The 144179-nt window shown below is 37.6% G+C and overlaps 1 protein-coding gene across 1 annotated transcript; it reads left to right on the top strand.

Annotated features, from left to right (window-relative positions):
• The first annotated feature begins 52364 nt into the window (after positions 1 to 52364).
• Positions 52365 to 101600, top strand: LOC149807373 (uncharacterized). Its single transcript, XM_089937752.1, has 14 exons — positions 52365 to 52694; positions 82039 to 82177; positions 88777 to 88853; positions 92727 to 92807; positions 94299 to 94478; positions 94817 to 94923; positions 95703 to 95811; positions 96215 to 96485; positions 96877 to 96941; positions 97402 to 97467; positions 97706 to 97861; positions 98313 to 98410; positions 99214 to 99325; positions 99819 to 101600. The coding sequence occupies exons 1-14, from the start codon at positions 52634 to 52636 to the stop codon at positions 99995 to 99997; spliced, it is 1701 nt and encodes a 566-aa protein (XP_089793878.1). The 5' UTR covers positions 52365 to 52633; the 3' UTR covers positions 99998 to 101600.
• The last annotated feature ends 42579 nt before the right edge of the window (positions 101601 to 144179 follow it).

Genomic DNA, 144179 nt, shown 5'->3' on the forward strand with positions numbered 1-144179 from the left:
GGTCGATGTAGAATCTTTTATAAGTTTTAAAAGATTATACAAGTAACACTTTGTTTGGCGCTAAATAGCCTAAGAGTGCTGATGCGCCGTTAAAGAAAAACAATCAATCAATCAATCAATCAATTACATTTCCAAATAAGGCGTCAATGTCCTTATATGGCACACAAACAAACGAGGCTGAGAACGGAAGTAATCATTATTTAAAATAATATGGCGGACGATCTAAACGAAAATATCGGCTAAAAAAGGTAAACGTGATTTTACAAGTATTTCTACAATGATTTTCGATACTTCCGGTATTAAATAAGAGGACTACTCAATTTATTGGATTATATGCAAGGAATATGTTTAAAGTGTTATTATTAGGCTAAAAGAGCGCCGGGTGTGAATCACACCCGGCTCCCTCCATTAACACATATCTGCTCATGTTAGTACCCTGTCCACAAGGTACGAGTAAGGGTACTAATATTAGTACTATATAAAAGCCATGTTATTTTTAATATATATATATATATATATATATATATATATATATATATATATATATATATATATATATATATATATATATATATATATATATATATATATATATATATATATATATATATATATATATATAAAACTGACAAAATAAAATATAAATATATAGTACCTGTTGTCAAAACTTGCTTCAAATATTCATGTTACAAAATGGAAATTATACACTTTAACAGGGATAGACTGATTATAGAAACTATGGACCATTATGTAAAAGAAGATTGCGATATATGTAATACTACACAAAGGTGATGATATATGTACTTTGGGGAGATCGCAAAACATGAAAATTGCAAATCATAAAGAATTACTAACTGTACACGACCTCTCTTAATTTTTTTGCCTTTCCCACGGAATAATGCTCGAGACTAATATGAACTTCTTCCAAGCACCAGGCAAGTAGATTCTGAAATTCCTAATAATACGAGTGTTTATTATATTCTGCATCAAATTGATGACTTGTGCTAGTAACTGATGACGAGATTTACAACTACAACAATTGTACGAGATAGGTGATGGGAACAGCATAAAATAAAATTCATTTATTTTTTATTTCTACTTTTTGAACATCTGATATTATCAATATTCAATTGTTTACATGTAATATATTGCATTGAAACAGTTTCAGATCACATATCGTAACAAGTTCATGATTTCTCCTCCAAGAAGATCAAACTAATAGGACCAAAGCAACACTGTTGTGTCCATATTAGATATCAGATCAGCACCATATTTGTTTAGAACAGACTAGACATCATACGTTTTTCCGTGGAGACCCGATGGCTATATAACTTTCTATTTTGGGGTAGAAAAACGATTTTCAATATGCCTACCATGGTGGCCATACTTAACATCAGATCGGCACCATTTTAATTTAGGACCAAGACATTACAAGAAGTCTGTTGGTGAGAACCTCATATTGGTGAGACTATCCACTCAGACGTAGCGAGAACAATATTGTCAAGATGGATGCTGTGTTGGCCATGTTGAATGTTTAAGTGGCATCATTTTATTTTAGAATCAATTAGACTACGTGTGGTAAACTTTCATGGCAATCCTCAAGGTCGAGCCATACCAGCAAACAATGCTTCTTTACAATGTGTTATCTTCACATTTTTGTATGATAAATCCAATGAGCATAGTTCGCTTAAAGTGATCGCGCATGTGAATATCTGAACAATTTCATTGAATTTTATTGTAAAATACCACCGCAGAAACAAAGCATTACCTGAGAAGAATATGATAAAAGCTAGGGATTCCCCTCCTCATTGTTCTAAATTATGCACCAATCATTTTTAGACTAAGGATGGGAGAGGAGTTCTGTACAGTTGTAAATTTCCATTCACTTTCTCAGCTCTCCTTGATTAAAGACATACTCTATTTCAGTTTGAAATACATTTTTAGACCAGTGGTAGCAGGGGAACCCCATAAACGTCAGGTTCCTTTTCACTGTTCTCAAAAGATCCATTGTTACAGCGGTATTTTGCAATAAAAGCAAAACTGGTGGTTGTTTGTCCTTATACGTAATATACAGGTGGTACAATGCAAGGATTTTTTCTCTCAATACAAATGTGGGAAGTAGCCAAGACTCTAGATACCGCTGACATAAAAACGCAACTTTAAAAACATGTAACATTGCTTGTGATGTATATTTAATTTGTATTTGTTGGCCTTTATGATTATTTGTTACGTATCTCTAAATTGTGATATTGACCTTGGTCAGTAATTGAGTTTAATACCTACCTGACAAAACTCTTATTTTTGTGTAAACAATATAATACATAACTAATATTTATCTATGATTTTAGATTATATATTAAGATCAATATTACTTGAGAGAAACGTTTACTTGAGTTTGAATTTAGGACACTGGTGTTCCTCTTGGGAATTCCAAGTGTACTTGCTGCATTACATGTTCTTAACTGAAGTTTTAGTAAGAGACCTAACCTTGTTTAAAACTTAAAATATTCTCAAAACAACCTTCATCCTTGTTCTGTTAATAATTTTTTTTTACAGTGGGAGAAGTAACAGAACTCCTTTATTGCATATCTTAATATCAGTTTTTGATGACTCAATTTAAGTTGAATTTCAGGTAATATTTCAGAGGATTCATTTCTTTAAATTATTCACTGGAATTTCAAGGTACTCATTCTTACTTCTTAGACTAAATCACTATTTTGGAAATGTACTGAATTGATTTAAGACGTTTTCGATTATATCACCCCGATGCATGAAGACTGTTGGCACATTAGCACATTCAAGGCTATTGACATATCAAGTTCAATATTGGAAATTGTGTGCATCATTACTGGAATTCATTTGAAGAAGAGAAAGACAACTGCAATTTCAGAAAGAGGAAAGAGAGAGAGAGAGAGATAAAGAAGATATGCAGATGGAGTGTGTGTGTGTGTGTGCGATTTGGATATTTATCATAGCTTTAACAATTTTTCAGTCATATCACTTACAATGTCTGCAGCGTGGCAGTATAACGTGATGTCTAGCACAGGTGTATCATGCTGCTGTCCTACCAAGACACATTATCCTAACACCAGATAACAAGTGCCAACATTAAACTCTTAATGCTCGGCACCTAGCGCGGAAGCTGTACCATTTTTATGTCTTTGGTATGACTCGGCCAGGGTTCGAACCTGCAACCTTCCCCATTCAGGACTGATGATCTAGCCACTAGGCCAACGGAGTGGTCTAAATGTAAATGGAAATAAAAAAGAGATGAAAATACAGAGAGAAAAGGAAAAAGGGGAAATGCAATTTAGATTAAAAAATTAGAACTGAAAAGTGAAAAGCGACCTTCCCTTTACATGCACGCTTGTGTTTTGATTCTATCATAAATACTAGGTTAGTATCAATTGTTAGAGAAGAGGAAGTAGATCAATATGGCCAAGAGAGCATTGAAATATATTTGTACAAAGTGTACTTATTGGCAAAGCTAATAAAATCTACACTTCATTGTCATTGCCACAAAGTATTAATTATGATGTGGTTAAGGAATGTATCTTGAGGGGTGATTAGTTGGTACCTGACATATATCAACACAGGTTAAGAATTTCAAAATGGAAACTGGATAGACCTATATTGCAACAAGAAAGTGCATGCTATTTCTGATTGCTAAATATTAAAAAAGCAGCATAATAAAAACAGACTTTCCAAAGGCTCCTATTTTAAGAGGCCGTGGTCACAGTCATGTACTGAAAGCAATAAATTTGTTGAATCAAACAAATCAGTCTGATTTTATTAATGAGAATTATAAGCCATTTATGTTGAAAGGTTCTATATCACCTGTGGGCAATTCTACCAAACCTGTCCCGATTAAAACATTAAGGGACACAGGAGCTTCTCAGAGTTTTTTTTATTATCAGGTACATTGTCTGTATATGAGAAAAAATCTGGTCAGAGTGTTTTTATTTAGGATGTAAAGTCAGGCTTTGATTTTCCTCTCCAGTGTAGTGAACTCATGACCATTGGATTACGAAACACAGTGATCCACCTACTGAATTAGTAAAGTTCTCATCAAAGTCTTTAGAAACGTGGGTACTTTAGATAGCTTGCCAGCAGCTTCTCGTGGGTCGATGGTTCTTCCTAAGGTTTTCCAGGTAACTTCCTCCACCAGTTATATTGGACACCATGTATACCTTATCTTGTGCTGAAAAATGGCATTGAATCCTTAAAAAACAACATTTTTATGTATGTCGGTACTATGATTTTAAAACTGATGATAAAAGCAATTTTACTTTAAAAGTCAATTTCCAACAATCCTTTAAAAGAATCTTGATATTTAACTCAATCTGACCTATATACTTTAGTTTCTTTGAAGATAATCATGATAATTATAAAAATGATAATACATTGAAATCAAAATCTTCTCCTGCAACTTGTCTTTTGTCTATGATTATCTGCACTTCTCGAGGAATGAGTTATGATCGCCCCATATTTTTAATTTAAGAACGGGTCACAAGCTAAATCTGACAGGCTATATTTTTACTAACAAGTAAGCAATTTTATCATAATACCATCATGATTTCCCCCACATTTTATTATTTTTGCTTTGGAGACAGAATCTCTCCCCAATCAAAATTATAATAAATAAAAGAAAACTTTTAGGAATGTTAAAATAAATTTTTTGTTTCATTTTTCTGGCAAATTTGAGTTTTTTATGTACTACTGTTGTTACTTTAAAACAATGTTTTCTACTGGAGAATATATTACAACATTGGCACGGGGAGTAGTAGACTTGTGTGAAGGTGAGAAGTTTGACAAATCTTAACTCTGGTAGTTTGGGAGCCATATATTTATGGATGACGTTACCAAGGTTTGTAGGTGGGAACATATATTTATGGTCAAATATCACCTAGCTCTGTGTATGGATAATATGTGTATATGTTTATGGCACAGGATAGTGACGTCTTCTGATGTCCAATGTAGGCCAACTATTAATCATGTGCTAATAATAGCAAGGAGATAGCACATGTAATAGTCCATTATTATGTATCACTGTAGCAGAACATCAACGAAACAAATATTACAACAAATTTACTTATTTGCCTAAGAAAGCTGTTGTCAACACTGTACTTTGATGTAAGCAATGGCAATGCTGCTTACTACTGTATATTTTATGGGATAGTCCTAAGTCGAATAAAGTTCGATAGGGCTTTATGAGGAAGTGTAGAAGAATAAACAGCAATATGCAGAGTTTTCCAAATCTGAGAATTAATTTTCTGCAGGAATATACTTGTTGATGTGAAAGTGCTCTTACATATCACATGCTGACATGGCCATCCCATTCAATAACAACAGCAAGTTCCACTAAATCGAGCTTAAACTATAGTCTAAATATACTTCCCCATTTGTTTGTAACCCCCTCCAATTTAAAAAGCAAAAGGCACAAATGAGATCAGAGATGCTGAGAACTTAATCAGTTCATTTGTTGATTTATAATTTCAAACCTGATTATGCCAAGGGTGGCCCTAACACAGTTATCTTCTGAGCATTTCACTTCAAACGAAGTTTTCAGTTTAAAAAGACGACTATGCTTGTCAGTCATTTCTGGCTTCTGGACAAGTCCATTTTCAGTGAAGTGGTATATGCAGGACTACACATGTATGTACATAGAAGGAAAATGCTATGTTGTATGTTTCCGATATTTACAATGTCAAATCAAGCACACACAAAAAAGACGAATACAAATTTGAGTGGAAAGAGATATAAAACTAAACTCTCAATATTATGGCAGTTACCGAATAGGATGAACTACATCACTATGCTGTCTGAGGAATGCAATATGCTGTCTTGATAGTATGGAAAGACCGTTAAGCTTGAAGGGTGCGGAGGATGCTAGTGTTATAGCCAATCGGGTCACAGTCAGGTTAGAAATTCAATGAATGAAATTACTAAGTTCTGTGCACTTTTTATCACATTAAAGAGTCGCTATTGTCGGGTTACAAACAATCGGGGAGCTCTATCTATCTATAAATTTGCTGACACAGTCTCACTTGGGCTTGGTTATTAAGCAACGGATGGTGTGTGGTCAAAGATAAAGTAAAGACGGAAGTGATAAGACAGTCAGAAGAGTAACGATAGGAAGGGCAGAAAAAAGTAAAAGAGTGTCAGTCCTTAATATTCAGACCAATTCGGCTACAAAAGCAGCGATGAGATAAGGACCTCCAACCGGCATAGTTCTGAGAATCACTAGGCCTTACTTGTAGCTGACTAGTTCATTAGAACGTGATTGTGGAACACTCCTGCTTGTGAGATACCAAGTCAGGATTCAGACTATAGTAACCACATTTGTTTATCAACGAGTCAGTCATGTACAGAGCCTTATTTTCTGTTCGGGGATATATTGTTACATCAAGGGTGAGAACTGTACTAGCTTGATAGGGACCAACCATTCACTTTCCAAAGGTATCAGGTACTGATACAGGGGTATTCCATTTTCCTTTCCTTGCCTATCTGACTTTTTTTAATATTTCTTTTCTTTTTCGTTTTATTTTAATAAAAGAACAAGAAAAAGCATAATATTCTTCTTGTACTATAAGGCCATATTCTCTCTCGACAATCAAGCTGAAAAGGAAATGGAGAGAGAGAGAAAGAGAACCGGTTCTTCGTTTACCAAATCTGATGACATCAATGTGAACTGTTTTGACATGGGAATATAATAATCAAGACCTTAGTTATTATTTAGTACATGTATTATATAGTATATGTATATAGTACATGTATGACAGGTCAATTTTAAGCAACGGTACGAGCCCCTGTGGGTGGAACCGGATACAAGCAAGTTGTCACTGATGATACCTAATGAAACAACGAACAGCATTTTTTGGACGAATATAATAAACAATTTTGTAAAGAATGTATTTGTTTCTTACCAGTTTGATCCAGTACGTCTTGCCATCTTCCACAAGTTAGGTGCATTAAGTCTCGAAGCAGTAAAATCCATGTACGCACCAAATCACGCGCCACAAATACCTCACTATATCAGTCGCACCGGGCTTAAAATAAAGCACTTTCTGCTGGCATAACCAGTTTACCATTTTAGAAAATGATTTCTTTTTAAAAATCAATAATTAATACTATCAATTATTTTATGAGTCGTATTAATAGGTATACGAAATTTACAGTGACACTGCACAGTAGCGATGTTCTCATTGGATGACAAACAATCAAAAGTCACGCGCCTTCTGATTGGCTAAGCGTTTGCACACCAGTCTACAGCACAAGGAGGGTCGCAAATTGTGTGTACAATACACACTGAGTGTAAGTGTCTGTCAGACATTACCGACTTTGTGAGGACTTTCACAATAACGCGTAATGCATATCTTATGATCATTCTCAACCGTTTGCCGACGAAACATTTCGAGGACTGGTGTGTAAGTCCTCACAATGTAGTCCAGTCCTCAAGATGTTATTGTGCATTCATACTCAGGTCCTCGCAAGTATACCAAAACACCACACACACACACACACACACACACACACACACACACACACAGACACACACACACTGGGGTATTGTCACCATCTGTATAATTGGGATTAGTAGTGATAAGGGGCCCTTGAGACCCAAACAATAATTTATCGTTAAGGCTGCATTGGTACATTGTTAGAAGTGGCTGACCTCAAATGGGGCAACATTGGTACATTCTTAGAAGTTGCTGACCTCAGCAATATGTGTCCAGTCGGGGATGTACCACCATATTATTCCATCAACCCGTTGTGTGAATTCAATGTCCTACGCTTACCCTCCGAGAACGATGTGAGCAGTGACCAATATCACACACTATATCATGAAAACGCCGTGTGTAGTGACTAGAACCAAGTCATACAATACTCTACATCTCACAATACAATACCAAAATGACGTGTGTAGTTATCTGCTGCCATAGTAGAGGTGTCTATATTTGTATCATAGCATTCACGTAACAATAATGAAAACGTGTATGCCATGTCGGATGCAACTGTTCCCTGTGTTTCACTCGAATCTTGTCCAACACTCTATAAATGCATTCACGCAGTTCCATTGATAGTTTATAGGAGCGCTCTTCTAAACTGGCCATTGACAACGTCTTGGCAATAGAGTATATTCGTGTGTCGACACAAAATGTCTCTTTCCGATTGTTGTGCAGCCTTGTTCAATCAGTCTCTTGATGGCATTCACGTGGTTATTCATTTAATAGAGTATTGGATCCAACTGTTCTTTGCGTTGCCCTTAAATCATTCTCTGTAAATTCGTTCTAGCAGCTCCAAAGGTAAACTACGAAATTTCACCACTTCTAACTGATTCTGCATGAGGATTATATTTTGGACCGACCAAAGAAGGTAGATGGAGCACGAATAAAATCTAGCATGTTAAAGGTATCTTTATATTCTGGAACACTGTACTTTTTTTTCCTTCTCCCAAGTAAGCAAATTGTACCCTGGCTAAAGATTTTGGACTGGGACCTTCCTGATATTTTGGCTAGTTAACTTTGAACGTTTGAAATCGACGTTCAAAATTACAATAGGCAGGCAAGGAAACTCGAAGCGTGTATTCAGCTTTGATTTGTGAATCCCAAATGAGCTAGTGGTATTTATCGTGGTTCATTAGTGCATGGATGACATACATAGATGAACACACAAACATCTTCGCTTTTCAGATTATAGCGGCAAGTCTCGTGCTGCATCATTTGTGTAGAAGTGTACATCATCAAAATGGTCGTAAGCAAAACATTGCTCTCGAATTGATTGAACTTGTTGTCAGCTATGGGCCATCCCACAGTTGCTAATTCCAATTCATCATTCCTGATCAAAATCTTCGGTCAAGATGATCTTTCTATTTTTTATACTGAAGCTCATTGTGCCCGAAAGTACCGTATTTATAATGTCAGCAGTGGACAAAGCAAAGAAAGGTAGTGACACTCATACCAGATTGGAAACACTGTTTATGATTTCTTCATATGAGTGGGTGTTGGTCACTCTACACTATTCACTGGTTAGCAAGTGTAAGCGTTAGTCAGTGGAAACGGTGAGAAATCTCTAATTGGAATACCTGTTTTTACAGTTTGTAAGACAATAAATATTTATTAAAATTCCTAATGCAATTTTACCAATTTGAGAGTTATATTTATATTTTTTTTTAAATTTATATTAACGTTTCCAGAGACAATGTAGTGTCTGTTACAATTGTGGTATTTTAGTCCTACTTTTAATCTGTCAGCTATTTTCTTTCTTTTTTTCTTTTTCTTTGGGATATTGTTCAGTCTCCGCTAAAAGGTATGTGACAGTTTCAGAACTGAAGTACTACTCTTACACCAGGCCAATTTCCTTGTACATTTTCTGGATTTTTTTCAGTAACGGCTAAAGTTAGCAACAACTGTGGAATTTTTATACCACGTTATTCGCTGCTTTTTTGTGTTATGATCATTTTAACCCCATTGATTAAAACTATGTTTAATATCAGTAGAATATACATGTATGTAAATTTACTGATAACTCCTACATGATCGGATGTATAGGTAACGCTTTATACAGAAATCTCGGATATATGCATATAGCCATGCACACGGCATGTTGTTGGTATATAGTGTAATGTTGGGTTTTTTTCATGGCTCGGTTATGATCATTATACACAGCTTGTTGACCTTATAGTGTTAGGTAATAGTCACTATACACATTTTATTGGATTGTACTGAAGTCTTATTCACTATATACAGTGTGTCGATGGTATAATTTGATTGAGGGATAGTAGATGACTGCGTAATCTTAGGTTTTGGTCACTACATATATTTTATTGCATAATAAGCGTATGGTATTAGTCACCACGTAGGTGATATTGGATGGTAAAGGTAGAGTACTGGTTGATATGTGTCGGGTGTTTTATAGAATATCACCTGGGTATCGTTCGCTGCACACGACGTATTTGTAATAGGATGAATCTGGTTTGAGATTGGATTTAGCGAATACACTGAAAGAAAGTTCTTGACTGAGTTATTTATTTAAATGTTAACTGAATGATAAACTAATCTGACACCATACTCGTGCACATAAGGCCGAATAGCAGACTAATTTGCATCTAGTTAAATAACTGATAAAAAGAAATGATATCGTTCCGAAATGAAGCTTATCAGAACTTGTAACTTCAACGAGTAATCAAGCAAGAATCAATGTATTTAACTTATAAAAAAAATATGACTGAAAATATATATCACCATGGCTGATCAATGTATATAATTTATACACAAATATGATTTTATACGCAAAGGTGAACAATTTATAGAATTTGCTAAACATTATACATAAGATATGTTTTATCCACAAGTACGATGATTTTCACGATAAGTGAAATCAATAATTCAGTATCATTATATAATGATACTGAATTATTGATTTCATTTAAACAGAGATATTCAATAATATTGATTCAAAAATGGAAATTACATAATTCGTGGCGCCCAGTTGACGAATACGATGTATTTGCGGTTTTACATCTCTCGTCGAATGGTCAACGTTCCCCTCCACCACACACACAACCCCGTCTGCCTAAGAATCCCTCGAGAGCCTCCTTACTCCTAAAGAACCGTTAGTCCTAAGCTTTCGTTTGCAATGCCGCCCAACGAGACAAACTCATTTCCGTCAGAAACAGCTAAACATACAATGACTGAAACGTGTAGTACGTGAGACACGGTTGAGTCTCAATGCAGTACAATACATTACACAAGAGCGCATTTGAATTGTTTTGTTACACATTAAATTATTTCAGTTGAACTACTGTACGAGACCTTTTTATAATAACCACGTTCGATGTGTCCTACAAGAATAGTTTCACTGACTTATAATATTTCTAACATTACCCATTCTTTAATGCATATAGCATATAATTCAATTCAATTTGTCTGTTCATTTAAAATAATAACTAATTTGAAACAGAGAATAGATAATATGACAGCATGACGTTATAATACATATGTATTACTCGCTGAAAAATTTAGAATAAATTAGGACACATCCAATATATAAAACAATTATATTACATTAAAAGGATAGCGAAACGGGATGCAATTTTATATTACAGCTGAATATTGCTCTCGTAAAGTAGACATCTTCCTGACAAAACTCTTTGTTTTGACCTATGACAGCGAGATATTACTCTATCAGTATCTTGGCTGTTTTAAAACTCCACAGGTAGAGTACTTGAGTTTCTCGTTGCAGGCACTTTGCGCGTGCCGCAATGGGTAAACCGAACTCCGTAAGTTGAAATAACCACGGCTAAATTAAGATACCCTCGGGCAACTTTGTACGCGGCAAGGAAACCGAGTATATTTTCGTTGGTGTTGACGGCATACTGCGGGTGTTGGATAATAGATGACTATTTTTGGTCACTACACACGGCATGTTGAATTTGTAAATGTTGGGTATTCGTCACTACAAAAGGCCTGTTGATGGTATAATGTAGGGTGCTGGAGAGTAGATGACTAATTATTGGTCACTACATACACCGTGTTAACCGCTCCGGTGGATAAGTAGTTAGAGCATTCTCCTAGGATGCAGGAGGTCGCGGATTCGAACCCCGGCCGAGTCAAACCAAAGACTTAAAAAATTGATACTAGCAGCTGCTTCGCTTGGCGCCCAGCATTAAGATGTTAGTGTTCTGACTCGTCGGCCTGGTGTCAGGATAATGTAAATGAGTGGGGCATGATGCTATACGTCTGCGGCATGATGCCCCAGTGCTAGACATCACTAGCGATATGACTGAAAAATGGTAAAAGCTACGTTGAAAATCTAAATCACACACACTCACACACACACACACACACACACACATACACACACACACACACGGCGTGCTGGATAGTATATATGGGGTATATGATGGAATAATGTGCAGTATTGGACAGTAGGTAACTAAGTAATTGTGTATTGGACAGTAGGTGACTAAGTAATGGTTACTTCACAGGGTGTGTTGGATTTCATCAAAACTGGATAGTAATGAAATAGTGGGTGTTTAATAGTTACTAAAAAGACCCACAATATAAACCTACTGCGAAAATTTAATAGAGTTCCCAAGTGACCCCTATTATTACTGCTATCAACCTCAAAAAATGCAGCAAAAGTAGTTAAGTGGGATACTATAGGGACAATGGGACTTAGCATTAAAAAGACCCCTGGGACTTACTTTCAGAAGAGGTACACTGGGATTTTGTGGATTTTCTTACCTCGCAAGAATTTGTTCCAGAACCTGTGTTACCTTCTTCATTACCGCAAGTGGAGAATTTTAGACAGAGACAGAAAGAAGAATTGGAGAAATTTATGCAACGACAAAAGGAAGCGGAACAAGCTTTTCTCCTACAGCAACAGCAAGAGCAACAAGAAGAGGTAAGAAAAAAACAACAGCAACAACAGCAAGAAGAAGTAGCAGCAAAGAAACAAGAGGGTGAAAATCAAACGGCTACGGTACTGTTGGACATTTTAGCGGAGTTAAGAAGTCTGAAACAAATGTATCAGACTTCTTTATCACGACCAAAGAGAATACGACCTTCCCGAGCTAAACACGCCAACCCTGTGACTAAGCCTGTCGTACCACCCTTAGTGATTTCAACCCAATCATCAGAAGTAGGCCTTGGCCGTGGCAAAGGCTTAAGGCAGTTAAAGGTGATTGGTTAAACTCACTCCTACACCAAAATAAAAAGGCCCTTTTCGGGGCCACCCTCTAAACCAAGTTCACCACCCTTAGTCAACCCTGAAAAGTACTATTCCATTCGAGAGACGGAAAAGCGCTCCTCTAGAAAATTTAGAACCACGGCTTACACCTACACGGTGAAGTTTAAAGATTTCAAGGCTGACGTACCCTTGGAGAAAGCAGAAGGGTTTATCACCGAGATGTGGGATTCTTTGCTCACCTCACTCAAGCGACAATGTCAACCCAAAGAAGACGATCGCTTGACACTATCCATAGATCACGACGGTTTGAAATCCCCTGTTTGGATCGAGTTTAGCAGACCTGCAGAACTAAACCCTTCCAAAGTCATGGACAAGATTCAACACGTACAACAATCTAATGACCAGTTTGACATCACCGATGGTAAAGCCACACTGAAAATGGCTCACGTCTCTCTTCCTCAAGGGACAGGACGCAAAAAGATGTTATTGGTGGACGACCTTCGCAACATTAAGCGTAGTCTTGTCCGAATTAACAACACTCAAGACCAGATGTGCTTAGCCCGTGCCATCGTGGTGGGACGAACCTATGCCAACAAGAACGACACGGTAGAATGGAAAAGAACCTGGGAGAACATTCGAAAATCGAACCGAACCAAACAACGAAACGAAGCAGAACTCCTGTTGCAACAAGCTGGCCTGTCCAAAGACACACCCTGTGGCATTCCTGAGATGCAAAAATTGCAAGATGCCCTAGCTCCACGCTACACCTTGAAAGTGCACCCTCAAGAAATGCGCGGGTCTCTGTTGTTTCGAGGCCAAGACTTTAAGGACGGAAAATACATTCATGTCTATCATCACGATGACCATTTCGATACCATTACCAGTATCACTGGATTCCTGGGATACGGTTATTATTGTGAGAAATGTGATTATGGTTATAACAATCGAGAGCAACACAAGCATTGTGGATTGAAATGCCCAGGATGTTTGGCCTCTCCACCCTGTCTGAGCGAAGAACCAGTGCCTTGTTCAACTTGTCTGCGTACGTTTGTCAGCCCTGCCTGTTACCAGCAACATCTGAAGACGCAAGGTTCACAGCAGAAATGTGCTTGTCAGCTCTTGAGATTGTGCCCTACCTGTGGACAAGGCATACTTACCAACAATGCCAAGGCACACGTATGTCGAGGAAAGAAAAAATGTCACATTTGTCACCACATCGTGGACTTGGAACACGAATGCTACGTGCAAAAATACCAACCCCCACCAGAGAAAGAGGACGGTCACAAGAAGAAAGGCAATTTCATCTTTTTCGATTTCGAATGCATGCAAGAGACTGGCATTCACATCCCTAATTTCTGCGTGGCTCATCGAGCGTGCGAGAAGTGCATTCAAGAACCTATCTTCAGTCATTGCCCTCACTGCAGCAAGATTCCTGGAGGGCGTGAAAAAATCTTTCGGGGACCAAACACGTTAGCCGATTTTGCCCAATGGGTCTTAGACCCCATCGACAAGACGTGGAGCCAAGAGGACATCGAACGTTACGGAGATTGTCATCGTCATGCCACGGTGATGGCTCACAATTTCTCCGGATACGATGGACAGTTTCTTTTGAGGTACTATACGGAACATGGCACCGAACGTCCTAAAGTGATTTTGAACGGAGCCAAAATCATTTTCATGCAAGTGGGACAAGTACAGTTTAAAGATTCGATGAATTACTTGGCCATGCCTTTGAGCCGAATGCCTAAAACGTTTGGAATGACATAAATGGCTAAAGGGTACTTTCCACACTTTTTCAATACGGAAGCCAATCAACATGCTGTTCTACCCCATTTGCCTGAGGCTCACTATTACGACCCCGACAACATGCGTACCGAACAACGAGAAGCTTTCTACGCTTGGTACCAGGCTCACGCCTCGGACCCTTTCGACTTTCAGGAAGAAATGTTAAAGTATTGTCGTTCCGACGTGGACATTTTACGGCGTTGCTATGGAAAATTTCGAGAACTGTTCATGGAACACGGAGGGGTCGATCCTTTGAAAGAAGCTTGCACCATTGCCAAAGCGTGTTCCTTAGTGTACCGCCAACGATTCATGCCTGAAAACACCGTGGCTGTCATCAGTCCTCAAACGACCCACTATGTCAAGCGTCAATACTCGGTCAAAGCCCTACGTTGGTTACATTACTTGTGCGACAAGGAAGACAAATGGATTCAGCATGCTCGCAACGGAGGAGGCGAAAAGACCATCGGAACGTATTCGGTAGATGGCTGGGACTTAGAAAACCCCAAGATCGTGTACGAGTTTAACGGTTGCTTATTTCACGGATGTCCCGTCTGTTACCCTGACCGTGGCACTAAAAATCAGTTTTTGCAACGAACCATGGAAGACTTGTACCAGGACACTTGTCAGCGACGCCTAAAGTTAGAACAGCAAGGATACCAAGTGGTGGAAATGTGGGAACACGAGTACGATCACCGTTTGAAAACCGATCCCGAGTTTAAACGCCTCGTGGAAAGTTACCAGTTCATGGACCCGCTGAACCCGAGGTATAGTTTGTACGGAGGAAGGACCAATGCCACCTGTTTGCTGTACCAAGCCGACGAAGAGAAAGGAGAAGAAATCAAATACTTGGACGTGTGTTCGCTGTATCCCTACGTGTGCAAATATTGTCGCTTTCCTGTAGGGCACCCGCAATTGTTCACGGAACACATCGACCTGAAAAACATTCGACAATACGAAGGCTTGATCAAGTGTAAAGTTTTGCCTCCCACGAACCTATACCGTCCCGTCTTACCTCACCATTGCCAAGGCAAACTGATGTTTCCCTTGTGCCGTACTTGTGCCGAAACGTGCAACCAGGACCAACCTTGCCATCACAGCCAGGAAGAACGTGCCTTGACGGGAACCTGGGTCAGCGTGGAATTGTTCAAAGCTCTGGATATGGGATACCAACTGTTAGAAGTGTACGAAATTTGCCACTTTCCCAAGACACAACAGTACCACAAGGGTGACCCTACTCAGAAAGGCATTTTCGCTGACTACGTGGATGCCTTTTTGAAACTGAAACAAGAAGCCAGCGGCTATCCTTCCTGGTGTCACACTCCCGAAGACCAAATACAATTCAAAGAGAAATACTACGCACAAGGAGGCATCTCCTTAGACCACATCGAAAAAAACGAAGGTAGGCGATCGTTTGCCAAAGTGATGTTAAATTGCTTGTGGGGTAAAATGGCACAACGACCGTGTTTACCCAAGACGGAATATTTGACAGAACCTTCCCGCTACTTCCAGATGATTCACGACAAAACCAAATACATGAAACACGTGGACGTCGTTCGAGAGGATTTGATCTTGGTCAATTACGAAGAAGATCTGGACTTTGTACAAGACGACCCTTTTGGAAACGTCATCATTGCGGCTTACGTGACAGCTCATGCTCGCTTAAAATTGTACGAAGCTTTAGAACTGTTAGAAGAACGCGTCCTGTACTTTGACACGGACAGTTGCATTTACATCCATCACCCGATTCAACAGCACCCTGACATCGAAGGAGACCGTTTAGGAGCCTGGACAGACGAGCATCCCGACGACAAGATTCTAAGTTTCGTCAGTGGTGGTCCCAAAAATTACGGCTACGAATACCGGGACAAACAAGGAGAAGTGCACACGACGTGCAAAGTGAAAGGACTGACTCTGAATCATCGTACCAGTCGAGTGGTCAACTTTGGGGTATTGAAAGAAGCCTTGCAATCGGGAGAGGATGGAAACTTTAAAGTGACCACCTATCAACCGAACAAGATTGTACGTTTACCCACTCACCACATCGTCAGTCGACCCTTGGAAAAAGTCTATCAAATTGTATACCAGAAGCGAGTGCGACTTCCCAATCACTTCACCTTACCGTACGGTCACGTTGGTATTGGTCTGTATATGAAAAGGAACCCTAGGCAAGATCGATAGTTCATTGTTCATTGAAGTAACTTACCATGTCGTTGACGAAGAAGAAACCAGATTGGTTAGGAGTCAAATGTTGGACATCACCGAGACCAGGGTTTTGAGGCTTGGACACAAGAGTTGGCCCAGTATGCACGAGAGTTATTCAAGGAAAAAAGTTACTTTTCAACCTGTGTTAGTGACGGTGCCAGAAGAACCCGTCACCCAGGACAGGACTGTCGTGGACAGACCTGAAAGACCCTTTCGGGAGGACACTTGTGTGACCTTACCCCTACTATAGAACTGGTTAGAACTTTACCCAAAACATGTTGTACAGACACTTGTGTTTATTCCACGTTCATGGTTATCATGTGCCTTTTATTCTTGTACTTAAGCCTTTGGCTTTTATGCATTTTTGTCTTTCGTATTCATGTTTGAAACATTCAATAAACGTGTTCTGAAAAAGTATATAAACTCTTGTCTTGTTTGTTTTTCGTGTCACAAGTGACATTTCTCACACCATGGCTACCTCTGCTGTCTCTGCTCCCTCTTCCTCTACTGTCAAAGTCATCGACGAACACTTAGATCGTGCCAGTTGGGAGGCTTTGTATCTTCGCCATCCCTTTAACATGCTCATTGCTGGACCTAGCGGTTCAGGCAAAACCGAATTCGTCAAACGTTTGATCGAACATAAACATCATTTGATCGATCGACCCCCTCAACGAATCGTGTGGTGTTACAAAGAGTGGCAATCGGCGTACAGCCTCTTGCGAGAAAGTCAAGGGGATTCCATCGTGTTTGTGGAAGGCATTCCTAAAGAAGACGATGGCATCGTCTCTGACTCCCGTCAAACCCATCTGGTCATTTTCGACGACATGTTAGGAGAAGACGAAGAAGAAATTAAACTGTGGTTCACGCGCAAAGGGCATCACCGTAATGCCAGTGTCGTTTACATCACCCAAAATTTGTTTCAACAAAGTAAAGCCCATCGCACCATCAGTCTCAATGCGCATTACGTGGTCTTGTTTAAAAGCCCTCGAGATAAATCGCAAGTGCAAGTCTTAGCCAAACAGTTAGGAACGCCTTGGCTGGCTCAGGCGTACGACGATGCCACTCAAACGCCACACGCCTATTTACTCGTCGATTTGAAACCTACGACTCCCGAGGATTTGCGATTTCGTACCCACTTGTTTCACCACTGGTGCCAAGACGGAGGGCCTGTCCTGTACACGTCTCCGTCCTCGACTTCATTTCACTCCCCATAAAAAAATCTATAAAAACCTCAGACCCTTTTCGTCTGTCTCACTCTCAGTGCGAACATGACGTCCCTTCAGTCGCATCTTCCCATCAAATTGATTCGTGCCTTGTATGGCATCAGTCGAGAAAAAGATCCACAAACACGAGCTCGTGTCTTAGAAGCTAGTCTCAAAGAAGTCTTACGATGGTTCACGGTGACGGCACGTCAATTACTCCAAGGAATCATTCAGATTCCTCATCAAACCAAACGCTTTTTCGATCGAAACAAAGTCGCTTTGGTCCAACTGGACGATCCCCGCATCGACACTCAAACCAAAAAACAAATCATTTTGAAACCTGGAGGGAGCGGTACTCTAGGAGGGGTCATCATTCGCTCACTCTTAAGATGGGATCCTAATGCCCCCAAAGTTATCCCCAAGACAAAAGTCCAACGAAGCCCCAAGAAGAAAAAGACCAGGTCCCCAAGGAGAACTTCTCCAGTGGCAGGGCCCTCCTCTGACCAGACACCACCACCACCCCGGAAAAAGAAAAGAAGCCCCCAGAAAAAGAAAAGTCCACAGAAAACTAGTCGCAAGAGAGGCACTTCGGCCAGGACGCAACCTTACACTCGCAAACCACGACCTGCCACGGCGGTGACTGCGTCTCCGGCAGCTTCACGTTTGTCAACTTCTCCGTTAATGACACCCAGAACTGAAGAGTACTTGGAGACGTTGATCACACCAAGAACTTCTCCGTTGATGACCCCCAAAAGAACTTCCCCAGTGGCAGGACCTTCCAATTTAGTGGCAGTGGCTGCTGCTCACAAAGTACCTTCTCCCAAAATCAAAGTTCAAGAAAGATCGGGCATGTTACAAAGTTTACTGGATTTGTCCAAGCAAGAACTGGCTCGATTTAGTCCGTTACGTACCCCTGCACGACGTGTCATGCCTGTCCTCAAACTGATACGACGTAAAGACAATCAGTGGCGACGCGTTCCAGTATAAAAAAGGCCTGTGACCAAGTCGGGTATCAGTGTTTTTTTTGGTGCTCCTGAAGACTCAAAGATGTCACCCTCCAGAAAACCCCAAGGAAAGAAAAGGAAAGGACTGCCACCACGTTTAGCCAAACATGGGGACATATCTGTCCTGTCCAAAGCTTCTCCACCCCTACGAAAAAAATTCATTCAAACAGCCTCCAAAGAGGTCATCGATACCGTGTGCGAATATTGTTTGAACGTTTTGAAAGACACGATCCCTTTGTCCAAACACCAGAAACAATGCTTAGGCAAACATCGTCACGTTCTTCGCCAAATGGTTCAAAAGAAAATTCCCATTCGTCAAAAAAAGAAGATGTTAGTGCAACGTGGAGGTATTTTACCTCTCTTGTTAGGCCCCATACTGAAAGGAGTCTTGGGAACCATGTTGGGAGGACTGGTGGGAGCAAGATATAAAGGCCTCGGAAGTTCCAAGATCTCAGAATCGACCCCTGACAACCCCATGGAAGGACGAAAACTAGCTTTAGTGCCTTACCAACGATGGATGGAATACCATCGGTGGCAAGAACAACACACCCCGCATTTACCTCCCAATCCCCATTTGAGCGAGATGTCCCAGTTACAACACGAATTGCAGTCCTTAATGGATCGCCAAGATTTGTCCGAAACAGAAAAATCGCAAAAGTACGGTCAACTCTTGCAACGACTGCAACTCTTTCACCAGAAAGCTTTAGACGAAACAGCTCTACCCACTCTGAAAGATTTTAAGACCTTGATGAAAAGTCCAGCACCATCACCAGTACCAGTACCAGTACCAGTACCACCAGTACCCGTGACCAAGACAGAAAAAGGAGAAGAAGAGGAAGGGTTTCAAACTCCACCAGAAAAAGTACGCAAGTTAACAACACCACCTACCTCCAGAATTGGATGGATTAAAAAGATGATGGTCACCCCTTCTTCATCACAAGAGAAAAAGAAAGTGAAGACAGAAGTGAAGACAGAAGTGAAACAAGAACCGATATCCCCCGCTCAGACATCCTTCTCCTCTTCGACACCTATTGCTGGCCGCACACGCAAAGCATTGCAATCCAAGAAAATACCCCAAGAGAAAAAGAGTAGCATCCTCCAAGAGTGGGTGTCTTATTAACACACTAACCAACACAAAAAATGGAAAAAGTCTTAGCCAGCATTTACTACGATCCCTCCCATCCTGCAGGTTACGCAGGAGTTCAAAAATTGTATCGTGCTGCCAAAACGCGACTGAAAAGTCTCCGTTTACCTCAAGTGCAACGATGGTTACAAGAACAAGCTACCTACACTTTACACAAACCCATTCGACGCAAGTTTGCCAGAAGTCGCACCCGAGTGGAAGGCATCGATCATCAATGGCAAGCCGATTTAGGCGATGTCTCTCATTTGGTCAGCTACAATCGTGGCTACAAATATTTGTTTTGTGTCATCGACGTCTTTTCCAAATTTGCCTGGGTCGTACCCTTGACTTCCAAATCGAGCAGCGAGTTAGTGCAAGCCGTGCAACGGGTGTTGAAACAAAGCGGTCGTCACCCTCTTCGATGGCAAACGGACAAAGGTACCGAATTTCTGATCCAAGCTTTCCTAAAATAATTAAAGAAACGTGACATTCATTTTTTTACCAACGAGAATCCCGAAACCAAAGCCAGCATCGTGGAACGTTTTCAACGCACTTTGAAAGAACGCATGTGGAAATATTTTACGCATCACCACACTCTGAAGTACATCGACATCTTACCACACCTGGTGCAAGCGTACAACCAATCTTACCATCGAAGCATCGGATGTGCTCCGCAAGACGTGACTCCCGAGAACGAAGTGTTGGTGTTTGAGCGCCTGTTTGGTACGTCCCCGAAGAGGGCTGTCCCCGAGAAAAGTGGAATGTTGGCAGTAGGAGATTGGGTGCGCATTGGCAAAACCAAACGCACTTTCGACAAAGGTTACTTACCTAACTGGACGACCGAATTGTTTCGCGTCACTGGACGAGTGCATGGCCGTCATCCTGCCGTCTATAAATTGGAAGACATGAACGGAGAAGTGCTCAAAGGAACGTTTTATTTGCCCGAGTTACAACGTGTCACCAAAAAAGAAGACGACGTGTACGACATCGAAAGCATTCTCGAACGCAGAACCCGTAAAGTGGGCAAACGACGTGTCAAAGAAGTCAAAGTACGTTGGAAAGGATATCCCCCCAGTTTCGATTCTTGGATCGACGCTTCGCAAGTCATCGACTATAAAAAGAAGTGACCATCATGCCCTTTCACACAGCAGACGCAGCTACGTCGACCACTCCTCCTTCACCTAGTTCTTCTGTGCAAGATTTACAAAAACAACCCTTGTGGGTGTGGTGTGGAGAACGTGTGCCTAAAACGCAAATCGTCTTTTTCTGCCAAATCTTCGTGGTGTATTGTGTCATCGGGGCAGCCATCGCCAATTTGAGTTTGGAACAAGGAGACAAACAATTGTGGACCATTTTATTGAGCAGTTGCATCGGTTACCTGCTTCCTAATCCCTCCCTGAAATTCACCTCGAACGGGAACCCCGGGAACCTTGTGTCCAGTGCCAGTGCCAGTCACCACTTCAATCACAACCAGAACCCCATTTTAGAAGGAGACACGCCTCTGACGTCCACTAACCCCTCGGACAGCCACAGAACTCTGGAATTATGAGTCACCAAAACCAATTTTACTTAACCTTCCCAGTGACAGTTCCATGGAGGTGTTTCCCAAGAACACGTTGTGCTGTTACACGGCCAAATTACCTCAAGCCATCCCCTTAGATCACGAAGCCCATTGGGAAGTGGCTTTAGTAGAAATGATTCACCCGACCCAAGTCCTCAATGTCCTTCCCAATCAAAATTTTTTTGATGTGGAAGTTCATGACGAACAATTGCAACAGTGGATGGATAGCAATGTCAAATATGACAAGAAAACCCGTACACAAAAGTACACCACCTATCACTTGTTCATTTCCCCAGGCTATTATTTTAGTGGTCAACATTTGGTCAGCACCATAGCCTCCAGGTTTAATGCCGTGTTTCTGAAAGTTTTGGAGCATGTTAACAAAAGTGTCACCATGGAGTACCACAAAACAGCTCGTCGCTTCTTGATGAAATTTGAACGGAGTAAAATCCTGTCCATTTTATTTTGTCCTGAATTGTATGACATGTTGGGCGGAGACATGAACCTGAGAATGAGCATGATGAAGAAAAGCGAATTACCCATCGTTTACGACAACGAGTCTTTTAGCAAGTTATTTCGTGCCCCGGTAGAACTGAACCAAGGACTGAATTTGATGTTTGTGTACTCCGATGTGGTGGAGTATAACGTGGTGGGACACACCTCCGTACCGTTACTGCGTGTCATTCCTTTCAAAGTGGATTCTGCCACGAACACTGACGAGGAAGGTGGAAACACTTACCACGTCCACCGCGAATTTGTACATCCTCACTATTTGCCTGTCAGTAAGTCGTATTTGGACACGGTCAACATTACTATAAAAGGAGATTTGGGACAAAATATTCCATTCACCAAAGGAAAAGTCACGGTGAAACTCCATTTTCGAAAACGGTTTTCTCACGATTTGTAAGTCATGTATCCAGTGTACCGAGGCGTTGCTCGACAGCGAGGACACGGTTTAGGAGATATGTTAAAATCGGCCTTTCGTTCGGTGGCCCCGGTGTTGAAACCGATGGTGACACGCGGATTGCACGCCTTGAAAGATGCGGCACTGACGCAAGGCAAAGAATTTCTCCAAAATGTCATCATCGACAAACAAAACCCTAAAGAAGCCTTCATGAGGGCAGGCAAAAATGTCTTGCTGCAAACGGGCAAAGACATTTTAGGCCAACTAGAAACACCTATAAATGCCCTGCACGCTACCGAGTCAGGCATTCAGCAAGGACAAGGCAGAAAGAGACGACGAAGAAAACACCCTTTCACCAGACTTCAAGCGAGAAAGGCCAAGAAAAGAAGAACCGTTCGAGACTTAGACGTTTTCGATTATTGAGAAAAGAGACCCAAAAAAAATGATGCACCGAGAATCTTGCGCTTGTTCCAAGACGGAACTGGATCTGTTTGCCATGCCCCCCACGATGATGACGATGCAAGAATCCCAGTGGGTGGAATTTCACCCCGTCTCCTCACTGACCGATTCCGCTCCCATCGAGTTTGAAATCAAAGGACAGCCCGAAGATTACATCGATCTGAATAGCAGTTACTTGTACCTGAATGTCAAAATTCTAGATAAGACTGGAGGTGCTATAGACGATGAAGCAGTAGCTCCCGTCAACAATTTCATGCATTCCTTGTTCAGTGGAGTGGACTTGTACTTGAATAACAAACTGGTCAGTAGCAGCATGGATACTTACCCTTATCGTGCCTACCTGGAAAATCTCTTGACGTACGGAATAGATGCCAAGAACACTCATCTCAATGCCTGTGTGGTATGGGAAGCTGACGAACCTACCAAGTTTGAAATATTGGAAACTGATGAAAAGAAAGACAACAATGATGGATTTGTAGAACGAAGAAAGAGAATCACCGGAGCCGACACAAGTTTAGAACTGATGGATCGTTTGCATTTGGACATGTGGTTGCAAGAAAAGTATTTGCTGAACGGGGTGGATGTCCGTCTGAGACTGAATCGTAGTAGTGCCGCTTTCCATTTGATGGCTGATAGTGACGGTTACAAAACCAAAATCCTAGAAGCCAGACTCTACGTACGCCGTGTGGAAGTGTTACCTAAAGTGGGAAACGACATCAGTCAGACGTTGAGCAGAACGACCGCCAAGTATCCCATACGACGCGTGGAAGTGAAAACCTTCACCATTCCCAAGGGACAGCGATCCATGATCGAAGATCATCTGTTCCAAGGACAGTTACCCAAACGTTTGATCGTTGGTATCGTCGAGAATACAGCCTTCAACGGAGCTGCCGAAAAAAATCCTTTCTACTTTCAACACTTTGGCGTGTCCAAAATCGAAGTCAGTCGCGATGGCAAGACCTTGTGTACCCGACCTTTCGAACCTGACTTTACCAAGAAGAATTACTTGAGATCGTACTTGTCCCTGTACGAAGCCACCGGACAGTTAGGAACCAATACCAGTCACGGTATTACGTACGAGGATTATGCAGGAGGCTACGCTTTGTGGGCTTTCGATTTCACTCCGGACCAAGGCAGCGACGAGGGACATTTCCACCCTATAAAATCCGGCCAGATTCGTGTGGAAATTCAGTTTAAAGACCGAGACCCTGATGAAACGGTGAACGTCATCCTGTATGCAGAATTCGATAATACCATAGAAATCAACAGTTTGAGAGAAGTCATCCTAGATTACTAGAAACCATGGAAGACTGTTATCCCTCTTTACCTAGTGGAGAAACTTTTAGTGTTGCATTGTTGTTAAAAAATGTTAGAGTTGTTGTTTAGTGTTAAGTGATTTTTGAATAAAAAATGTTGTGTTTTGAAAAAAATGCCTTTGTCTTTTGTTTAGCTATAAGAATGTTGGATTGATGCTCTTTCATTTCTTACTATCCCTCTCATGACACTCACTAAACGTTGCGACTCAAAAACCGTGTGGGGGATGTTTTCCTTCACGTCCGCGCTTTGACTTTAAGAACCGGGTTGTTTCCAGTCTAACCATCCATTGTCGACTCATCCTCCTACGAAGATGTGCTCCAAACTATCTAAGCTAAACGAAGAATACGTGAATTTGCATAGGGTCAGACACAGTCTGATACCGAAGCCAGAAGAGATAGAGAATGTGAGAATGCTAAAAATCACTGAAGACCTGATAGAAGAGCTCTTCAGAGAAGAAATGAACAGGGAGAAAGAAGAATGGACAGAGAAGTACAGACTTCAGAGACAGCAGCAACAGCAGCAACAACAGCAGCAGCAGCAGCAGCAACCTGAACCTGACAGAGGCTTTGTCTATTGCCGTATCGACACCAAAGAGTTCTTCTTTTCTTTCCGAAGAAGCAGACCTATCGCCAGAAAGTCTATCCTCAGAGGACATCGCATTCTTAGAAACTAAAAAAAGAATGCCATAGCAAACAAAAAAAAACAGACCTTTTCAGGGCTACCCCAATACTCTAGAAGAGAAATAACGATCGATTTGCCAATGTGTGTAGGTAGAGTAGTGTGAAAATAAACACTAACTCTTTTTTAAAAAATGTGAGGGTATGTGTTTGTGTGTTAGTAAGTGCTTAAGTAAGTTGGTATGAATAGTAGATTAAAATCATGTTTTTTTGGTGTTTGAGGTGTATATTTGGAGTTAGATTGGATTGCTTTGCGTATGTGGATAGTCTATTGAAGTGATTTATAAAAAAAATTTAAAATAGTGATGGGTAGCATAAAAAAGTGAGTGAGTGTTTCTTTTAGGTCCGCGCGTTGTTGTTTTTGGTCATGATGTAGGTAACATCAATTTTATGTTTTTTTAGGGGGATGTTTTCCTTCACGTCCGCGCTTTCACTATAAATTGAAACTCGCTGGGCAGTCTAGCTACCCTTGTTGATTGATCAACACCAAAAATGAACACGAGACTGTCTAAACTGTTGGAACTTCATGTGCATCTGGAATATGCCAGGCGCCTGTTGAATGAACTGGCCGCGGAAGCCATTGTGGAGGAGGGAAGGATAAGAGAGGAGGAGGAAAGAAGAAAAAAAGAAGAGGAGGAGAGAAGATATAAAGAAGAAGAAGAGGAAAGAAGATACAAAGAGGAGGAGAGAAGAAACAAAGAAGAGGAGGAGGAGAAGGAAAAGAAGAGAAGAAGAATAAATTTCAGAATCCCAGAGAGCGAAAATTGGGATTCTGAAGCGACATATCCTGCCTCTGCTCTCTCCCCCAAAAAAGTAAAAAGTAACTGGGGGATAAGATGTGTATGTGGCGCCAGGCCTGGAAGGTGCCACCATTAACCAGGTGTCCATGAAGTTCCAAAAACAACAGCCCTTTTCAGGGCTACCCAATACTCTAGAAAAGAAATAACCATCAATTTGCCAATGTGTAGGTAGAGTAGTGTGAATATAAACACTAACTCTTTTTTAAGATAGTGTGAGGGTATGTGTTTGTGTGTTTGTGTTTGTACCCGCTCACGTACGATTGTGTGGATAGTAGATTATGGATTTGTTTATCGTTTCTTAGCGTATGTGTTTGTGTGTTTGTGTTTGTGTGTTTGTGTTTGTACCCGCTCACGTAAGATTGTGTGGATAGTAGATTATGGATTTGTTTATTGTTTCTTAGCGTATGTGTTTGTGTATTTGTGTTTGTGTGTTTGTGTTTGTGTGTTTGTGTTTGTACCCACTCACGTACAATTGTGTGGATAGTAGATTATGGATTTGTTTATTGTTTCTTAGCGTATGTGTTTGTGTATTTGTGTTTGTGTGTTTGTGTTTGTGTGTTTGTGTTTGTACCCGCTCATTGAGTCATCCACCCTTGTGTCTTCCATGATGTTTAGGACGGACATGCTCATGTATGTCAGGTCCAAGTGGACTGTTGTTGATAGGACAGATACTAGTCAATGGATGAGGAGAGTTTACATAGAAAGACAAGGATGTCTCAAGAGGGTACTTGTGTAGGGACCGGTAGTTAGAAGGAGTTTAAGAAGAAGAAGAAGAAGAAGATGTGACAGATGCCATCTATGTTAATATTAATATTAACATAAACCCAAAGGCCCTTTTCAGGGCCAGCCATATTTCTCGAAAAGAGATAGCCTTTCCATTGCTTACCCCTTTTCTAAATTTAAATTTAAATTTAAATTTAAAAAAAACTTTTAAAAAAAAAAAAAAAAATCCCATATTCAATTCCCCTTGTCCCTAGACAAACCCAAACTCTATTCCCATGTTAATTTCCCTTGTCCCTAGACAGACCCAAACTCTATGTTAAATTCCCATTGTCCCTAAAGTGACCCACGATTTTTCTCCATGTTAAATTTCCATTGTCCCTAAAGTGTCCCAGGGGTCTTTTTAATGCTAAGTCCCATTGTCCCTATAGTATCCCACTTAACTACTAGCAAAGTAGCCTCAACGGTAAATTACCCAGAGGGTCTCATGTGCCTTACAGTACTACTGTCATCGGCTATCCAAAAAGCTTGTCTCATGATCTTGACAGTATGAAATAACCACTGTTACTTCACACTGTCCTTTTCAAACTGCACAAGCCTGTCATTGCAATTGCCTAAAAACATAATGTATAGTATATAATGTCATTTTATAAACAAATTACCCACATGTCAAATTTGTCAAATTCAACAAATAATTTATTTCCCTAGAATACAAAGTGAAAATGTAAAACGAACTTATGGTATTGCGATTTATATCCCTAACAATCATAGAATTACTAACACAAGTCCTAATGAATAAAGTTCTGAAGAAAACCTTTGTTTATATTCCAAATAATTTCCAACACTGAATGTGTTGATGTGCCTGTAGGGGCCGGTTGTCTCTAATGTACTAATGTACTAATAACCTGAATTGGAATGATGTACCGACAGTCTAATTTTAATCATAGTAATATAATCCAAGGTATTCTTGTTTGAATTTATTATTATTTCCATGCAATGTCTGTGTCCAAGAATATTATTAAACACTTTGTATTTCCAGTGAATAAATAACTGGAATAAGTGAATTCCAGCCCAAATCAAATAATGAAGTAAAAACACAATTCTGCTTCAAGATATTACAGCACGAATGAATAAAGATTAACAAGATAGTTTATACAACTGAGACACAAAAAAAGAACCAGTATGTGTGACAAAAGTTCATTTCCATAACAACCCAGTTATAATTAGACAAGGTATTTTACTAAATTTATAATAAAGAACATGGTAAACATAATGTCGTTGACTCAGACCAAGATAATAATCCTAACATTTAATGTATTAGTTGTTTATAGAATTAAAACAAATTAATGAAACTAGTCAGGTAGACTGTGGACATTTTTTGGGGGACAAGATCAGCTATAAAATAAAGTTTCATAACCCTTAGCATCGAATTAATAAAATATCTATCAAAAATACGAATTAAATATAGGTAATAATGTAAATGCCTTCTTAGATATTTATGTTCAAACTACTACATTGTTGTCTGTATTATTTGTCTTCGCTGAGATTACTTTTCAATTACAGGCAACTTCAAATCACACAATTGTCTCGATGTATTTCACGTTAGCTGTTTGCATTATGCTATACATATTCAGCCAACATTGTCAATCAAAGAAATAATGTAAGCAGTATCATCTGTTCATCAGTTTCAAAAATTATATCATTAAACTGCAATCCCTAACTAACTTAACCTCTATTATAGTAATAAACTGCAATCCCTAACTTAACCTCTATTATAGTAATAAACTGCAATCCCTAACTTAACCTCTATTTTAGTAATAAACTGCAATTCCTAACTAAAATTAACCTCTATTATAGCATCAAACTGCAATTCCTAACTAAAAGTAACCTCTATTGTAGTATCAAACTGCAATTACTAACTAAAATTAACCTCTGTTATAGTAATAAACTGAAAGCCTAACTAAATTTAACCTCTATTGTAGTATCAAACTTCAATCCCTTACTAAAATTAACCTCTATTATAGTAATAAACTGAAATCCCTAACTAAAATTAAACTTTGTTATTGTATACATTCCTTTATTAAAAGTAACCTCTATTATAGTATCAAACTGCAATCCCTAACTACAATTAACCTCTGTTATAGTATTAAACTGCAATCTCTAACTAAATTCAACTCTGTTATAGTATTAAACTACAATCACTAACTAAAATTAACCTCTATTATTGCACACAAAAGAAAATGACCCGTTTCAGCATTTATATTGTTGATTTATGAATTTTAATTTGTACATAGAGTCGCAGGTATGAACTCTTTGTGTATTGATTGTCATACATAATCAATGCTTTAAGTATCTTTTCTCCTCATTACGTATGGTAATCGGGGATCAGTTGTGAGTTGCTGAGCTTGGTGTAAATTATGTAAGAATGGAATGTTATATTACAAGATACTCGATACCGTATGCATTGTATTTTGTTGATAGGATGTGGAAGATGTGGTTTATTTCCTATTTCAAGGATCGTTTTCAACCTTCACAATCATGATGGGAGACTGGAAGATATTCGAAAGTTATAATTCTAAAATAGCAGCTGCAGCAACAACCGTAAAAAGCACATTACTTTCAATATAGTGACGTTTTACTCTGTATTATAGTATTTTCACACTATCCCGTTTGTTTGAATCCCCCACTCACTGATTTTTAAAAAAAAAACAAAAACAGAAGGTCTCAAGGATACAAAAAATATGCACAAACTTTAGTCATTTCTTTCATTGATTTATCAATTCTAACCTGATTGTTGTCAGGTGGTCCCAAACATTGTCAGCTTGTTTTCCTTTCGAATCAAATGAGAGTTTCTTTAGCATCACGGTCGCCATATTTTCTTAGGCCAGTCTATGTTTTCAAGTAACAGATGTGATGTAGCTCACCGTCTCTGAAAATCTCAATAATTCCTTAAATCATAGAGTTTCATCTTTTTGAACACATGCATACAATAGTTCCTCCTATTATTTGTTGAATTTGTTTTAGAAATATTAAAACTAAATATTGCAAATATTAGACGCAGACGACACAGTTTCACTGAAATAGACTATTCTAGAAACCAGAAATGAACAGCAAACTTCCTGTCTGCTCGTTTACATCGGGAGCTTCCTTTTGCGTTCAAACGCCAATAATTCGAAAGTGTTAGGGACCCCTTGGCGTTATTAATGTTAGAAATTATAAATCAGTGAATTGAATGACTAAGTTTTGTGCATTTTTTAAAAATCCTCGATGATTTTCATTTTTAAAATTTGTCGGAGAGGGGGATACAAACAACGGGAGGGCATGCTAATACTATAGAAGACGGTGGCCTTCGATTTCATTTTAAAAAAACCTTTTGGCTGTATAAGAGTGACTTTCCATTATGCTGTGAGGTAATTTCGCCTTGAGAAAAATCATATTTAATTAACTCTGCATATCGAAACTTTGGTGCCATGTTATGAAGTTTATCGGTACAGTCTAAAACAATGTCCACGAGGGCTAATTTTAGGTATGAAGTCATTACGCATTGTATCACGTTCTTCTAATTCGTAATTTGCCCTATTGATGGACATATGAATGTGACGTAACAAACGGGAGCCCCGAATGGCAGAGTTGTATGTTATTTATAAGGACCTTATCTTCCGTCTGTTTTATAATGTAGCTAGCCTAAATCCGTAACATTGTATCAACGCGGAACAGCTGGGTTTTTTTGCAGTCCACGAAACATGTTTTAGTTCATTCGGAAACAAATTTAAACAACCACAACGTAAAGAGCATCTTACGTGAGTTTATATGATATGTGTACAAATGAAAAGTGCTGGCGTCTGCGTCCATTGTTTGTTTACAATAGAAAGTAGTTCCTTTATGCACGTGAATGCTATACGTGTATTGTCGCGCGAGTTCAGTATCGGGTAATATTGAACGATTCTGACAATGTAAAGTTAACGGGGAAAAAAATGAGCATATAATAATAAATATTGATGAACCTATTCACATCTCCTCATTTGTATCGATAACGCATGGAGAAAGTTCTAAACGTGTATATGGTACACTAAAACCGAAACGATGCTTTCAGTCAAAAGGATCCGAAACTCAAAACCTTTGCACGATCTTCACATGAAAACCTTTGACAATGCGTATACAGTATCAAGCGCAACTTGTGATTGTTTCCGTTGCTTATATGTCTGTTTTACCTTTAAGTATGAACGATTTAAGTTTTTAACACAGGTCTTTGCTGAATATTTCTGAAAATTTAGATAAAGTATTCTTAGGATAGCCGTGATATACATGTGTATATAATAATTTAACATATAAATGTCGAGAATGCGACCGGATACAATGCATGGACATGGAGAATAAATGCTTTTATAGGATGTATATTGACCAAGAAACTGTACAACGGTTCATTGAAAATTTAATGTTACTCATTAAAGATTTTATTAAGGAACACGTCTTTCAAAGCTAGTAGTTTAAGAAATATACAGTGAGCAGTGTGAATTAGTCTATTTGAAGTGTAATATTGTGTAACGAGCGGTACAACCAATTCTCGTTAACTTCAACTTTTCCTAGTGATCCACCATTCGCTGTGACAATTATCTATATTTTAGGAACATAATTAACGAATAAAGTCTTATTGAACAGAGACGCGGAAATATCTAACTTAATTTGAAATAGTAGTTACTGCGTCACTGACATCTATTGTGAATAAAATGATAATCTACTACAACGGTTATTGTAATAAGATCTCGAGTTAAACGTTTACAGGCAGCAAATGAAAACAGGTCGTTTACACTAGTAAACGTTGCAGCGTTAGTGCTAGGTGTGATTCTTTGAACACCGATAGCTATCAGGCTCGGAGCAATGATTGCAATAACGAAAACCAATTGGCTAAGAATTTCATGGGCACTTTCTGCAACTGACGACATAAAACCGGTTTTCATGTAAGGATATGCATTGTTTATTGATTTGATTCGAAAAATAAAATGCTGCACTTCGTCCTGACATGCGATCATAAAAATGCAATCTTCAGATCTTGCAATTAAGTGCGTATGTGTGATTTGGATTTTTAACGTAGCTTTAACAATTATTCAGTCATATCGCTACGATGTCTAAGTGTGGCAGTTTATAGTGATGTCTAACACTAGGGCATCATGCCGCAGACACGTAGCATGATGTCCCACCCAGCTACATTATCCTGACACCGGGCCGACCAGTCCTAACACTAACCTCTTAATGCTGAGCGCCAAGCGAGGCAGCCTTAAATACCATTTTTGTAAGTCTTTGGTATGACTCGGGATCTTGCAATTAAGCACGTGATGTGACTATTGGCGCTGCAACTCAGGCTGTTTTACACTGCTTCTTCACGAAAGTGCCTATATCGACCATATTCGTAATCTAGCCAGAAATGAAAATTAAATTGGCTGAAGTTCCCGTTTGTCTTCTCTCTTAGTTTTCAAATAAGACTGAAACCGTTGTTTGAAGAGTCTCTCTAGAAGGATGTGTTTAAAGGAACTATATTGTTCGACTATATACTAACTTCATAAAGATATATTTAAGTTACTGAAGATTTTATTGTGTCTGTCATTAAACACTGTTAAGTTGCTGACGTTTTATTTTTAATTCGTCCCCCTGCGGGTCCGGGGTTGTAGAATTGGCCCGACGTGCCTCGCTACGTGTCGTAAAAGGCGACTAAGTAGAGGCAACCTGTTTGCCGTGGGTTGCGTCCCGTGTCGGGGGAGGAAAGGATCCTGGTAGTTGAGCAGTGGCTTTCCCTGCAATACACTACTTTGGCCTCTACTTCTCTTAGACGGGTGGTTGGGATGGGCCCGGTTCCGACAAATCGGCTGGTCACGCCGAGCCCTAGGAGGTCTTTGTTAACTTTCTCACCTTCTTTCTCTCTCTCCTTGTATCTCTCTTGATACCACCGTTGCCCCTATATTCTTTTCCTTTATATTTCCCTTTTCCAAGTCTTAGAAGGCTTACTAGAAGGCGGTGGCTTAACGGGTCGATCGGGGGGTAATTTTACCGACCTTAGAAATTGGCGACTTCAGGGTCATTCAAAGGTAATTTTATCAACTGAGTATGGCATCTGTGTATCCCTGACACTTGAAAAGTGTCCCCTTGTTGGGCTCCTTGGTGGGTGGGGAGCACGGGTGCTGAATTTTTAATCTAGCCATCATGGATAATTCCAAAAAAAATCAAAATAAAAGATCGAAACCCTTATCAGAGTCTGACGATGAACCATTTACTGTGGAGTCATTTCCACGCTTCATGGTCATACAGTCAAAAGATGCCACGAAACCGCTTGCCGCACTATCTCCATTTGTCATCGAAAAGACTATCACAGGATCGATTGGCACACCTAAAAGTGTTAAAAAGTTGAAATCGGGTTGTCTTCTTATTGAGTGTGAGCGACGAGGTCAATCAGACAATATCAGGAAAATGAAAACGTTCTTTGATATCCCAGTAACCTCATTCGCTCACACCACACTGAATACGTCCAAAGGCGTGATTCGCTGCCGTGACTTGGCTGGAGTCACCGACGCTGACATCATCGAAGGAATGAAAGATGAAGGTGTCACTGCAGTCCGACGAATACGTATTAAACGTAATAACAATCTGCAGGACACCAACACCATTGTACTCACCTTCAACAGGCCAACTGTACCCAAAGTGGTGAAAGTTGGCTTTTTGCAAGTAAAGGTAGAGATTTACATTCCCAACCCCCTTCGGTGTTATAAGTGTCAAAAATACGGCCATCACGAAGACCGCTGCTCCAAGAGCCAAATATGTGGCCGATGCGGAGACAATGCTCATCAGGAATCTGATTGTAGAGCAACTCCGCATTGTGTCAACTGCGGAAAAGAGCACCACGCAAATTCCAAGGATTGCGATACCTGGAAACAGGAGAAGGAAATTCAGAGGGTAAAATACACAAATAATATTCCCTATCCAGAAGCCAGAAAAATTGTACAGGCAAAAACAGCCCATCCTGGCCCATCCTTCTCCACTGTAGTGAAGAGCAATCCTAAAACAACGAAGGACGCTCAAACACAAACAGAAGCACCCGATTCAACACCAAATTCAAACACCCCCCATTACCAAGCACAGAAAAACACGGCATCTACTCAGACTACATTTAATAATACCCAACAAACTAAATCACCAAAGAATAAAAAATCTCACGGAAACAGGCAACAAAAGGGGTCAGATGACCCCATCAAACTTTATAACAGGTTTGGAGACATCGAGAGCATGGATGCAGAAGAATCTGCTCCATGCGCTCAAGGGAACTCCAGACCTACAAACAAAAAATTCACCCCCGTACTTCCTCCAGAGAAATAACAAAACAAATTCCGTCTGCGAAAGGTCTAACCTAGCTCCACAATCTTTAATTTAAATTTATAATGAAAAACACTATCATACAATGGAATTGTCGAGGACTTAAAGCAAATTACAATGATATTCTCCTGCTTTTAAACGAACATGATCCTGCGGTACTATGCCTTCAAGAAACATTCTTGAAAGATACAGACAATATCACATTTAAAAACTACTCCCTGTTTAACACCTGCTCTCCAAATGTTGATAGGGCATCAGGAGGAGTTTCTGTTATTGTAAACAACAGAGCTCCTCATAGCTTCATTCATTTAAACACCAATTTACAAGCCATTGCTGTAAGCGTCACTCTACATCGAGTGATTACATTTTGCTCTATTTATTTACCACCAAACACTAACCTAGTACCAAACGAACTCGACAATCTTGTTCAACAGCTTCCCGCACCCTTTGTTTTACTCGGGGATTTTAATGCCCATAACATTTTATGGGGATCAAATCATATAAGTGACAGAGGTCACAAAGTTGAAGACTTTATTTCTAGACACGATCTGTGTCTATATAATACCAAAACACCTACATATTTACACCCAGGCACGGGTACATACACAAGCATCGATTTGACAATTTGTTCTCCTTCTCTGCTTTTGGACTATGAATGGAAGGTCGCTGATGACCTTCACAGCAGCGATCACTTCCCAATCTTTCTTGTAAATCTTAACTCTACAGGCGATGAAGTAATTCCACATTGGAATTTAAAGAAGGCCGACTGGGCCAAGTTTGAAACACTCTGTAAAACTAGGCTGAATGAGGATACAGTTTTCAATGTTGACGACACCATTCAGCATTTTACATCTATTTTAATAGAGATTGCAGAAGAATCCGTTCCCAAGTCCTCGCCATATTGTAAAAGAACCCAAAAACCTTGGGTCACTAAGGAATGTAAGGAAGCCATTAAACTACGCCGAGAAGCATTAAGGAAATTTAATAATCAACCGACGCCCGAAAACTTAAATATATATCGCATTACCCGGGCCAAAGCTCGCCGCATAATCAAAGAAAGTAAAAGAGCATCATGGAAGAAGTATGTTTCTTCTTTAAACTCTCGTTCCTCTGTTAAAAAAATTTGGGACACTATACGCAAAATAAACGGAAAGAGAAAGCAAAACCCTCTCCGACATCTGACACTGAACAATAAGAACTTTAGTTCGAAACGTGACATTGCAAATATTCTTGCTGACAGTTTCTCGAAAAATTCCTCATCATCTAATTATTCAGAAGCCTTCCAAAAACTTAAAACTCAAAAAGAAAAGTCACGTTTAAAATTCACATCCAACAACTCGGAAAGTTATAATCAATTGTTCTCACTATCGGAGCTTAGGGAGGCTTTAGATAAGGCCCATGATACATCCGCTGGGCCTGACGAGATACATTACCAGTTTCTGAAACACCTTCCAGAATCATCATTAACATCTCTTTTGAAACTCTTCAATGATTTATGGATTACTGGTAATGTACCAAAAATCTGGAAAGAAGCAACTGTAATACCAGTCCCCAAACCCGGTAAAGATAGCCAAGACCCCAACAGCTATCGACCAATTGCACTCACAAGCTGTGTGTGCAAAACAATGGAACGAATGATCAATTCTCGGCTTGTCTGGTATTTGGAAACTAACAATTTAATATCTCCTTTCCAAAGTGGCTTTCGATATGGCCGGAGCACCAATGATCATCTGGTTAGACTAGAAACATTCATTCGCGATGCATTTATTAAGAAAGAACATTTAGTAGCGGTTTTCTTTGATTTAGAAAAGGCCTATGACACGACATGGAAGTACGGGATACTAAATGACCTGAACGATCTAGGTCTAAAAGGCCGTCTGCCCTCTTTCATATCCAACTTTCTCTCCGACAGAGAATTCAAAGTACGAGTGGGCTCTACCCTCTCAGATTTGCATGAGCAAGAGATGGGTGTGCCCCAGGGCAGTATTTTATCTGTGACGCTCTTTAACATCAAAATTAATAGCATCACCAAGTGTTTGACTCCTGGTGTGGATTGTTCGTTATACGTTGATGATTTTCTAATATGTTATCGGTCAAAGCACATGCATACAATTGAAAGACAACTGCAGCAAAATATAAACAAAATTCAAAATTGGGCCAGTGCAAACGGTTTCAAATTCTCGAAATCAAAAACGGTATGCATGCATTTCTGTCAGTTACGAAAACATCACGATGAACCGAACCTCACACTGGATGGAACACCTATTCCAGTTGTTGAGGAAACCAAATTTTTAGGTATAATCTTTGACAGAAAACTGACCTTTATTCCACACCTAAAGAACTTAAAAGCTAAATGCTTAAAAGCACTTAACCTACTTAAAGTAGTAGCGCACACTGACTGGGGTGCTGATAGAAAAGTCATCCTAAATTTATACAGAACGTTTATTCGCTCCAAACTAGACTATGGTTGCGTTGTGTATGGTTCTGCCAGAAAATCGTATCTTAAAATGCTTGATCCAATTCATCATCAGGGAATAAGACTGGCTCTGGGAGCATTTAAAACATCTCCCTGTGAAAGCCTTCTAACTGAGGCGAATGAACCACCGTTATCGCATCGTAGAGAAATGCTTTCCGCACAGTATGCTCTCAAATTAAAATCAAACCCTCTGAATCCTGCTTTTTCGGCTGTTTTTCAACCCAAATACAAAACTTTATACGAAAATAAACCAAACGCCATACCTTCCTTTGGCATTAGAATATCATCCAGCCTTGACACTGCAAATATAGATCTTTCAAAAATTCAGAAAACATCCATCTCCGAAACACCACCCTGGCTAATTAAACAACCAAAAGTACGTTTTACGCTACACGATGGGAAAAAGTCCGAAACAAACCCTTCTATCTTCCACAACTCTTACCATGAACTCCTCACCGAATTTAAAAACTATACCAGAATTTACACTGATGGATCAAAGGATGAGGAAAAGGCTGCTGCAGCCTTTGTTTGTGGAAATCACACAACGCAAGTTCGCTTACCAAATGGAGCATCAATTTTTACAGCCGAAATCAGAGCAATAGACCTTGCTCTGCAACATATAGAAAAGAACTGTATTTTAAACAGTATTATCTTCTCCGACTCGCTATCAGTACTCCAGTCACTACACAATAGAAAACTGGAGAACCCATTATTGAAAAGCATACTCGTAAAAAATACGGAGCTGAGTGTCTCCCACAATATAATATACTGTTGGTTACCTAGCCACATTGGTATTAAAGGTAACGAAAAAGCAGATCGCGCTGCTAAAATGGCCCTTTCTCAACAACCATCTGATTTTAAAATACCATATACTGATTTTAAACCTTGTATCAGAAAGTTCTTACGTCAGAAGTGGCAGGCATCATGGAATGATGCTGTAAATAACAAACTTCATGCAATCAAACCAACTCTAGGAGAATGGACTCCTTCCTACAGAACCATTCGTAGGGAGGAGGTAGTCATTGCAAGAATCCGAATTGGTCATACTTATATCACCCACACCCACATACTAAAAGGTGAAGACCCACCAGAGTGCGTTTCTTGCAATGAACCATTCACTGTCAAGCACTTTATGATAGAGTGCTTTGACCTACAACCTACGCGCGATCGTTATTACGTTGTGCATGATATGAAAGAACTTTTTGATAATATAAACATCACTCGTATTATCGAGTTCTTGAAAGCCGTAAATATTTACTCTAAACTCTGACTTTTATGCTATCACCTTGTGCAGTTTTATGCAATATATATACCGTCCCATTTTAATACCTATTCATCTTTTTTACATCTCCCGTTGATCGGGAAGCTTTATTTTGCACCGTTACCATCTTACCGTTTTTAATTTCAACCATTTGTTCTTTTATATCGCTGGTCGATATAGAACCTTTTATAAGTTTTAAAAGATTATACAAGTAACACTTTGTTTGGCGCTAAAAAGCCTAAAAGTGCTGATGCGCCGTTAAAAATCAATCAATCAATCAATCAATCATTTTTAATTCGTGGGTTAAAAATGCGCATGGAAAATTTACAGAATAATTGTGTCCTCTTTTAGTAGGTATCTTGGTATGTTCATTTAACGTTTGTGCGACAAAGCAATTATTTTCTTTTATTTGAGCAGGTAAAAGGGATATTTGAAAAATTACCTAATAGTATGTCGCTGTACAACAAAGTTCTTTACTAGTGATTCGAAGTAATCCCCATGCACCTCTACACATTTCTCTCAATATCTAATTATTAAATGATAATAGTTTTGGTTATGGTGTTCACAAACTGGAAATATGCGCATCTAACAGCATTGCGACCTTCAGAGAGTATGAACTGTGGAATCTTTGATAACGGGATTCAGCCAAAAATCACCTTTGGAGCTAATTCAGGGCTATTTGGAGCATGTGGCAAAGTTAGATGCAGCTCTCTCTCAGAGAGAGTATGTAGCGAGAGTATGTTCGTTGTCATTGGAGTAGATGGATACATCGCGTACCGGTGCGCGGACGGTTAGTTCGACTGTCTTCCATAAGTTTTAGAGGCATACCAATGTCCAGCGACACTAGCAGAGTCAGGTACAGTACCTGGATGTTCAGTGACACCGGCAGACTCAGGTTCAGTACCTTCATCGATAGCACACTAGCTGAGTTAGGTACAGTGCCTGGATATTCAGTGGCATTAACAGAGTCGGATGCAAGTGCCTGCATGTCCGGTGACGCTAGTAGTCAGGTATATTACATTTAAGACGTGGCCTTTTTGTGTTGAAAAATAATGTGAATAAAACTCAGTTGAGAGTTCCACGACATCAAGCGAGTTGTGGGTTTTATTCTTTTTCTTAGATGCAAACTGTATTATTTTCTCTTTAGAAAAGTCAGTCTATATTCTATAGCCCATTTCATACCGAATTTAACCGAGTTGCTCCGTAATTATCCGAATAACCTCCCGAGTTACTTTATACTCCAGCCAATCAAATGCTGTACTCACATGTACATAAAAAATGTTTAGAAATATTTCAGAAATAAAATTAATTAAATGACTGTAATTTATATGTAAATTATCCACAGACTTTCAAAAACAAATCTGATAAACTGATATGAAACGCATTTTATTATAGTGACGTTTCGGATGCACAGAAATAGTTTGAACAACTTGCTCTTTGATTGTCAGGATTAAATTTGTTTACTTCGACAGCGTTTCCTTACATACATGTACATGTCCAGATGTAAACAGCTCAAAGCTACTCTCTCGTATGGGTTTGAAATCCGCCCTGGTTTCCAGAAAATAAGAGAGGATGGCTATAATATTAAATTTCGTCAATATCTGCGGCAGCAACCCTGTTGAATATGCATTTTTCAACTAGATAAACGCTGTTGAAGTGGTTACAGAAGTTTATGTTGATGCTGAATTCCGCCATTTGTTAGGATTAAGACAGGATGGCTCCAATATTAAATTTCGTCAATATCTGCGGCAGCATCGCTGTTGAATATACATTTACACGTTACAAAATACACGTTTGAAGCATTATACTTTTATCTATATCGAACCTATAGTGTGTACTTTACCTTTGTCCGTCATTGAGGTTACAGCTTTGGCTTACCTGACTAGTATCTTGGTTTAGGATTGTGTCCACCTGATTTTTTTCATTTATTTTTATAAATGATTTTTAAAGTCTGATCTTCTTTATGACTGACTTACACGTTTCCGTATAAAATGACTCACTTCATGGGCATTATATTGTGTCATGTCAAGTTAAAGTATTATGTATTGAATGAGGTAAGCAATAATTCATTCACTTTTTACTTCAGTATGTGGAATAATTTACTGATATGTTCTTATATAATTTGAGAGGAATCGTTTATTTAAATTATTTATAGTAGCTATAAAGTACTCATTGACATTTTGGACTACAACATTACTTTGGAATTATTATAAATATATTCAAAGACATTCCGGATTATATCATTGTGATACATCAGTACGGTTGGTATATCTGTAGATTAACGACCATTGTTCATCATTATATTCAATACTTTACGAATAAGTAGAGACAAACAATTGTATTAATATTTTAATCTGTATATCGTATTATTTCAAATATAACACATTGAACTGATTAATTTTTTAATGTGTCTGTCAGCATCAAATTAGTAAACCCAATATATAAGCACATAATTATTATAAACATGAACACAAGAATACAAGAGCCCGTGGAGAAAGAAAAACAAACACGGGGATACACGAGCATAATACAAAGAACTGTGAGGCAGAAAATCTGCACACGCTTCTATAACAAACCGCGCTACTTTGCTTCAGTTTGTATTTTATTTTCATTTTTATTTTTATTTTTATTTACATTCAGAATACCACACAAAGAGAACCTAGAGAGGCGGGAAACAGGTGTGGGAAACAAGGGACCCACCTTGGTGGGATTGGGTCGCCATTTGTCACCATCAGCAGTCAGAATTCAAAATGATATGAAACAAAATTTCTCAAAATTCTTTATTATTATTTTTTTTAGAAAACACACAACAACAGACTATGGTCGGTAAACATACAGACATAAAAGTCTTCATGAACTTTCGGAACAAGGTGGTCTTCTCAGTTCTAGCCACCTTAATTACAGAAGGTGAGGGGTCCACACAAATAAATGGGAAAAAAGAACGAACGTAGATAGAAACAACAACTCAACATGTGAGCGAGATAGGACTGTCAGTTGCATACACAATCGCACAACATCAGTACAGACGAAAATACTCTTGCAAAGTCACTATAATTAAAAATAACGCAATACTAAAGCGGAAAGGGTATGGAAACCTGAACACTGAACTAATGTTCAATGGGAAGGGAGTACAGACCCAAATTCAAGCCAGCAAGGGCCAGGGCATGGAAACTAAATCAAATTGGGCACGGGTGGAGGAAGTATAAGCCTAACCCAAGCAGGCGAGGGACAAACTGCTATAATGTGACAGAACAGAGCAAAGATTAAGCATGAAAAAAATTTAATGTCTAAATTAAACCTTTATTATTCTTATATACATTTTATATTCCACAGGAGGACACAGGAATAACACTACTTAACTATTGACTTTCGAAAAAAAAAAGTTTTCACCCATGCCCAAATCAGCTTTAATAACGCAGCGGAACTATGGGGTGTCAACATAACGGAAGAAAAAAAAACTACGAAGAAAAAAAAGAAAGAAAATATACAAAAATAAATTTTTAATTTATTAATGAATGTCATGCAAAATATTTGAATTTCGACGGTGAAATCAATGTTTCCTTTAAAACACGTTCCAGCTCCTAATTAGTAGGATTAAATGAAAATCTTACGTGTTGGTGTTGTTTATTTTGTAATATTTATACATTCAATATTGGAATCGATTCGGAACATTGTAAACATTTGGACATGTGATAGAACATTTAAGATTATGTAGGATTTAATACACAGTATTGTAGATTCTTCTTCAATTTTCGTACATTTTGATTAACTTTTTGGTTTCGCTTCTTTCTGTTTCTTAGTTTTCGACCATAAGGTCATGCCAATATGAACAAGCTAAACTTATTGTACAATGACGGGAACTTTATTGTACCAATAAAGTAATGTTGCGCTGATCAATCTGGCACAAAACGGAGGAAAACAAATTCATGCTAAAGGACGAATTATGCCTTAAAATACATAATAAAGAGAAAATCTACGTTTTGTCAGTAGACATAAGTAAATACTTCACTCATAAAGTGGAGACATTATGAATAATCAATCTTTGCTTTGCCACTCGTGAAAGTACAATGTTTCCACTTCAGTCCTGTAATATTTCATTATATCTACTTCAAAAATGAAAACGTCATATGGAAATGTTTGCTTTTTATGAGCTAAAATAATGGCAAAAATGTTCCTATAGTGTATCCTCTAATACAAAGATTTCAAGTTCATTTTGATTATAAGACTTTACATTAATGCGTGTAGAGACCAATTAGGATATGTTATTGTTTCCTACCTCTTCTGCTTCCAGCATTGAAAGAGTGAACATGCAGCATACGTCGTTACTAAAGATTCCTGATCGATTGATTGCTGCATTTTTCATATACGTTTTTTTAATTATTTTCTTTTATCAGACTCATAAATTACTCGCATTTGATGAACAGTTCAGAAGAAGTGGTATTAAACGGTGTCCTTTTAAAGAATATGCTCCTAAACCCATTGCCAGATGCGAGACATAAATTAATCCTAATTACTCGCTTTAGAATATCCATTGACCATAAACGTATTCCATCGTGTTTTGAGTTTAAAGAGGGTCATAACCCGACTTTGCTCCCCACCTCCTTGACTATTATTTGGAAAGACCTGACCTAAAATATCGCTGCTCAATTACTTTTTTTGGGGAATTTCGAACTCGCGATGTTTAATATCTTTAATAGGTTTAATCAACATACTCATTATCGTTATAATCATTATCGTTAAAATCAATATCGTTATAATCATTATCGGTTCAATATTATATCTGCAAAAATGATCATTTCGCGTTTCTTTTGAATTTCACGACTATACGAGAGAATCGGTCCGATCTTTCGTGTGTTTTGTGCTTTTTCTATCTACACTTGATATTTTTGCCAAAATCGATATTTACATATCCTTTATGAAAACAGGCAATCTATTAGAAGTAATTTAGGAGAAACTGCATTAAATTATTAATTATATAGCTAACAGCTATGCATTCTATCGTTTTTGATAATGAACTGAACAGTTTAAGACTTTTGTTTCAGCAGAAGTGTAGTAATTATATGAATAGATTCGGAAACAATGATCCATTATTATACGATACATATCTGTTCTAAATTGTGTACTTTTTTAAAGAAAAAGTATTAAAGTACAGTTGAGACGTAAGAGGAGACTATTAGTCCCCATGATATTATTGAACTTTATTGTTGCTATTGAATTGTGTGCACTGTTGCAGCATCATGAATGACAATAATGGTGTATATACAATGAAATACTAGTGGAAACGCATATGTACACTAACGATTCCACTTCGCTCCAGGTACCTTAGTAAACCTTTCATAAAGTGTGTAAATATAACCTGTTTCCTCAGTAACGCACTCCAGAATTAAACACTGCAACGAAACTAAAATCTGTTAGAGGAGACTGAAAGGATGCATACATGCATGCATACATACATACATACATACACACACACACACACACACACATACATACATACATACATACATACATACATACATACATACATACATACATACATACATACATACATACATACATACATACATGCATACATACACACACACATACATACATGCATACATACATACATCCATACTGTTACGTGTTTAGGCTCGAATACACAGTAACACAAGCAAGAGTGAAAACAACAAGCTTTGAAAAATATAACAAATAATTTGTTTCCTTGGAAAAATACTGCAAAAATGGAATCAATATGAGAACTTACGGTTTCCAGAATCAAATCCAAAAATAATACAAGAATAATTCACGAATAAAATTTTTGAAGTCCTAATATTGAAATGTTCGAGTCCCGACGAAGAATCCAAGCTGGAAGGCGATGACCTATGTTGTAGTCTGTACTGTGTTGACGTCTTCAGTTCCTTGTACAAACATAGTTCTTAATCCTATGGTCTTGGAAATTCCAAATAAAATTTTCAATAAAAGTCCTTGTTCAAGAGTTCTGTATGAATACAATAATATTTCCAGAGAAACGAATTAATCTTCTAGAGTCCAAGTAATCAGCGGACGAATTAAAATGTAAGTCAAAAACTCCAAAATTTCAATATTTCAATACTAGTCACAACAGAAGAAAACAATTTGACATTAAGTGCTTAAAAGCCTGGACACTGAGATCTCTCTCTCTAAACATCACTATTAATACTAAACATTTCGAAATTTCGGATATGCCTAATTACGAAATAGAGGATCATGTGATCCTATTTACATGTGAAAGTCACATAGTTACTGTATGTCCTTGATAAGAAGCAATCATTTTACTCCTAGAAAAAAGTTGTTTACTTGACCCTCAATCAAGACCAGAAACTAAGTCAAAAATAGAAACAAGTGTTTCTATTATTAGGTATCTAAGGAAAAACTCCGGTCAAACTGAATTTTCCGGAAAATATCAAATTCCTAGTAAACAAAATTACATTACATTGACATGTAAAGAAAATAAAAAGATTCCAAAACCCACAAACAATCAAATCAAATCAAACACAAATTAAATCAAATAGAAATTAAATCAAATATATGTAACACATACATACATACGTGCATACATACATACATACATACATACATACATACATACATACATACATACATACATACATACATACATTTTGACAATCACACGTGAATGAAAGTAAAGGCTACTGATTTAATAGGACAAGATCAACAACGTGCAATAGAAATTCATATTAAGATTAAACAATCTCCTTAAATAAATCATATCTTCAAAATTCAATCCTGTATAACACGTTAACTCCCAAACGTACAGATAGTTAAACACACGAAAACAATCACCATCTAAAGTTAGGTGCCTATGAAATAACCTTGCAAGCGCCAGGAGCAATAATCTAGGTCTGGGCCTCAAAGGTACAAAAGCTTAATCAAGTTTTAACAGGGTTACCTATTCCATTGGTAATCTGTCAGACAGTAATAAGGATTGAGAGATCTTTCTTTGCGGTTTAAACGCTTACATTTAAGCTTAATTATCTAAATAAATTACTAGTACACCTATTTTTGTTACTAAAGAAGACGTAATTTCTTTTCTATTGTTCGGCAACATCATGTGGCTATTGATTTAGATAGCGCTTGAAGCTATATACCTTGATAACTTCAGGACAATTAATATCCGCACAAATGAATAGTTCGATTTTGGGAACTAAACTGGAAACAGACTTTTTATAATGTTGCCAGATACAAACAGGTGGTAGAACACTTAAGAAACGGGTACGTAAGTAGATATGTTACCTAAAGATTATGTTATATCAAAGATGTAAATTAATTTTACCATCTTTGTAGGATTGTCTTTATTTTTCACTCATCTAGGGATCGTAAATAAAATTATTTTAGCCAATGATAACCGTGCACGTTTATTCAAATATTTCGAATGTCGAAAAAAACAACAATTCTCCAATCGTTCCTGTCCTCTTGATTTCATGAGCCGACTGCTTTCTGCATGACATTAAATGCTTGAATCTGATTAGATCAAATTGGATCGAGAATATCGATACATGTTTGTGTGATTCGTTATCAGCCAACTCCCTCTCTAATACCAGTTTGTCTGCAACAAGCTTGATTTGAGTTACATAAATCTCATACTGACCATAATTAAAATCCCTCTTATGGATTTCTTCCATGCTTTGTGTTTCGATCCGGCTTTGCCTATTTCTCCTAATGGAGTGAAATTTGAAGTATATCAGTCAAAGCAAATGTCAAATGGAATAACAAAGTGACCACAAAATTGTTCTTTAGGATTATCAAGGACAAGATGGAATCTAGAGTAATTTTACTACTGTTGGCAGTGAATTACACCTTCAAAAGAATAGCAGGTAAGAGATGTGATAAACCGTGGAGGGGGTGGGATGGAGAGATGAGAGAGACTGTCACATTTACGAAAATTAGTACCATTATATTGAAACTGATACTGCCATACATTTAAGGAATGATTTGTGATATAATACAATTTGGCAAGTTTCTTAAGTTTATTAATTACTCTCTGGTGATCGGACCCATATACAGGAAGGTATTGAAAGTGTAGTCGTTTCTCAAGAACAGAAGAAGAAATAAACGTTTAGCTGGAGATAACAGCTGAGTACTACGACAGAAAATCATTGACTTCGGCCGTGGATGAATCACGGAGAAGAGCTATAGAGTTAACTGTGAGGACCCACGCTTAAAAAAAACAAAAAAAAAAATAAAACAAAGAAAAACCAAACAAACAAACAAATCAAAAAAAAAAAAAAAAAAAAAAAAAAAACACAAACACAAACACAAACACAAAGGAACAGTTGATTCTGTGAAATACTTTTGTTAAGACGATTTGATACGACGAATCTACACGAAACATATTTAGTTTCCAAAAAGATTCGTTATGAGAATAGAGAAACAAAACGCAAAATGCGACGAGAGATATGTAATGCAAATTGCATGTTTAAATGATTAATTCGTACGTTCTTTTTACTTGAAAAGATAGATTTTGCCGCTGTTTGGTTTGTAATGACTACACATAACTCTTGAATAAGCAAGAGCTTGCAGAAACATCATAGTCTCACCAGATGCCATTGTTCTTTATATGTGGGACCCTCAAAAGCTTCCAGCTAGATAAATTGGTAACCTTTGAAGAGTTTTCTATGTGCCCGAAAGAAAGAAAGGATCTTTATATTTTGGTGTCCTCATAAGGTCTGGAGTATTTTATTTTAGTAAACAATCAGAAAGAATTTAGACATACAAATTTATGTAAATATCATATTAGAATTTGGGGTTATTCTTCCTAATCATGTGTCTGCTATGTGAGTTTTGCTATATTGTGTGTATGCTTGATGTTTATGTTAGGAATGCAATTAAATCGAATTTGCCATTTCATTTAGTTGTTTACTAATTTATGAATTACGAGAAAAAGGGGAGTACACAACTTTACTCTTCCCTCTGACATTATTTTTATTCGCAAAATAATTATGCCTTTACATCTTATAGAGACATTTCTTGTGTGTTAGCTCTAAACCAAAACATGTGTTTTCTGTGGTGTCATGTGTTATGATATTTGTATACTATATGACTCTTGTTTAGAGGTCTCGTCTTACAAAAGCCTGGATTATCTATCTTAAGTTGCCTTTATCTCGACTTAACCTGGTTGCTGTGTAAAACAAAACAAAACTAAAAGGAAAATTTATGTTAAAATGGTTGGCTTAAGTTTGTATCCATATGTACGCGTGTCTGCTTGGTTAGTTGAATGGGAACATTTTTTTAGTGAAAAGTGTTCTTGTTTCTCCTAGTATGCATGTTTGTGTGCCCTTTATTTGCAAACTCGATTTTCCCAGGCTCCTTAAATTGCCTGCTCAGTTCGCGTAGCGCCACGTGTCGTTGTCATATGTTATCCACACCAAGTACTTCTCAAGGTTCGCAGATCACTGTCTCCGTATGTAATTCTTTTCTGTATCTAAGGTACTAACTATGTTTGTTCTATGTTAGATGTGCAAGTTTTCCCATTTTTATGCAGAGTTCGTAGACAGCTAATTTATTAGGAAACCGGATTAGTTGGATTATATTGGGGGATATCATGAGTGATTATGTAACATTCACCCTTCAAGACCCCCGAAGAGACATGTGAAGGATGAACACCCAGCTCGCGCACATGCTGATACCACCCCCTATGTAGGGCGGTATACTGGATCCCATTACTGAGGTTATGTCCCTTTAAGGATGTGGGAGGCGATTGGGAAAGCTTTTCTATTTAAAATTCATACTTCTTTCATAAATTACACTTTTCTAAATTTGGACATGCCTTTTTGTTTTCTTTAGTATAAACACTTGGCCACATTGTATCATAGTTTTGGTAATGAAATCGATTATCCTAGTCAGAATTTCCTTGTTGATGTTTTATCCATGTATATAGTAGGTTGTTTTCGTGATATTCCCCTGCCATGGTAAATTTGCCTGTTTTACACAAGGGGCACGTCGGCATAATTCTAATTAGATGTCTACGTAGTGTTACCTGTCCTGTAAGCCCCGCGTGATGTAAATGTTTAATTAACATGCTCTTTAATATAAACAGTTTTATTCTAGCCCACCTCTTCCATGCGCGCGCGCGCGCGTATGTGTGAATGTGTGTGTGATTTAGATTTTTAACGTTTTAACGTAGCTTCAACAATTTTCCAGTCATATCGCTACGATGTCTGCAGTGTGGCAGTTTAAAGTGATGCCTAGCACTGGAGCATCATGCTGCAGACATGTGACATGATGTCCCACCCAGTCACATTGTACTGACACCGGGCCGACCAGTCCTAACACTAACCTCTTAATGCTGAACGCCTAACGAGGCAGCTGTTAGTACCATTTTTAGAAGTCTACGGTATGACTCGGTCTGGGTTCAAACCCACGACCTCCCGCATTCGGGGCGGACACTCTAACCACTAGGCCACTGGAGCGATCCCATGTCTTCCATGCTTGTACCCATTTTACTTGACTATTTCTCCACTGTACTTTTACAATGGCATTCTTGGTGTGTTCTTTACGTATGTATATTGTATATGTTTAGGTCCTAGTTTTCTTCCCATATATTTTTCTTTTCCCTATTTTTCATAAATATTTGCCTAATATACAGGTACATTACAGGTACATTTTCTGTACTTCTAATAATCGTTTTAATCTATTGTTCCTTTACATATCTGTCTTGTTATTTCTTTTATATAGAATAAAGCCAAACTAATATACTCCGAGGGCTTTTACCTTGTCCTTGATTAGATGGGGGGGGGGGCGGCGTTAGGAGTACGCGGGACCTAAGGCCGACAATGACAGCGCGGGGTCAGAGGATCGGTATCTCGATTGGTACGTTACTGCAAACATTGATTATGTTTAGACTAGATCAACGTGCGGCCTGTATCAGCGTTTCCAATTTACCGGAGAATATAGCTTAACAAAGTCATAAGGACGACCTTAGGCCTGAAGCGCGGGGCCCCCTCAAGAGCGGGACCTGGAAGGTCGCCCCACTTGCCACCCCTAAACGCCGGTCCTGGGGGGAGCCCAGGATGGTTCCCTCTCTATGCCATTGCTTAGTGCTATTCTTTCTAATAACAGTTCCACTTGTCAAACTGAACTAACCGGTTGCATGTTAACAGCCTGTTAAATGTTTATTTCCACACATTTCCAAAGATTTGTTTGTGTCCACTAGACTCATTTCCGAATGTCAGTGGTTTCTATTCACGCAGGGACCCCTGGTGGTCGAGTGGTCTTATGATCTCGCTTTAGCAGAACACTAACGTCTCACTTCAGTCCGCGTGAGTTCGGTCTATGTGAGAAAGCTTGCCATTACATTCCCGTGGGTAAGTGGTTCTTCCTGTGGTTTTCCCGGGTTCAGCCTCCACGAAATATACTGGCCGTTGTGATGGCCTAACATGTACTGAAAATTAGCGCTAAGCCCACAAAACCAAACTAATATGCTTCGTTCTTAACATGATGCTGTGTCCACACGTTTACAGCGATGGCTGTCGATCAAAATTAGGGTTGTTAAGCTACAGTCTTTGTTGATAACTTTATATTCCGTGACTTCGATTTTTGACTTAACTAAAACTCATAATCTCAACAGGCTTTGATTGTTAGACAGATTTTGTAAATTATCCATTCCTTAACAAGCCTGGTTGGTGCAATGATTCAAAACGACAAGGAATCCTACTATATATTTACCATATTTTTCACGTTGCAACAAAGTAGTATGACTTACTCTGTTGAAAAATATGAAAAAATGACACAAAAAGAGACAATTAAAAGATCAAATATGTGTTTTACGACTTTAGTGATATTATAACTATATCCATACTATTTCTTCTATTCCAAGATTAATTGAAACGTTTATCTAATAGTGACAGACAATGCATTAATCTTCGAGTTGCTTTTCTACGTGTGTTGGTATGACGAATCAAGCAGCAAGGTCCAGTACAAAGTAACTGATTATTAAATTGTCTGAATTCAATCTGATTTCAGTTGGAAAAAAGTGATTCATGCCTCTTAGTCTGAATAAATCCTTATCACCTTGTAAATCTGGGCTGCCCTTGCAAATACAAACTTAGAATTTCCGTTTTGTTTAGTCTTTTGTATCTAGTCATTCTAGAGACCGAACTCTAAGAACATTGACATAAAATGCAATAGAATCTCTCTCTCTCTCTCTCTCTCTCTCTCTCTCAGGATATTCGTTATGTGATCTACTTTTCCTGCTCTAAAACTACGACTGATGTTTCATTCTCTTCAAGATACCAGCTCACCTGTAGTACGCGATTTGATTGGGTAAAATATGCATAAGCTTTAGGTTCTAGGTAAGTAACCCAGGTATTTTCTTATCAGATACAACTTTATCTTAATAAAGTCTCCTTACGAGCTTGTCTAGCTCTAATCAGAAAATTAACAAGATAATTGATAACAGGTCGCGTCGACACGTGTTCATTGGATGGAAATGGGGCCCAGAGAGAGAGGGAGAGAGAGAGAGAAAGAGAGAGAGAATATACTCAAGTTGGATTGCATTATACAATAAAAATATTTGCCTAGGTAGTTGTCACATCATTTTTAAGTAACTGTAATAGTTTATACAATAAGGATCAATACATGTTTTTCAACGTGAGAGGCATAGAGGTCAGATTAAAAGAAGACTGTATGCATCTGAGATCACATTATGCATATTTCCTTTCGTGGCGTTCCTTTCCTACATGTTTTACTAGTCGCGATATTTACTGTAGCGAATGTGATGAAACCATTAATTGTTGCTTGCACTATTGTGTATTCTAAGACAGAAACCGATTTCAAAGATATCTTTTATATCTTATTGCATACATTAAGTTTTAAAACAACTGCTGAACTCCAATCAGAATGAAATGTCTTTTGTTAAAACGCGGCAAACAGGAATATATTTGTACTGAATTAGGGTAATATCAGACTTCTACTAAGCCTGAGATCAATATTATGTTTTTCATATTCGTACCCCAGTTTTTTATGTCTTTCTTTCGCAATCGGCAAGCGTTAAATTGTATATTTGTTTTGAAGAATGCATGTGTTTGGCAGTTTCACTCAGCACTTAATGATGAGCACATATCTATTGATCTTTTACATAAAGTGTATATCGGCCCAACTCTCCATTTACAAACACATTGCTAACATTTAGTAACCACTTGCAATATTTACTATGCACCCGTTGTATATATTCTGCTTTAAAAAATCTCCAAATACAGCAATACGACCAATTTTGGACAATGAAGACTATTAGATTTACTCAACCTGGTCATCGTATCTAACAGCGCCGGTGAGACAAATATTTGCTAATCCCTTACGTAATTACCTACTGCATGACCATCTTTATTCGCTTATGATTAAACTGCAAACAACATAGATCCTGATCTGCCGTTGCATGATGGGCATACAGATCAAGGTCTAAGCAGTTTGTCCTACTTATTACTCCTAACAATATGAACAGACCAAGATCTGCCGGAGTATTATGCGACTTTAGATCTGGGTTTGTACAGTGTGCATTTGGACTCGATTTGTAAATGAGTACATAGGTATGATACGTAGCCAGAGAAAACGAGTCTGAAGAAGAAAAAAAAAAAGAAGATAAACTCTGTAAAAGGATTGTATGTGAACAATAGCGTTACGCATACTACATCATCAGGTGAAACAATTTATATTCGAATATTCTCACAGGAAAAACAATCCACATTAAAGCATCATGAGTAATAGAACATGAGCAAAAGTTACTTGTTTAAAAATATATTCCCATCTATAATAATTTGTCTATATATTACATATTAATGAAGACGAATGCAATGAGATACCGAAGAAAAAATCTTTGTTAAAAGGTTACGTTCATGGTAGGGTAATAAATATAGGGGAAAATCCCATTATATTTGAAAGCTCTGTCATGTGAACGAAATGAGACATCAGTTTCTGTAATATAGACGAAAATGGGAATCAGAGAGAAAAAATATATCAATATAAGATGGTGACTAAAGAATTCTACAAGTGCCAGAACTAGGATTCGAGCGTGAAACTGTCAACTATAAGTATAGATCATTTTGGACGTCTTCGGTGTATAAAACAGCCATTATGTTTCAGTATGTTACTCGTTGAAACCAGGCTGTACTAACAGTCGAGGGTTTATGGTAATGCTTCAATTCTGAAAGAGAGTTTTTTTTTTCCCCCACCGTTTGGATAAGTCATGGAACAAGCTCTAGATACACCACTAGAAGTCATAGTACCCTAACTTCATGAAAATAATTACTTTTGACATATGTGCCTTGTTTTATCTACCGAGTAAATAGCATGCTGAGTTCTTATTTCGGTTTCACAGCTAAAGAAAATGCATACTGAATGTATCTTTCTATTTTACCTACACCAGAGTCAGAACTGGCCAAAAAACGATCTCCGTAATAGAACATGAGCAAAAGTTACTTGTTTAAAAATATATTCCCATGTATAATAATTTGTCTATATATTACATATTAATGAAGACGAATGCAATGAGATACCGAAGAAAAAATCTTTGTTAAAAGGTTACGTTCATGGTAGGTTTTCAGTTTTGTTTTTTCCTTATACCTCACCAGCTTCTACGCTGATTAACTGACCCTGGGTGAAATTCCAGATTTATTTCCTTCATCATTCTGCCTATCATTTCACACGCTGTCTTTACGATGAAGGACTTGGAATTCTTGGCTCTGATTGGACAGCAGCAGATCAAAAATATCGATATTTGTTGGACTGTGATTCATTACTGCCGACTCGTTCCCCGATACCGGTGTCTTCTGCAACAAGCAAGAGCTGGAATGTACATTTCTATCGCTGACCAGAGGCCGAATTCTTTTATTGTTGTGGATTCTATTGTTTTGTTTTAGTGGAGTAAAGCGTCCCTCTACAGTATTTCTATACCATACGGAAATAGAAATACTTCTTGCATGGATTTAACGCTGTGTATTTTATGCAGACGTTTTCATAGCACAACGAATAGCCCTGGCGAACCAGAACAAGACATTTTATGGAATTATTATTGTAACAGACATTTGATTCTTCACTGAAGTCATTAAAGATAAGATGGAATCTAGGGTAGTCTTGCTGTTAGTGGCACTGAGTTGCACTTTAAAAGTGCGAGCAGGTAAGAGATGAAAAATGACCGGAGTAAATTAAGAGATAGAGAGAGAGATCATTTGCATTTAGTCTGATAAACAACATCACATACTAACAGTTACAATAATCAATTATTTTACTTTTTCAGCGCAGGTCTGCCAATATTTACTAATACGGCATCATTAATGCAAAGAAAGTTGACGAATACCCAAATTAGTATATTCTAAGTGACGTTTTGGGATCTGCTACCTCTTCACTTAATAAGGACTACAGATGTCTTTGAACTGTCAATCTTTGATGAAATTTTCTTACATGTATGTAAATGGATATACTTCATAATATTTCTGCCTTATTTGTTTAACTTATCCTGCCTTAGTCTCAGTGAAATAACAAACTTTGTAATCTATTGATCATGCTGCATACGTATCCAAATCTTTGTAGATGTTTTTTCAGATACACCGGCAAAGGTCATTTATCCTGGATATTTTCATCCAGTGTCTTTCTAGAATAATTATGAGAGGAAGGAAAACTTGCAACTGATACAGCATTCGAGCGTTTGTCTGATTTCTCACTACTGCCATAGCATTCGCCTACCCGCCCCAACGCATCCGAGCAGTTTGTGATCCCTACCGATTTTAACATTTAAATGCCTCAATGATGTGAAAAATGCATAAAACATACTCAGTATCATTGATTCATTTATAACTCGAATGACGCCAGAAAGACCCTACCAATTTTGATTGCCTTTCAGAGCAAAACTGGAGTTTCTCAACCTATAGGGCGCCCATTTTTGCTTGGGTGAGTCTGTTTTCAGAGAACAGAAGTGATGTAGTTCATTTGGTAGTTACTTCTATATGAACCTATGTATATAAGAGTTAAACCGCTTTCCCTTTTTATTTATTTTTCTATTTATTGGAGGATTATTAAACCTTTACATATTGAAAAAAATGGACGACGACATTATTTTTGCCTTTGAGATATAAGGTAGTAGATGGAGCCTTACCTATTCAATGTAATGGACTTTTCCAGGTACCATAAAACACAGTGATCAGGCTTATTGTTTATAATGAAAACTCCTTTTTGATCTGAAAAGCAAACAAGTATTAGAGTTCCCCCGGTGATAGGCAGGTTAGAAATAAGCCCCATACAGAACGTATTTGCTTGTATACAGGGGTTATGAATAATTGTTTCATAGCAAAGACAGACCATCTTTGGAAACACATTCTGCGACGTGATGTGTTTTGAAATGAGCGAGTTCATTTGTTGTTTAGAGCACAACAATAAGCTTGTACTTTAGGGCTGAGAACTAAAGAGATGGCTTCGCATATGCACACTTTCCTAAAAATCCATATCTTCACTCCTGGAAAAATATAAGTTGTTGACATTAACATCGAAATACACACGAATGTCTGCTTACTAATAAAACCTGAAAAGAAACTAAATTTATTTGTAGTATTCAGGTATTTATAATGTTTACTAATAAATGACACCATTCAGGTGTATATAAAGTTTACTAATAAATGACACCATTCAGGAATATATAATATTTAATAACAAATGACACCATTCAAGTATCTAATGTTTACTATTAAATGACACCATTCAGGTATATATAATGTTTACTAATAAATGACACCATTCAGGAATATATAATATTTACTAATAAATGACACCATTCGAGTAATTATAATTTATGCTAATAAATGACACCGTTCAGGTAAATATAATGTTCACTAATAAATGACACCATTCAAGTATATATAATGTTTACTATTAAATGACACCATTCAGGTATATGTAATGTTTATTAATAAATGACACCATTCAGGTATATATAATGTTTACGAATAAATGGCACCATTCAGGTCTTCTTAAAAATTTGGTTTTCGCGAAGTTGTGAAAGTCGGGGTTTTGACCTTTAAGTAAAAAACGTTTAACGGAATAAAACCATTTGTATTTGGAATAATTTTCTTTTAAATTGTTCACATACATTTGTATGATATAAGTTTCAACTCTATCCATTATTCTCTGTGTCTTTAAAACTACAGAATAATGAACATTGAACAGAAAAATCATCTTGCAAAACTTTAATCTAGAATTGTTATTTGTTTTCATTAATTTTAAAATCCGAATGTCGATTCTAGCCTTGAAATGTATTATCATTACTCTTGCATCTCATTTCTATGATATGATTAAAGAACAAGCAAGCATGCCAAAACTGCAGAATGCCTTTCAAGATGGGGAAAGGTGAATAAATTGTGCGCGACAACTATTACCAAACAAGTCAATTATTTTTCAGAAGGCATCTTGGATCCTAATTTCGGACTTCTGATTAGTGCGGCAATTAGAGATATATACATTCGCGAAGGATAATTGTTTGTTTTGAGAAATGATATATAATATAATTAGAAATAGATACATCCGCAAAAAGCAATAACTAAACTCTGAAATCGGAAAAGCGATATAGCTTCATAAACTGACGAGATACTAATGATAATGCTGGTTAATGGTCATTATGTTTGGCCATGCATTTTATCTACCAATCGTCCAACAAGTCTGACTAGACTCTTCCCAGACCAGTTAATAAAATATTTATGTCCACACCGTAACCTGATATTAGTGAAATCCACCGAGAACCATTTAAAATTACCAGTAATCTCTAATCACGCAGTAGGATCAATTGCGACTCTTACCAACATGAATCGGTATAGGAGAATCATGAAAACCCAAATTATATTGATATCGAACTAAATCTATCATGTTTTTCAAAATTTGTCTGGGCATGAAATGTGTACATTTGTGTTTCCAGTGATAACGCATAACAGTTTTTTGGTATTTGCCGAGTATTACGGGGATCCAGAAGTACTGGAAAGTTTTCTATTCAGGGAATCGCCCACAAAGGGAAACGAAATTGATTAAAATGACATATATTTCTGTTGGCAGGAAAGATTTTAATGCCGTTTTTTTCTCTCCATTCATTGTGTTCTTAACGCAAGAGTTCTTGAAACACTAGAATATCGTCAAATTGGTATCGATTAATTCATGAATGGGGGATTCGACCTAATACTTTAGTAATTATTGTACTGTCAAGTAGCAGCCATCTTAAAATATTGTTATAAAATAAATAAAACTGGTCCCGTATCCAATATGGCTGCCATAGCAGCCATCTTGAAAATTTTATATTCGCTACTCCTAAATGGTAATATCAGAAAGCGGTTTTCACTAAAAGAGTTAGACCTACATGAAAATGCTCCAAAATCACTTATGGCAAGGACAACATTTGTTTTTAAATTCTTGTTATCGCTACCCCTTCTAAATTGATGATCATGTCAGCATGGGGTTTCACTAACAGACTTCATATCATGCTTAGATGGTCATAAATGAAAATGGTGCCGATCTCATGCCCAATATGACCACCAAAGCGGTTATAATGGAAATCTTGTTAAGGCTTCTCCTCCAAATTGGATGGGCATATCACCTTGGGGTTTTCACTAAAGACTTCTTATGATATTTATTTGGCTATCTTGAAAATCGTGTTGTGGCTGGTACTGAATGTCATATCAACATGCAGATTTCACTAAAATAATTTTCATGAACTTTTTATGATATCTTTCAATTCTTGTTGATTATGACGTGGGTTATTCACCAAATGACTCCGAATGATGTTTAGTTTGTCCTAAATGAAAATGGTGCCAATCTGAGATCCAGCATGTGTACCATACAAGCTAAACTGCAAATTGTGATATCGCTGAAGAATATCTGAAATGATTTCATCACATGTCTTGTTTGACCTCTCTCGATATTATAGTCCGGTGGAGTGGAAAGATAGGAGTTTAACAGATAACTGAGCAAGAATATTGGGAAGAAATAATAGAATACAAGCCCCCTAAGACAAGAAAAGTAACAAAATTTAATCAATAACATTGATAGCGGCAACTCCAGTTGAATCTAAATTATTTCAACAGAATTTAATAGCAGTGTCTAATTTGGATTTATTTCACGATAATTACGAGTGGTGAAAAGAGCGCAATGTTCACGACAGATTGCATCAACTTCCTAACTTGATTGTGTCTCAACGTCTTCCTATTTCCTCGAGCCTTCCTATTCTCTACGCTTCACCCTTTCCTGGACTTCCTAGTCCTGTATTCTGAACCCATCACTTCTTCTTTATTCGGATTTCCGTCTTTGGACTGTCCAGTCTCTCCCCAAAATCTGTTCCTTAATGCTGTTCTCTTTCAGAAATTGTGCGTCCTAGCACTAAAACCTGTCTTTTTTTACAAGACAGCAACCTGGCCCCCTTTTCTTGTTGAACGAGGAAAGCATTATTCTTAATAGGCTTCCTCAGAGTCATACTTCTGATCTCTCAGGATATTTATGACTAAAGAATTTCGACCAAGGTCGTCAGTTTAAATTCACATTACTTCTGAAGTGTACGCCTTAATTTACTCTGGCCAATTGTAAGCAGCGGTTTCTAAATTATCCCAAGATAATCATTTCTTTCGTCAAATTTTAGACAGCACAGAATCTGTGAACTACGGTACATATTAATTTCCCTTTCAAAATGATAATTTGACATGGGTTCCTATCAAGTGGTTATGGTTGGAAGCTCAAATGTTTACTTTCTCAGGACAGCGTTGCAATGCCCTAGTCAAATCTCACTGGGTCATAAAATGCTGGCCTTTCAAGTTTTAACACTGACACGGGGGGGGGGAGAAAAGTCGAAGTGACCCTTCACAAAGACTTTTCTGGCTTAAATGTGATAAAATTTTAATGTTTAATGTATTCAACTTTAAGGTTCAATACAATTCAAAATTCGGCACTTTACACTATGTTGTATGAATCAATTGAACTATTTCAGAGATTTATTTTTATAGAAACTCCATGATAGTTTCTGATTGTTATTAAAGGTCTTTTATGCATCTAATGTATAAGATACATAATCAAGTTAGGTTGTATCTGAAGTCGGAAGCTCTCTTATAGTATTTTTCCTTATTTCGTCCTAACTTAAAATAAATCAAGAGACGAAAATAATATAGGTATTTAAAAATTCTGAATATGAGTGCGCTGGACAACAATGTATGTGCTTCACATCAAGTACTCCTCACGCACGCTCCACAGTTTCTCGGTATGATTGTCCAGCTATCAAATGCGATTTTGGTATTCTCTGTTTGATATGTTGTTCATACACTGTAAAACTCGATTTCAAATTGTCTGCCCCTCTGAATCTTTGATTACGGAATTCAGCCCCAAACCACTTGGAGCTACATCAGGAGTGTTTGACGGACGTGGCAAAGTTTGGGCAGCCTACTCTTTCAGAAGACGGTCACGACGGCTGATTTATGTGCGTGGACGTTGACATAGAGCATATGATTACCGCCCGTAACGGTGCCCTGACGGGTGGTTCGGGAGTGTTCTGCAACTTTTGTAACACGACAGAGGCACAAAATTGTACAGTGACAATTGCAGATTGTGTCACGTGTACTTGCGCAACTGTGCCATTTACGTCGAAAAATAATGCTTATAAAACTCTCTTGATAGTCTAAATGCATGAAGCGATTCGTGGTTTCTATTTGGTTCATCCGATCCAAACTTGCTTTTTTGTTTGAGTCAGGGTCAAAAGAAGACGAGTTCATGTTTCATCACTTGTCCTGATCTCAATCAATCATCTGTGGTCGCTCTTTTCATATCTGGCGAGTAGATTGTTGGCAGTGTTAACCTAAATCTGTTTTTAATTAGCAGTCATGAAATGTGGGACCATCTTGTACAAACCTTCAGATGATTCTTTATTATATTGCAAAGAGTTTAACAGAAATTTCCAAGTGATACTATAAATTTTTCCACTGTGCATCGATCATCTTCATCAATTGAACCGAATTTCCGCTTACCATTCGCAAACAACGGCCTACCAGGACGTGATCATTTTCCATGGATTTGCAACCATCTTTAAAGCGATGAAGCTAACCAGAAACTTGTAGGACATGCCTGAGAATTCATCCGTAAACTTCATCCAAGCCAGAAAGCACCATAAGAGTTCCCGGACTTTACAGTAAGCCCTTTGCTCAGTATTATCATATATCACCTTCTTCGACATTTTTACGTTATTATCATTTACATATGACAATATATTTGCAGGTGTCTGCGTGCTCCATGTCATTCAACAGAACATTATTTACCTATCGATTGACACTAGATTTATTGACAGGTTCAAACAAACAAACATATTATAGTAATATATTCAGAATTGGTCCAGTACACCTCTTAAAAATACTTTTGAATCATGTGTAGTAGTACCTGCATCAATTTTACCCAAGACAATCTATTGTCAGACTTTAAATATACGATGTTAACTGTTGCAGATGATTTCATTTTAAATGTATGCATCACTAATTTTGTTTGCCTCTAAATTTAAGAAAAGGTACACGGATTACTTGCTCTGACGTTCAATTTCTAATGTGGAGTACCCATCAAAATTTATTTAATATTTTATTGTGAATATCTCTTGTGTCTCATAGTATATTGAAGTGATGCGAATGCATGGCTGCTTCTTTTAGTTTCAAAGTCAATGGGACATCACTAGAAAGGACGTCTTGTCTCTTCAGTACGAAGTTCGTGGAATAAGAGGCAATTTCGAACAGATAATTTAATGAATGTATTTTTTTGCGTCTTGTGCATTTAATTACATCGTCACTGAGGTTTGATTAACAAATTATTTTGATAATACCGAAGACTGTATGGAAAAGTTGGCTAACATGACAAATATCTTTTCTCACGTGGAGTAATTATTAAAGTGGATAAAGTGGAAATGGAGAATGTCGAAGAAATTGTCAGAATTTGCCATACCATTTTTTTTACCTTTTCGTCTAACGATCTTAATACCTATTATGCAAATTAATAAATGACTGCTGTTTTATACAGTAAAATTTCGCTGCTGCTTTACATATAAAAACATTACTGCTGATTTACATACTTAAATTAGACTACTGCTTTATATATAAAACTGTAACTCTGCACTAAATACTAAAATTAAACTGCTGCAATACATACTAAAATTCAAATACTGCTTTACATATTAAAATTATACTTCTGATTTTCATATAAAAATTAGACTTCTGTTTGGCATAGTAAAATTAGACTGCTATTTTACATGTAATAATGAGACTGCTGTTTTAAATATAATATTTAGACGGTTGTTTTACATATTCAGATCAAACAGCTGTCAATGATAAAAGATTAATAAACACATACTTATTATTACTTATTATTACTTCTCCTCAATCTGGTCTCTAGATCGGTAGGTAATTTTCATGTACTCTTGTTGTGCAGATGTTTTTCGATTTCGTCTCTTACAACCCACCTCGGGGCCCGAGTTGCCGAATGGTCTAAAGCACTCTTCGTTACGGATCACTGCCATCTTACCTCTGTCTGTGTGGGTTCGAGTCTCGAATTCGGCGAATGTGGGTATGTGAGAAAGCTTGCCAGTAGCTTCTTGTTGGTCGGTGGTTCTCTCCGGTGTTTTCAGGGGTTCTTCCTCCATCATTAATACTGGCCGCCATGTATAGCAGCATATCGTGTGCTGAAAAATGGCGCTAAACCCTACAACAACAGCAACAACAACAACAACCCACCTCCTACAGTGCTTTTAATACACAGCTTTAAATATCATTACAGCAAAAATAAAATTTCAGCTTCTGTTTGGAAATATGTTATTTAACAATAAATACAAACCTATTAGCCACTGTCAAGTTTGCATTTGATATTCGCAATGTATTTGAAAATATAAGATTTTCCGATACTATAAAACTTCGATAACCCAAACATACTCGAATACGTGTCATTACACAAGTCCCGTGCTTAATAACTGTCTTATAGTCAAGGAATTATATGTCTAGTATGCTCAAAAATTCGAGTAATTCGAGTTCTACCGTATTTCTAACTTATTTCTGGCACCCTCAAAGCACTTTACGATAGCTATCCAAATGAACTAAACTTGGTAAGCCTCTCAACAAGGTAATGAAAAGCATTGAACTAAACATAACAACTGCATGCCTCTAGGACACTGTCATTTGTATTTTAAATATCTGATTAGATATGCAAGTACACATCATGCTGTTCCGTTTTCTTTGGAATTGATCATTGAGGATCTAGCCTCCCCCCACCCCCTTCTTTTTTGATTCTGCTTTTGTATTGTTTTAATCGTCGATACATGGAACTACATTAAAGGTAAAGATATACAATATCCGAACATAGCAATATCGGATTCACTTGACAGTGTGTTCAACCGCCCTAACAAGACGTTGTTGACTCAGTGGCTACCATAATTGTCTAAATAACACGCATAGGTTGGTTACCATAAAGTAGAAAAATAAATTTTCAAAACGTTAAAAAGAAATTTCAGAATGAGTATATTAATTTTCCTACACTGATCTGCCTGTCATTTTACAGTATTTATATGACCTATCTCCTGGGTATTATTCATGCTGAAATAAAGATTTATTATCCTTATTTACAGTTTTCATGCTGACCAATGACACTGATTTAAATATCAGACCAATTATTGACAGCTAATCCCGATGTCAATATATGCAAGGACGTAGAGTATTTCAGATCCACGAAGCTGTGGAGAGCTATGGCAAACTTTCTCGGCGAGAGTCAGTTGCTTTTAGTAGCAATTAAAAATGAGATGTAGGACAAAACGAAGGGCTTCTTCTTTATGAATAAACATTTTTGTTTTATTTCTCTCAGTGGCTTGAAAAAGAACTGTTTTTTAGATTTAAAACACAAAGAAATAATGTTTATCCATAGTTGAAGCATCATATAAGATAACTCGATGTATCTTTACACGGACTACCAACATCTAAGTATCCCATGTATATATCTGCTAAAATTTTACAAAACGTAAGTGAACCCACAAAATAAAAAGTCATGACAAATGTTTCTTTTTTTATATTACCTCATCATACAGACAAATATAATTTTAAAAAATTACTTGATTCGATCCTACAAAGTACGGTTATCCATGGAAAAGAGCTGTATTCACGCTCCAGGAAGTCAGATATGTGTGCCCGATACAATACCACTTCATGCCTGCAAGTTGTTCTAGATGGGAGATTCCATTCTCTAAATACGGGTTTGAAGTTAACGAATCTTCTTTGTTGAGTTTTCATTCGACATAATTTGCCATCTGTATAGAATATGCCATTTTTCATAATAATTATTGTTACTATACGAAATATTCTATTAATAAAATGGTTAGTGCGAGTCACTTTTAGCAGTTTTGAAGGAATTTCCATTAATATCAATGTGACTAGGAAGCTAACCGTAGAGAATACTTATTCCAGATTGTATGAACAAATCATGACCATATTTCTGTAAGATTTGAGAAATTAACGTGTTGTCAATTTTAAGATTGCAAGGCAGATGGTGTGGAAAGGGAATCAGGTAACACGTGTTGTCAATTTTAAGATTGTAAGGCAGATAGTGTGGAAAGGGAATCAGGTAACACCATAAACTTGTTTCAGAGGGTTAAAAGTTGACAACGATTTGAGAATGGCACCTTATGGTATCGCGGTACCAATTGGTTTTCCATATACCTCAGTGCTAATATTTTGTGAAATAATTATACTTTTTATCCTACCTCAGCATGCATGTCACACACTGTCATAGAGAACAATACTAGATTGTCAGTTTGACAAGGACAAAACCAGGTACTCCATCGCATTTAAGATAGATAACTCTGCTGGAACTAGACAGGGGTGAGAGTTATCTAGTCACAACAGACACAGATTCAGCCATGTGTACCACATTTTAAAAAAATAATAAAAAATAAAAAATATGACCTAGATATGAATTAACATATCTCACATGTTGCCGAGAGGCACAACCTTTTTTAAGCCTAACAGAAAGTACAATTCTTACATAATGCACCAATCACAGGTAGTGTTGTTGTTTATTTCTAAATGCAATGTTCCTACACCTTAAGCCCCGCCCATCTGGACTTGCGCAATTGCTACCGTTATACCGTATCCGATATTTGGCTCGATATTGTTTCTGTGAGGGTTTTTTTTTAAGCGGCAAACGAAACCTTGTTTCCATTTTTCGGAATCTCTTTACATTGAGACGCCTGGCCAACATAGAAGCGCTGTTTTTATTGAAATTACTATGAAGGAGATTGGTTGGGTACTTTTGAATTAGCAAAGATACATTTCCATTTTGGAGCTTTTAATAACCAAAGTGACGATCTGATAATATAGAATATGCTTTCTTTGCAATCCTGAATGGTGCAGATTGAAAATGAGGATGAGCAGCAGAGGGGGGGAACAGACCGAAACTAAAATAGTACTGAATAGACAAAAACAGTTTCGGTTTACTTATTTCGACGATAAACCTTTCCATGTAGACCATAGAATAAAAAAAAAAATATCCCTGAACGTCGAATAATTTCTCTCGGAGAGACTCTTCGACGACCCGGGAAATGCAATAACATCCGCGCGCTGACGTTCTTGGTTTACTTCAATAAATCTGAAACTATTCCCCCGCGGGTCGTCATTGACACGGTCGGTCGGTCCAGCCCCCCCCCCCCCTCTGCTGCTCTACGAAATGAGTTTCCGAGCGCGTTAACGCGCCAAGAAAACATTTTTATGTTAACCATACAGTGTATCAAGTCCGATACGGTATCTTGTTCTGGGATCGTGTAAATTTATTGTCACAAATCCATGCGGGGAAATTAAATCGTGGACAAATAAATAATGGCAAATATTGGAGAAGCATTCACAACTAGATTGGCACGACAACGACTAGCCGCGATTAAAAAATTTATTCCTGTCCGTGATTCCGTCAGAGAAAAATTAAAAGCAAGACAAGAAGCGCAAGTTGAGTTTGCAACATCCGCGGAGGAATTATTTAAGCCTATTACAGCAGCTACTGGTGAAGTTAAAACTGCAATTGTAGGAAAAACTGATCCTGCCGACCCTACCAAATCAAAACGAGGGTTACTTCAAGCAATAGAAGAACTTAAACAGCAACAGGCAGATGAAGGTGCTGTAGTTGATCCAGGTGCCGCCGGAGTAGTGACAGTTGCTAAGGAAACATTTATTAATAAATTTACCGAAGATGGTATTACTGAGATAAAAAATATTCCGCTTACTAACGTGGATGAACTTAAGGAGTTTTCTGCTTGGATTGTCTTAAATTATCCTAACCGGCAAAATTTTCTGAAACCAGGAGCTGCCTCGGGTATGACCCTGAATGATTGGAGGGATTATGTTTACAAAGTAAACAGGGGTATTTCTCGAATATCTAGCACTGATGATACCTATAATTTTATAAAAACTGGCGTAATTGGGGTTAATAAGGAACTAAGAGACCGACGAATGAAGACAAAGGAAAGGGAAAGACAGGCAAAAATACAGGAAATGGAAATGAAAGGGCAGGAAAGGGAAGAAGAAAAGAAGAAAAAAATACAGGAAAAGGAAATGAAAAAGCAGGCAAAACTGCAGGAGAAGAGACCACCAGCTCTAAAAATAGACCCCGCAATGACACTGCCTGATCCAGTGCCTGAATTTTCATCGCGTGAACAAATGGGGGCTCCCGATGATGATGATACCACTCCTGTTTCGTCCATCCCCCCAAATATATCAGAAAAAAGAAAAAAATTAGAGGGGGAACTAGCCAATTTAAATGATATATTAAGAGAATTAAACGATGAAATAGAAGAACAAAAAACATTGAAGGGTACTTCTGCTAAAATGGTTTTATCAGATAAAATAGCTCAGAAAAATGATGTAATTTCTGATATTAAAAGGGTACAAAAGGAAATAAGGAAAATAGGAAAAGGTTACACTGGTCGCGGATATAACAACCACATCTGTCCTGATAATATCGTCAATGACGTATCACGGTTAGAAGTTCTCATAGGAGGAAGACGCGCCGGAAACAACTCTCCGGAAATTATAAATGAAGCCGCAAATATCTGTCAGAGACTATTTCAGCGTGGCATCATGGATATCGGCGTTTACCGGGGACTCATTGATGAACTCGCGGATGGTTACTACAGCGACTAGCAAATTTAGTTAGAGAAACAATAATTAAATAAAATGATCGTGCACAATTCTCAACCCGGACACGCTCGTGTGTTACAAGTCCGCGTAGTGAACTCGCGATTACCAGTCTACAGAGCAACCTACGGTGATGGTCTCGGTGATACAATTACTGGTTTGTTTTCAAGAATAGCCCCTAAGGCATTACCGATTGCAAAACAATTGTCGATGAAAGCTATTGATGTTATCAAGGATAAAGCCCTTGGATCTGTTGGTGATCTCGCCGGGAAAGCATTCGCGTCAATCAAGGACAGACTGTCACGGTTAATTCGCAGATCAAAAAAACCACCACCGGTGAAACTGGCCAGTACTGAACTTATGCCCGCGGACGTCAGTAAAGTAATAAATCAGGCTGCCAATCAAAAACTTGCAGAGCTTGTAACCCAAACACCCGAACAAATAAATACAAGCCTGATATCAGGAAGCGGATTTCGTTTTAGAAGACAATAATTTTATATAAAATGTTCAAACGTGTATCTGATCCCGCGTTCGACATGGATGCACCAACACTAAAAGATGAGTCCGTGCGCGACTATCAGTATTATTCTTATGAAGCGCGAACACCTGATCAACGGGGTCGAATTGAGTTGCAAGTCCAAGACACAAGTAGATATTTCTTGCCCGCGGAAGCATTTCTTGAAGTCGAAGGTATTATTTTGAAAAATGATGATACCAACTACGACATTAATACCCGAGTTGGTTTTGTTAATAATGGCATCATGGCGCTATTTAGAAATGCTTCATATAGCATTGATGGGAGGGAGATTGAAACAATTCAGGATAATGTTGACGTTGCTACAACTATTCTTGGATTAGCACGATATTCAGATGATTACACTAGATCAGCTGGCCCAACAATGATGTTCGCTAAGGATAATAGTCAATTTCCCGATCAAAGAAACGTTATTATAGGTCCTGTAAGAGCAGTAGGAGGAGCAGCAGATACAACCGCAGTAATATCAACAAATCCTGATTATAATCTTGGATTTTCTACGCGTAAATTAATGCTAACAGGAGATCGCAGAGATTTTTCCTGCGCAATTCCGCTGTCTCACATTTTTGGGTTCTGCAGAAATGTCCGAAAGGTTATTTTTGGAGCCAAGCATTCAGTTGTACTCACCCGAAAAGGTGACGACAATGACGCTCTCTGGCATCAAGTAGCTGATACAATTGCTAACACGACAGCACTTAACGGTAAAGTAGTATTATCAAAACTTGCACTGTGGATGCCAGTGATGTCCCCGTCGCTCGCTGAAGAACAACGATTACTTTCTTTTATGGACCAAGGCGGCAAATCATTAATATCATGGTTAACAACAACAACAGATTCTGCTCAAGGTTCTGGCGTTGGACAGTTTACTTGGCATATATCATCACAACAGGGAATATCAGCGCCGCGTCACATTTTTATTGCACTTCAAAATAACAGCCGAGTTGGTGAACAAACAAGAAATCACATGATATTTGATAATCTTGGAGTCACTAATGTTTCGCTGCGGATAAACGGTCATCAAGAACCATCCGAAGACATAACCATAAATTTTAGGAATAATCAAGTTGCTCGTGCATATCATCGTTTAATGACATTTATGGGTCGCGATCAGAATGTCGACACTGGTCTGCAAATATCACAGTTGGATTTTACAACGTTGTATCCCATTTACTACTTTTCACTCGAGCATATGGATTTGGCTAAACAAACTGTTGTTGATATTTACTTTCGAGCTAACGTCGCTGTGTTTCCACCTGAAATCATTGGTGCAAACGAGGCCGCAGGTCCCCCTGTTGTTCCAACTAGAATGGCAGGCCCTGCTGGTTTTAGAGCTGTCGCGGTTATACTCTCCGATAAAGCAATGCTGCTTGAAGGTGTTGGCGGACGAATGAGAGTTATTGACGCTCCAGTAGAAAACATGTAACAATTAGATTAGTTTCTGAAATATAATGTCATACAGTCATGTTAATGTCACCTTGACTTCCGGTCAAACGAAGAAATTGCAATCGAAGAACGCAAGCACATGCGGGACATCAATAACGTTAAAACGAGATCAACTTGGTAGTGGTCCAAACAAGCTGTCGTTGACTAATACTCAGATTAAACATTTTAATAAGGCACTAACAGCAAAAACCGGTGTCCGACTTGATTTCTCTGCTGCAGCTATCAAGGACATGACTAAAACCGGTGGAATATTTCCCCTCATCCCAATACTAGCTGCTGCAATTCCAGGATTACTTGGCGCAGCGGCAAAAGCTGCAGCGTTAGGTGCAGTTGGAACCGCAGCTGGAATGGCACTAAAGAAGGCAACGGGAAAAGGATACAAGAAAAAAAAGGGGAGATCCACTCGCGGATCAGGGCTAAGACTACCAGGAACTCCACCATCATGGTATCCAAAAAAATTCTAACGCCGTTGAGCAATTTTGATTTACTCGATGCTGTTAAAAAATTGCGTATAAAACATTTCAGAGGAGTATTTATGCGAGATCAATTACCGACGCGGCCGCGGAATCCGGAAACTGGCATTATCAATCTCGACAACAAAGATGGTCCGGGAACTCACTGGGTTGCTTACGCGATCGATCCACGTGGAATTATCTATTTCGATTCGTACGGTTTAGCACCGCCAGTTGAGTTTCTCAAGTATGTCAGCAAAGTACCGGGGTACCCGGTACCACCAGTGTGGCAGTCGACGTTACCAACACAAACATTAATTGATCCGCCCATTTGTGGGGGGGAGGTTTTAAATGTTCTTGATGCAATCTCAAGAAATGCAGCAACGTCTCCGCATCGAGTAGTGTATGAATATACCGCATCGAGAAATGCTTAGCATTTTCATGCTCGCATTTGAAAAACAGCAATAAGAATAATGGTGGATATTTACGGGAGACCTTTCACAAGAAAAGTCAAACCAAGCACAGATGTTGATCTCTCAAAATATGCGACCCGAGATGAAGTCGATAATCTTTTGAATATAGCTGGAGTTGACCCAGATGAAGTTGCTATTTTCCAAGACAGGCAAGGAAAACTAAGAACGAGCAACATTAGGTGGAATGATATAATTCGCAGAGTTCTTGGAGCTACCAAGGATAACTTCGCCGCATTTAGTGATGGCGGCCGGATCAAGGACTCGAATATATCAATCGCAAGCATCAAAGACAGTATTGATAGCGGCGTTGATAAATGTGTGAAAAAAACCGGCGACGTAATGACAGGAGAACTCAGCATGAATGGAAACAAAATAACCGTTCTAAAAAATCCGGAAGGTCTCGAAGATGCCGCAAATAAACAATACGTCGACGCGCAGTACAAACTCGTTGTTGACCTAGTCAGCGATAAAGTAACAAAATCCGGCGACGTAATGACCGGCGGACTTGACATGAGCGGCAACAAAATAACCGCGTTAGCAAATCCCGAATCCGACCAGGATGCGTCAAACAAACAATACGTGGACATCGTCAACGGTAAACTAAATACGCTGCGTGCAGAGTATGATGTTCACGTGGGCGCGTTTACAAGACTTCGAAGAAACTTCTCAAAAACTGATGAGGCCGTGGATAAGTTCTTTGGGACTCCTCCAGTCGTCGACACGAAACTTTCTGAAATCATACCAAATCTTACTAATAACGCCAACGATATCAATAAGATTAATACCCGGTTAGGTGTAGTCAGAACGGAAAAAAGTTTTTCAGATCAGGTTCAGATAATAGAAAATAACATTAACACGATCAAACAAACACAGCAGAATATAGTATCGGGTATTCCTGAGATCGTTAACAAAACCAGTTTGATTAAAGTCCCCACTGGAGTTACTCCCGGGCATATCACCAACATCGTATTCACGGTATTATCGGGATTCGGAACATGGTCACGACAAAATAACACTATCAAATATACAGCAACAGCCACCGGTGTTTACAGGTTGTCTGTGTTTTCAGCCGCTAAATTTGAAATCTTCACAACATATCCTTGGAGACATTCCACCGATAAGTATTCCGGGGTTTGCACTGTAATACTAAACAGCAACGCCGAGGAAACATTTATGCTTGAAGCCGCCGACGATACTTTAACAGCAACATCTTACTGGTTTTGTTTGGAATTCGTCGCTTCAACGCCTCAATTGGTTACCGCGTAATTGAAAATCGCCGGCGATTTTAAATAATAATGTCAACGTTGAAATCTGAAACATTTCCAGATGCTCAACAATATCGATATAATCAAGTCCGTGAGTGGCAATCTGAGTTAAAAACTGTCATCGAAGTAACCAGTCAAAAAGTAAAAAAATACCGCAGACGCATAACAGTGTTAGACGTTATGGTTTATTCAGTATCCGCCGTTGTTGCATCCGCGGGAGTAATACTATCAGCGGTCACTCCAGTGACTGCAGTAGTCGCTGCCACGATCTCTGTTTCCGCTGCTACAGCAACAGCAGGAGTTTTCGGCATCATAGCAAAAAAAATATCCTCGTGTGCTAACACAAAATTACACGATTACACGACAAAATTAAATACAGCCACGACCGCATATCAGAAATTATCATCGCTGATATCATCATCGTTAGACGCGCAATCCAGCGACGCTGCGTTGATATCAGATTCTGAATTCAAACTAATGTCAGATGTGTACAATGACTATTTGAAAACTAAACAAATAAATAATGTCACTGATGGCAACTCCACAAGAACTGCTTCAACAAATAGTCACAAACACAACACCGGTAAGGACCACAATGATCTCAGTGTCCTCGACGACACCAGAATTCAGCATTAATTTTCCAACTCCAATTGCCGTGAATGAAATCGCATTAGCAAAGCTCAGTGCGTATCACAGCTGGCCCAATATCAGGTCGGCATCATTTTCCGGTCAGCAGCCGAATAATTCGTTTGTGTTCGGGAGACCCAGCGCGGACCCACAACGTGAATTTGAATGGGATACAATTACGCTACCCACTGGGAGTTATCAGATCGAAGAAATCAACGCGGAGATACAACGCCAAATAAAACGAATCACCGGCAAGGAAGCCAAAATATCTATAGCCGCGCACGAACCAACGCTGTCTGCGGTCATTGAAATCTCAACACCGGGATACGCCGTGGATATTTACAACAGCTCAATCAGGACCGTATTAGGATGGCCACGAGAACGACCCGAGGTTGGACCGGATCCACTAAAACCTGAAAAATCGGATTTTGAGACCACGAAGGAAGAACTACACGACCTCGTGTACGGTGAGCATTTATTATTTCCAGATCAATTACGATCAGACCAAGCCCGGTTTTCAACATCAGATAGACTCCCCTTGGATATAATAGGGGTAGGTTTCGAAGACGGGAGATTCCGGAATTACCAGCCAGAAGACATAGAAGCTCATTTTTTTAATCCGATCAAACAAGCACATAAACAACAGCTAGACCTGTTGCGAGTATATTTTCAAGATTATATCTCTGATATAACAAAACCTGGAACTGGAAACGCTAGCGTTTCTGCAAGCAGTTCTCGGAATGCTTTGCATTCTCGCACGAACATTATCACCACCATAGAAAAACTAAACAAACTCGCATCCACGATGGAATTTATGAATCAAAAAGTAATTCAACATCTACTGGATCTCAAGGGCGATTATGGAACCCAAAAAAGATCGAATTTTGCAACCCTATTTGGTATTCCCGTGAAGGATATTCCAGATTTTAAACTTCCCGGATATAACGCGCGCACGCTACGAAAATCAGTCCAGGATCTCATCGAGGAATCCTACAAGGATATCACTGACGCGTACGCGCGAACAAAACCGCAGCCGACTATTCTCAGGCACGACAACAGTACAGCATCCGATGGCAGACACATCTCACCCGGGATCGTAAATATCACAGATGTTATTGCGGTCAATCTTGTATGTGACGTCATTGACGGTAGCTACAGCGCAGACACAACGACGGCCCAACAGGGGTTTATCCTGTATACGTTTACACCAAGAGACCCTCCTGGTTTTCTGATTGTGCAAGAACCAATCAATGTGGTCTATCTGCGGTGTAATAATCCGTGGTTGTCAACGATAAATTTTAAACTCACCGACCAACGGGGGGGGTTGTTGGACCTGCGTGGCGAGACTGTCTCCGTGAACTTACTGGTGAAGTCCTGAAACTCTTCGAGGACAAGGACAAGTCAACGGATCCATAATAATAGTTTTTTTTCTGCAGTGGTCCACTTTCGTCATCGCGTGCAAATACCCCATCAAAACCGGCATCGTTGGAAATGCAAAGCATTTCTGGAAGAGTTTCTCTGGAAATGCTTTGCATTTCTCGTCCAAAGGACTTCTCATGCGAGTGCTTAGCACGCAGGCGCGCATTTAAAAAAAACAGTTGTATATAATGTGTGAATACATTCACGCACGAGTTCATATTCATGATAAGCAAATTCTTCACGAGGCAATAAAAACCGCATTTCAAATACAGACATTCCCAGAACAGTATTTCCCCGTTAAAATAATCGTTGACGTGTACGGCGACGAAGACTTCTTGTTAACGTCGTCACAATTAACACAGCTACAGCAAAATAATACAATCACAGTTTGGTGTCAACGAGAACAGATTATGAACTATTCTCATTGTTGTATTGATGTTGAAACGCTTAAGCAAATCCTGGAAGTCTAAGGACTTCTCTGGAAATGCAAAGCATTTCTCATGTAAAACTCGAAGAGTTTCCACGCTCGGGCAAAAAAAATAATACACTTTTTTTTTACCCGTGAAATGTGCTTGTGAAATGCTCTGCATTTTCGCTTCCGCTTTGAGTTTCCACGCTAGCTCAGGTTCTACTTTCACTTTGTGCTGTGAGTCACACGCGGCTGTATTTATACTTCCTTGTCGGCCTCGTAGTCACAAATACTAGTATTTTCAGGCATTTCCGTGTCCTTTATATAACCTTTTAACTGCCTCACCCTGGTGCTAATTAATTTTCGAGTCTCATACTCGCTTGACAATACAAGACGAATCTTCTCAACTGCACGGCACAGTGGAATAAATTCAGATACCTGATTTTCAGTTATCGTGGCAAGTGATCTGTAAATGCGATCTTGCAAACCCTTAATGAACCTATATCTCGCAGAGAGATTGTTCTTTCCCTGCCGTGATAGCTCATTCAAGGATTCAAAATCTGACATAATTGTTTCAGTGTCTAGTAAAATATTAAAACCTCGCTGTTGTAATTCTTTAATTTCAACAAGTATGGTATTTATATTTTCGTGATTCATATTATTATATATTTTCATATTTTTAAATGCATGAAAAATACTAGCATCGCCAAAAAACAAAACGAGACATCCTGGCTTCTAGGATCGAGTTTTCTAGCAAGCCCGGCAAACATTTATTTGACAACACAAACAACCTTTACCTCTGATTCGAGTGTCATAGCAGGCAAAGGCACAATGAACATGTAATCTTATCCTAACTTATCCTAACTTATCCTAAGACGACACAAACATGCAGGGGGGTCATTTTCTACGGTCAGCAGCAGAGCAAAACCATCCATTGAATCGACCATTGGATGGTGCACAAAAGACACCCGCCATTGGCGGATTAAATTTATGGTTTTGCTTGCGCGTGCTGACTTTCGATCGACCCAAAGGTCTTAGGGAGCGATTTCGTATATAACCCAACTGTTACTTGCGAGATCCAAATTCGCTCTAGCAGTGGGCGGGACTTGTTTAAAATATTTTAATTGTATGTTTTCTCGAGCGCGGTCATATAACAAGCACAGAAGAGCAAAACAGTCGGATATATTCAGTAAAACGAGGATATTGTTTGTAAAAAAATATATATTCTACGGTAAATAAATGATTACATGTTATGAACTCGATAAAATATTTTATCAAGGTGGCTTTCTCAAGGGAGCAAATCCTCTGACGACGACAACTCTGCAGAGCGTTACACACTCGTGGAGGAGTTATCGTCGTTTGTGTCAACGATAAGAGGTACATAACTAAATGTGATCTTCTGTTTGAGCTTCTTTGAAAATGCTGTTTTGCGGATCCCATCTGCGACATACTGTACAGCAGGTGGAAAAATATCGAAATACCTACCGGCGGCGTTTATTGACTGGAATACAATTTCTTCACCGGTTGCGTTTATGGATTTGATAGCTCTTCTTGCAACTGTTTTACAACGCCCTGTGTTACCCAGTAGGCAGTTCTTGCTCTGAGTGACCACGCGAAGATTGTTTATAGAGTTATCAAGGGGGTTACCGTTAATGTGATCAATGACAAACCCGGTCTTGATCAGTCCATGGAAACATTCATAGACGAAACGGTGACATGAATAGTTCTTTCCTCGAGCAGTAAATCGACGATAACCAGTATTACTTACAAAACCAACTGGTTTCTTCAGTCTGCAGTGTCGTACTACTCCGTCGCGGTTTGCTTCATAATTTTTAATAGTTGGATGTGCAACAAATTCTTGTTCGGGAACAAATTCTTGTTCGGGGACGAATTCTTGTTCGGGGACGAATTCTTGATTCATTATATTATAAGCAAAATCATTGTCTAATTCATAATTTGTCTGAAAACTTATTTATATAATCACGCTCGGAGAAACTCAGAGAGTTATCACAGTTTTTTTTATCATAATAACGTTTCAGTTCTCGATAGCGTTTCCCACCACATGATGAACATAATTGCGTTTTTCCCCGTGTTCCAATGCCGCATCTGATACACGGTATCGGTCCTAGACTTCCACGGCGGACCTGCTGAGCATGTTGTCCACAGTATTCGTGTCTGCATGGTTTGCTACACGGCGCTGATGAATTTAGTTTAATCCACTTGCATTGGTGCATATAATATATTTGTCTATTTAAATACTTGTCTTAATTATAATAATGAGTTTTGAAAGACTATCCAGAATAAAACCTGGAAATCTCCAATTTCCCCGAGGTCGATTCGATCTTGACCGGTTAACTTTTGATCGACGACGACGAGAACTCACACTCGTAATTGGTGTTATCAAGAACGCCAAAGAAGAGTTTCGTCGTGATGGTGCCGCACATGTGTGGTCTTCGTATAAAATCATTTCTGAAAATGCCATCATTGATGGTACCATCAACGATACAATCGCGTCGAACATAATTGGGTATCTCGATGATAAAAAATATTTCATTCAGATAAAATTTATCGTTGGCGTCGACGACACGGAAACAGGTGAAACAACATGGATTATCAGAGACAAACTAGACCCTATTCTTGATGCCCGACGGGGAAAAACCGTCGTCGTAACCAAAGACTCAAACCCGGGAGTACTTGTTGGGATTGATACACCGTATTATGCCAGAGCGTATCCTGTGACCGCAGTCATTTATGGAATTTATCCGATGAAGAAACCACGCGTTGATAAACTCGCCCCGATGAAGATGTCAGAGTCATTGATAAAATCCCCAGAGAAGTCTCTGACTTCCAGGATGAATTGTGTAGCCGAGCGAGTAATGGAACATTTTAAAAATGCCGCGCGAGGAAACGGCCTAACACCGCTAAGACAGACTAAAATAGCAGCGTGGGCGGCAAAAGTAGTGGATGAAGGAGCGTCAGTAAATGATGTTGCCGAGCTCGAACGATTACTAAAATTTCCTATAACGGTTTCATCGTTGACCGGTGAGGTATTGTACAAGAGTAAATATGATTCCCGTGGAGCACCAATAACTATTATCGATCATAACAGTCACGCCTGGACTGACTCGGTTAGGATATTTCCTCGAGATCGTGTTGTAAAGTATTATCCGGAATTGGAAAATGCTAGTGGTTCCACGAGCGGAAATGCCAGCATTGAAACTCGAAGAGTTTCTGGAAATGCAAGCATTTCTATGTTTGATTTTATTTATCAGATAAGTAAAACCGATCCAGTGTCGGTGTGGTTATTCCGAAGTGACCTCGAGGGAGAGTTTGATCAGTTTGTGAAACCCAACGGGGAGGTATACAGAACGGCGGCATTACATCACGAAATGAAAAAACTCGCAGAAAAATATCATGCGACGAACACTGATACGTTACTGACGCAGTGTTTTACTGTCCCGGGTGTTGTCACGCATATAGCCCGAGAACGAAATTCATGGAGACCAACCCCGAAGAGCTTTCTCGAGGATATTCAACAGAGCTGTATCGAATACGGGCACGGTGGTTTGTGGAATACCCAGTATGATCACCGCGATATGATATCCGTGGATATGACGGCGTGTTATCCAGGAAGTTTTCTTGGGCGTGGAGAATGCAGTGAGTATTTTGCGCGGTTTGGTCATCCTACAAGCTCGATGACAAGAGTTGCCATAAACGGACCATTACCTGATTTTGACCTGACCGGGTTTGCTTGTGTGTCGTCGTTTAAACTCGCTACGGGTTTACATCCTGTGTGTTATGCTTGGTTTGGTAAACATTTCGTTGAGAAGCGATGGGCCCCAATAGTGTTATTGCGATACATGCTTGACAGTCGAATACTGCTGTCGCTGACGGTCAGTACCGCGATTATATGTTATTGTCGTCAAACCGAAGTTTGGTTGCCAACTCCGCAAGTCATCGAAGAAACTAATAATTTCCAGGAGTATCCAGAATCTTTTATCGACACTATCATCGAAAGAACTCCTAAAATTTCCCAAACTGATGAAAGCGCCGCAAAAGATCTAGGACGAAGAATAATAGGAAAATTTACTCAAGGTGGAGCGTATGATCATAAACTACATCATAGTCGATTAATCATGGACGAGGCCGAATTGGATCTTATTGTCGCTGATGCCGCCACGAATAATACGTTTTGTACCCGCGAAGATGTGTTTCTGTCAAACGGGGAAAAATTAGGAACTGTTTTTAGTTATATCGACGGAGAATCATCTCAGTACACACATTTGAGATCTTCGATGCTAGCTTATGTATCAATAAACCTATTGTCGATGATTAATAGGTTTCCCGTTGACGCAGTGAGAGTTGCAACGGATTCATTCTATATCGATAAAAAACACTTAGCGGCGTTGAATAAGGTTATACCGAATGATCCATCGTGGGGTTCATGGAGAATAAAAAATGAAATGTTGCATGGATATTGTGAATCGGCTGATGTTGAAATCGAGGATGAATATCGCGGCGCAGAAATATCTGGGAAATTTTCAATTTCTACGACAACTTCGCTGCCGCCGGTGCACGATCCTGTTGTGAGACATAGAACAGTTTATCTCAACGGGGCTGGTGGTTCCGGTAAGACAACTCGCGCGATAGAATTATTTAAAAACTCTGACATGATTGTGCTAACACCCACACATAGACTTGCCAGGGAGATGAGACAACGGAAAGTTAACGCGTGCACGTATCACAGTTTTTTCAAATACAGCGGCGGCACATGGACTCCTACGCGAATGGGAACGAAATATATCCCTGGAATAATCATCTGGGATGAGATAGACACTGTGCCGTTGGATACATTAAAACAGTTTCTGGATTGGTTGCTAAAGAAAAATACCGCAGTGGTGATGTGCGGCGATCATGGTCAACCACCGCCATTTACAGGTGAATCTCCACACACGTGGCTGAAAACTTTTGTAGATTATTATGAGGAAATAACTAATGATGTTAGAGCACTCGATGAAACGCTGAAAGAGTTTAAGGCGTTGATCAGGCTACAAACCAATAAAGTCCAGTGTGAGATAATGCGTGAAATAATTCCAGAAACGTCCCTGGGCGACTTTTGGGAAACGTGGAAACCAGGTGATCTCATAGTGGCAAGTAGAAAGATAGTCAGGGACACACTTCAGCAGCGGTTATTTCAGTTACATCAGAAGAAATTTCCAATGCTGGTAGTGCCATTGTGTTATAGACCAGCTGATACGCGATTGCAGAATACCGACGTTGATATACCTGGGAGATCGGAAAAACAGAATTTAGTATTAAATGATATTGTCACAGTTGATATTGATGCTGTTGAACAGGCACTGAAAATGAGCAAATCCCCGTGGACGCTAGGATACGCTATGACCATCCACAGTTCGCAGGGACTAACTATTTCAGATACAACAGTTTGGATTGTTGATGATCGCATCGAGTGGTCAAATTTAGTTTATTTAGCCGTGTCAAGAGTAAGAAGGATAGGTCAGTTACGAAGAATTGTATTAGATGATGTTATCAACGACAGCATCAACAGATCAATCGCTGATGATACAATAAGAAAGAAATTAGCCGGTTACAAACAGAGCGACAAAAAAAATGGCAACGAGTTTGATCTCGACGAAACATTTATTATACAATTACAACAACAGCAGAATAATCACTGCGCGAGTTGTAATTGTTTATTGCTGTGGCAGTATTCGAAAAATAATCCAAGGCAATTTACCGTAGATAGAATAGATAGTAGTCGCGGTCATACGCGTGAAAATGTAATGTTGACCTGTCTTGAGTGTAATCGACGCAGAGGTGCTGCTGCAGTTATTTAAGTGATCGAGGTGGTAATTGTGTATCCGCGGGGATCACCTGAAGTTGCTCGCGTGTGAATCCACGCTGAGGAGCAGTTGAATCTAATCTGTAGATTGCGTTTCTCCCAGTTGATCTGGTTATGCTGGATATCTTGTGTGTGGTAACACTCCATGTGGGATCGGTTGCTCTTTTTTTTCCTCCTTCGAGTTCGCCGGGTTCGTATAAATACCTAACGGTGACATTACCCGCTAGCGTCGTTGGCTGCGTTGAAACATGTCCATGAATCACTTTAGTGATCGGGGGTATATATTTTTTTGTGATTGCATTTACAGGTCTCATGTTTGTTGTTCTGGTAATTTCATTATTCAGTGCGTGGATCACGTTTGGCAGTCTTGCAACCCATTCACGAGATCTCGTATCGTAAATGAATTCCCTCGCGTACTGGTATCCGAATAATCTCTCAGCGAGTGTTCTATTAAATCGCTCAACAATTGCCTGATCCCGATGAATTTCAGTATGTCCTCGTCGTATGGTAACGTTATGCTGCTTTGTCAGTGATGACACCGCGCCCTGAAATTCCTTGCCAGGATCAACTTGTAATAATCGTGGCCAGTTTAGAGGTCCTCGCTGATAAATTCGCGAAAACGCAGAGGCGACTTCGGACGCTGTTTTAGTCGCTAACGGTTCTGCTTCTTTGTATCTACTAGCAACATCAACTACTGTTAGCGCGTATTTGTATATTTTTCTGCGGACAGTATCATGAGGCAGGAATAGTATGTCAGCCTGATGAACTTCATTGGGGGTACTAACATCAAAATGTGCAAAGTTAATTTGTCTCGGCGGCGGTAAGTAGATTTGCCATATTGCTTGTTTTGACAGCCATTTTTTGGCAACCTCGCGTGTTACTGATGCCGCGTTGGCGAGTTTATTAATTGCTGCATTACCTCTCCAGTATCCGGCCGGGGAATAATAAATCGCTTGCATGGAAACACTAGCGTTGGAAGTCCTTGGACTTGTCTGCATCGTTATTAATTATCCAGCCCCGATTACTAATTTAGATTTCATCGCTGATCTTACTAACCAATTAGCGAGTGACTCCCTAAATGATTTATTTTTTATGGCGCTTAGTGCATGAATTAATTTCACATCCGCGATATGCCTGTCTTGTAGATCTTTACTTCGATAAGCAATATCATGTATGTGACACGCTGCGTCGATAGCGTTTATCGGATACTCGCCGGGTTTGGGCTGATCGTTGCTGTCAAGCCTGATATCCAGTCGTGTTCCCGGACCGCAGTAATTGTATCCTGGGAGATGTTTTTCTCCGGGATACTTTCCCCAAGGGGTACCTGGAAGTCGTCCGAGGGCGGCTGCAATGTCACCACCTCGTTTTTTTTTTGAAATTTAAATTTTTTTGTGCCACATCGCGTACACGTACCTGAAGTTGCTAGTCTGTTATTTTTTGTTGTAACCGTTGTTAGATCATTCGTAGGGGTTCGTGCCCGACACTTCACACAATATAGATCCATAATTATTATTCTTTGTATACAAATGGAAATTACAGACTTTTCTGCGACGCGGCGAAGGGAGCCAATCAAGCATAATTCGGTGTTGCCAAATTCTATCAGAATGATTATCATTGGACCGTCAGGATCGGGTAAAACGCAGTTGTTGCTGAACCTGATTATGAAGTGGATGAAGTGGGATAAGCTGTATTTGGTAGCACCATCTGTGGATGATCAACGTTGTTATGATGTTATAAAAGATTTTAATGAGAGTGCAAAAGCGCTGAGCGACGAGGATGTAGTTGAATTTATCACTGATATCGAAGAAGCTCCCAGCGTTGAGGACCTCGACGGGGGAATAAATAACCTAGTAGTGTATGATGATGTGATGCTGGACAAGCAAAAAAATCCTGCAAGAATATTCTCCCGGGGTCGTCATAAAAACACCGATGTCATTTATGTTACTCAGCGTTATACACAAATTCCTAAAGTGATCCGCGATAACTGTAATCTTCTTGCGGTGTTTAATGGAGTTGATGTTCATACGCTGAGAAATATTCATCAAACCTGGTGCAGCGGTGATATGGATATTGTCAAATTTAGGAATTTCTTTAGTCGCGCTCAAAGAAACCAGCATGGATTTGTGACAATAAATTTACACGATCCCAGAACAAGATACCGTATCGGACTTGATACACTGTATGGTTAACATAAAAATGTTTTCTTGGCGCGTTAACGCGCTCGGAAACTCATTTCGTAGAGCAGCAGAGGGGGGGGGGGGCTGGACCGACCGACCGTGTCAATGACGACCCGCGGGGGAATAGTTTCAGATTTATTGAAGTAAACCAAGAACGTCAGCGCGCGGATGTTATTGCATTTCCCGGGTCGTCGAAGAGTCTCTCCGAGAGAAATTATTCGACGTTCAGGGATATTTTTTTTTTTATTCTATGGTCTACATGGAAAGGTTTATCGTCGAAATAAGTAAACCGAAACTGTTTTTGTCTATTCAGTACTATTTTAGTTTCGGTCTGTTCCCCCCCTCTGCTGCTGGATGTATTTATTTGCTACAAGTTCGAACTACATTTGGTTTGTTGGGCATAAAGACAATCTCACTGCGGGATTAGATGGATCACATGCTGGCTTGGTAGCATATTGAAAAGGCAGTTTCGATCGTCTGAGATAATGTGTTGATCCATTTGATTCAAAATCACCGATGTCCTGTATAACTAGAGTAAGACCCTCCTGTTTTCTCTCCAGTCGTATTGTGTCTTTTTACATTGGTCCCGGGACATCTGATATTTGGAAGAAATATTTACTGTATTAAATAATTTGTCTCCTCTGCAATAGGATAAGCGACCCCAATACAGAGTTTGGGCTTGTAATAAAGTTTAGGTAATCATCAGAAGTGTGTACAAACAGTTTTAGATTTCTGAACTATACTCAGTCATATCTGAAGTTGACAACACTTTCAAATGTGCAAGTGTTTACAAACTATGAAGTGCCCTCTTCTTTTTTGGCGACTCTCTGACAAATAATAATGGGCCAAATAACAGTTGCATTAGTGCTTATAGGTTAGAGTCACGGACATGGCCAATGTGGGTATGTGAGAAAGCTCGCCAGTAGCTTTTCTTGTAACCATGATTCTAACGGGATTTTTTCCAGGGTTCTTCCTCCACCAGATCTATGATCACCATGTATAGCCTACATTGTACTGAAAAATGGTATTAAATCCAAAACAACAAGAAGAAGTGTGTGTGTATGTGTGATTCTGATTTTACCGTAGTTTTTATAACAAAATTCAGTCATATCGCTACCATATCTGTAGTGTGGCAGTTTATTGTGATGTCTAGATATGGGGCATCACGAAAAACACATTTAGCATCATGTCCCACCCAGTCACATTATCCTGACACCAGGCCGACCAGTCCTAACAATAACCTCTTAATGCTGAGCGCCTAGCGAGGCAGCTGTTAGTACCAATTTTGTAAGTCTTTGGTATGACTCGGCCATGGTTCTAACCTGAGACCTACTGCATCCGAGGCTGACGCTCTAATCACTTAGCCACCGGAACAACAAACACATTTGTGCTATCAAACGAATGTCTCTGTTCGTGGTAGTGAAGTGATTCAATAAGGTATTTCATACCAAGGTTTGTCGTGCTTGTACAAATCAAACATATATTTTTCCTAACACAGAATTATAGACGTTGCAAAACTAAAATATTTTTCTTATTCTTTCAGTTTTTCCATAAGCATGCAGAGAGCATGACGATTAAGAGCAAATATAACTTAGTATCAATGAAAGTAATTCTGTGATGGGAAAAAATACTGTGAAGATTCGGTGACGGTTTAAAAGTTAGATTTGATCCTTCATGGTACAGTAATTTGAGATATCTCCGCATCTGAGTGATTGCCAAGAATTTCATTGTCGATGAATTAATCATACACAAAAGGTCAATAGTTTATATTTAGGTGCGCCAAAAGGGATTATATCACTCATTAGAAGTTGTCTATGTAATATCGATTTAATGAAGCAATGCTTAGATCCAAAACTGCTTGTTAGAGTGTCCGTTTTCGACACTGGTCATGTACTAAATGGGATGTATCTTACCATAGTAACGATTTTGTATCAGAGGATAGATTTATATTAAATAATTGAGCTCATCGATCCAAAACATGCATGAAAGAATAAACGAATTCTACCCAGACAGCACCATGGACCCGACATTGCTGATTGCAAAAAACTATTATAACTGGACGACATTTGACAAATGTCATAATGATTATGATACGTGAATCTATAGCAACGCGGCAATGATTATATTGATGATGTAAATGCATACATGTCATGTCACATCTATCATGTGTTAATGACAATTGGCAAATGGGCAAGTGTGTTTGCATCTATACATATCAATTGATTCCATCGGAGGAAAGAGTTTTACTAAGAAAATGGAAATACCATTTATCTTTGTTTTAATGCACTTTTCAAAATTGTAATGAGTACAAAACACTAAATTACGTCTTAATTTGTTTTGAAAGATAGATATCATAAGGTGCATTATATTAAATACCAGTCCGTTCAGATCATTGCCAGGGTTACGTTATCACTAAGGATGCTGCGTGGCAGGTAGTGTATTTCAGTTTTATGAATTGTCATTAATGAATACTTGCAAACACGCACGAAATTTATTTAACTATATTAAAAGTCATAGACCACAATCGTTTCTTACCCTTTACATAGCACTGAAAACCTTGACCACAGTCTAAAGGATGATTACCACAGACACAACACTGAAGACAATGTCCACAGTCTGAGCCATGATTATTACAGACTTCATATTTTAATTTCAGGCTCAGACTGTGTGTTCCCAGGTGAGTGGCATGGATCATGGTCAGTCGGACAAAGGACCATCGAAATAGGACCCACAACGATTTCCCAGAACGGAATGTGCGTTCATCGAGACGGCAATAAGTTTCTGCTTCTTAACAAGTGAGTCTTCCCTCTGATTTCCTTTTCTTCAGTCACTGATAAGCATAGGTCTAGTTTTACTCTTTAAAACATTCAACATGAGCCATACAACTTTGTCTTTAGGCCAAGGATTATAACATGACTGCCAGATAATATGGTTTTGTAACAGCTTATTACGTTTTTCTGCCTATATTTTAATACCGATATCAAGAGTGGCAGAATGGGATAATGCTCTGGCCTTTGACGATCACTGCCATGTCACCTTACGGCGTGGATTCGAGCATTGGACTTGGCTAATGTGGCTATTTCAGAAAGCTTCCAGTAGCTTCGCTCGTGGTCGGGGGTTCGTCCCGGGTTCTTTCTTCACCAATTATACTGGGAGCCATGTATAGCTTATCATGTGCTGAAAAATGGCGTTTAACCCACAATAGCACAACAACTAGATTATTCAAATCTTTACTAATACTTTAATGCATAATTATAGTTATTGGTCTATTGCTATTTTAATAATCAATAGCACCATAGAATCATAAATATCGTAGTGGTATTTGTACAGTATAAAATATGTAATGTCTTTTTGACATTTGTTAAAGTGTACATGTTCACAGGAATCGCTGTATTTAAATTGTTATTTTGCTTTTTCTAAACAATCACTAATTTTTTTATTTATAAAAGATGAATGAAAATGAACTTCATACTTAGCAACGAGCATCGCTGAGTAATTCAAATACGTCGCATTCTGGACCGGATCTTTCCATCTAACGTTGATGATCAAAATGTTTTATAAATAATTATATTGTTGCTAAAGCTAAGTTAGTCCCAACAGTGGAAGAATTGAAAAAAATGCGTTGTAGAGCGATAGTAGTCTTAGCTATGTATTTTGTTTAAATAAAAATTCAGGAAAATCAGCGAACATACGCACAGCATATGTACATGCTATTTAAAACAACAGCTTTGTCACAACTGGCAAAGAAATACGGGTTATTACCTATGGTTTCTTACTGACACCAAAAACAAGATGCGGTTTCAATGACTCATTCATGTCCACCTGATAGTCAAAGAAATGCGTCGATTGGGACTTGAAACAAAAACAAACTTCAACAAAAATTCACTTAATATTAGAATTGCTGAGGTACTATAAATTCGAATATTTCATTGGTTAACATATCAAGTACTACGTACCGTAACAAAGGGATAGCAAATGTTATAGCTGTCTTAGTTAGATTCTTTTGTAACTCATTCAAGACGTTGTTACGTATATTTGGTTTAATTCATATTTGATTTAATTTGTGTTTGGTTTGATTTGATTGTTTGTGGGTTTTAGAATCTTTTTGTTTTCTTTACATGTTAATGTAATGTAATGTTGTTTACTAGGAATTTGATACTTTCCAGAAAATTCAGTTTGACCTGAATCTTTTCATAAATACATAATAATAGAAATACTGTTTCTACTTTTTACTTAGTTCCTGGCCTTGATTGAGGCTCAAGTAAACAACTTTTTCTCGGAGTAAAATGATTGTTTCTTATCAAGGACATACGTGATTTTTATATGCAAATATGATCACGTGATCTTCTATTTCACAATAAGGTATTTCCAAAATTGCGAAATTCTTAGTATTAATAGTGATGTTTAGAGAGAGATCTCAGAGTTTTGGGCTTTTAAGCACTTGATCTCTAGTTGTTTTCTTCTGTTATGACCAGTATTGAGTTTTGAGTGTTTGAGGGATTTTTTTAATTTTTCGGATTCTAAAAGATTAATTCTTTTCTCTGCAAATATTTTGTGCTCATAAAGAATTCTTGAACAAAGACATTTCTTTAAAAAAATTGTTTGGATTTCCAAAACCGGAGGATCAATTATTGTGTTTCTATGATGAACTGTAGACTTCAACACAGAACAGGTTACAGTATACGTCATCGCCTTCCATTTTGGATTCTTCGTCGGTTCTCGAGCTTGAAATCACTATAACATTTTATTATTTGGACTTCTAAAATATTATTCGTGGATTATTCTTGGATTATTTTTGGATTTGATTCTTGAAACCGTAGTTTCTTTTGTAAATAAGACTTCTACTCATCAGTCTTTTTAAAAGTAAAAAAAAAAAATCAAACTTCCTACGTGTATCTTTTGCAAGAAGAAAAGGATACGTTCTTTCTGATTGCTACAAATTGAAAAATAGGCATCAGAATCAAGACAGACCTATTCCAAATTATGTATTTCTAAACGGTCAAGGTCACGGTCATGTATTGAAAGCAATACATTTGTTGGGTCTAATAAAGCCCAGTCTGATGTTATTATGGAGGATTATTAACCGTTAATATCGAAGGGTTCTATATCACTCGTTGGTTATTCAGCCAATCCTATCTCTATTAATATTTCAAGGGACACAGGAGCTTCTCAGAGTCTTTAATTGCCAGGTACTTTGCCTTTTTCTGAGAAGTGTTTTCTAATGAGAATGTTCTTATTCAGAGAGTAGAGTGCGGCTTTGTTAATGTTCCTCTCCATTGTGTAGATTTGTCATCAGACTTAGTCTCAGGACCCGTGACAGTCGGCTCAGTGTATGTTATACCCGTTGAGGGCATTCATTTATTACTAGGCAACGACCTAGTTGGAGACAAGATTGTGGTTAATGCACTTGTAACTGACAAGCCTTGCCTGGATCAGAAAGTCGACCAGTTGAAAAAGAATCCCCTGATTTATTCCCAGCTTGTGCAGCTACCAGAGCTATGGCAAAGAAAGCTCTTGAAAATGATGTTGATAAGGAAAGTATTCCTTTAACTGACACATCTATTAATCAGGCTTTTGATGAGGTCACTTTCACTCCTTATTTGGATCAATCAGAATGTATTGAACACAGTGATCCTCATTTAACTACTCATTATCCTTGTCGTCGAACAAGAAAAAGAACCTGAGATCTCCTGTTTGTTTCAAAAGACCATTAGTGAAACTGAAGCTATTGAAGTTCCTGTCTATTATTTTATTAAAAATGGAATTCTTATGAGAAAATGGAGACCTCCCGAGGTAACTGCTGATGACGAATGGTCAGTGAACTATCAAATTGTAGTTCCGAAACCTTACCGACAGGAAATACTTTGGCTGGGCCATGAAACGCCAGTGGCTCCTCATTTAGGGATTAATTAAATTTATGACAAGATCTAGACTCACTTCTATAGGCCAAATATCAAAAGTGATGCTGGTAAATACTGAAGATCTTGTCATACCTGTCAAATGGCAGGAACACCCAATCAGAAAATACGTAAGCCTCATCTACAACCTCTCCCTGCCTTTGATGAACCATTTAGTAGAATTACGGTAGATTGTGTTGGTTCCTTACCCAAGACCAAGTCAGGTAACCAGTACCTGTTGACCATTATGTGTGCGTCAACAAGGTTTCCAGAGGCAATCCCTCTGAGGAATCTTTAAAAAATTGATATAGTGTTTTACTCAATTTGGCCTTCCTAAATCGATCCAATCAGGTCACTGGTCAAATGTTAGGTCTGTAACTTTCCAGCCTATATTGTTAGAAGTTGGCTTTCAGCATTTCAAGTCAAAAGTGAAATTATGGTTTGACAGAACTTCATTGGAGAGAACTTTTGAGCTAGCAATAATAGGGTTCTGTCTCTTTTACTCATTCTTCAAAAGATTTTTCAGATTAGATATTACGGCCCTTATAAAGTTAAGAAGAAAATGATTGAGTCAAATTAGAATATTAGTACTCCTGGGATCTAAATAAATTATAGGAGTACGAGTATATTGAAAGAGATAGCCATGTAAAACATGCAATTAATTTAGTTGTACCTGTCCCACACATGAATGAATATCATCGGATTCTACTGATATTGGAGTGACAAATCTTCAGAAATCATGAAAGATCTGGACCAGAAACTTTCACATTTGCAAGAGCAAGAAAGAAATGAACTTAAAAAGTTATTATTTGAATATGAGTACTTTTTCCAGATGTTCCTACAATTTTTTTTCATGACGTTGAAATTGCAAATTCCAAACCTGTGAAACAAAACGCGTACAGGACAAACCCTCTCAAACACGAATACTTGAAAAAAGAAATTCAATATGTGCTGGAGAATAATTTTATACAGCCCAGTAAAAGTGATCGGAGTTCACCATGCATATTTATTCCAAATCCAGATAAAACTTTCCTTATGTGTACTGATTATAAGAAGGTGAATAGTGTGACAAAAACAGATTCATTTCCATTACCAAGAATTGATGTCTGTATTGATAAAGGTCGCGAATGCCAAGTATGTCACCATATTTGACCTTCTGAAACGATTTCGGCAATTCCACTAACGGAAAGAGCAAAGTAAATTTCGGCATCGTGACTCCAGATGGACGTTACCAATATAAAGTAATGCCGTTTGGGATGAAAGGGTCGCCAAGTACATTTCATCGTTTCATGAATATGATTACCTTTTGTCTAGACAATTGTGATGCTTACATCGATGATGTCATCATCTACAACGACTCCTGGAAAGAACATTTTGCAACAATTCGGAAATTCTTTAATAGACTCACTAATGCATGTTTGGCAATTAATTTGTCTAAAAGTGAGTTCTGCCATGCTAGTGTAACTTTTCTAGGATACATCGTGGGACATGGGCAAGTTAAACCAATATATTCTAAAGTCAAGGCTATCTCTGACTTTCCCGTGCCTGTAAATAAAATGCAACTGATGCGATACTATTGAAAATGTTGCTCCAATTTTTCTAGATTTGCTGAAACCCTCACAAATTTATTGAGTAAAAAAACAAGTTCCTTTGGACTGCAAAATGTCAGGAGGCTTTTGACAAGTTGAAAGCCATTCTTAAAAACGCGCCAGTTCATACAACTCCAAATTTCAGCCAATCATTTAAACTGTCTGGTAATGCAAGTGATGTTGGGGTTGGAGCAATCTAAGAAATTAAATAAGGATCAAAGAAATTACTCAACCATTTATGAGGAATGTTTGGCTTTGATATTGGCATTACAACGTTTTGAAGTTTACATTAGTTCAGCTCCTTCGATTAGTGTGTTTAGTGACCACAACCCCCTTACTTTCATCGGTAAGATGAAAATTAAAAATCAAAGACTGCTAAGGTCGAGTTTGTTGTTACAGGAATATAATCTTGACATCAGACACATCGAGGGAAAAGATAATTAAATAGCAGATACACTTTTCCGTGTATATCAATGTATTATTTCATGTACAATGTGTGTAATTCATTCTTTTGAGCCTCATGTATAATTATTATGTGGTACAAAAAGAAAGCTTTATTATATAAATCTTTCTTTTTCTTTGTGGGTTGAAGGGTTACATATATTTATATTTTATTTAATTTGTATTTGATTTGATTTGATTGTTTGTGGGTTTTAGAATCTTTTTGTTTTCTTTACGTGTCAATGTAATGTAATTTTGTTTCCTAGGAATATGATATTTTGCAGAAAATTCAGTTTGAACTGAATCTTTCTATAAATACCTAATAATATAAATACTGTTTCTATTTTTTAAGGGTCAAGTAAACATCTATTTTCTCGGAGTAAAATGATTGGTTCTTATCAATGTCATACAGGGCAACGTGATTTTTATATGTAAACATGATCACGTGATCCTCCTTTTGCAATTAGGCATTTCCAAAATTGCGAAGTCCTTAGTATTAATAGTGATGTTTAGAGAGATCTTTAAGGTTTGGGCTTTTAAACACTTGATGTCAAATTGTTTTCTTCTGTTGTGCTAGTATTGAGTTTTGAGTTGAGTTTTATTTTAATTTTTCCGATTCTAAAAGATTAGTTTGTTTCTCTGGAAATATTTTGTGTTCATACAGAATTCGTGAACAAAGACATTTCTTTATTTAAAAAAATTGGGATTTCCAAAACCGGATTGTTAATTATTGTGTTTCTTCGCTGAACTGTAGATTCAACACAGTACAGGTTACAGTATACGTCATCGCCTTCCATCTTGTATTCTTCGTCGGGTCTCGAACTTGAAAGTGTATGTCATTTTTTCATTTTTTTACAGTATTTTTCCGGGAAAATAAATTATATTTTTCAAAGCTTGTTGTTTCACTCTTTCTTGTGTTGCTGTTTATTCGAGCCTAAACACGTAACAACGTGTTAGCCTAACGAATGATGTTTCTGGTTGTATCGAAAACATAAGACAGATTTTAGTAAGGAAACGTGTTTGTGGAAAACAGTTTAAAAAAGCAGTATAAAATCTACTTTTTAGCACTCAGCTTTGTGTGGGTTTACTTAAAAGATGCCTAATATATTAGAAGTTAAAAAAGAAAGTAGAAAAAATACATAAAATAAAATATACTTAAGGTAGTCCATCTGAAGTTTTTGCTTTATTAAATCTAAACATAGCTACATTGTTTTCAAATTAATTTCGGTCAACTGCAGCCTTTCCTTTTATAGCTTATCGACATCTTCTGACAAATATTAAACTGCATTGTTTTTTTTCATATTCGTGGGTTCATTTATTTGCAATCTTCCAATCACTGTTAAGTTCAATATAGTATGTCAAAACATCTAAAGCAGAATATTCAACATGATTTCCTCTTAAGAATTCATGTGTTTGACATATAACAGTTATGCTGATGTCAGATTTACGCCAGCTTCTTTCTTCCAGGTCCCTAATCAACGGGAAATGTTTCAAATGTATGGTTTTTACCCTCTGGCATCATAACCTGCTTCAGTACAAAGAAAGTAAGTCATCTATGTTCCACTTCCAGTATCTAAAACGTCTGAATAAATTTAAACAGCCAATTGAGTGTATTTTTCCAGCTTTGTACATTCAAGTGCATTTGGTGCAGTTACTAGATCAATAATAACTATATATCACTCTGTAGACAGACATGCCACAACTTTATGCCTCTAACGATTCGCTTTTCATTTATCATGCTAGACTGCCCAGAGAATGGAACATTTATTTGAATTTATCGAGTTCTAAGTCCGTCAACAATTTAATCTTAATGCTTATGTTTATGCATATAAATGTATTCAAAATTTTATCAAAAGAGACTTGTTTATGAGTAGTAATTATCAAAATTTGTATTAACAGAGACTTGTTGATGCATAGTAAGTTATCCAACTTTGTATAATCAGAGACTTGTTTGTGCTTAGTAATTTGTCCAATTTGTATCATGGGAGACTTGTTTATGTATAACAAGTTATCCTAACTTGTATTATGAAAGTCTTGTTTATGGATAGTAATTTATTAAAAAAAATTGTATCATCAGAGACTTATATATGCAATGATACGTCTAATATGCTAAATTAACTCATTTGCTACATTAGTTTGCACACATGTATTCACAATATGAACTACAACGTTTAAATAATGTAAAAATGTAAGCTATGGTAACATTCAACATATGAAAGGCTGTGTCTAACTAAACTTAATTGCATAAAAACTGGGTTTTCAAAAGGCATCCATTTTATTCTGCCTGTATAAAATTTGTATTGTTCCATTCGGGTAAAGTATTTTCTTGCCATTTATAAACATGATATTTGGAATGTTCTTCAAAATATGCATAAATTCTGATGACTGATATTAGTATAGTCCGCTTTCATGCAAGCCATACAACTGCTGTCAAAAATGCATGAGAGAAAAACATTAATAAAAACACGTTTGTATAAATCTGCAAAACACTTTTGTATACATCTGCTCAAGTATGCATTCATAACAAATGCAAGACAATAAGATGTTTATAAAATTCATCAGTTGTCAGAAAACAACATTTGTTCTTTGTCAAGTTCAGAGTTATTTTCAGCGTAATTTGGTATCATTGAAAGGTACTTTTCACAGAGGTATCATACATCAAGTCTATATCTTGACTGACCAGCTTAGTTCATTTATGTTTTATTATGTGTTCAATCATGCAAACTGTTTTCAGTTGTTCGTTATGTTACTGTTTTTGCATTGATCCTATTCCCTTTCTACTCGTGACTGGTTCTTTAACGCATTGTCATGTAACGCATTGTTTTTAATATTCCCTGTCTAACAGTGTTTTTGAGAAAGGACTGTATTCCAGAAATATCATTCTTAACGAAAGCAGATCTCATAAGTAAAGATACCATGTTGTTATTTAGACTATAGAACTTGTTAATGAAGATAACTCTTAGTGTCTTATCTTGATGTTTTTATGACCTAGTACGTTAATAGCAACTTGTTTACTATAAACTGTGCTGTATTAACAAATATATACGTACGTATCAAGTCCTCATCCCTTCATCATCCAACAAAACAGAAATATTTTTTGTTATTGCAACACTTTATGTTCTTTATGTTTAATATTAGATTCAGGTATTTTGATAACAGTTTCAATTACCTTACTAGTATGTTAAGCATATGTTCATGCATTTTTCAACCAAACAAATTCAATATTGATATAGCTGTTCAAGGCTATATAACTTCAATGCAAAATGACAGTGCTCATCTAACGCAAAAATTTTAAAAAATGTTTCACAATAGCGGGAAACTAGTTTAATGGTAGTGTAAAATAATATGAAATAATAAAGTAGTTTCTATACTAATTTGAGAAAATATTGATGACTGAAAGACAAAATGCTGCAGAACCACAGTTGTTTTGCCAAATGAAGGGCCAATTTTCCAATTTTCTTGCGGATTGTAGCCACTCAACGTTAGGTGCCAACATCAATAAGTTAAGAAAGTGTATAGTGATACATTTACTGAACAATACATTTATACAGATAAATGGCAGCAACGTAATGGATCTAATAACTTTACTCAAAGTAATTATTGTTTCATTTCGCTGTAGATGTATGCGACAAATTAAATATTGCATTTATGTTTCTTTTACACAGCGTTGACACATCAGTTGTATTACACATGTTATTGACTAAACAAGTGTTGTTTTACACATATTGCTGATACAGCAATTGTTTTACGCATACTGTTGACAAACCGAGTTTTCTCTTAACACAGTAAGTGTCGTCATTGAAGTGTTGTTGAGACACCATTGCAGAATTTTTATCCATCTGAAATAGGAGAATCTCTTCCGAGTTTTATTCAAGTATTTGCTACTCCTGGGCGCAATATATGCAAAGCTTTTCAATTTACATGCAAACAAATAATCATTATCATTGTCAAGTCGCCTTAATACTTAAATATTTTCAAAAGGTAGTAACACTGAGATTATTTTGTAATGGTTCATAGCTTTCTTCTAGTCTTAATGGTTTGTAAGTTTCCTTATTCCGTATGTATATCACGTATAAATATGTGGACGGGTGAAACCTACACAAGTTGTTCCCATCCTTAAACGCATAGTCTAGTCAATAGTTAGCGCTCTCGTTTGCGTAATATATTATTCGTAACGGCATCATATTGTACAAAACATCACACTTTTGAATTTTTTAAGACTTCATAGTATGATCTTTCCAACTGAAGATTTCATCTGTACAAATGCGTCCATTTATTTGACAGCTGTTCGACATCGCGTGGGCAAATAAAACAGACAAAATACGTATTCATTTAATTTGCAAATACGATAACCTAATAGTAGGCAAGTCATAGAATTGAGTTTTGTTAGTAGAAACTGAAACGTTAATGCTTCTTCTTGCATTGTTATCTACCCATAACTATTTATTTGCAGCCTCTTCGGTTTACGAACAATAACAACAATTTTTTTGTCAAGACTACTATTTTGAAAACCTAGGAGCAGTAATATTTGTATGGATTGTTATGATCAGTTATTATGTTGAATAATTTTAAAATTCCTCATGATTTTATATGCAGTAACCTTAATCTACAAAACTTGTTGAGATATGTACAAATTTAATGGTACAACGTTTATTATTTTAGTTTCACTACCAACATTTTTAGGAGTGTCAAATTTTTGGTAATCGAAAACCGTAGAGAACACGACCTTGGGTCATTGGTAATATGATTTTTTTAAATGAATTGATTGATTAAGTTACTATTTGCCTTGAGGAGTTTGTGGCGTTTTTGTTGTTGTTGTTGTTGCTGTGTGTGTGTTATTTGAGACGAAATATCTAACCCCTTTCATGACTTCCCAGACACCTTACATTAACACTGTCTGCCTGCAGAGCAATGTAAATTTAACCTGAAGCAATATTTCAGGCTATCACGACGAAGTTGTAATTCGATAAAATACAGTAAGAATCCTTCCAGCCGTTTTTTTTTGTTTTTTTTTTTTGGCGACATGTGGCTGTTACCTTCATTCTTGTCGAGGCAAGTTTCTCTAAGCCATATCGAAGTTATAACGCATATGTAATTCACTGATACATATACCTTCTATTTGTGTGAAACTGAGAATGGTCCACGAGCTGATCTAACGTACCGATTAATGATAATTATAATGCAAATGGTTTATCCTAAAATAACCGGGCCTTCATTTTTACTACATTGGTATGTGTCTAGATTTAAGTGCAATTCCACAAATGACAACTACCTAATACAGTGACAACAGTATTTTAAGGAACAAGCATGTGTCTGACCGTCCAAACAAACTGTCCGTCAATCTTTCAGTCTGTTTTCCATGGCCGACCTCCCTACACCTAGATCAACTTTAATTATTTCAAATTTTAATTTTTAAGGTCATTGCTGGCACCACGAATCTATATATGATGTATGTAGCCTTATCAATGGAGACAAACCTCTCAAGACGGCTGTTAGAGGTATGATTTTGTGTGTATAACTACCCAGTAAACCTTCACTATTGTGACGGCTCAGAAACATCCGACAATATTATATCCTCTTGAAAGTTGTTTTCTATATTATATAAATTCACACAGATATTTGATTCATATTCATAAACACACACACACACACACACACACACACACACACACACATATATTCCTGAGACTGTGATTTTGTGCATGTTGTGGACCATCGTTTTATTTGAGAGCCGCGGTTGCTTAGTTCATGGAAATTCAGACTCGTAATTCAAGTGTCATGGCTGAAATTGTCGTTGAAAACATTTAATGTTAAAAGTGTCTATAGACGTCAATCAACTATCATTAACATGTTCATTTTGCCTTTATTCAAGAATTTAATTGTATATCTTATGAATAGTGATTCATTAAGTCATAAAAAGCATGAAAACCGACTTCAAACTGCATGAAATGGCAGTTGAAAAGTACAGGCCGTTCTTGCGTGATATATAGTTGTTTTTCAAGCTTCTTGGCATTATGAGACTTATACAGTTTGTATCTAAAATAAACTAACAAATCTTCAGAAATGTACATAGCTAATATCTTTCTTTAGCATTGTTAACAAATATTGTGAAAATAAACAAGAGGATAACTGAATATATTGGTAGTTTCTTTTCCGATATTAGTTGTATATAGAGTGTTATGAACTAATACATTGTTAGCTTTGTTGAAACGCATGGTGCGACTTGAACCTAATCCAAATGTTTGTTACAAAGACTTTCTACATGTTTGTCATTATAATGCACATGAATCCCCCCCCAAAAAAAAACCCCGTTGACATTTCAAGAGTGGAGGTCTTATTATCTAAACTAATGGAACACTTTTGTATTTTAATAAACCTTATGTATTGTGCTTTTTATATTAACGTAATCGTTTATAGGTTTGTCAGATTTTAGTGAGCATTTATTGATTAAGGGCAGTCAGTGAAGGAGAGCTATTTCACTGAGTTATTATCCAGTTTAGCAGACATGTACAGATTTACGAGATTTTATGGTTGCATGGATTAGTTTTGTAAAATTGAATAATTTCGTAACATAAAAAATTCTCGGGATATTCTAATCAATAAGTATTTAGCAAATTTAAATAAAAAATAGTTATTTAATTAGGTGTTCTGGTCGTATTTTGTATGCACGGCGTAAAGTACCAGTCTTCAGTTTAGTTATTGGTTGTACAAATGTGTAGCAGGAAATCTTTTACAGGCATAACATTCGATTTTCGTGATGTTTGATCATTTGGTGATTAGGAAAAACTTATTTGAGGATATTTGCACGTTCAGAAATCCTTCATTTTATAAAGACTGTTATAATATCGTTGGAAATAGTGGGACCTCAAGCCAGATTCGTTTGTTTCGCTCGATAGTGAGACCCCCTTTCGTGTTAACTTGTTTCTCATTTTATATTATTGTTGGTGGGGATTTATAACAAACCAATTGCAACCGTTTAATGTTTTCAGTTCATAGCATTCCCGAGCCCTGCCCATTTCAAGGTTCCTATACATTTTCATACGCAAACGGAACGGTAGGAGTACTACACTGTGATAACCCAATTTCCGAAATCAGAGCATGTGCAGACGAAACAAGATTTAGGTTTCTTTACAAGCAATGTGCAAACGTTCCCGGAACATATAATCAAGGTATGTGAGTTCCTATTGATTCTTCTCTGTACGCTGGAACCATATGCCTCATCGGGATTTAAAGAAATTGTAATCTATTTAGTTCAGGACGATGAAATGTTAAAGTTTTTCTTCAAATCACGTTTCAAATCGTATAATCTAGTCAACTCGCAGACGTTTCTGAAACAAATGAACCATGTGACTTAATGCGACGCAGTGAACTCTAGACTAATAGAGTTTTGCCTCGTTTAAGTGAAAATAATGAAGATAATGCTTCATTTTCGCGCATTTATTTCGTAATTGTTATTGCTTTCATATCAAAGGTGTCAGCTGAATGTACATTTCCTTCTCGTTTGCAGAACTTGACTTTGAGTGCCTGGCAACCTGGGAGAATGGAGAAAAATTTTTGTATGGAAAGTTTACAAATGAAGAGAAAACAGACGACACAGGCTCATACAGATGCTTTGTAAAGTGGATGTTCCATAAATAAAATTTGTTTTTAAGAAAACTTTTTATACTTGGGTCAGACGTATTAAAGTATTAAAATTGTTGTAAGGAAGTCCAAATTTTATCTTTTATCATATTGCATGCAAGAATGGAGCCATCCACAATTCCGTTTCTTGAAGATATTCGAAAACTCGTTTCTCGGGGAGCAACGTAATCAGTCATATACACCTTTTTGATGTCTGCTTAAATTCTCAGAGTCTTTGAAAAATGACAGTAAAGTTGTAAATTTATCAACAGGTATATCATTGTGCAGATACCTGAAAATATGAATATAGTTTCTTGCTGTTGAGTGTCATGCTAATTTTACATTTATTTCTAGTGTCTAGGTACATTTCATCCTTGTTTTTCCACTGTCTTCGAATGTTCGAACAGTAAATAGAGTGTCTATTTCTAGATGCTTATTTTATGCATGATAAATAGACGTCAAAGTATAATATAATATCTCCATATTACTGGATGAGATCAAATTGTATTAAAAAAACGAACGGATATATATGCAGGCCATTCGTGTCAATACATGTCAATAACTCAACTAGTAATTCCGCATAGTATCCTAATTTCATGACACCGTAACGACCTTTAAAACGTCACTTTTTATATTTCCATCCCATTGGCGTATTAATAGATTCATCAGACAAGAAACTTGAACAGGGATAAAAAAAATAATTTCTTTCCTATAATGAATGTTTAGCTTTTTAATTAAATTTTTTAAAGATTTATTCTCTTATCGTTTATCAGATGCACAGCCTGTATGGAACCAGGGGGGAAATGTCCATGTCTATAGACCCGACATGTCAAGGACTTCAAAGCCCCTCTCTCGGCATAATTACCATGAAACTAAGTAAAGGTAATGCTAATTAACTACAAACGTTGTGTAATGTGTTAATTTTAAATCATTTCTAAAGTACAATAAAAGCTCAGAATAATTAATTGTACGTGTTTCGTCTTCAGAAAAAATAAAATATGATCAATATTGTGTTCAGTTATTTCCAGTATGTAAGTTAGAATGGAGTTGTAAGTGTCCAGCTAAAATATGCTTAATCTTGTCTTGACAACGAGACAAAAAAAATCTGATTGTCGACCGTCCTCTGTTCTCCTCTTTTAATAGGCTTTTCATCCAAGGTGTCTGGGCAGCTTTTAGCTGATTTTCACTTCTATTGTATCTTCTTTAGTCTGTCATCTGTATTGCAGATCAATATGTTGTTTTCTATTCGTAAGACCTCTTGCCAAAAGCTGTCTTTATTCTATAGATATGTCATCCCTGCTGCGAGGATCCTGCAAGTTTTCTGACTTTCTTTTTCGACATCAGAAATGGCGAGATCTCGAGGGACGCTTTCTGTTTCAACTAGGCGATGGCCTACAGATGATGAGTATCAAGGAACGGAAAAACACTGGTGATCGCTTTGGAATTTCCGTGACGAAACTGGTTGTTAGATGCGTGGAGAGGATTCATCAAAATGTGATATATTCCCACGCAATGAATAAAGGGGAGTTTATTGTACGCTCGACAAATGACACTTGGTAAATTTTCATGTTTTGAATCAAAGGTGATTAAAAGTGAATGGGCACTATGATTTAAAATATTTTTATCAAAGAGACAAAGTGTACTCAGATATTACTGGTGGCTTATATTGACATATAGAAAGTGTCATTATGAATTCAATATAATGGTTGTGAATAATGAATACCATCAATGTACAATACTATCATTTTACAACAAGTGTTTGGTGTAAGTTACCGTTTACCTATACCAAGATTTTAGGGGAGATGGTTTTGAGTAGACTGAACAAAATTACTTTCAAATTACAAATCTTAATGAATCAGGCATATAACGCCATGATACTAAAGGCCATATTAATGTATGTTTTTCAGTCCGCTTAAGTTATGCCTAAAACACAACATTTATTTTCAGTTACTCTTTCCATCAGTGTATTAGAGTCAATGAAAGAGCTCAAGATGTTGTTGAACTGATATTTGGTAAGTATCAGACATTTTATTTCATATCATAGAAACAAATACATATGATAAATAAATGAAAGACAAGTCTGTGCAGAATATAGTGAAAACGGTAATTAATTAATGTGAAATGAATCTGACAATGTTTGGGAAATATTCTAATAATTCATACATTATGCTAATCCCTTGATAGTTCATAAATTCATGTTAATCCCCGATAGTTAATAGATGCGTGTTAATGCATTATAGTTCGTAAATTCATTTTAATTCATGATAGCATACATTGATTACTTCATAGATTTTTATTCTGAAAATTATTTCTTAATCTGTAAGAAAGACATTGTTATGGCAAATAATAAATAAATGATTAAAATGTACTGTATATCCAATTTTTGTTAATAAAATATCTGTTAATCATCACTGATTTCTTAAAAAAGAAGATAGTTTGATTTTTCCAATTAAATTGTCTTCCTTTCTATAGGCGACGTTTTAGAAGAGAGAAAATTTGCATGCTCTTTCAAGGAGACAAAGAAATATGTTCTCATTCGTAAGTATAACTGTTCAGTATTATACCTTCTTTTTAGATTATTTCTTGCAACTAAAATGTGGCAAAAGATTAAATTCCAATATCCTAATCTTTCGTGTTTGTTTCTACAGCTCTAGAATTATGCAGCAGTGACGTTTTCAGAATCGTTTTATTTAATACTCTAATAGCAAGTTCAATATTTCTTTGAATGTTAAGAGCACTACTTAGAATATTGTCTTATAAAACATTTTTGTTTTAGCTGAAGTAAACACGCCATCTCTATGTCCACTACATTTACAAGGAAAATACCACTATACAGACAAGGCTTCTGAACGCACAGGAGAGATTAATTTAGGCTGTCGTGGCAACCACGAGATGGTCATAGAAACTATAGGTCCTGCGGGAGCAAAGTCAGGTAAATCAGTTAGAAAATAAAATGCACAAAGCATAAATACTGGAAAGAATATATGCAGTGTTTCTATCGGAAGCTGTGAAAGGAACTATAGTTTACCAAAATTTAGTATAGTGCCTTACCTCAAGCTGGCTTATAATAATTTTCTGAACAAAATATATGTACCTATTCCACTTGCTTACATTGTAGCCATTGTCTCATATTTTTGATTGGGTACAAGTGATGATTCGAAACAAATGTTTTTAGTTTTCAATCAAAGGTTCGTTATGATTGCTGGCAATCAGATACAATTTTACAGCTGATTCTTGTCTCATGAAAGCATAACAGGTCCACTTGGGAAAAGTTAATAGTAAATACGTTCCAGTGAACATTTTGAATAGTGAATTTATTGTTCTTTTTTAACACTAATGCTATATCCGTATTTGAGTTGGAGCTTCGATTTATATTTTGACAGTGAATATCCTTGAGTGCTTTCAAAAATGGAGAGAAGACTCAACAACTTTTCTACTGGCTAAATATCCTGGAATTTCTGGTGATTCTATACAATGTTTGGTAAGAACAAAAACAAACCGTTGGTCAAAAAAAGAAACTTTTCCTTATTCATTTTAAATAAATAACAACAAGTTTAACTTTTAAACAAATGCAAGCTGTCAGGGATTAAGAAATACAGTTTTAATGTTGTCATAAATTAGATATGTTATACAATGTTTGTATTATGCATATTGCATGATTGTTAAAACATAATGTTTAAATTTCAATCCAAACAAAACTCATTGTTAGTGATAATCTCTGTATAACTTACATTCACAAAGACTCTTTAAATCTTGACATAGAGAGAACAAAAGCACGGATTTACTCAAAATGTTAAAATTCCATATGAATATAAACAACGGTAAACTTCAAAATTATTAATAAAACTCAATGCACGATCGAATTCAAACACAGTTCTTTGTAGGTCGCTTTTATAATCAACATGCCACCCTAAAATAACAATTCATCAAAATTATCTTGTAACGTTGGGTACAATTTCTTAATTGTAGTACATAAATATATGGAATCATTGCTCACAGCTTAGTTTAAATGTACAGACCATACTATTTCAGTTACAATTAGTTTAAACGAGAAGACCATACCATTTCAATTTCAACTTGGTTTATGTCTGAGGACAACACTATTTCAAGTAAAACTTGGTTCAAATGAGAAGACGATACTATTTCAATTACAACTTGGCTTAATTGTGTATACTTACTATTTCACTTTATTATGGTAGCTTAGAACTAAAGATTAGACAAACACCCCTAATATAAGGAAACGATTTCAACAGGCAGATTTTTTAGTTTTGATACTGTTTCCAGATATTTGAAAGTACGGAGTTCGGAGTTGAAATGCAGGGTGACATTTTGTGCGAGGGAAATAGAAGAATCATCAATAACAAACGCATTAACTTCCTACTACATACTCCACCAGGTATTTTCAACACTTTTACCTTTCTAAGGTATTATTCCATTATGGAAGAAATGGAGATTAAATCATTTGCAATTAATACTCGTAAGTAATACATTGATTTAGTATTTGGGAACTTGGGAAGAATAAAAGCAAAATGTTTACAATCTTCTTTTTGCAATTCATTAGTCTACAGACAAAACACCCGGAAGATATCATTTAAATATTTAGACAAAAGCATCCACGGCGTATAGAACTTTTCATGTTTGATGTTTCGTTGGAAACAAATACCAAGTCACTTATTTCGGCTGCACGAACTAATTTCGATATACACATAACAGCTGATAATAGCTTGACAATAAAATGCAAGTAATTCCTTTTTTGTACTAAAAATGTAAAGCAAACATTAAATTTTATTGGAAAATCTAAATATTGTTGAAGATTAAAAATCATAATTAAATCCATAGATAAACTTTACGTATATGTATTATCGAGTGTCATCTTTTGTCTTTCACAGAGACCTGCTATAAAAATATTGCGATGCAATCCGACCAGAATCCTCGCACAGGCATTCATAATACACATGACAGCAATAGGATGAACTTCTTAGATTATCCTTCGAGAGGAACTTTCATGTCCCAAAACTTTATTCTTTTATCGGTTTTGTTTACATTCGCAATACGATGGCATAGGTGATGAATAAAAGTGAATGGCATTCGCCGGCATTTGTGCAATTTTTTATTGGAAAGAATTGATGGATGAATGACTTTCACGGGGATGTGTTCACATATCGATTGCACAAGATTTGTTGTTGGCCCACTGATGTTGCATCGACAGGAAACGGAATGAAGCAATTATCTCAGGGAGTCAGTTCATTGTATTCACATGAATCCTTATTCCAGGCATCATTGGGCAATACAAATATCAGCTTATAAGTCTTGTGAGAATGCCTGCCATTTATTTAATGCACTGAAGATTCTAAGGATGTTATAAGTTTGTATTCAATACTATAGAATGTCATATTGTCCTTGAGTCGCTGTCATGTATTGCTACAGTGCTATTATTACTGTACAGCTGTACACTCATATTTGCGTTACGCCGCAAGCTTTGTAAGGCACTCATGTCTTGGATTAAAAACCCAGAAGAAAGAAAACAACGACTATATAAATTTGGGAAACATTGTTTCATATTCCCAATACTTGTTGTTGAATAAAGTGGTCCAGGAATGAATATGAATTCTCGTAGAACATATTAAGTAACCCCAATTTTAATTTTTTCTGCATAAAACCGACTACTTATCAACAGCTGATGCAACATTTTGTTTATATGGGTCAATTCTTATTATAAATTTTAAAGATAATGTTCGATGGAAAATAATACATTAGATGCAATGAATTCTAAACAATAGAAGACGACTAAGTCCATATAATCATGAATGTTTAAAATTATTATTTAAAGTATTGTATAAAGATATATAGTTCTTGTATTGAGCGGCATATATAACATAATTTTATGTGCAATACTTGATGACTGCGTTATACATTAATAATAAGGCCAAACAATTCTGCACAAAAGTTCGCTGGTGTTTAAAAATGGCAATTTCTCTACTTTCTCAGTTGTTCCCATTACGTGCTGTGGGAAGGAACATTATTCTACCAAATGACTAAGGCTTGCAGTGTTAGATACTTTTCATAGAGATATATACGACACTAGACAAAGCATCAATATGCGATTTCTCAATAAAAGTAACAACTAGGTGTGACAATATGAGTGAAACTTCTTGCAGCCAGCAGAGTTTTAAATCGATTTTGGAGAGAAAACAGTAGACTGCCTTAATAAATTTTTAGATATATCTGGAAATTAGAGTCTCATTATGCTGGGAAATTTAGAAGTAAACATCTAATTAGTAAATAGGGTGAAATTCGGAAAGTGGTGTAAGCTATTGCTGGAATAAGAAACTAGAGGACCTTGGAATTATGTTGTTGCATTGAAAACGCTGTTCCTCTGTTAGACTAGGCTTTTAACGGACATATTCTGCGTATTCGGAAAATTTGCTAAGGTGTTTACCTTTAGTGTTATTAAGGAAGAATGTTATATCATGTGTAACTTAACTTTGATGGTATGTGACCGGTCTTTTGTGGCCTGTCTTCCATATCTGTGATACTTTTGAATTTTTATTGTTTGTAAAAACTAATGGTAGATATGTCATATATATTTTACATTATATATGTTGTTATACTCATTAAACATCAAAGGAAATTTTGTAAGAAGATAATGAGAAATAAAGGTTTAAAATGTACTTTCTAAGCTTTCTCAATCGACCGTATTACCATAGAAGTATGCTTTGGTAATAATTAACGTCGCCAATATGCAGGTGTAAGGAGAGCGAGTTTTATATTGCCCGTGAAATAGTTATATTATACTTGTAAATTTTACCGTCCTGTAGTTTTCTCTGACTAAAATTAAGTTGTCATCGTAACTGATATTTAATATGAAAATTTTCTGCCCTGCTGATATTTGTTTTTATTCTCCAAACAGACTAGAACATTATTGCTAGCTCAGCTAAATACATATGTGATGAAGTGTGATGTGATGTGATTTGGATTTTTAACGTAGCTTTAACAGTTTTTCAGTCATATCGCTACGATGTCTGCAATGTGGCAGTTTATAGTAATGTCTAGCACTGGGGCATCATGCCGCAGACATGTAGCATGATGTCCCACCCAGTCACATTATCCTGACACCGGGCCGACCAGTCCTAACACTAACCTCTTAATGCTGAGCGCCAAGCGAGGCAGCTGTTAGTACCGTTTTTAAAGTCTTTGGTATGACTCGGCCGGGGATCGAACCCACGACCTCCTGCATCCGAGGCGGACGCTCTAACCACTAGGCCACCGGAGCGGTTATGTGATGAAATAATGACAGTGTCATATTTGACTGAGGAAGGTAGAAAAACGAAAAGAAAGAATGGCAGAAAGAGGTGTGTTCTGACCAATATTTTGGATATTCATAACAACATGGGAATAAACATTATAATCAACATAACTATTGTTAATTTATTGTTAATTTACATCTGAATAAAATGATTGAAATAGTATAGAAAATTAATTTTTGTTAAACGTAGGTTAACATTTGTGTTATTTAGCAGTACACTATATTTTTTATGCACATCGAACTATCTAAGGCGACTATAAAGACTGCCTTTACGTCATAAAATGAACACAGAGTTTGCTTGAATATCATTTTGCAATCAACGGTGAAAGACTACCAATGATTCTTTTTGTTATGTACTTTGAAATATTAGCTGGGTGGATTAAAGCCTAATGTTTAAACTTGTTTGGCAAGTAAATTGAATCCAGTAGATTAGTTGCAACATGCAAAATTTAGAGGAAAGAAAACAAACGTGTGAGTTAGAAATACACCTTAGTAATCTGACTAATTTAAATTAGATTCTGGAAGAAAAATACATCAGAACATAAATCGCACTTTGACCAAGTAAAACGGGTATTATTTGTGCGGATCTGGTGCATATCAATCATTTTGTAAGAGAACGTACTGTCATTGCCCAACATAAACGGACCAAACCCACTAATTACCAGAGAAGATAAAGATACTACTGAACTAAAATGCTTGTGATACTGTAATAGTTATTTTATGTTATTATACGAGTTTATTTTCTATACATTTTTTATAGCATTTCATATATTAAATTCCATTATTCACGAATTAGTCTAAACTTTTATAAAAAAAAGAACAAGAAATAATGTGTTTTTGTTTGCTGAGAAAAGCTCATAATGTAACTACAAATGTGGGTTGGTTGTTTCGCGTTTAACGCCATTATTTCATGCATGTAGGTTAGTTTATTGGATTAGGAAGAACCCGAGAAATCCCCGTGAAGAACCATCGACACAAGGAAAGCTGCAAGCAAGCCTTCTCACACATTACGTTGGCTGATCCTGTGATTCGAACCCACGCTGACAGAGGTGAAATGTCAGTGATATGTAAAGGCCAGTGCCTTACACCACTCGGCCACGCGCGGCGCAACAAAAGAATGTTCCTATCCCAAATATTATGGGGTAAAATAAAGCGACATTCAGAACAAAAATGAATGTTTTGTTTCGAATTGTATTAATTTTGCATCCAAATAACTGCATGATCTTTAGGACCCTAAATCATGAAAGATCTAAGCAGTAAGGTAGTTCAGAGTTATCTCTCAATCAACCTGTCCTGTCCAGCATAAACTGGTTAACCAGATTTCATGCACCTTAACCACAATTTGTACATTTATACAAAATAATGTAGCCATATGCCATTTTCTTTCTCTTTTTTAATATGTAACTTACTGGTCGTCAAGCAAACTGTATAAAGCAGAAACAAAACATCCGGATCAGTGGAAATCAAATTTTTGTTACAAAAAAGTGGCTCCGTGGTTATAAAATTTTTTAGAATAGACATTCAGCTCAGAGGTCCTAATATTATTTTGAGAAACGTAGGAATACGAATCGCGAAAGTAAATTTTTTGATGAGAGAAAACTGGCTCACTGTCCCGCAAAACGGTTGTTTTAACAAAGCGCAACTTTTGACTCAATGGTCGCCCCATAAGTTCTTAAAATACACAGCAGAATATAAAAGCCAGCAAATTGTAATAACTACAAAATTAATTATACAGCGTAGTATGAATGATGATAACATTTTGCGAAATGCCTACTGTACTGACTTAAGGCATGCCCCTTGGGATATACATAGTAAAAAATACCCTACGTATTCTCATGTTGATAATTTTACATGGCTCTTCGTGCAACTCATGGTTGAGACAAGCATATCAATGTATTCGGGCTTTGATTTGTTTTGTTTGTTTGTTTCGTTTGTTTTGTATGTTTTTGTGGTGGTTTAGGTGGGACGGTTCGCAATATTATAATAACGAAATAAAAAAAATATTCTCTGTAACGAAATCTATAACTGAATATCTCTGTTATCACCAGCGACTGAAAATATATTTCTTTCTAAGACTGTCGCTCTACAAATTTTTGACATGACTTTGTCACTAGGTAACTTGCATTCGCCATTAAGTAACGGGCATTACTGTGAAACAGTACTAGGGAAATGTACCTGACGTCCTGTCATGTTACATGCTTCAAACAAATTTTCCATTAATTACGTATTATAATAAATTTATCGTGGCTTACTTCATTATTACAGGTTGATTTTTTCATTATCTCGTCAATGCTACTCAACCTTGTTAAAACGAATTTGTTATGTATCAACTTGTTATTTATTAATCTGTTGCTATAAACCTTGGTAAAGTTTACCAAACCATATAAAAGCTACATACATTCCATCGGACACCCTTGTCGTTCCATTTTGCTTACCTTTTTTGTGTCAGTATTTCTTTTCTATTATAACTGGTAGCAGTAACTAATGTTAATGTTGTGGGGTTTAACGCCCGTTTTCAGCACACGATAGGCTATGCATGGCGGCCAGTATTAATAGTGGAGGAAGAACCCGGGATATCCCCGGGAAGAACCACCGACCCACGAGAAGCTATGGCAAGCTTTCTCACATACCCACATTGGCCGAATACTAGACTCGAATCCACGCAGACAGAGGTGAGATTGCAGTGATCCGTAACAGAGAGCGCTTTACACCACTCGGCCACTCGGGGCCCTGGTAGCAGTAACTGTTGTGCTTTTATATATTCAATCGTTGACTGGCAAACATAATTTTCTCTAGAGCCAGGTTACTTGGTGAGTCTAACCTACCATTAAATAAAAGATTCAAAAGCATACTATAATTTACTGTAAACAGCCTAGTTTTATACTGCATGGTAAATAATGTTCAAAATGTTATTCGTTTAGCTTCCCATTTATTTATATAATATTTTACTAAATTTAACCATCGCTACGCTATTAAGTAATATATTAATCTACAACATTTCTGGAAATGAATTAAGTTTAGGTCACACCTTGTAATTATAGGTATTTTATTCTTGCCTTGATGGTGAATATGGTGTAGAGTTACAGGCGAAATGAGGCTTAAAGTCATAATTTAACTGACCTAGGGTAGAATAGGAGAATAGTGTCCTGTATTTGATGATTGAGTTGTATATTTTCATGGCATGAAATACTTGCGCTTCGTTACCGAAATATAAGACGGAGAAACCATGCAGTTGTGAGGTTGGTATGCAATCGTGAAGTTGTGATGTAAATGTTTTTATTTATATGTGTGGCCATGCGTTGGTTAGAGAAACATTATTTATAATCTGGACGCGTTGGAACTTCCAGTAGATAACTATTGCTGTCAAGAAGTCAGTGGAATCAAGGGGAAAATAAGTGACGTTTAGCAGGATTCATGTCAAGATTGAATTCGCTTGGTAAAGAGGCTTGGTAAAGAGGCTTGATAAAGAGAATACCTGGCTTAATACTATACTGAATGTCATCGAATTTAAATTGAAAAGTTGTTAAACTTCACCATTTAGATTATCTTTAAAACATCTTAGGTTTTTTTCTTCTGAATTTCAGCTCAATGAAATACCTTTATCTCTGCTATTATAGTAACATCCATATTCATTTTTAAATTCCATTCTCAGTAGAATTAAGACGATTGCTTGAAAAATAGTTCAAAATTATGTTGGAGACGCTGGCCGCATTTAAGAGCAAACCGTAAATATATAGACTAACCAGTACTTAATTTGAGATCAGAGAAATAAGGTTTTTGTGTAATTAAATTGACGATGTAAAACGAGCCGGTAATTGAAGTAAAGAGGATGGGTGTTGTTACTCATTACCAGATTAGCGTTGGCAACGTCCAGTTCACGTGTGTAATAGAAATATATGATAACATAAATTTTATGATGCATGTCTGGAGTAAAGAGTTACATTAAATTGCCAATTTTAATTAGTAAACGACGGACGTCCTCGCATGCAGATGGAATATTGGTTGTCGCAAGCCGGGGGAAGCACACATATTTGTGTAACACTCGTATAGTTTTACAATCAACCAGCATGCAGATTCCAGTGTATCTAATATATCATGCTTTGTACAGTAATTAAACAAGGTTTAGATTGAGAAACAACAAAGATAAAGTTACTAATCACTTTATTGTCTTTTATTTAAAAGTGCATAGTTACAAACTAATTTTGTGAAGGCATGACCAGATATGATATAGACGAGTCAAAATATTTTTTGCAAGAACTCTCCTTCAGAATGACTGGAATCAACTGTTTCAATCTAAACTGCATTTATCAGGTCCTATTGTGGAATTTTTACTTGAGTTTGATTCCTTTTGAAATGAGCTTACTTGTGGAGTTAGTTTGAGACCTTATAGGCCTCAACTTTCATAGGCAAAGAAACATTCATGAAAATGACTGAAAAAGATTAATCTCATAAAATGGTCCTTTCATTGTCTCCATGACGTCATTAAAATATTTTATCAATTCATAACTAAGGTTTTAAGATACTTTAGTTCAAGGATATTGTAATCGCATAATCTACATATACATGTTAACATGAGAGAGAAAGAGATCAGTGTTAGTTCACCAATATATTGCTTTAACAATTGACCATGACGAGAATATGTGAATATTAGAGAATTAAGAATAAACCAGCTATTAGTTAAATTATTAATAGAATTACTATCACTTATGAAGTCAGAAGGCAATATTAATTAAGCATAAGAAGTTATCTCTGAGTGAATCTTCTCGTTTTTAGAACAAATTGATGTTACTTTCTGAATCAAGATATATGTCCAGTAATGTCAAGAGTACATATATCATGCAAAATTCGCATCGAAGTAACACAGGTTTAAAATATCTTTACTGTATATCTTTAAGAAAGATATAATAAGTAATTTAAATTATTTAATGAGAATAGAGGTCATTAATTAATTTAAAAAAGACAAATAACACAGTACCGGAACTTCTAAATATTGATGTGTAGGAAACTTGTGGACTAACTATGTGGACTAAAGTTAACTTGAGATATAGGCACGTTATGTATGATGATGACGTTTCTCAACCGAGTTTTCACAGATTTAATTTCTGTAGGCAGCGTCAGCCGCAGATCTATTAAGTATTCTAGGGTTTCCTTTATATTCAAATTCGGTACAGGACTGAACTCAGTGACGCATATATTAGGTCTAAAAATCTAATTGTTTGTTGTAACAGTCTGGATTTCTAAATCTGATCAAGACATGATATTAATTGAGTCTGCTCATATTTACAGTATGGGATCCATCGCGGTGTTGGATGTATCTGACATCTCAATATTGTAGATCATACTGAAACTACTACGAAACTGTTTTACATTTTCATGTAATCGTCAAGTGTATTTGGAGTAAATACTAGACACGGACATATTAAGCATTATATAGGCTTGAATTTCTTAGTCTTTTATATAGTCTTTTTTTGAAAACTAAGCGTTTGGTATTCCCATGACGAAAAAATACACACACACACACACACACACAAACACACACACACACACACCAGCAAAGGAGTCTGTGTTTATGGTTACTCTACTCCACTTTCACACCAAACAATCACCCATGATTGTACGGACAAGGGTTTTGTTATGGGAAAAAGTACAGACACACACTACCAACAAACACTAATATTATTGGCAACTTGATCAATCTCTTTTCTAGAGATGTGGGCAGCCCTGAGAAGGGCTGTTTTTTAAAACTCCAAATGCACCTGGTTAATGCATGCACCTCCCACGCCGGGTACCACACACGCGCCGCCGACTCCAATCCTGCTCCAATCGACTGCTGTTGTTGGAAGCCCAGGTGGAGTATGAGTATCTGCGTCATCCTAATTCTCACTTTGTGAGATAGTGAAGACTTCCGTCCTTCTTCTATTCAGCCTGAGGGAAACCCTGATTCTGTGCTGGTAGTGGCTATGGTGCTTGGTGATGTGGAGATGTCCTCACCATTGGCTTCATTTCTGCCTTAGCATTAGGTGAGGCAGGATAATTTTTTCTTCTCCTCTTCTTTCTTCTTTTTCTCCTCCTCTTCAATCTTTGCTTCTTCCTGGATTGCCTCCATGGCAAGTAAATCCAGCAGGCACAGGGCAATACTCCAGAGCATTTGGAGTTCAATAAGTTTGGCTTTTCTGCTCATGTTGGATGTTGAAGGAGAACTCCTTCGTGTCCACTCTACAGTCTACGTTTTCTAGCTAAAGACAAGAGATATCCATAATGGTCACAAAACCATCTATTTACTTTATGACCATTTATAGAAGAGTCATGATCAAAATAAGTCACTAAATGTTCTAAGTGATATCCAAGACTGTGTTAGTGTGTTAATGCGTAAAATATTTCCAGATGCGTTCTTTCAAGGTGCGTTGAAAACGTTCCGCGATGCTGGCTTTAGTTTTGGGATTCTCGTTGGTGAAAATATGAATGTCTCATTTCTTCAATTCTTTTTGGAAAGCTTGGTTCAGAAAGTCCGTGTCTTTCTCGGTTTGCCATCGAAGAAGGTTACCAATACTTTGTTTCAACAAAGGTTTTAGGGCTCGCACTAACTAATTGAAAAAATGTCGATGACACAAAACAAATATTTTTTGTCACAATTGTAGGTGCCCAAATGAGATACATCGGCTTGCCATTGATGATATATGCCCATAAGTCGGGTACTTTTTCTGAAAAATATTTGGCCAATGGGTTTGTATAAGGTGTACATGGCTTGTTCTTGTAACCACATGAAGTAGACGGACATTTTTGAGTCTGGCTTTGGCAGGACGATATAATTTCTGAACTCCTCCGTATCCTCTGAGGTGGTTGTTCTGAAACGGCTTTACGTGTCCTACGTGCCAAGGGAGTATAAATCGAGGGTAGTGGTGGTGGTGGTGGTCATGGGATGGCTTTTGTCTTGCTTTCTTTTTTCACTTCTGCTTTCCCTTCTTTCTTTTTCCCTTCTGTCGAAGGAGTAGTGGACATCATCCTTTTTAACCCAAGCTTTGAGTTCTTGTCGTTGGGGTGTGGGGGAATGGGTCAACAAGGACCCGTGAATCTTACTTGGGATGGGAGCCGCTGCCGGTGTTTGAAAGACTTTTCGTGCCCCTTCTTCCTCAGGCATCCGTGGGGTTGACGACCTCTTTGACTACTGAACCACTTCTTTTGTCTAAGCCTCGAAACTAAAACTTGTCCAGTCATGTACATCTTGTCAGTGAGGGTGTAAATCTCAAGCTAATCAAACATCTTCGTAAACTTCCCTAAGTGGTAGAGAAGTTTCTAGATGAAAGAGCAAGGCTTTTAAAAGAATGAGTCTCTCGGGCACATTTAAAGGTACCACCTTCATGTTTTGGTGGTAGGTACTGTTCGTAAAGAATCCACAAATAATCGACTGGTAAACGAAATCCAAAAATGATGTCGCTAAGACACACACCACAGGACGACCCCAATTCAATGGGCACAGTTCTTGTAATAAGTGTAACCCTCCACAGTCTGAATAGAGTCATTTACTTCCTTCCACGATATTTGTTCTATCACGAGTGATAAAGACCGTGGCATGGTAGCAAGTTTTTTTATACTCTCTTTTGTTAAAGGTAATACATGTACATTTGAAAAAGAAGCGGTTTTATTTCAGTACCGTACCAACTTGTTTAGTCACGAACTCACACACCACACGTTGCAAAGAAGTGTCCTCTTGAACCAAGATTTGTTCGTGTAAACGAGTTTGGTAATAATCCTCTGTCTCTTCCTTTGGAATTCGGTGTACTATGGTCATCTTGTAAGCAGAATGAGTAGCATCCAAAGCTTTCTGAATCCCGTGTGATTCATCAATGTCTGATCATTGAAATACTTTGAAATGAATTAATCCTATTATACCATTCAGGTACCAGTGGTTCTAACATTGGTGAAGCAGAAGATCCAATTGTTCTTTGCGTTTCACTTGTATTTTGTCAAACTCTTGGTACATGCGTTCTCTCAGCTCCAGAGATAGATTCTGAATGTACTCTTTAAAACTAGACATTCACAGCAATGTCTTTTTTTGTTGGAGGCAATAAGTGTACTGTTTATATAGAGTTTATCGTACTCCAGTGACGAATATAAATTGTTTAGTTTTCTCTTGAACCAAGATCAGACTGTGTAAAAGATTTTGGTAATCCTGTAACTTTTCCTCTGGAATTCGTTGCAGTAAGTCCACCTTTTAGTGAACATAATCAGTAGCAAACCAATCCTTCTCGTCCTTGGGTAGTTGATCAATGTCTGACCCCTGGAACGCTTTCATCAGAATCAGTCAACTTATAGCATTCATGTAACAGTGGTTTAAACATTGGTGACGTCACGGATTCAATTATCCTTTGTGTTTGACTCTTATTTTGACGAATTCTCGGTAATTGTGTTCTCTCAACTCCACAGGCAAACCACGAACGTTCTCATGTAAAGTATCTATGAAGAAAATGCTGAGGCCATACTAAAGGTAGGTAGTGATTGTGCGGAAACCAGGTAAGCTAAATCTTTCTCCTCCCGCCCGCGAAGTGACACACCGCAACTGAAGCACTCTTGACTTTAACACCATCGCCAAAAGGTAGATAAATCCGGCACTGGCTAATTTTTTGGGGGTAGGCCCTCCCAGATATTTAGGCCACTTTCATTGGAAGGTTTGGAATCGACTTTCAAAGTCGCAGTAATCAGACAATCGCACAGGGAATGAATATTCTTTTTTCACAGGTTAATTATGATGAGGGTACGGTGAAACCGTTTGCTCAGGCATGGATGACATCCGTAGGTGCTAGACGCATGGTTTTACATTGATGATGAAAACCAGTAAAGAGTACATAATAGCGAGTGGCATCGCTTTCGCATCTGTCAGGTTTGACAAACACTACATCTTTTTCCACGGTAGGTGTTGTAGTAGTAGTAGTAGCATAGCGAAGTTCCCATGATGTAATGCAGAACTGCTGAGGTCACAGCATACGGCATTGTGGAAATCGCAAGGCATAGCATCACACTCCACTTGAGAATCACCGAACGTGAACTGCATCTGTCTGAACGGATTCATCTTTCTCTCTTAGCAACATATAGTCACAGTAAACAATCTGTCTTAGACGTTTTCGCTTTTCAAATGCTGACCAATATTGACGTGTCCGTAAGGTAAAATGAAGTGGTTGTCAAGAATCGCTCGCTTCTGGTACACGATGAAGTTTTTTCCAAGGTCGACTGACGATTTGATGTATGGTCAAACGTACAATCTTGTGAGGCTCGTAGGTGGTCACTTTGAAATGCTGATTCTCTCCAGACTGCAAGGCTTCTTTCAATACCCCAAAATTTACCACTTGAATGGTACGATAATTTAGGGTCAATCCTTTCACTTTACACTCGGTGTGCACTTCTTGTTTGTCACGGAATTTGTAGCCGTAAGGTTTTTTTTACCGACGGTCTCCTTCGATGTCAGAGTGGCGATGACCAAGGCAATCGATGTAGATGCAACTGTCGGTGTCAAGATACAGCCACGATCTCCTACCTGGTGTAAGGCTTTGTACAACTTGAAGCGATCATGGGCTGTCAAGTAGGCTGCAATGTTGACATTTCCATATTCGTCGGCCTGTACAAAGTCCACTTCTTCGTAATTGACAATGAGCAAGTTTTCACGAAGGACGTACACCTGTTTAATGTATTTGGATTTGTGGTGAATCATCTGGAAGTAACGGGAAGGTTCTGTAAAATAATCCGTCTTGGGTAAACACGGTCGTTGTGCCATTTTGCCCCACAAGCAATTCATTATCACTTTGGCAAAGGATAATCAATCTTATTTTTTCTCTATTTCGTCTTCGGGAGTGTGGCACCAGGAAAAATAGCCGCTGACTACTTGTTTCAGTTTAAAAAGGCATCCACGTAGTCGGCGAAAATGCCTTTCTGAGTCTCACCACCCTTGTGGTACTGATCTGTCTTGGGGAAAATGGTAAATTTCGTACACTTCTAACAATTAGTATCCCAGGTCCAGAACATTGAACAATTTCACGCTGACTCACGTTCCTGTCAAGGCGCGTTCTTCCTGTGTGTGCTGACAATGATTGGTCTTGGTTGGACGTTTCGGCACAAGTACGACACAAGGGAAACAGTAAGGATACAGCGAACACCGTACTCGTGTGCCCGTATTTCCACAACTTGGTATCCTTGCTGTTCTAACAAGTGGCTTCGTACAAGTCTTCTGTGGTACGTTGTAAAAACTGATTTTGGGTGTATCATTGAGGGTAGCAGATCGAAAATCCGTGAAATAAGCAACTGTTAAACACATATACGATCTTAGGAATATGTTCCGATGGCCTTTTCAACTCCTCCGTTTCGGGCGTGTTGGATCCAATTGTCTCCCTCGTCGTACAAGTAATGTAGAGAGCGTAGAGTTTTAACCGTGTATTAACGTTTGACAAAATTGGTCTTATGAGGGCGTATGACAGCCAGGGTCTTCTCAGGCATGACTCGTTTGCAGTACACTAAGGAACACGCTTTGTCATTGGTGTAGGTTTTTTCTCAAAGGATCGATCCCTCCGTTCTCCATGAACAATTCTTGAAATTTTCTACAGCATCGCCGTAAAATGTTCACGTCGGAACGACAATACTCTAACATTTCTTCCTGAAATTCGAAGGGGTCCTAAGCATGAGTTTGGTACCAAGCATAGAAAGCTTATGGTTGTTCGGTACGCACTTTGTTGCGGTCGTCGTCGTAGGCCTCAGGCTAGAACGGTGTGTTGATTGGCTTCGGTATTGAAAAAGTGAGGCAATAACCTTTAGCCAGTTCTGCCATTCCAAATGTTTTAGGCATTTGACTCAAAGGCATGGCCAAGTAACTCATCGAATCTTTAAACTGCACGTGTTCCACTTGCATAGAAATGTGCTTGACTCCGTTCAAAGTCACTTTACGACATTAGGTGCATTGTTCCGTATAGTATTTCAGACAAAACTGTCCATCATATCCAATAAATTGTAAGCCATCACCGTAACATTCTCATGGCAATCTCCGTTACGTTCGATGTCCTTTCGACTTCACGTTTCATCGATAGGGTCTAAGATCCATTGGTCAAAATCGGTCAGAGTGTTGGGTCCCTGAAAGATTTTTTCACGTCCTCCAGGAATCTTGCTACAGCGATGAGCCACTCTGAAATTAGAAATGTGTATCTCGGTCTCTTGCATGAAATCGAAATCAAAAAAGATGAAATTGCCTTTCTTCTTGTGGTCATCTTCTTCCTCCGTTTGGGGTTGGTATTTTTTAATGAAGCATTCGTGTTCCATGTCCACGATTTGGTGACAAATGTGACAACGTTTATTTTCTAAACATACGTGCGGCTTCGTACTATTTGTACGTATGACGTTTCCTCAAGTAGAACGCAATCTCAGCAATTGGCAAGTACTATTCTGCTGTGAACCGTGCCTTCTTCACCTTGGACTGAGAAACGTTGGCTGACAAGTTGGGCAGTGCACTCGTTCTTGTCCTTCGGCAAGACAGGGTTTAGAGGCCAAACATCCTTCACATTTCGATCCCCAATGCTTGTGTTGCTCTCAATTGTTACAGCCATGGTCACATTTCTCACAATAATAATTGTATGCCAGGAATTCATTAATACTGGTAATGGCATAAAAATGTTCATCGTGATGATAGACGTGAATGTATTCTTCGTCTTGGAAATCTTTGCTTCGAAACAACAGAGGTCCTCGTACTTCTTGAGGGTGTACTTTAAAGGTGTGGCGTGGATCTAAGACGTTTTGCAAATTTTGCATTTCAGGAATGCCACAGGTAGTGTCTTTGGATAGGCCGGCTTGCTATAACAGGAGTTCTGCTTCACTCGTTGTTTGGCTATGTACGATCTTTGAATAGTTTTCCAGGCTCTTTTCCATTCTACTGTGTCTTTCTTGTTGGCATACGTTCGTCCTGAGTGTTAATTTGGACGAGGCTCGTTTTTGTGCTACGAAGGTCGTCCACCAATAATATTTTTTTGCATCCGGTCCCATTGGGAAGAGAAACGTGGGCTATGTACAGTGTCGCATTTCCATATATAAGGTGAAACTTGTCGTTGGACTGCCGTACGTGTTGAATGTTGTCGATGACATTGGAAGGTGTCAATTCTGATGACCTGCTAAACTCGATTCAAACAGGTATTTCAGACTGTTATGATAAATGGAAAGTGTCAAGCGATCGTCTTCTTTGGCTCCACATTTCCGTTTCAGTGAGGTTAATAAAGAATCCCAAAAATCGGCAATGAACCTCTCTGTTTTCTTCAGTGGTACGTCTCACTTGAAATCTTTAAATTTCACAGTGTGTGTAGGCCGTGGTTCTAAATTTTCTAAGGGAATGTTTATCCCTCTCTCGAACGTGCTAGTGGTTTTCTGGTGTTACTGGTGGTGGACTCTGGGGCTCTGGATTCTGGCTCACTCACGTCATCTTCAAAATCGCTGGCATGATTTTGAGAAAAAGATAGCTACTGTGCGAGGGAATAGGTCACGTGTCTTCCTCTTACTTTCTTCTCTTTACCCACGAATTGGTGCGATTGTTTAATCTTGATTGCAAAATGTCAAATGAATACATTTTAAACGCCATGGTCCCCTATATATCAATGTAGGGTCAGTGCCGTCCCTATATAACGGGTTAGTGTCTTCCCTCCAAGTATTCATTTCACTCTCAATCCTAGCAGAAAGATGGAAGAGGGAACAGAGATCAAACTTCTGATCAAAGCTTTGCGAGGTGTCAAACACAGGTTTTCTTCAGAGAAGCCGACGGACTACACCCCTTCCTTTCGAGATAAAAGTCAAGACACTTTCTATATCTGTCAGAAGAAAGGACATTGGTCTCCAGAATGTCCACAACGTCAAAGCAAGACAGTCGTTAAGAGAGACAAATGTCAAGATACCTGTTATCTTTGTCCATGGGTCTTCAGACTGCCCTAAAATAAAAGAAAACCGAGCCAAGAAAAAACAGGAGCAGGGGGAGAGGACTTCCAAACAGGAAGAAGAGGTACCCTCCAAAAAGGAAGAAGATCCCATACCCGTGAAGAAAGAGAAAAAAAGAAGATGAGAAGAAAGTGAGGGAGAAGAGGAGAAAAAATTGTGACATTGAAGAAATTTAAAGAAAGGAGAACGTGAAACGAAAAGAAGAAGCTAATAAACTTTTTAAAGTGAAGTGTTGAGAAATTTGATTGTAATTTATACCAGAGAATATACCAGAAATAAAAAAGCAAGTGTCTCTTGGTTTTGATTTGGCTTTGACATACACTCACGAACTCATACACGTCCATCATGGGATAAAAGGGATTTGAGTTTTCTTGGATGTTGGCAAACACTAAGTAGTCTGTTTTCGAGATAAGTGTGTGGCCCTGAAAAGGACCGTTGAGTGTTTGTTTTTTGAATTTTTTTTTAAATTCAGGAACGGGAGGTAATGCGCTTTAACTGCTTTATCCCTTTGCCACTGCCAAGACCTACTTCTGGAGCTGCTACTGTCGATGATTTGGTAGAAATCACTAGTTTTGGTATCTCAGGAATAATGGAAGTGTTAACGGAATTGGAGTGTTTGGCTCGGGAAGGTCTTCTTCTCTTGGGTCGTATTAAAGAAGTCTGATACATTTGTTTCAGACTCCTTAACTCTGCCAAAATGTCTACGAGTACCGTGACCGTTTGACTTTCATTGTCCTTCTTCTCTCCTAGACCTTGTTTCCTCTCTGCTTTTTCTTCTTCCTGTCGTTTTCTTCTTGCCTCTTCTTCTTCCCGCTGTTGCTGTTGAATGAGAATGGCTTGTTCTGCTTCTTTCTGCTGTTGCAAAAATGTCTCCAATTCTCCTTTCTGTTTCTGTTTAAAATCCTCGACGTACGGCGAGGAAAGAGACAGCGGGGAAGGTGCTGATAACGGAACACATTCTTGTAAAGGAGAATATCCGCTAAATCCTAATTAGAATTGTTCTCTTCTGGAAGCAGAACTTTGTTTTGGTACCACTGCTATACCATCGCTCCTCGTCTCCTCGTATGGTTATTTCAATAAAATCAGATCATACCTTGCTTAAAATGACTACATTATGATAGTCCAAAGGTATGATGTTTTCCATCACTTACGCGTGATGGAAAATTTAAATCCTACTTCATAATATCAGCTGGTTACCGAATGGCCTCACTACTCAGACAAATACAATACCAATAACATATTCCTTACACAAGACGAACTGTACCTGCGGATAGAGATATCCGCCGTTGCACCTGTCTTTAAATACATGTATTATGCATGTAACAGGCAAGCAGCAGAGAGGGTGAACAGACCATAGAATTCCGACAAAACAAATAAAACAAACAAATAAAATCATCTCGTAGAAAGGTCAAGATTTTACAAATGAACTTTTCCTTCAGATGTTTTATTTCTGTAATGACCGATTGTACTAATAAAACCTCAGTTCGAAATAGTATCTGAAAAAATAAAGTACTCTACGTGTTTATTTATTTCTTGTTTATTTTTTTGACGACCAACGTTGGTAGGTACCCTCTCTGCTGCTATTAATTTACCACCATACCAAGTTTGATGAATATTTTTCAACTCGTTCTCGCTGTCCTTTCTCCTCATCTGTTTCATCTTCATCTGTTTCATCTTTATTTGTTCTATGTTTCAAGTAATATTCAAGTTCTGATGGTGGTTTTTCTATTTTTGGATTTACGTTCTTTCTTTTTCTGTAATAGTTCATCAAACTTCTGTATCGATCTCCACCGCAATTTTTACAAATCTGATATAATCCTCTAACGCCGTTGTTACATCCAACACAACTTCGTGGACCAGCATGAAGGTTTTTCTTTATAAGATAATTATGTTTCTTGCAATATTCTCCACGGCACCTTTTGTTGCATTTATCTGTTGTTCCTTGACGCAGCCAAGCACAGTTGTTCATTATCTGTTTAATTAAATTTAATTTTATCATCACCCCTGTTACCCAAATATTTTATCAAGACCCACACGATATCTTGTTCTTGGATTATGTAAATTTATTGTTATAAATCCATGTGGAGTAGCTTGCGCTCGTGAGAAGAAATTTTTGAATTTAATTATATCCATGTCACCACCACACCAAGTTTGATTAATATTTCGCAACGTGTGTGTGTCTACGCCATTAAACACAACTAAAATGTTGCAGTTGTCTCTGATCACCTTCGGAATGTGTGTATATCGTTGAGTAACATAGATCACGTCTGTATTTTTGTGTCTACCTCGGGAAAATATTCTGGCTGGATTTGATTGTTTATCTAGCATCACATCGTCGTATACAACTAAATTATTAATAAATCCGTCTATGGAATCTACGGATGGTGCTTCATCAATATCGGTTATAAACTCTATAACATCATTATCTTCATCCAGTAATCGCGCGTTTTCATTGAAATCTTTAAGTACATCATAACATCGTTGATCATCAACGGATGGTGCTACTAAATATAATTTATCCCATTTCAACCATCTCATTATCAGATTAAGTAATAATTGCGTCTTACCCGATCCAGATGGTCCTATGATAATCATTCTGATGGAGTTCGGTAGCGCAGGATGGTGTTTAACTGGCTCTCGTTGCCGAGTTGCTGAGAAATCAATTATATCCATATATGTTATAACATGAATCTATATTGTTTACGCTGTAAAGTTAAAACTCCAACCACTGATTTAGCTACGGTTATAACAAAAAATAAAAAAATAGCGTACGGTGGAAAATGTTCTATATGCGGTAGAAAGAAATTTTCGTTTTTACCTAATAGGCGCGGTGGTGATATTGCTAATTTGATGTCAAAGTTTCCAGGTGCTCCATGGGCTAAATACAGTGGAGAAAAACATCTACCAGGATATAATTATTGCGGTCCTGGTACTCGACTCGATATCAGGCTCGATAATCAGGATCAACCAAAACCAGGCGAGGAACCAATAAATGCTATTGATCGAGCTTGTCATGCTCATGATGTAGCTTATAAAAGTCAAAATCTACAACATAGGCATATTGCAGATGTGAAATTAATTCATGCATTAAATTCTGTAAAAAATAACAATATTAGAGAATCATTAGCTAATTGGTTAGTAAGATCCTCGATGAAAGGTAAATTAGCGCTTGGAGCTGGTAATATATAATGGAATTAATTTATTATTCACCGAGAGGATACTGGAGAGGCAAAGCAGCAATTGGTAAACTTGCTGATGCAGCAGCGGTTAAACATTCTACTGCTAAAGCGTGGTTGTCCAGGCAGGCAATATGGCAAATTTATCTACCACGTCCTAAACAAATTCAGTACGCGTATTTCGATGTCAGTGTTCCTAATGAAGTTCATCAAGCTGATATTCTGTTTTTACCGCATGATACTGTGCGTGGAAAAACGTACAAGTACGCGTTAATCGTAGTTGATGTTGCAAGTAGATATAAAGAGGCAGAGCCGCTATCAGCGAAAACATCATCTGAAGTAGCCGATGCGTTTGAACGAATTTATCAACGAGGTGGTCTGCGATGGCCACAGCTGCTACAGGTTGATCCTGGTAAGGAATTTCTTGGTCCAGTATCATCGCTGATGAAACGACATAATACCAAAATACGACGAGGTCATACTGCAATTCATCGTGATCAAGCAATTGTTGAGCGATTTAATCGAACACTTGCTGAGCGGTTATTTGGATATCAATACGCGAGGGAATTTATTCAGGATAAAAGATCTCGCGAATGGGTGGCAAGATTACCAGGCGTGATAGCTGCATTAAATAATGAGATCACACGAACAACCAACATGAAACCCATTAGCGCGGTCACAAAAAAAAATATACCAACACAACGAAAAGATGTTGGAAAACAAAAAATATTAGGTGATGTCACAGTCAGATATTTATATGAGCCTGGTGAACTTGAAGGTGGTAAAGCGAGAGCGACTGATCCTATTTGGAGTGTTACCACACACAAAATATCTACCGTGACAAGATCCACTGGGAGAAACGTAGGCGTTTTCAGACCTGCAATCTACAGATTAGATTCGGCCGCTCCTCAACGTGGATTTACACGTGAACAACTACAAATAATTCCCGCGGATACACAACTACCACCAAAATCACTCCGGTGATTTCGATCACTTAACTAGCACCAGCGCCTCTACGTCGATTACACTCAAGACAGGTTAACATGGTATTTTCTCGTGTATGACCGCGACTATTATCTTTTCTATCTACGGTGAATTGTCTTGAATCATTACTCGAATATCGCCATAACATTATACAATTACAACTGGTGCAATGATTATTCTGCTGCTGTTTTAACTCAATAATAAATTCAACATCAAGATCAAAGTCACGTTTATTTTTTTTATCAGATTGTTTGTATCCGATTAATTTTTTTCTTATTATATCATCATCGATGATGTTAAATTTATCAACGATTTCAGGAATTATAATTCTACGTAATTGAGATATATTTCTGACCCTCGATACCGCTAAATAAACTAAATTTGACCACTCGATGCGATCGTCTACAATCCAGACTCGTGTATCAGAAATAGTTAATCCCTGAGACGAGTGGATCGTCATAGCGTATCCCAATACCCATGGAGATTTGTCAGCGTGTAATGCATCTTCGACTACACTGATATCAACGGCGACAATATCATTTAATACGAGATTATGATTCTCAGTCTGTCCTGGAATATCAACATTAATATTCTGTTTTCGTGTATCTGATGGTCTATAACACAACGGTACGGGTAATTCTGAGTGTTTTTCTTTATGCAGCTGAAATAGTTGTTGTAAAGCGTCTCTGATTATTTTTCTACTTGCTACGATCAAATCGGTGGGTCTCCATAATTTCAAAAAATCACTCATTGATGTCTCTGAGATCACTCCACGTATTATTTCACACTGAATTTTGTTTGATTGTAATCTGATTAATTTTTTAAACTCCCTCAAATTTGCATCAAGAGCTCTATGATCATCATCTATTTCTTCGTAATAATCAACGAAATTTTTTAACCAATCATGTGGAGATGGTCCAACAAAAGGCGGCGGTTGACCATGATCGCCACACATTATTATGGCGGTATTTTTCGTCAACAACCAATCAAGAAACGTTTTTAATGTATCCAATGACACCGTGCATATCTCATCCCAAATAATTATTTTAGGTATATATTTTTCTCCCATCCGTTCAGGAGTCCATGTATCCCCGCGCCACCGAAAGAAACTATGATACGTGCACGATTGTACTTGCCGTTGCTTCATCTCACGTGCAAGTCTATGTGTGGGTGTCAGCACGATTATATCTGAATTTCTAAAAACATTAATCGTTCGAGTTGTTTTGCCGCATCCACCAGGTCCATTGAGATATACTGTCTTATATCTGGTTATTGGATCACTCAACGATGGTGCTTTCGACATTTCTGATATTTTATTACCCTCACGATAAAAATCTCTCATTGGAACATCTGCTGATTCTGTATAATTGTGTAATATTTCCTTTTTTATTCTCCACGAACCCCATCGTTCATCATTACTTGTAAATTTCATAACAGATTCTAAATATTTACTTGAAATATAAAACGAATCTGTTGCGACTCTGACTGCGGTCTCAGGAAATCTATTAACCATCGATAATAAATTTATAGAAACATAAGCCAACATGGAAGATCTTAGATGAGTATATTGTGGGGATACGTCATTTATGTAACTAACGATCGTACCTAATTTTGTTCCGTCGGATAAATAAACACTTTCTCGATTTACAAATATATTTTTCGCCGTTGTGTCAGCGATTATAAAATCGTACTCGGCATCATCTAGAATTAATCGTGCGTGATGTCTTTTATAATCATATGCACCACCTTGAGTAAATTTACCTATAATTTTTCTACCGAGATCTTTTGCGGTTTTGAGTTTATTAGGAATATCATCTTCGGAAACATCCTTAAACTCGCTAATAACTTCAGAATCTGACATGGGCAACCAAACTTTGGTCTGTGCATGATATGATATAATTGCCTCACTGACCACCAACGATGTCAGTATCATACAATCTAGCATATATCGCAACAAAACTATAGGTGCCCAACGTTTTTCACAAAAATGTCTACCAAACCAAACATAACAAATCTTGTGAAGATTTTCGTTAAACTCGAATGATTCAATACAGGCGAATCCAGTCAGATCAAAATCAGGTAATGGTCCATTAATTGCCACTCGCGTCATCTCGTTTGTTGGGTGACCAAATCTTTCAAAGTACACAGAACAATCTCCGTATCCCAGAAAACTTCCTGGATAACATGCAACCATATCAACCGAAATAACATCATTGTAATTGTATTTGGTATTCCATAATCCGCCATGTCCATATTCGACGCAACTTGCGCGTACGTCCTCGAGTAAATCAAATCGTGTTGGTTTCCATGAATTTCTCTCTCTGGCGAAATGAGCCGCAACAGATGGAACGGTAAAACAATTAGTTAGTAATTTTTCAGTATTTTCCGCGTGCTTGCACTGTAAAAACTTCGCGAGATTTTTCATCTCGTCATGGAGGGATTCTGTGCGATATATTTCACCGTTTGGTTTGACAAACTGATCAAATTCACCTTCTTCATTACTTTTAAATAACCATACCGATACAGGATCGGTTTTACTTATTTCTTTAATAAAATCAAACATATCTGGGGAGTAAAATCTAACAGTTCGATCACGTGGAAATATTGTTACTGCGTTAGTCCATGCGTGCGCGTTATGATCGATAATATTTATTGGAGCTCCCTTCGATTTATATTTCGATTGGTACAGTACTTCTCCCGTTATTGTCGATACGGTTATTGGAAATTTTAATATTTTTCCTAACTCAGCAACATCTTTTATTGTAGCACCGGTATCCTTAACTGAATCAGCCCACGAGTTTATTTTTTCACGCCTTAAATCAGTTAATCCATTTCCACGCATCGCGTTTGTAAAGTGTTCTATTACTCGTTCGGCTACACAATTTAACCTTGAAAATTTCATCGGCGCTAATTTATCAACGTTGGGTTTTTTATTTATCTCATAAATTCCATAAATAACCGCTGTTACAGGATATGCTCGCTCATAATACGGTTTGTCAATACCCGTCAGTAGACCCGGTCTGGAATTTTTACTTAATATGACAGTTTTATTATTACCAAGGACAGGATCATATTTGTCACGGATAATCCAACTACCTGTTTCTGTTAATACAATAAATTTTACTCTGAAGAAATATTTTTGATTGCCCTCGTATTCAGCGATGTAGTTAATGATAGTTGCCGCTCGCTTGTCGTTCATTGTGGCGTCCGTGACTTTGTCGACACTGACTTTGTCAGCTTTCTTGACTCCGTCAAGGCGTATAATCTTGAACGTTGACCATGTATGAGATGCACCATCCGTGTAAAATTCTTTCTTGGCGTCGTGAATTTTCGAGATCAAACTTTTATTTTTCGGATCAACCAAATCTCGCACTGGCAAGTCAGAAGATAATCTGTCAAGGTTGAATTTATATTTAACAGGCCTAGTTTGGGATAATCTCTCAAACTCGTTCATATAATTAAAACAAATATTTAAATAAAGAAAATTATATATATATATATATATATATATATATATATATATATATATATATATATATATATATATATATATATATATATATATATATATATATATATATATATATATATATATATACAATGTCTCAATGCAGATGGTTGATGATCGGCTCAGTAAATCGATGCAACAAATCCTGCAGAAAGGAATTTTGTTGGATACACTCACAAAACATACGACGAGGAAGTCTAGGACCAATACCATGTCTGCGGTGTGGTATTGGAGTGCGAGGAAAAACAGAATTATGTGGAAAGTGCGGCGGAAAATGGTTCAGAGAACTTAAAAGATATTATGACAAAAAAAATAATAGCGGTGAAAACGCTATAAAATCCGTGGAGGATTATATATCAAGATTTCAGACAAACAATGATTTAAACGAATAATATTATTATAATGGAGCAAAATATATTTGTCCCACATCCTGTCATAACAAACTATGAATCAAATATTAATGGTATCATCAGACACTGCAAGTTGAAGAGATCAGTTGGTTATATTAATAATTTTGGTTATCTAATGTTTACTGTTGGGGGGAGAAAACATTATCTATGTCATAGATTTACGTATGAATGTCATAATGGGATGATCAATGACGGTCTTGTTATTGATCATATTGACGGGGATACTCAAAACAATAATTTATCCAATTTACAAGCTATCTCTCACAGCGAGAATAATACACGTGGTAATACTGGAAGATGTAAGACAGTTTCTAGAAGGGCGGTAATTTCCACAAACATAGAAACTGGTGAAGAAATAATATTTCGTTCAATGCATTCAGCTGCGAAATATTTTGATATTCACTCGCAATCAGTACAAAGAGTGGCAGAAAATATATATAAAACCGCCTTCTCGAAAAAATATAAACAGAAAATTACCTTTCAGTATCAATAACTATCATCACCACATTGAATTAATTTTTTTAATTTATGTCACAGTAGGTCCTCCATACACTACTGAATTTTTGATTATATAAAAGGGAGATTACTTTGTAATATATAGTTTTCTTCGTAGATTTTTGATTTTTTATGATCGTAATTAGTCAGTTTAACTAATTACATCGTAATTAATTACTCGTAGAAGTATTATTTATGGTTTTTAAATATTTCCCATCATACAACATTACGAGAAATCATGATAATGTTATTGATCCGCAAGGAAGCTGTGTAGGTACAGAACAGAAACCGTTGTAATGGTAATCGATCTGCAGGTGTGTTCATGCCACTGTTATTATTGATTCGCAGTCTGCTTAGGAAAAACGCTGTTTTATATTCAGAAACTGTTGTTATTCAGAAACCGCTGTTTTATATTCAGAAACTGTTATTATTCAGAAACTGTTATTATTCAGAAACTGTTATTATTCAGAAACCGCTGTTTTAGTGTAAATATTGGTTCCTTAGCTATATAGCTTAACTATATATTAACTTCCGAAACATATGTTCGTAACAAGGTTTGATAGCTCAATCAGTATGGTATTGGACTGTGACGCTCGCGGTCCAGGATCGAACCCCCATGGCTGACAATTTGTCGGTGGTGTGCGCATAATTGCGATTTTTATAATAGTGGGGGAACCGCAAACCCCCCCCCCTCAGCAAAATTCAACCACAATATTGACTTGTGGTTGATACATATTTTCGTATCACCCACTGGATTAATTATTGTGGGTGGGATTTTTGCTGAGCGTACATGTTTGTACTGTCCTTAGTTAGTTATATGTTTGTGCCGTCCATGCATAATCTGAGCTCGCTAATACACTCGATAGGGGCTCTTCATTCATAATCTGAGCTCGCTAATACACTCGATAGGAGCTCTTCATTCATTGTATATAACCATTTCATTGTATATATCCATTTCCTTAGTTAGTTATATGTTTGTGTCGTCCAATGCATAATCTGAGCTCGCTAATACACTCGATAGGGGCTCTTCATTCATTGTATATAACCATTTCATTGTATATATCCATTTCCTTAGTTAATGTGCCGTCCAATGCATAATCTGAGCTCGCTAATACACTCGATAGGGGCTCTTCATTCATTGTATATATCCATTTCCTTAGTTAAGTTATATGTTTGTGCCGTCCATGCATAATCTGAGCTCGCTAATACACTCGATAGGGGCTCTTCATTCATTGTATATATCCATTTCATTGTATATATCCATTTCCTTAGTTAAGTTATATGTTTGTGCCGTCCATGCATAATCTGAGCTCGCTAATACACTCGATAGGGGCTCTTCATTCATAATCTGAGCTCGCTAATACACTCGATAGGAGCTCTTCATTCATTGTATATGTTGTGCTGTCCCTGAAACATCCCGACGAACTCGCTAATACACTCGATAGGGGTTCTAGGGATATTTTTTTTTATTTTAAAGATTTATATATTATATAATGAACCATGAAAATATCAATGATGTAATTGTTGCTATTAAAAAATTGAAAAAAGATGGAATTAATATATCTGATGAACTTAATCCTGAAAAAATAGTTTCTGACTTTGAGATTTTACAAGAACGTAAAACCCAGGGGACACACACACTATCATCTGAATACAAGCTCATGAAACGGATTCAGGCGGCAATGTTTCAGTCGCTAGCTACCGTAGAAGATGATCATGTGAAGGAGTTCGTTCCTCTCTCTGCCGCCGTAGAAAGAATTAAATCGTTATTATCCCACGAGTATGAGGCAAAGAAAACGATTAGTACCCGTATAAGACTATTAAGAAAAATTATGTCAGAGAGTAACCCCGTCCAAAGTAGTAATTTTGAAGATGACTGAGATCTTTGATCAGAAATATTATTCTGAATTTGATGGGTTAGTTGGTACTTAGAATCGAAGATTCTTATTTATGCAATTTGCAATTTTGATGGGCTACTTGGTACTCAGATTTATTATTTATTTCTGAATTAATTTATTTATTTACTGAATTAATTTGTTTTTTTTTACTGAAATTTAACAAAATTGTACAAATTTCTTAATTTTAACTACCATTTACCCCATCAAATTTACAAAATTGTACAAATTTCTTAATTTGAGTACCATTTACCCCATCAAAAACATAAAATTGTACAAATTTCTTAATTTTGACTACCATTTACCCCATCAAATTTACAAAATTGTACAAATTTCTTAATTTTACAAATTATTTATTCACTGAATTAATTTATTTATTTCTGAATTAATTTATTTATTTACTGAATTAATTTGTTTTTTTTACTGAAATTTAACAAAATTGTACAAATTTCTTAATTTTGACTACCATTTACCCCATCAAAAACATAAAATTGTGCAAATTTCTTAATTTGAGTACCATTTACCCCATCAAAAACATAAAATTGTACAAATTTCTTAATTTGAGTACCATTTACCCCATCAAAAACATAAAATTGTACAAATTTCTTAATTTTACAAATTATTTATTTCTGAATTATTATTTTATTTATAACTCTGATGGGTGAGTTGGTACTCAGATTTATGCAATTTATAACTCTGATGGGTGAGTTGGTACTTAGAATCGAAGATTCTTATTTATGTAAAATGATCAAATTTTCAGAAAAAAATAAAACATTTTAAAAAAGATGAATTACCTCATCAGATATATTTATTCGACTTTGATGCAGGAGTGCGCCGGAGTTCATCTAACTGTTCTTGTGTTAATAAGAAATCCTCGTTTCCGTGTTCATCAATGGCTAAATTGTTCTGTTTTGTGAAAACGCGCGTTTTCAAGTGTATAAAAACCCTCACGTGCTGGTACATTACTGGATCTTTAAAATCAAAGATCTACGATAAAAGTCTTACGACTTTACATACAGATTTATTACAAGTTCTTCTTCACGTATGTCAATTAAGCGATTAAGGTGGTCTGTGAGTTTAAAATTGATTCGTGTTAACATATTATTGTGACACCGCAGATACACAGGATTAGTTGGTTCTTGCACGATTAAACTTCCAGGGGGAACTTGTGGTGTGAACGTGTACAGGATGTATCTTTGTTGAGCTTGATTTGATCTTCCGAGATCTATTTGATAGCTGCCATCAATTACGTCACAAACCAGATTGACCGCGACCGTCGGTGTTATATTAACGATTCCCGGAGATATGTGTCTTCCGCCGCCATGTGGATCATTATCATATCTAAGAACAACTGCTGGTGGAATTAATTTTCTCCATGCATCGAGTATTTTAGGAAAAAACTCATCAATGACATCACTGACAGATTTTCTTAACTCGGTTACACTATACCCGGGAAATTTAAAATTTGGTACATCGGCTTCTGTTAATTTATATTTATCTAACCATTTATCTCCAAAAAATTTTTCAGATGGTTCTAAACTAAGCATCGCTTGAACTATTCGGTTATTAATATATTCCATATCTGATATAAGCTGATTTAATATTTCCACACGCGTGATGATTTTTTCACGCGATGACGCTGATATGTCAAAAATATGTTCGTTAAAATATTGATTTAGTTGATCTAGTTGTTTTTTACATTCTTGATTGATTTCCTGAAAATATTCAATAATCTCACTCCGATAAATAGCAAAATTATTTGCTTTTTCCCCGGAATTTTTAAAAGCCCATAACTCATCAAAATCGTGAATTAAAACCTTGCTGAGCATTGATTTATTTTTAAAAATACGTAGTTCTTCCCCGTATGATGGATTAATTTCATGATATGATTGCCTATCCGTGACATAATCAGACTTTTTCGGTTCTGGTGGTATCGGTGTTATCGGTGGTGATATTTCAGGCCATCCTAGCACGGATCTTATCGTGGATTGATAAATATCAACGGCATAATCAGGCGAGTTTATTTCAATCGTCGAGGACAGGGTGGGTTCATGAACATTAATTGATATTTTTGATTCTTTTCCTGTTATTGATTTTATTCTACGCGCAAATTCCTCACTGATCTATTCAATCTCGTAACTGCCAGTTGGTATTCCAACAACAACCCAGTCAGGTGTTCCATCGGGTTTGTTGTTGTTAGCAAATACGAGCGAATTATTTGCTGGTGTACCATTAAATGATTTTGATCTGATATTTGGCCAGCTGTAATATACTCGTAATTGTGCTAGTGCTATTTCTTTTACTGGAATTGCAGTAGGAAAATTAACACTAAATTCAGGATTAATTGAACTTACCGAGATCATCGTTATCTTTGGCGGAGTTGTGTTGGTCACGATCTGCTGGAGTAATTCTGTCATTATTGATACTTGTATCTTTAATACCTTCGTCGTATATTTTGGTTATCATTGAAAATTCGAAATCAGATATAATTCCATCACTGAGACTCGCTGATAACAACGAGGATAATTTCGAGTATGCTACCGTCGCTGTATGTAATTTTATTTTGTAATCGGATAATTTTTCGTTCGTGCAAGTACATATTTTTTTTGTGATGATATTAAGCACACCTGCAATAGTTGTTGCTGCTGAAATACAAATAGTCACAGCTACTGGTGCCATCGTTGTCAACGCTGATAATATTACACCGGTTCCAGCAACAACAGCGGATACTGAATAAACAATCACATCAACGATAACCAATCGTCGTCGATATTTTTTTACTTTTACTGTATATTGATCAACTTGATCTTTTAGCGCCGTCTGCCATTCACGCGCTTGATTGTACCTGTATTGTGCACCGTCCATATATATTTTTATGCAGTAACCAATTGAGGTGTTTCAGCTACAAATTCCAAAAACCACCAGAAGGATGTTGCGGTTAATTTCTTATCAGCTGCTTCCAGAATAAATATTTCTTCGGTTCCGTTATTTAATACAACAGATACAACCCCGGAAAACCTGTCGGTGGAATGACGCCATGGAAACGTTGTAAATATTTCAAATTTTGCAGCACTAAACACAGACAGCCTGTACACGCCAGTGACTGTTGCGGTATATTTGATAGTATTATTTTGCTGCGACCATGTTGCAAATCCCGATGATACCGTGCATACGATGTTTGTGATATGCCCGGGAGTTATTCCAGCTGGAATTTTAATCAAATTTGTTTTGTTGACAATCTCAGGAATTCCCGCTACGATGTCTTGCTGTGTTTGTTTGATCGTGTCTAGGTCAGTTTTGATATCAGAAAGTTTCATGTTGATGACTGAAGGAGTGCCAAAGAACTTATCAATGGAATCATCGGTTTTTTGAAAATTTCTTCGAAGCCTCAAAAAACCGGTTACGTGAACATCATATTCGGCCCGTAACGTGGATAATTTACCGTCTACGGTACCATAGTTGACGTCGACGTATTTTTTTGTTGCTGCGTCTTCGTCAGATGTTGGATCTCTTAAAACTACTATTTTGTTCCCGTTCATGCTAAGTTCACCCATCATTGTGTCACCGGTGTTTCTCACGCGATTAGCAACACTTTTTGCAATTTCATCTCTGATGGTTTTAAGTGACATACTTAAATCTCTGATTCTACCACCGTCAGTAAACACGGGAATATTATCCGTAATTGCACCGAGTACTCGCCGGACTATATCATTCCATTTGATATTGCTGGTTTTTAGTTTACCATATCGATCCTGAAAAATAACAACTTCATCTGGGTCAACTCCAGCCAGGTTCATGATATCAGCGAGGTCATCCTTAGTCACATACTTCGACAGATCAACGTCGCCGGGCTTTTTCTTCGCGCGTGAAGAAGATCGTCCGTAAATATCAACCATTATATAAGATCCGTTGTTTAAAACGCCTTACGCGCAACAAATCGGTTGCTTGTATAATCGTGCACGACTTTATGTGGCGGCCTGGATGATTTTGATATAGCGTCGAGTACATTAATTACTTCACGGCCGCATATTGGCGGATCTGTCATTGTTTGTGTGGGTAGCGTTGAATACCAAACTTTACAACCAGAGGTTCCTGCGTGAAGTGGTGTGACATACTTGATAAATTCAACAGGTGGAGCTAACCCGTACGAATCAAAATAAACAATTCCACGTGGATCAACCGCGTATGATACCCAATGAGTACCGGGTCCGGAACGTTCATCGAGATTAATAATACCTGTTTCTAGTTTGTTTGGTTATTTCGGTAATTGATCTCGCATAAAAACACCTCTAAAGGCAGATATTTTTAATTTTTTAGCGGCATTAAGTAAATCAAAATTTGATGCTGGAACGTCTAACGAAATGATCCTGGAAGCCTTAGGCCTCTCCCCCAACGAGATCCTGGCAATCTTAAGCCGCGTCCCTTTTTTTTGTATCCTTGCCCTGTTGCTTTCTTTAGTGCCATTCCAGCAGCTGTTCCAACAGCACCTAACGCGGCTGCTTTTGCTACGGCTGGAGCAGCTGCAGCTATTAATGCCGGAATGGCCGCAAGTAGTGGAAATATACCACCCGTTTTAACCATGTCTTTGATGGCGCTCGGGGAGAGATGAAATTGAACTCCAGTTTTTGATTCTAGGGCTTTATTGAAATGTTTAATCTGATTATTTGTCAACGATAATTTGTTTGGACCACCACTAATATGATCTCGTTTTAGTGATATTTTAGTTCCGCATTTGTTGGCGGTTTTTGATTGAAGCTTTTTTACCTGACCGGGGGTCAGAGTAACATTAACATGACTATACGACATTTTTTATATAAATAATATTTTTCTAAATAACACGATTAAATATTTTCCACCGGTGCATCAACAACTCTCATTCGACCACTACCACCTTCAAGTAACATGGCTTTGTCGCTAAGTATGACCGCGATTGCTCTGTAGAAGGCACCACCAGGTGGTGGGTTAGTAACATGAGCTCGAAAGTGTATATCAACAACAGATTGTTTGGATAAATCAAGATGTTCTAGTGAAAAATAATAAATCGGATATAGACCTGTAAAATCTAAGTGTGATATTTGCAAACCGGTATCTATATTTTGATCACGTCCCATGAATGACATTAAACGATGATATGCGCGCTACATGATTTTGTGCATAATTAAGTTGTATATTTTCTGTTGGTTCTTGATGTCCATTTATCCGTAAGGAAACTTCATTAACTCCAAGGTTATCAAATATCATATGTGAAAGTTCTTGATCATTTATCCGGTCAATATTTTGCAGTGCAATAAAAATATGTCGTGGTGCAGAAACACCCTGCTGTGATGCTATATGCCATGTAAATAAACCATTAATATTGCTTTGAACAGCATCTGTGGTTACTGTTAACCATGATAGCAATGATTTACCGCCTTGATCCATAAAAGATAGTAATTTTTATTCCTCAGTAATAGATGGAGTTACTACTGGCATCCACAATGAAAGTTTTGATATATTTACTTTACCAGCAGCAACACCATCACCTCGCCAGATTGCATCATTATCATCACCTTTTCTTACGAGCACAATTGTGTGTTTAGCTCCAAAGATGACTTTTCTAACATTTCTGCAAAATCCAAAGATGTGAGATAATGGAATTGCACACGAAAAATTTCTATCATCTCCCGACAGCGCTGTTCGGCGTGTTGCAAATCCCAGGTTGTAAGTCGCACTAACACTTTTTATAATATCAAAAGCAGCACCCGGTCTGTCTTCGTGTTCAAAATCAGCCGGTTGTGGATTAACTGCAGTATTTTGTGGTGTCTGTAACTTAATATACTGAACATGATCAGCGTTGTTGGTAATATCCTTAGCAAACATCATTGTTGGACCAGCTGATCTTGTAAAGTCGTCAGAATATCTCGCCAGACCAATTATTGTTGTAGCAACGTCGACATCATTCTGAATTGATTCAATATTTTTTCCATCAATCATGTATGTGGCGCCACTAAATAATGCCATGATCCCGTTGTTGACAAAACCAACACGCAAATTAGCAGCATATGGCGTATTAGCTACAACATCCGTTACAAGTCTACCTTCTACTTCAATAAACGCCTCAGCGGGCAAGAAATATCTACTTGTATCATGAACCTGTAATTCGATTCTCCCTCGCTGATTTGGTAGTCTTGCGTCATAAGAATAAAATTGATAATCACGTATAGATTCATACTTAAGGACAGGTGCCTCCATATCAAATGCTGGGTCTGATTCGCGCCTGAACATTTTTATTATAGTTACCATTTTTCAAATGATGATCATCGTCGACGAAGACCGCTTCCTGCTATTAAATTTGCTGTTATATTTTTTTCTGCTTCTTCGGATATCGCCGCTAGTTTTTGATTTGCAGCCTGATTTATTATTTTACTTACGTCTGCGGGCATCACCTCAGTACTTGCCAGTTTCACCGGTGATTGTTGTTTTCGTCGCAATAATCGTGCTAGTCTTTCTTTGATCGCCGAGAACGCCTTACCAGCAACATTGACAATTGCACCAGGAGCTTTATCACGAACAATATCAATAGCCTTCATCGATAATTGTTTTGCAACAGGTGCTACTTTTGGAGCTATCCTTGTAAATAATCCCTGAATGACATCACCAAGACCATTTCCGTAAATAACACTATAGATTGGTAATCGTGAGTTTACCGCTCTAACCTGTGTGGGTTTACGATGATTATCATGCACAATCATCTTATTTTATTTACCATTTATCTAATCGCGGTGACTAATCATCAACGAGCTCATCAATAAGTTCTCGGTAAACGCCAATATCCATGATACCACCTTGAAATAGTCGCCGACAAATATCAGCTGCTTCATTAATTATTTCTGGTGAATTATTTCCGGCACGTTTTCCTCCTATGAGAACTTCTAACCGTGACACGTCATTGATGATATTATCAGGACATAAACCAGATCCTGTTTTAGGTTCATCTTGAGGTGTTTTAAATACTGGTGGTTGCATTACCGGAGTAAGTACTTCAGTGGTGACCAGGGGTGAGTCACCTTCTCGAAATCCATGTGGTGAATCTATCGGTGCAAATGTTATATCCGGTGCAGAAATTTTACGTAAAGGTGAAGGAATTTTCTTCGAGGGGGGTGATTTAAGTGACTCTTTAGCCCTTTTAATTTCCGACTTCAACCTTTGCTGCGGCGAAGAAGATTGCTGTTGTTCTATCTGTTGCAGAGGTGGAGGAAGCTGATACTGGGAGGACTCTCCTTGTCCTAGTTGTTCCCGTCCCCCTCTAAGTCTATTTACTTCTTCATTAAATCTTTTAAATTCTTGACCTCTAGCTTGTTTTTTATTGTAATATACGCGATATATCCATTTAATGAAATCATCATCATTTGTTTTTCCATAAAAGGGTTTTAAAAAATTAGATTTATCAGATATATTATCTAATACCTTCTTAGGTAATTTCTCTCTTTCAGTATTTCTAATTTCCTCAACAACTCCTTCGTTAAATCTTGCAATTAATTTTAAGCTTTCTCCTGCTGATTTGGATTTAGATGCAAGTTTTTTTCTCACATCGGCGACTTCAGTACGAAGTTCTCCAATACCTTCAAGTATTTCCTCACCAACAGGTGGAGGTTGAGCTGCAGCTATGTCAGTTGGAAGGTCTCGTAAAATCTTCTTTGCCTGTTTAGTTCTTCTCGCTATTTTTTCTGATACCGGAAGAAGATCTTCTTTGATGACAGTTGTAACTTTCTCAGTAGCTGCAGTGACGGGCTTAAACAGTTTTTTAGTGTCCTCTTCGTACTCAACTCGTGCTTCTTGCTGCGCTTGTAGATTTTTTCTAAATGAGTCTTTGACAGGAAGAAATTTTTTAATTGCTTCTAATCGTTCTCGAGCTGTTCTTGCAGTATGAGATTCTGGATGTATCATTTTATTATAACATAATGATTTAATTAATATCAGCAGAAGAGGAGCAGCAGAGAGGGTACCTACCAATGTTGGTCGTCAAAAAAATAAACAAGAAATAAATAAACACGTAGAGTACTTTATTTTTTCAGATACTATTTCGAACTGAGGTTTTATTAGTACAATCGGTCATTACAGAAATAAAACATCTGAAGGAAAAGTTCATTTGTAAAATCTTGACCTTTCTACGAGATGATTTTATTTGTTTGTTTTATTTGTTTTGTCGGAATTCTATGGTCTGTTCACCCTCTCTGCTGCTAGGCATCTTAACAACCAAATAAGTAATTTGATCAATTAAAAACCATCAATGCCGGAGGGGTATCATATACGGGGAGGTCACTTAATGACATCCAAAGGGACCCCAATATGAATTTCTCCGCTATTGCTTTCAACTCTCATTACAATAATGACTCGACTCCAAAATCCAAAGTATTCACCACAAATCTAAAATTACTCTTTGATGAATAACATCAAATAATTTACGATTTATTATGGTTTAACAACTTTGGTGGCGGGATTACATGTATGGGGAGGTCACTCTGTGACATCCGAAGGGACCCCAACATGAACCTCTCCACTTATTTTATCTAACCTATTATTTAAAAAAATTATACCTAAAAGCAGATTAACCTTGCCTATCAATCAAATAGTGACGGAGTGGGAAAAGGGAAAGTCATACTTTCACACCTACAGAGGATCCCAAACCCTGCCTCTCCACTATGCATTCAATTTTTTTTTATACATAGAACCAAATATGTGCGGATACTAAGGTATCATACAGGCTTGAAAGCTATACACCTACCAAAAAAGTATTTTTTAAACTTTTATTACAATTTGACGAAAACTACACAAACGTACATATCAGACATCTTCACATGTCACTCTCACTCTCTGACGGACAGAAGATACAATTCTGGTAAGGAGCCACCGATTTCCCTCCATGGACATATGCACCCCGTCACCTCCCAAATAAAGAAACCTCTAATCCGTCAGAATGCAACGGCCTCTAATCCTTGGAAAATCCGGGCGATTTCTAGGTTTATCCAGCGTGCCAACCTTGAATACTGCCCTGTGCTCAATCTACGTGGCTGAGTGCGGGGCAGCATAGCACCCATACAGATGCAGCTTACTTAATCTTGTAATAATAAGTCACAAAGACTGATCAAATGTGCAACAATCTGGTTGGGGGGAACTAATCCAATCTCATTTTCCCCAATCTTCAAGAAACCACACCAGGAACTGGGTTTAAATTTGGCATATTTATCAAATAAACTATTTACATCTGCACTTGATCTACCCTCGAACTGTACTGTCATGTCCGCAGGAACACATTGATGAACTAACCATGGTAACCGACTCAAACGAGCAAACAAACTATGTCCCAAGATAAGGAGATACATTCTTCCAAAACGCTTCAAAGCAATGGAAATATAAAAAGCAACTAACTGTATTATATATGTTTCAACAAATTAGGGTGTTTTCCATCACGTCTGCGTGATGGAAAATCTCAATCCCTCTAGGTAGCTGCATGATTGATTGATTGATTGATTAGTTGGATTATAGTGGTGTGCGCACGTTGTGCATGTACCACTGTTGATGGTCGCACAGCGACCTGATAATTGATCCTGGGGGAAGGAAAAAGAGTCTCATCCCCCAGGCGTTTGTGTGTACAAGGTACACTGGTAATTATAGCCTTTAGCCGCGGGTCCTTCTGGTTCCCATTGCGGTCTGATTGGAGGGCTGTTTCATAAGTGGGAATGGACCCACACTCTCATGATACTAAAATAAATGTTCTGTTTACCAATCACTGTGGTGTCCACCAATGCAGTTGTAACGTCAGTCGCGTCAGTTGCGATTGGTTGGTGACAATGACGTCACACTGGGACACCAATTTTAGGCGGGTGGAAATCGTTCCACATCTCCGCCCTTTGTACGAATGTCCGGACGTGGGAAGTGGAGGGGAGTTCCGGCATCAGACAACCGCCCGTACTTAGCCAAATTATGTACAGTTGTTTGTAATTGGACCCTAACAACCAATATTGTGTGAGCCACCTGTGCAACTGAATCAAATTCAAATGAGTCTGATAATTTTCCTAACTCCTAACAATTGAAATAGTTCTAGTACATAGTGTACATAGTGAGATGCCCTAACAATTTTCCTTTTCTAATTGTCTAAGCGACAAATAAAAGTTTAGTCACTGTTAGGTAACTGGGTTTAAATTTTGATGCAGGTAACCGAAACGATCAAGTCAGCTTTGGGTGGTTTTATCGAACTAGGAAACCAAGCCACACTGGTCCCCTTAGATAAATGGCAATTTGAAGCCCTAAGAAGGGCTGTTATTTCTCCCCATGCGGGCAGGTGCCTCGGCTAACTTCTTCCTCGCATATTGCTTCCGCTGTCCGTGTTTCCTTTCGCTTTCTGGCTGGAAAACCTTCGAATCCATGGAACCCGCTTAAAACTCCGGCTGCTTCTATCAGTGTATTCACGGGATGTTGAGTGTAGGCAACGTTGAACCTTTTCTTGAGGCTGTGACGTTCTGTGTGCCACTGCTGCGACGTGGGTTTTCTGTCCTTAATTGACCTCCAGCCTATAAATACAGTTGCTTTCATACAATCGTGCGATAACCTGATGTCAGCTGGAGCCATCTGAAGTCTCGCAAATAACAAGATCATGGTCCCAAGAAACCAACACACTAACAATCTATATCCACAATAATTTGACAAAATAACCATGTACTAAGGCATAACTTAACAAAACCAAAACATCTGGATGCTCTCCACATTATAATGAGGGAGAACTCCATTCTTCTTCTTCTTCATTTGAATTATAGTGATTTTCGTTCATCTAGAACATGTATCACTGGTTTGTTCACGCACTGCGTGATTTTTAATTACTCCTGGGGGAAGGAAAGAGAACCTCATCCCCCAGGCTTTTATGTACTCACAAAGTACTTATTAATTTAGCCTTAGATTGTGGGACTATTGAGTCCCTAACAATCTAACTGAATGGCTGTTACATGAGAGGGAATAGTACCACACAACTCATGTTACTGAAAAGTTCAGTTGCATTGAAAAGCGCCAGGTGTCAACCCAAGCAGTATGTGACGCCCGCTGCGATTGGTCGGCAGCGATGACGTCACATTAGGACACCTGGTCGTGTGGCAGGTGGAAATCGTTCCACATACTGCCACGTGTACGTTGTCCGAGCATGGTAAAGGAGGAAAGGCACTCGGCAAGCCAGCCATGGACGTTGTGTACTTCCCGAAACGCTAGCCCGTACTTATTTCAAATTAAGTCCAGTTTTACTAGTGGACAAAATATACCAATAATGTGTAAGCCACCTCTGCAATTAGCCAGATTATTAGAGTTATAAATTTTGAAAATATATTTACGAACAAGTTTGAATTTCGTGTACATAATTGTTAAAGTTTAAATATCAATCGGTGAAGTCTTAACGACTTATAACAGTTTAAGTCACGCATAGTTAAAAAGAAGTGTGAGAATTTAAACGGCGGTACCAAAACAGTTCAAATTAGGTATGTAAGATTTAGTTGTTCAAAGAGGGACACCGAGCCAAAGTGGGTCCCTATTAAATTATAAGCAATCTTAGGAGCCCTAAGAAGGACTGTTGTTATTATTCCTGGAAGGTGCTACGCCGCTCTTCTGCCCTCACAACATGTTCCGCTGTCCTTTTCTCTTGTTTAATGACATCGGGGAATAAGTAGCCGTGGTGGGTAGCGATGTATGCGGCGGCTTCGGTCAATTGGCTGAGGGGGTATGCAGTAAAGGCCCGTCTGTAGTGTTGGGGGAGAACTCTGGTCCCAAAGCCCCATTGTGATGGTCTGGGTTGAAAGGTGTCGAGGGACCGGAATGCTACATATTGCACTGCTATGATAAATTGCCCAGCAATTTTAGTACTATGTAGTGGCAGGTCAAGTCCCATTTCCGTGTATTTCTCAACCATGGGGTCGGTATCGTCTCCTGATTTTTCTTCTACCTCCGCTGCCCATTCTTTAACCGGTGTGCTTCGTTCATCTTCAGTCGAAGTCGATACTTCAAGGTCAGACAAAAGGACGTCGTCCGTAGTGGTAAATTGTTCTTCAGGTATGATTGCCTGGGTTCAGGCGAGCGTATCATTCTAGCAGTGAGCTCTGTTAACATATCCGATAATGTTTGTTTATAAGCAGCTAGGTCAGTATCCTGGGCCCGGTTAATGTTTTCCTTTGGTGAGGGTTCAACATTCAGGACTGTCGGCTGCTGTGTTTTTTTTTTTTTGGGGGGGGGGGGCACCAGACAGGTGCCCCCCCCCCACTTAACCAAAATAATAAAGTTGTTTTATGCATGTTTGTTAACCCCCTGATATGTTGTTTGTTTTCTTTAGAAAAGGATTCCGAACAAAATTTTATTTGGAGTAATTTTGTCGGGGTATTTGTTCTTTAGCCCTAGTGTTTTCTACAGGTTAGATTTTCCGAATCGGTTTCATTCACCGTCTTCGAATTTTCATCCCTGTGTGTATAGTGCTATATTGTTTGTATGCTATATGGTATATTTGTTGGGATAGCCTTCTATTCCAAATTTTGCCCCGTCTTTTTTCCTCTACCTTTTTCTTTCTTTTTTTTTTTTTAATTTTTTTTTTTTAAATAAGTTATTTTGCTTCTGTTTTTGAATTTTGCCGATGAAACTGTGCACTATTTTGAAAGAAAAAAACCCACATCCTAATGGTTTAAATGCGTGTTCAAGTGTGTCGTTTCGTCGTTATAAGGTATTGCAAGCAGTTCGGTAGGTTGTATTCGAGTCAGGATCCACACTCTTTTTATTTATCTGTGTATTACCTGGATCGAACTAGACCTCCCTTTATTTATTTAATATTGTCCAGAAAGTCTAAAAGTTGTTTATTACTTGCCACTTATTGTGTGGACTACTTCCCCATACAGTTGGAGCTGTATGGATTTTTTAGATAGAGAGACATAGTCAGAGATTTGGATAATAGTGTTTGATTTTTTGTATGTGTTCGCGTAGCGCCATGTGGTATAGCCCCAGGAGTTCCTCGTCTTGTACTTTCCCATGTAGTTAATATGTATAGTGACGTTCTATTGTTGTGCTATTAAGTGGTGCAGAGAGAGACAGATGTTAATTGGGAAAAAAAAAAAGGACTCTCAAAGGGGGAAGAAACCGGGATATATTATAGCTTCACCTCCTTTTACTTCTTTGAACGCCTGATGTATTTCCGCCGCTAGCTCCATTTTTTTGGGGGGGGGGGGGGGGGGGGCACCAGACAGATGTACCCCCCACTTAGCCAAAGAGTAAATGTTTTTATGTGTTACTGATTTCCCCCGATATGTTGCAATGTGTATTTATATAATAGAATTTTGTTCAAAAATTTAATGAATTTTTGACGGGGTATTTTAAACTCCCTAGTGTATGCTATAGGTTTGTTCTCCCGAGTAGGTTTTTATCACCTAGCTCGGAGTCCCGCTCCTATTTTTTATTATGTGACCTTGGCTAGAGGTCCCTATATCCCGTGTCTGCTATAGGTGTTTATGTTATATGTTTGTTTGTGCTATAAATGTTTTCGTGTAGGGATAGCCTTATGTCGTATCATACCCAGTTGTCTTATGATCTTCATAAACGGATCTTATAAATGTATTCAAAGATTAATTTAATACATTTTGGAATTTAGGCGAAGTGGCGGCGCGTTACATTTTATTCAAAAGAAAATACTGTTAGTGTTTTGATGTGTGCTATATATGAGTCGCTCTTCGCAGATTTTGTATAAATGTATCCTAATTCGAGAGAGCTCCGTATTTTCTTTAATATTTTATACTTCACTCCCTCGAATGGGTTGCTTCTATTTACTTACTTATTTCCGAAATCAAAAGTCTTCCAGAATATGATTTTATATATATAAAAGAAGGGGGGGGGGTGCGGCCGGTGCGAGTGCATTTCCTTTTAAGGTAACTATCCCATGGATAGTTTTCATTGCACTCACCCCTCCGCCTTAAGTCCCAATAACTATCACCTGACCACAGGCCATGATTGTTTTTATAATGTAACTACTAATTTCATACAATGTTTTTTTTTGTGAATTTGCCATCTAAATATAGAATATTTTGTTTCACATACGCATTAGTTTTTTAAATTTCATTTATAATTTTTATACGGTCTTCAAGTGTTTGTTTTATATTGTAACATAACATGAGTTTTACAGAAAGGTCCTATTTTGCACAGTGGACATTTTGGCGGTACTCGGACCATACGCCGTCTTACTGCAGCCTGTCCTGTTAACCATGCATTATGCATGTATTTGAAGCAGAGGCTTTGAATTTTCAACGATCCTAATTTTTTCCAATTACCCCATGCCCTATCCCAATTAACATATATATTTTCTTTTCCTATTGTGCTCTTTACATTTTTTTGTAATTTCTTCCCTAATCCAATTATATGTTAGATTTTCTTCTTTTTCCCATAGTTCCTTTTTGTCTCTATATTTTAAAATTAGCTCTTTAGTACTCCTATATTTCTTTGTGATTTCTAACTGTTTAATTAATTTATTATTTTTGTATATGTCGTTTCTATTTCTCATTGAGAATCCATAACGGTATATGTAGATACCTTCCCATGGACTCTCAAGCTCTGCTCTTATTCTCTTAAATCTATTTAACATATTTGCTACTTTTATTAAAATGGGGCTGGGAAGTCCTAACCACCCCCACCCCCTTCTTTAGCCTTATACAATATTTCTTTCCTTATATAATGTAGCTTAAAATTCCATATGTGGTCTAGAATAGTTTTATCTAATATATCTAAAATTGTATTACTTATATCAATAGATTTCAAAATATAATTCATTTGTACATACATATACGTTTTCGCTACTTGCGTACTTTCCATTAAACATAACGGCGTTAGACCCCAGGTTTTCACATTTAGTTCAATTGCTTCTTTTATCTTTTTACAGTTTTCCTTCTCTGCATTTTCTCCAAAATAAACCCCTAGCGCTTTAACCTGCTTTTTAATTAGATGTGGGGGCAACCCCGAGTGTTTGCCTTTCCAGTTTCCTATTTTAAGTATCTCAGTTTTTTCATGATTAATCCGTGATCCTGACGCTTTACTAAACTTTTCAAATTCTTTAGTCAGGTGCTTAAAGGAGTTTGCATCCTTTATAAAGTTAGTGCAATCATCAGCATGTTGTAACATTTTGACTTCTTCTTTTATGTTCGGTATTTTTATACCTTCAATATCTTTGTTTAGTAGGATACTTCTATTTAGAATTTCAATGGCTATTACGTATAATAGCATAGATAGTGGGCATCCCTGCCTCACTGATCTTTTAATTTCGAATTTACCTGTTTTGGCTCCATTTACCTGTACTCTTGAAGTTATTTTGTTGTACAGGATTTTAGTCCATTTTTGGAAGTTATTTCTAAAACCAAATTTTTCTAACACTTTTTGTAAATAGTTATATTCTAATCTGCCAAAAGCTTTTTCTTGGTCAAAAAGTACCATGGCAGCTTTTTGTCCGGTATCGTTTATGTGTTCTATAATACTTCTAATACTTAAAATGTTATGTTGTACATCCCTCCCTTTTGGTCCACACGTTTGATTTATATTTATTATATTTCCCGTTCCTTTTTTTATCCTATTTGCTAAAATTTTACTAAGTATTTTGTAGTCAATATTTAGGAGGGAGATGGGCCTCCAGTTTTTAAGCTCTTTTCTATCACCCTTCCCTTTGTATATTAGTGTTATTATTCATTCCCTCATACTCACTGTCATAGCATCATTTCTTAACAATATGTTGTTATATAACCATTCTAGCATTGGCGACAGCTCACCGCAGAATTTCGTATAGAAATCCGTGGTGAGCCCATCTCCTCCTGGAGATTTCCCTTTTGTAAGGTCCCGGATACTTTCTATTATTTCATCTTGTGAGATAAATCCATCACATAAGACTTTATGTTCTGACGGGATTTTCTCCCATTCAATATCTTTTAAATAATCGTCTATTTCTTTGTCTTCTATTTTTTGTGATGTGTATAGTTGTGTATAATAATCCTCTATATGCTTTAAAATATAATTTTTATCAACTGTTGTTTTGTCTCCATTGGTTTTTAAAGCATCCATCACTTTCTCCCCTCCTCTTCTAATTTCCTCTCGCTTGTATAGCCCTCTCGCTTTCTTATATATCTGTGTAAACTTTCCAGCTCTTATTTCGTTACCCCTTATTTTTTCCTCTTCTATATTATTTAATTTATCCTTGAGTTTGTTTTCGAATTCTATTGAATTATCTTTCTTAAGTTGCAATTCGATGGCCTCTTTTGCTAGTTTTAGTTTCATGCTCCTTGTTTGTGCAAATTTGATTGCTATATTTTTTATTTTAATTTTCAAATCATCCCACTCTTTAATTATGTCCATATTTCCATTTTCTATCATATTATTTATTAAATTTTTAATCTCTAAGATACAATTTGGATCCTCTAATATTTTATTATTTAGTTTCCAAGTCCCTTTTCCCCATTTGTTTTTATTTGGCATAGTTATTTTCATATATATCAATTTGTGACCTGAGATCTTAAAATTTATTATTTTTGCTTCTTTATAATTATTTTCTTTGTAGTTAGTACATAGAAATTTATCTATCCTACTCCCTTTATTTTGTTTGTATTCAAAAGTATATTCTTTTCTTAATAAATTTAATTTACGATATATATCCGTAAGTTTATGAGCATTAACAAAGTCCCTCATTATTAGTTTGCAATTCAGGTCATTAGTGGTTAACTCCCCTTCTTTGTCTATATTTTCTCCTACCCAATTGTAGTCTCCCCCTATTATTACATTTTCCATGTTATATTGTTCTAAATATTTAGATAGATTTTTTATAAAGCTACGTTTTTTTATAGTTTTTTGCTGGTACATAAATGTTAATGAAATGTATTTTTCCAAATCTTATATGAATCATCCTTCCTTTAAAATCATTCCCCTCATTTAGCTCCATTTTTAGGTGTCACTCCTACTGTGTTCGCTGCTGACTGAAGAGAACTCCATTACCATGATTTTGAATACATTATGTGCTATGGCACAATCAATTTAAAACTTAAAACAAATGGGATGTTTTCCATCACGTCCGCGTGATGGATGATTTCAATCCCTTTTGTACAACATGAGTATCCATTCGCGTTGAACAAGCAGCAGCACAACATCGATGGAACACACTGCAGCATCAAGAGGCATAGAATCAAGAATTTTAGTAGTCCATGCAGTTATACCAACTCCAGCACTGAGGGCCATAATAGAACTTGGTAAAAAAAACAAGCAACTAATTGAAGTTTACGAGCAGGGAAAACCAGAACAACCCTACTACTGGTCTGGACTACCAACAGGGAGGGTGAGGACCTATGTGTCCAAGATGAGCAAAGCTACTGTACGGCCAAAAGGAAAAAAAGCAGAAAGTATAAACAGAGGGGGAAAACTGACCAAAAGGTAACAGATAACCACTGTGATATACCTGCTACTAACCGAGGCAATATACAAAAGCAGCAACACTCGACAAAGGCTCCCCCGACGATGGGAACAACAACAACTACAACATCAACCCAGACCAACGACCGGCAACAGGAAGATGCAGAAACACAAACGATGGTATCCTCAAGAGATGCCACCACCATAACCACCACCGAAACCGAAATCCAAGAACAATCACTGGACGAAACAACTGCTACGCCTACAACAACATCGGAAGAAGAAACCACAGACGAGAAAAAAGAGGAAGGAATGACGATTGAACAATGCGCTGAACTATTGGGACTAGAAAAAACTTTAAGTGACCCCAAAAAGCCAAGAATTTTATTAGCACGATAAAATATATGTCTTGGAGATCATTTAAACCAAGAAGAAAACCCAATACACAACAATGGCTCTTCGCTCAACATATCCGGACTCACCACTACAACAAAGCCTACGTAGAAACACAACTCACCAGTCTTGTGGACTACGCAACGGCATTAGCAAAATATTACGAGTTTGAGGCATTCCCCACCGAAGAGTACGAAGAGACTCATACAGCGGAAGAAATCTGGTTCTACGAGAATGACCGCAACACATTCAGGCTGCCGACCTGAATAAAATAGCCCTTTTTAGGGCTTGAGAATGCCTATTACTAAGAGGTTCCATTTTGGCTGGGAACCCCGATTCGACACAACTATCTAAACTGATTTGATCCCTTTACCACCGCTTCTAAATACACCCAAAAAATATACCTAATAACGACCGTATAAAATCTATTTACTTAACATTTTTTTTAAACTTTCAAGTTCCTAAGACAGAACGTTAAACTCTTACGGCAAACAACGTACACTTTGTACTAGAATATTGGCAAAATTAATGGATTAGGAAATAGGAAAATTCCGAAACTCGAACAATTTGACACAATTACAGAGATGGCTAACACATTATTGGGAAATTGTTTTTGTCCATTAGTACTACTGGACTTGATTTGATAAATAAATGCGACCTGGCGTTTTGGAGCGTAAACAACAAGCAGCTCGGCGTGGGAGAAGACGATGGATT

This window comes from Sinohyriopsis cumingii, chromosome 1, assembly GCF_028554795.1.
Source record: "Sinohyriopsis cumingii isolate HCF-2022 chromosome 1, ASM2855479v2, whole genome shotgun sequence".
NCBI classification, from domain to species: Eukaryota; Metazoa; Mollusca; class Bivalvia; order Unionida; family Unionidae; genus Sinohyriopsis; species Sinohyriopsis cumingii.

Coding starts and splice junctions, on each gene's coding strand:
- LOC149807373 (XM_089937752.1), top strand. CDS start 52,634: ATGGAATCTAGGGTAGTCTTGCTGTTAGTGGCACTGAGTTGCACTTTA. Junction 52,695..82,038: donor CACTTTAAAAGTGCGAGCAG/GTAAGAGATGAA, acceptor TTTTAATTTCAG/GCTCAGACTGTGTGTTCCCA. Junction 97,862..98,312: donor TCCTGCGGGAGCAAAGTCAG/GTAAATCAGTTA, acceptor ATATTTTGACAG/TGAATATCCTTGAGTGCTTT.